Source organism: Somniosus microcephalus, chromosome 1 (genome assembly GCF_052327205.1).
Source record: "Somniosus microcephalus isolate GS21.2 chromosome 1, FLI_Smic_1.0, whole genome shotgun sequence".
In the NCBI taxonomy this organism is placed as follows: domain Eukaryota; kingdom Metazoa; phylum Chordata; class Chondrichthyes; order Squaliformes; family Somniosidae; genus Somniosus; species Somniosus microcephalus.
The window spans coordinates 352777607-352921785 of NC_140987.1; the positions used below are offsets into that span (position 1 = coordinate 352777607).

General features: G+C 47.6%; 1 protein-coding gene and 1 pseudogene across 3 annotated transcripts; both read right to left on the reverse strand.

Annotated features, from left to right (window-relative positions):
- Positions 1-13610: 13610 nt before the first annotated feature.
- Positions 13611-83408, reverse strand: LOC147124972 (putative G protein-coupled receptor 174). Of its 3 annotated transcripts, none has more exons than XM_085995478.1 (3): positions 83041-83405; positions 63237-63295; positions 13611-22084 (listed from the first exon to the last, which is right to left on the reverse strand). In XM_085995478.1, the coding sequence occupies exon 3, from the start codon at positions 22036-22038 to the stop codon at positions 21070-21072; it is 969 nt and encodes a 322-aa protein (XP_085851604.1). In that variant the 5' UTR covers positions 22039-22084; positions 63237-63295; positions 83041-83405; the 3' UTR covers positions 13611-21069. The 3 variants fall into 3 exon arrangements, 2 of the variants coding, with proteins under 2 accessions (XP_085851604.1, XP_085851614.1); XR_015079326.1 differs by lacking the exon at positions 13611-22084 and adding an exon at positions 50202-50285 and having other exon boundaries at positions 83041-83408; XM_085995488.1 differs by lacking the exons at positions 63237-63295; positions 83041-83405 and adding an exon at positions 35856-36059.
- An 11183-nt stretch (positions 83409-94591) lies between these two features.
- Positions 94592-95612, reverse strand: LOC147124973 (uncharacterized; annotated as a pseudogene).
- Between the last annotated feature and the right edge of the window lie 48567 nt (positions 95613-144179).

The following is a 144179-nucleotide window of genomic DNA, read 5'->3' on the forward strand; positions in this document are numbered from 1 at the left end:
CCAGGGTGGCTCCGCTGAAGCAGGTCACCATCCCGAGACTGGAGTTGATGGCAGCGGTTGTTGCAGTTAAAGTTGACAAGGTGATGCGGAAAGAGTTACAGCTCCCACTAGAAGAATCTGTCTTCTGGACGGATAACACTACAGTGCTGAAGTATATAGAAAATGAGAAGATATGCTTCAAGACCTTCGTAGCAAACAGAATCGCATCCATTAGAGAAGCTCTACAACCATCTCAGTGGAGGTATGTAAACACCTCATTAAACCCCGCAGGTCAAGCCTCACGGGGATTGAAGGCTGAAAACCTCATGAGGAGCGAAACTTGGATACAAGGCCCAAGTTATCTGCTGGAAACAGAGATCATGGCCAGAAAGACCAGATATGCCAAGTCAGATTGCTAAAGACGACGTCGAAGTTAAGAGATCAGTCACAGCAAATCTCATAATTACGAAAGAGAACTTTGACACAGTGAACAAGCTTGTTAACCATTTTTCAGGATGGCACCAGTTGAGGAAAGCAGTTGCATGGTTTCTAAGGCTGAAAGAGTTGCTGCTACACCTGAGCGGTAAGAGAAAAAAGTATCGAGCCACTATCAGTCAGTCTGAAAGTAACCCTGATAAGCAGAGAATGCTTCTATAGCAGTATATGCACCAGCACAAGACCACATTGGGTAAGAATTCATTGACCGTGGAGGATTTGGCCAAGGCTGAGATGAAGATAGTTTGCTTCAGTCAAAGACAAACATATCCAGAAGAAATCGAAGCTTTACAGTGAAATACTCCAATCAAGAAATGTAGTCATATCTACAAGCTGGACCCTACACTCCAAGATGGAGTACTGAGGGTGGGAAGGCGACTAAACAAATCTGCTATGCCAGAGGAGGCCAAGCATCCTGCTATCCTTTCTAAGGACCTCCGGGTTGCTACTCTCATTCTTCAGCATATACACCAGAGTATTGGACACAGTGGGAGGAACCATGTGCTTGTGAAGCTAAGACAAAGATACTGGATTCCAGGAGCTAATTCTGTAATAAGAAAAATACTCTCTGAATGCATTGTTTGCAGACGGTTACACGACCCTGGAAAGACCGATCACAAAGCTCTGCCTGCTACAAGAAGCAGCGTGAAAGGTTCCTGAACAAAAAAAAGGGGACATTTATATCGTAAATATGTTGAACTCATTAGTTCATGACTCTTAAGAATGTTTGAGTAATTTGCTTCATGTGCCTAGTCAATTAGGGGCCGGAATGTAAGATTCATGAAAGTTTAAGAAAGTGTAAAGAAGAAAGAAAATACTTTAAAATATTGGTTAAATATTATGGTACAGCATGTATGCACATTTGTTTATTATTGATGCATATTCTAGTATAATATAGTTAATTTACCTGACTGACTTATTGTATTGAGAAACCCCCTCGTTTCTTGTTCCAATAGTATAGTCTGAGAGACCCGCTTTATTCTTGCTACAATGGTACAGTCCTTAAGCTTGTAACGTGATATCCAGCCATTTTTATAGTTCAAGCTCCACGAGGCTGGAAAAGGTAGAAGCTTTGAGGGCTGTGGTGCAATACAGTTTTTGACCGTGTGCGTGTTAAACGTGTTTTACTTTGAAATTCTGTTTGAAATGTACTACAGTAAACAGTTAAAAGACAAAGTTACATTTTGGAATGTTTTATTTCGACACGCTAAAAGCCTCAAAGCTCAGTGGCTGCATATTGGAAACTACGGAGCGCCACTACAGATAGTTACAAACGCTTCTCACGTGCTGGGCTCCACCATCATTGAGGATGGGGTATTCACGGAGCCTCTTCCTCCTGTTAGTTGTTTAATGGTCCACCACCATTCACGACTGGATGTGACAGGACTTTGATCTGATCCGTTGAATGTGGGATCGCTTAGCTCTGTCTATAGCTTGCTGCTTCTGCTTTTTAGCATGTATGTAGTTCTGTGTTGCAGCTTCCCCAGGTTAGCACTGCATTTTTAGGTACGCCTGGTGCTGCTCCTGGCATGCCCTTCTACACACCTTATTGAACCAGGGTTGGTCCTCTGCTCTTGATGGTAATGGTAGAGTGAGGGATATGCCGGGCCATGAGATTACAATTCTGCTGCTGCTGATGGCCCACAATGCCTCATGGGTGCCCAGTTTTGAGCTGCTAGATCTGTTCTGAATCTATCCCATTTAGCACAGTGGTAGTGCCACACAACATGATGGAGGGTGTCCTCAGTGAGAAGATGGGACTTCGTCTCCACAATGACTGTGCGGTGGTCACTGCTACCAATGCTGTCATGGACAGATGCATCTGCAAGAGGTAGTTTGGTGAGGACAATGTCAAGTAGGTTTTTCCCTCACCACCTGTTGTAGGTCCAGACTGGCAGCTATGTCCTTCAGGACTCAGCCAGCTTAGTCAGTAGTGGTGCTACTGAGCCACTCTTGGTGATGGACATTGAAGTCCCCCACCCAGAGTACATTCTGTGCCCTTGCTACTCTCAGTGCTTCTTCCAAGTGGTGTTCAACATGGAGGAGTGCTAATTCATCAGCTGATGGAAGGTGGTAGGTGGTAATCAACAGGAAGTTTCCTTGCCCATGCTTGACCTGAAGCCATGAGACTTCATGGGGTCCAGAGTCAATGTTGAGGACTCCCAGGGTCACTCATTCCCAACTGTATACCACTTTGCTGCTACCCCTGGTGGATCTCTCCTGCCCGTGAGACAGGACATAACCAGGGATGGTGATGGAGGAGTTTGGGACATTGGCTGAAAGGTATGATTCTGTGAGTATGACTATGTCAGGCTGTTTCTCTCCCAATTTTGGCACAAGTCCCCAGATGTTGGTGAGGAGGGCTTTGGTTGAGTGTGCTGTTGTCGTGTCCGTAGCCAGTGCCGAGTGGTCCGTCCGGTTTTATTCTTATTGTTTTTTAGCTGTGTTTTACAACTGAGTGGCTTGTTAGGCCATTTTAGAGGGTAGTTAAGAGTCAACCACATTGCTGTGGAACTGGAGTCACATATAGGCCAGACCAGGTAAGGACAGCAGATTTCCTTCCCTGAAGGACATTAGTGAACCAGATGGGTTTTTACGACAATCCGAGAGTTTCATGGTCACCATTACTGATACTAGCTTTTTATTCCAGATTAATTTAATTAACTGAATTTAAATTCCCCAGCTGTTGTGGTGGGATTTGAACTCACGTCTCCAGATCATTAGTCCAGGCCTCTGGATTACTAGCCTAGTAACATTACCACTATGCTGTCATTCCCGTTGTAAATGGGACAAATGTGCTATTTGGGTTTTACTGGTTCATGGAAGAATTTATGTTTGTGATTATGCAAATTAGTTTGAACGGAAACTTATACCATACCATAACTTCACTTCAGAAAACTAGCGTACTTTTGAGCGCAGTTAGTGCCCGGATTGCCAATTGCACCCAAAGCAGAAACTATTGTATACTGGGGCAGCTTCCCAAAAGTATTCCATTGAATCTTGACAAACACATCACTAGATTGCCAACTTGATGTTTACATCAGGATTGTGCTTTGTTGGAGCAGCCCACTCTGTAGGTCAAGTGCCTGAGAGCTTTACTCTGAGCCAAAGTACTTCTGCTGGCTTTCTGGAGGAGTTTTATTGCTTCTTGTTTGGACTGCTGATGGGAGTATTGCAAAATAATGAGGGGCTCTATTTATGAAAGGACAAAGCCCGAGGCACGCCAACTAACTTCGCCGATTCACACCTCTTTCTGGCCAATCGTACGACAGTTGTGAACAAGATTCAGTAAAGAGGCTGAAATGAGGTCTAAACCAAAAGGAAACCCAAAGTCACTCAAATTAAACTATTTCATGTTAGTTGGTGAATATCTGAACTTTTACCCAATTCAGGTGCTTTTTGGTTTTCACAAGACAGGCTTCTTCCTTTCCCACTCCCTCCCTTTCTTTCCTGCTCCTGTGCTTCCTTTCCTGCTCCCACCCTTCCTGACATCAGTAGTAGGGATAAAAAATGCTAGAATCTATTATTAAGGACGTGGTAACAGAGCACTTAGAAAATAATAATAGGATTGGGCAGAGTCAACACGGATTTATGAAAGGGAAATCGTGTTTGACGAATCTGTTAAGAGTTTTTTGAGGTGGAAACTAGCAGAATAGATAAGGGGGAATCAGTGGCTCTGGTGTATTTGGATTTTCAAAAGGCATTCAATAAGGTGCCACACAAGAGGTTATTAAACAAAATTAGGGCTCATGGTGTTGAGTCTGTGTTTTCCAAATGTAGTTATGCTGAATAACTGGACACAGACAACAGAATACTTAAACAGGTCTTTAGTAATTGAGGGTCAGGGCTGAACTGAAATACAAACTGCTCCACAGGGTTATATATACCGGTGTGGTCACCACCGGCACTACAATATGCAGGAGCCATCAGAAAGTAGTTCATCACCTTAAGGTAGTCTCTTAAGGTGGTACAGGTTACATATACTACAATTCCTCCCCTTTTAGCTTAACAGTGTACACCCCAATTTAAACATAACATGGATAACATATATACAACTTTCATACAAAACTGTTCAAAGATTCAGTCTCTGAGGAGGCCTCCTGATCCGGGCCAGATAACGCCTTTCAGGGGTCTCTGGTTCTCGTTGCTGGGGTGACTCATCCACTTGATCTCCTATGGTTTTAACATCATCATGTACGTTCGAGTCTGAGGTAGATGCTACAGGCTCAATAACTTCTTCAACTGGTGTCTCTGCCGTAGACATGGGGTCGACCCTTGTTCTCAATTCCACAAGTTGGTCAGCATGACGTCGTATTACGTTCTCAGCAACGTCTACCGTGTACATCAAGGGTCCTTGTCGGGCACGAATTGTTCCGGATTGCCATTTATCATTCCTATAGTCCCTGGCCAACACTGGTTGTCCTATTTCGAAACTCTGAGTGCCCTTGTTATTTATGTGCTGGAATTGTTTGTTTTCGACTTCCCTACGCACATTGGGTTTTAACAAATCCAATCGGGACCGCAACCTCCTGTTATAGAACATTATGGCAGGGCTTTGATTTGTCACTGCATGCGTGGCGTTTCAATACGCCATCAGGAAATTGTCCACCTTGTGTTGTAGTGGAATATGGTCTTCACTCATGGCATTTTTCGCCTTTTTGAACGTTTGTACAAATCTCTCGGCCAACCCATTTGTAGCCGGATGATATGGGGCAGATGTATAGTGTTTCACCCCATTCTTCTTCATGAATTTCTGGAATTCTTCTGACACGAACTGTGGTCCGTTGTCTGAACATATTTGTGCCGGCAGCCCATTCCTTGCAAATATGGTTCTTAGAACTGCGATCGTCTTTTCAGAGGTAGTGGTCGACATCTTAATCACTTCTGGCCATTTAGAATGTGCGTCTACCGCTATCAAAAACATGGAATCCATGAATGGACCTGCAAAGTCGATATGCACACGTTGCCATGGGGTTGAAGGCCATTCCCACGGATGCAGCGGTGCAATTGGAGGTGCATTTTGAACTTTTTGGCACCCTGAGCAGCTTTTAGTCAGATCCTCTATTTGTTTGTCGATACCTGGCCATCACACATAAGCCCTAGCAAGGCCTTTCATCTTGACTCCCCCCAGATGACCTTCATGCAGTTCCTTCAGAACTCTCTCCCTTAATTTAGGAGGAATAATCACCCTTGTTCCATACATCAATGTTCCTTGACAGACGGACAGCTGCTCTCGTCTGGCTGAGAATGCCGGTAACAGTGGTTCGCCATGTGTTGGCCATCCCTTCACTGTCAAATCATAGACCCGAGACAGTGTCGGGTCGTTTCTGGTCTCTCTCTCAATACTCGCATTGGTGACTGGTAAGCATTCGATGATGGTTGAGTGAAATATCTCGACAGGGTCAACTGCCGGTGCCTCTTCCGCTGTAGGTAGTGGCAGGCGCGACAGCCCATCAGCATTACCATGTTGCTTTGTACCTTTGAATTCAATATCATATTGATGTGCCCCTAGGAAAAGGGACCATCTCTGAAGCCTCTGCGCCGTCATAACCGGAACACCCTTCTTAGGGTTAAAGATGGAAACCAACGGCTGGTGATCTGTCAGCAGCGTAAACCTTTGGCCTTGCAGGTAATGGTTAAATTTCTTAACTCCCCACACGAGGCTGAGAGCCTCCCTATCTATCTGAGCATAGTTGCGCTCAGCGGAGGTCAATGATCTGGATGCGAACACGACTGGCCTTTCCAAGCCATTTGGCAACTTATGTGAGAGCACTGCCCCGATACCATATGGAGAAGCATCACAAGCTAAACGAATAGGCAGCGTTGGGTTAAAGTGAGCCAACACTTCCTTAGAGGTGATCAGTGCCTTGCTTTTTTGAAAAGCCCGCTTACATTCCTCGCTCCACTTCCATGGTACTCCCATTTGCAAAAGAGTGTTCAGCGGGTGTAACACCGTGGATAAATTTGGAAGAAACTTGTGGTAATAGTTAATCAACCCAAGGAACGACCTCAACTGGGATACATTTTCCGGAGCGGGAGCTTTCACAACAGCTTCGATCTTGTCAGGTGACTTATGAAGCCCCTCCTGGTCAATGACGTGACCGCAGTACGAGATTCGCTTCTGAAAGAACTCACATTTCTGGCGATTAACTCTGAGTCCATATTCTTTCAATCTGGTGAGCACCTGCTCCAAATTCGCGAGGTGTTCCTTATCATCATCTCCTGTACTCAGAATGTCGTCCAGGTAGCATTGTGTGCCTGGAATTCCCTGTAATACCTGCTCCATGGCCCTTTGCCAAATCGCTGGAGCCGATGCCACTCCAAAAACCAGTCTATTATACCGATATAAGCCCTTATGTGTGTTGATCGTGAGATACTGGCGTGACGCTTCATCAACTTCCATCTGTAAGTACGCCTGCGCCAGGTCTATCTTGGTGAAGTGTTTCCCGCCAGACAGTGAAGCGAAGATATCCTCAATCCGCGGAAGCGGATATTGCACCGTGTGAAGAACCGGATTAACAGTGATCTTGAAATCGCCACAGATGCGAACCTTCCCAGGTTCCCCCGGCTTGTTGCTCAACGAACGCTTCATGACGGGAACAATGGGCGTGGCCCATTCGCTCCAGTCCACCTTTGACAGTACTCCTGAACGTTCTAGCCCTTCCAGCTCTGCTTCCACAGCAAGTCGTATCGCATAAGGTACCGGTCTGGCTTTGAAAAATTTTGGGTTTGCATGTTCTTCAACCTTGATGTTTGCCGTAATTCCTTTCAGTGTTCTCAGTCCCTATTGGAACACCTCCTGAGCATCGTCCAATATTTTGGACAGTCGTTTAGGTTTGACATCGTCCTCTTTACAGGAATCTACAGTTAGTGCTTGTAAGGAATGCCAGTCCATATTTATTCTCCGGATCCATTCCCGTCCCAGTAGTGGTGGACCTCCCTCAGGTAACACATACAAGTCCATTCCCTGACTTTCTTTACCATTGTAGACCACCTTTACCTTTATCTTTCCGATGGGGTATACTCTTTGCCCCGTGTATGTTTTCAATACAATCTCCGTATCCCTCAGGGGAATGTGTGAGAATAACCTTTTGTACTCTTGCTTATTCATGACCGTCAATGCCGATCCAGTGTCCAATTCCATCTTCACTTGGACTCCTGCTATCCGAAGCATGACCCAGATAGTTTGGTGGTCTGCTGTGTTACCCACATTATGTATTTTTAGACAACCCAGTTCCTTACTGCTGGAGTCTGAATCCGTCTTTTGTTCATCCGAACTGTTCTCTGTCACCTTGTGTACTTTCTTGTACTTCTCCTGCGGCGACTTTTTGTGGCTGGTCTTCTTTCCTGACCGGCATACTTTCGCTATGTGACCAAGTCTGCCACATTTCCTGCATTCTTTATCTTTGAACCAGCACTGGTTCTGATCATGCGTTGTCCTTCCGCAACGATAACACTTTGCTGCACCCAATGCCATTTCATTGGTGCTGAATTCCGATGGCCTTTGCTGCATTTCCGCAGTGCCTCGTGCTGCTGCCTCGTGCGATGCTGCAATGCTGAAAGCTTTGTCCAGCGTAAGATCCTTTTCCTCTAGCAGTCGCTTCTGGGTTCCTTCCTTTAGTAGCCCACACACAAACTTATCTCTCAGAGCGTCTGCTAGTCCTGTACCGAACTGACAGTACTTTGATAACTTGCGCAGTTCGATTAAGAATTCAGCGTTGCTTTCCTCTTTAAGCTGAATTCTTTTGTAAAATTTAAATCGTTCCGCTATCAGCAGCGGCGTGGGGTTTAAATGCTCTTGCAGGTTAGTAACAATCTCCGCGAAACTCTTTCCTACCGGTTTATCTGGTGTTACAAGGTGCCTTAATAACCCGTACGTCTTCGCACCCATCGAGTTTAATATGGTTAGTGCTTTCTTATCCGCCGGTACCTCATTCGCTGTACAGTAAACTTCAACGCGTTCCACATAAGTGGCCCAATCTTCTACATCGCTATCAAAAGCAGTGATGTTACCCGTTTTTGGCATCTTGTTGAGTTTCCTTTATTTTTCCAAAATGACGGCTTCCCGCGCTTGGCGGCTTTTCCCGCGCTTATCTTCTTCCCCCGCCGACTAAAATGGCGATTACCGCGCTGTTGCCGTTCTCGCCTCCCAGCGGTCCTTATTTCCCCCGACGCTGCTGCTCTTGTTCCCCGCCGCTCCCGCGGTCCTCGTGGACATTAACGCTTTTCTGGCTGCTGCGCGTCTGCCCGATTGCAGTCCGGCCCTTTTCACCGGCTGCGGTCGTGTTCTCCGCCCTTTTCTTCGGTTTCCCTCCCCTTCTCCCACTGACAGCTCGGCCGACTTTCTCTCTGTGTCGCTAGATCGGGCTTACCCGCCGCTGTCGTAGAAGGGATGATCACTGCCTGTTGCTGATGGTGGACTTCGTGGCCAGCAAATCCAAACCGGGTTCTCGATGCCTCCCGTGCGATGCGGTGCTCAGCAGGATGATGAAGGCGGATGCCCCTTTTCGACGCCCGTTCTGAGGACGAAGCTTCCTTGGATGCAAAACTGCCGCTAGGTACGATCAGGCTCGTCGCCACTGTTGAGTCTGTGTTTTCCAAATGTAGTTATGCTGAATAACTGGACACAGACAACAGAATACTTAAACAGGTCTTTAGTAATTGAGGGTCAGGGCTGAACTGAAATACAAACTGCTCCACAGGGTTATATATACCGGTGTGGTCACCACCGGTACTACAATATACAGGAGCCATCAGAAAGTAGTTCATCACCTTAAGGTAGTCTCTTAAGGTGGTACAGGTTACATACACTACACATGGGATTGGGGGTAATATACTAGCATGGATTGAGGATTGGTTAACGGACAGAAAACAGAGAGTAGGAATAAACGGGTCATTTTCGGGTTGGCAGGCTGTAACTAGTGGGGTACCGCAAGGATCAGTGCTTGGGCCTCAGCTATTCACAATCTATACCAATGATTTGGATGAGGGGACCAAATGTAATATATTCAAGTTTGCTGGGTGGGAATGTAAGTTGTGAGGAGGATGAAAAGACGCTTTTTTAAATGGTGAGAGATTGGGAAATGTTGGTGTTCAGAGGGACCTGGTGTCCTTGTACACGAATCACTGAAAGTTAACATGCAAGTACAGCAAGCAATTAAGAAAGCAAGTGGTATGTTGGCCTTTATTACAAGAGGATTTGAGTATAAGAGTAAAGATGTCTTACTGCAATTATATAGGGCCCTGGTGAGACCACACCTGGAGTATTGTGTATAGTTTTGGTCTCCTTACCTAAGGAAGGATATTCTTGCCATAGAGGGAGTGCACTGAAGGTTCACCAGACTGATTCCTGGGATGGGGGGGATTGTCCTATGAGGAGAGGTTGGGTAGACTAGGCATATATTCTCTGGAGTTTAGAAGAATGAGAGGTGATCTCATTGAAACACAACATTCTTACAGGGCTTGACAGGGTAGATGCAGGGAGGATGTTTCCACTGGCTGGGGAGTCTAGAACCAGGGGTCACAGTCTCAGAATAAGGGGTCAGCCTTTTAAGACTGAGATGAGGAGAAAGTTCTTCACTCAGAGGATGGTGAATCTTTGGAATTTTCTACCCCAGAGGGCTGTGGAGGCTCAGTTGTTGAGTATATGACAATAGGGAGCCAATGTCCTTAAAGAAAAAACAAAACATTCCTCAGAAAGATAAGATGGAGGCCTCATCAGCCATGCAGAAAGAGACGGTGAGGGATGCCTTCCCGCTTCACAATAGGATGGGGAACAAATGATTGACACCAGGTAATCACCAGGTATAACTATAAATATAGACGACCAAGAGAGGAAATCAGTTAGGGGCGAAGACTTCCCCGAGGTGGCTATGGCCTAACACCTTGATCAAGTTTAGCCTCTGAGGTGGCTGACGGCCTAACACCTCCAACAACCGTCCATCCGGTTGTTTCGTTCCGTTCCAGGGCCGTAGATCGCCCTCATCTATCACGGGTTGTATGTCTACCGTATCTATTTCAATCGCATGTAGTCAACTATTTGCTTGTCGCTGCCCTGAATGTTCTGGATGGTATGGAGGAAGGTCTCTGCTGGTGTAGAGGTAAGTATGCATTAGTTCTCCCAGTAGCGCAGTTCCAGACACACCCATGCTCTTTGGTAGTCCAGGGACACTCACATGCCAGTCACTGGAACTGAGAGTTGACTTTGTGACAAATGAAAGTGAAGCTATTCTTGAGATCACCTGATGTTAACCCAGTGAAGGCCTCTTAACTTCAAACTAGGGTTCGTGCAAACTGAGGCTCCTCTTCTTCCAATCAGCTCTCTCCCAGTTGGCTCTGCCTCTTGGGAATCTTCCCCATCTTACCAAATCCTTCACGTTGACTTCCCTTCCTAGCTCTCTCCTCAACAGCTTCCCTTACCCGGTCTTCATCCTACAAACAACGTGTTTAGTGCACATATTGCACTTTGTAACTAAGATTCAGATGCATTTCAGTTGGCCTTTCTTAAAGGTCAGAGTGTGGGAGTGTGGGTGTACATGTTAGCTCTGTGCAAATCTATTTTCTGATGCAACAAGAGTTTTAGTATCTCAAGGTGGGTGTCTGGCTGCTGGGACTGAATACACGGTATGGATAGATCTGTATTTTTGTGAACAAACATGAATGTTCTCCGATGCTTTGGCAACATAAGATGTAACTTGTCATGCCAATAAAGCGATTTGAATTGAATTGAATTGAATTGAATGCTACAAGGTAGGGCACTGACTATTTTTTATTTTAGCTGTGGTTCAGTGACTAGTGCCCATTTACATTGGTGGTCTCACATGGGAGAGCGACATGTATGGATGCCCAATGGCTAGTATTGGTCTACCTAGGTCTGTAGGTAGCCAGCCTAGTGATGGTATGCCACCAAGTGTTGAGTCTCTGGCCCCAGAGTGGCACCAACCACTTTAAAATTCATAGCTCAGCACCAGACCATGGCAGACTCTCCTGATCTGAATCTAATCTGCACTTGGGAGTATTCCCAGTCACAGTCTGTATCCCAGGTCTGAAATGCAAAAGCTTTAGTCAATGGCACTTCAGTGCAGTCACCAACAATCCATCTTTGCTACCAAACACCAAGATTGAGTTGTTGTTGTATTCATGTCCATTCACATTTAACACTCAGAGGAATTGTGCAGGTCAAGGCCTTTTGCGATTCTGTTGCGGAATCTCAGTGTGTAATGAAGCATCACAGTTATGGGAGCAGGTTTTGAAGTGACGGCATGTCCTAATTCATAATTATAAATTAAATATCATAAATCATAACACATTATTCAGTTATGTGGAGAGATTAGAGAAGCTGCAATTGTTCTCCTTAGAGCAAAGCAGGTTAAGGGGAGATTTAACAGAGGTGTTCAAATTTATGAAGGGTTTTGACAGTGTAGATAGGGAGAAACTGTTTCCACTGGTAGGAGGGTCAGTGCCAGAGGACACAAATTTAAGATAATTGGCAAAAAAGCCAGGAGGGAGATGAGAATTTTTTTTACTTGCCGAGTTGTTGCGATCTGGAATGCATTGTCAGAAAGCGTGGTGGAAGCAGATTCAATAGTAACTTTCAAAAGGGAATTGGATAAATGTTTATAAAGGAAAAAATTGCTGGGCTAAGGGGAAAGAGCAGGGGAGTGGGATTAATTGGATAGCTCTTTCAAAGATGGGCTGAATGGTCTCCTTCTGTGCTGTAAGATTCTATGTCCACAGAGTTGATGCTAACCTGCATATTTCTGTAGTGATTTTCCATACATAAGAAGCCAAGTAATGGCAATGCGTTACCAAGTAATTAATAGTGTTCATGGTACTGCATTGCTGGGGAAAGGAGAAAAGAACAGGTGCAAACAATTCTTTTGAATTTGTGCTTATTCTCTATTTTTTAACCTTTTTGACTGAAATAAAATTGTATGTTATACACAAAGCTGGGTGGGTGTGTGTGCTGTGAGGAGGATGCAGCGAAACTCCAGTATGATTTGGACAGGTTGGGTGATTGGGCAGATACATGGCAGATGCAGTCTAATGTGGATAAATGCGAGGTTATCCACTTTGGTGGCAAAAACAGGAAGGCAGATTATTATCTGAACGGCAATAGATTGGGAAAAGGGGAAGTGCAACGAGTCCTGGGTGTGCTTGTGCACCAGTCGCTGAAGGTAAGCATGCAGGTGCAGCAGGCGGTTAAGAAGGCAAATGGTATGTTGGCCTTCATAGCGAGAGGATTCGAGTACAGAAGCAAGGATGTCTTGCTGCAGTTGTACAGGGCCTTGGTGAGACCACACCTTGAGTATTGTGTGCAGTTTTGGTCGCCTTATCTGAGGAAGGATCTTCTTGCCATGGAGGGAGTGCAGCGAAGATTCACCAGACTGATACCTGGGATGGCAGGAATGACGCATGAAGATAGATTGGGTCGATTAGGCTTATATTCGCTAGAGTTTAGAAGAATGAGGGGGGATCTCATTGAAACCTATAAAATTCTAACAGGACTAGATGCAGGAAGGATGTTCCCGATGGCGGGGGAGTCCAGAACCAGGGGTCACAGTCTAAGGATAAGGGGTAAGCCATTTAGGACTGAGATGAGGAAGAATTTCTTCACCCAGAGAGTTGTGAACCTGTGGAATTCTCTACCACAGAAGGCAGTTGAGGCCAATTCATGAAATATATTCAAGAAGGAGTTAGATATATTTCTTAAGGCTAAAGGGATCAAGGGATATGGGGAGAAAGTAGGGACAGGGTACTGAATTTGGATGATCAGCCATGATCTCATTAAATGGCGGAACAGGCTCGAGGGAATGGCCTACTCCTGCTCCTATCTTCTATGTTCACTATCATTACAAAAATGTGACATTTTAGAATGACTGTGTCAAATGGTAAAAGACAAAACCAAACTTTTATTCTTAGTGATGTATCATATAAATGTTGGCATGTTTGCATCAAATGTCTCTCTTTGATATTTTAATGGAGACGTTTAAATAAACAGGGTTAGGCCTTTGTTTAAATACTGTGGAGTGGAATTTGATATGAATGCATTAAGTTTTCAGACGATAACATGGCTCATGTGAATTTCTACTTTTATGTTTCAGCAGCTTAACAGTGACAAATGAGTGAACTGAGAGTTTTTGGTGTATGCCAAGTACAATCAGCGTTTATTACAGCAGACAGCTTTCATGAAGCAGTGATACAGACAAACTTTCCCACTGAACAGTTACTTGTCAACTACATTTTGTACAAAATTAGCTTTAAAACCATTTGCTTATTTAAAATGGTCTCAGTGAACTGAGCAACCCCACCTCCTCATTGGTATTTTATAAACACTTGTCATAGCCGAGTAGCTGCAGCAAGAGTATCACACCACTACAGTTTACAGTTGGTGTCAGCTGTGGCTCAGTGAGTAGCCATCCCGCATCTGAGTCAGAAGGTTGTGGGTTCAAGTCCCACTCAGAGACGGAAGCACAAAATCTAGGCTGACATTTCAGCGCAGTACTGAGGCAGCGCTGCACTGTGGAGCTGCCTTCTTTTGGATGAGATGTTAACCCGAGGTCCCATCTGCCCTCTCAGGTGGTCATAAAAGATCTCGTGACATTATGTGAAGAAGACTAGGGGAGTTCTCCCCGGTGTCCTGGCCAATATTCATTCCTCAACCAACATCACTGAAACAGATGATCACATTGCTGTTTCTTGCTGTGCTCAAATTGGCTGCTACCTTTCCTACAACAGTGACCACACTTCAAAAGTATTTCATTGGCTGTAAAGAGCTTCGGGACATCCTGAGAACATAAAAGGCGCTATATAAATACAAGTCTTTCTTTCTTTTTCTTTTACAGCTGTAATTATATTCAGGATCGCTGATTCGTGGCTTTCAAGGGAAAAGAAATGGAATCATTCAATACGATCTGCAAAACACCATTAAGAATCTAGGAATCCCATATGGTTGAAAACGTAATTTGACTTGTTCAGAGGCCACAAACTAGTGGGCCAAATTATAGCGTGATCTCCTAAAACACAGCTAAAATCTCAGAATCCGTGTGGAATTTGCCTTGTGCCATCACTGTAATCAGTAGCCCTAGTTACACTTTGGAAAAACATTCCAATAATGGTTGGGTCGGTAACCAGAGGACACAGATTTAAGATAATTGACAAAAGAACCTGAGGGGAGATGAAGAGAAATTCTTTTACGTGGCAAGTTATTATGATCTGTAATGCACTGCTGAAAGGGTAGAGGAAGCATTCAATAATAACTTTCAAAAGGGAACTAGATAAATACTTGAAAAGGAAAAATTTGTAGGGCTATGGGGCGAGTGGGACTAATTGGACAGCTCTTTCAAAAAGTTGGCACAGGCACAATGGGCCAAATGGCCTCCTTCTATGCTGTAAGATTCTATGAAAGAAAGAAAGACTTGCATTTATATCGCGCCTTTCACAACCTCAGGACGTCCCAAAGCGCTTTACGGCCAATGAAGTTATTTTTGAAGTGTAATCACTGTTGTAATGTAGGAAACACAGCAGCCAATGTGCACACAGCAAGCTCCCACAAACAACAATGTGATAATGACCAGATAATCAGCTTTAGAGGGGGTGAACTCCCTGGCTCTTCTTCAAAGCATATGAGGGATACCATCTGCCCAATTTTCTCATGGAATGAATTATGTTCCCTTTACTTCCCCATTCCAAAACCTGGATTTGCTGCAATGGCGTCCTTGGCCCCCCAACACTCGCACGCAGTCATTCATGGTGGTTGGACCTCTGCTGGGTTGTAGCCAAATGCTACTCGGCCATCTACAGATGTCATTTCTTTTCACAGTAATTGTTTACAGAACTTGTCCTGTGCAGTTTTGAAAGCTCGTTAATGAGGAAGGCAAATGTTGTAAACAAATGCTATCTTGATTTCCTGTTTCCGATTCCCACTGGCAGGTCTTCACAAAGGTTTGCTTGAATATTGATTTCTTCTAATACTGGAATAGCAAAGTATTGATTCCCACTGTTAAAACCGAATGCTGTTGTAAACATGAGTAACAAAAAGTTTCTTATTTTCATGCCGCTCCTGCCATTTCTTCCACCGGCAATCCAGACATTGAGAGACCAACAGGAGATGAGCCTGATACCCAACGTCAGTTTTGCTCTCCCCCAAGTATAACGCCTAGCTCTTGGGAAATGCTCCCTCTAGTATAGCAGAAGCTAGATAAGTATGAGGGAGAAAGGCATAGAAGGGTATGCTGAGAGGATTAGATGAAATAGGGTGGGAGGTGGCTCATGTGGAACATAAACATTGGCATGTATCAGTTGGCCCAAATGGCCTGTTTCTGTGCTGTACATTCTATGCAATTATGAACCGACTTAAATCATCCCAGCTGTGATCAGGAGATCAGCAGTCTGCCCACAGAATGGAATCTATGATCGACTGGTTGGCATACTGCACACACAATGGCTTGGTGACCTTACCCCCTTTATTGTGAATTTAGGATGGGATATCCAATAGCTGCAGTAGAGATATGGCAAACAACAATACCAGGTACAGACATCACTTGACATTAAAACATTTTTCTTTAACAATCTAGCAGTTTCACGGGACCCTACTTTTGTGAGTGTTAGCTGTGGCTTAATGCAAACACTCTCGCCACTGAATCAGAAGGTTGTGGATTCAAGTCCTACTCTGGAGATTTGAGCACAAAATCTAGGCTGACACTGTAGTGCATTACTGAGGGAGTGCTGCACTGTCAGAGGGGCAGTACTGAGGGAGTGCTGCGCTGTCGGAGGGGCAGTACTGAGGGAGTGCTGCACTGTCGGAGGGGCGGTACTGAGGGAGTGCTGCACTGTCAGAGGGGCGGTACTGAGGGAGTGCTGCGCTGTCGGAGGGGCAGTACTGAGGGAGTGCTGCACTGTCGGATGGGCAGTACTGAGGGAGTGCTGCACTGTCGGACTTAATGGATGAAAAATCATGGGGGGAAATTCCCGGTATGCACTCAGAACAAGGATCTGTGCAGTGAGCACGATTTAGTAAAATTTCCCCTTTAGTCTACAAGAATGAGAGCTGTCACAAATCGGAATCAAATCATGGTGAGTCAGACGATTCGCTGTTTGATAACAATAGGGGAGTTTATCAATAAAGTCTGATGGGTGAAGTCTTACACGAAGTAAGCTTAGAGGTTGGATTGCGAGCAGACATTCTGTGATGAAGGGATATCAACGCTGTACGGACAGTATCACTGCAGTGGGAATTTAATCCACAAATCAGCTGCATAGGTACAAGACAGTGCTGACATACATCAGTAATTATATCTCTCCTTACTACATTTGGTATTGTCTAGTAATTCCAATGAACAAACTTCCTTGCAAGCGAAAGATATTTCATCAGCCACAGATGCAGAGGTCTGTATATAAGACGAAAGTGCAATATAGCTGGAATGAAATATCCTCCTGCTTAGTAGACACACCCACAGTTGTTTGAATTGAGCAGTGTTGCCATTGATAAGTGAAGGTGTCATCTTGATGATTGTATATTCAATTTATTAACAATGACCTGTGGGAGGTGTAGCTCTTCCTGAATATTTTAGAAGAGAACTGCTTCTCCTAAAGGTTCCCTGAATCAGGCTCATTGATTTTCTCTGACTGTTTATTGGGCTAATGGTGCAACGTGATTGCATTTTTGTTGTTGCTCACGGTAAGTTGGAGGATACACATTTTATAAGGACTGGCGCATGATCCCATGTAAAGTCAATGTATAATTATGCTACTGTGGTTGTACTGTGGTTAAGTTGACCAGTCCCTGTAAGGCCACAACATCCTATTCCTGTAAATCATCACACTGAGGTCAATTAGAAGATAATTTCTGTTGGAGAAGTTTCTCTCTAGATTGGCAGCTGCTTGTAAATCATCAGCTCCTTCCCAAGGTTAGAAGAAACCAGCAGGAAATACCTGGCTTTCTCTTTTTATAAAGTGACTCTGAAATTTGCATATGTGCCTATGTGACACCTGAAATGTGATATTTGAACAATGAAGGACACACACTAGATATGGGACATTTTAATATGTAGATGACTCTAAAAGACTTAAACTGAATTGCAAAGGAAGACATCAATTTGTGTAGCTCATGTATTTATTACCTGGGAATAGCTTTTTTTTTGCCAAGCTAAGAGTGCGGTTCCTTGCAGAGACCTCGGTGAAAGAACAGGACTAGCTGGCCTTTTCACATGCCAGGACTCTGGTAATGTCACAATCTCAGTTCAAAATGTCACTACTGGGCATGTAACTGTCATAATCTCTGTGTTGGAGAAGTTTGTGTGGGCTCAGTTCCTGGAACAGACAGCTCCACAGCCCATAATGACAGCACAATGTTGACCCCGGGGAGAATTTTTTCCCCTAAGGTAACACTCCTTTAATATTTTGCTGCTTTTTTAACTTAAAAAATGCAGCTAAAAATGTTCTAAATGTGGTGCAGAGATTTAATATCAAATCATTTTACCACATATTTAAAATGCTACTCTAACAACCAAATTGTTTAAATTAGCTTCTCGTCATCACAGAGCAGGGAGGCTAAAGCTGTTTTTATTTAACAGGCTGGTGGCTCTTCCATGGCATTTAATGCACAGTATTATTCTGCTGCTAAGGTGCATCTGGAAAAGGTGGAAAGGTTAGTGGTGGGTTAGTGTCAGAGAATGGGAGTTATGAAGATGACATCGAAAGAAGGAATGGACTTGTTTCTGCTGCTTTTGGAAGATATGGAAGGCAAAAGATAGTTAGTTTATGAAGCGATGGTTATCCTCATATTTTATGGATCTGAGTGTTGGAACATGAAAAAATTTGATGAGCAAAAGATACTAACAGCAGAGATTGAAAGAAAGAAAGAAGAAAGAAAGAAACCTTCTGGCTTAGAGGTGCGTGTGCTACCAACTGAGCCACAGCTGACACATGAGGAATACTGGGAGTATTCCAGGTTGCAAAGAATCAAGAATGATATAATAATAACATGGCTTGGATGAGAAACAACAGAAGATCCAAGAAAGGCGACTGCGATGCTTTGGGTACATTTCAAGAAATGGAAACAGCTAGAACACCTTTCATGGTCCTGCGTACAGAGGTAAATAGAACAAGAAGCTGAGGAAGACCAAGGAAGCACTGGATAGACAATGTCCAGTGTGACTAGTCACAGAAAGGGATACAGTTGACTGAAGCGGCCAGGCTAGATGAGAACCAACAACAGCGGAGTGAATTCATTAGGCCCCATCATCGCTGCTGAGCTGACTGACTGGGATTTAGTAGCAGTAGCAGTAAAGTGCAGCTGTATGTAAGCTGAACTGTTTCTTTTAAGGCACAAGGTCTAATTTCTGTATATAAGTACATTCTGCTGTTAAATTAGAGGCAATTATTTTGCTCTACGTAGAAACATAGAAATATAGAAGATAGGAGCAGGAGTAGGCCATTCAGCCCCTCGAGCCTGCTCTAACTCCTTCTTGAATATATTTAATGAATTGGCCTCCACTGCCTTCTATGGTAGAGAATTCCACAGGTTCACCACTCTCTGGGTGAAGAAATTCCTCCATCTTTGTCCTAAATGGCTTACCCTTATCCTTAGACTGTGACCCCTGGTTCTGGACTCCCCCGCCACCGGGAACATCCTTCCTGCAGCTAGTCTGTCTAGTCCTGTTAGAATTTTATAAGTTTCAATGAGACCCCCTCTCATTCTTCTAAACTCCAGTGAGTATAAACCCAATCGACCCAGTCTCTTCTCATACGTCATTCCTGCCATCCCAGGTATCAGTCTGGTGAATCTTCGCTGCACTCCCTCCTCTAGATTAGCATCAGCAGGAAACAAGTGGCTTTCTTTAAAAAAAATTGTTTCATGTGTGATGTCTAAAATATAGCAGAATTAAAACTTTTCTATATAATATATACCAGTCGATATCATGTGATGCGGCTCACAGTAAATCAGAGGTTTTGCTGCTCAATAAGGACAGGAAGATTATACCATCAGGTGCAATGTATTACTCAGCTGCTAAAGTCCATTTTAAGGCTATCAAGTGTAATTGGCCTGAATTCTTGAAATAAATGGTGGGGTCAGTTACTCTCCTCTGATAATAAGTAAACACAGGTCACTTGCAGTTTAACTGTTTTGAAGGAAGGAACTGTTGAGACAGTGCTGGACAGATTCAGGCTGGAGCTGAGAGTGACACAGCACCTTAGGCTGCATGCTGGGTCAATTGAAATATTCATGACTATGACCAACAGATTTTTATTAGGTAGAAGGTACCAGGGAATATGGAGCAAAAGCGGGTAAATGGAGGTTAGGTACAAATCTAATTGAATGGCGGAACAGTCTTGAGGGGCTGAATGGCCTACTCCTGTACCTATGTTCCTTTTGTTTGTGTAACAGCGTGCAATATCTGGAGCGTGACATACCATTTTACTATGTAGATGGAGGGAACCGTTACGATTGAGCCTTTTGTTGTGTGTGGTGATTTTCTTGTAGTTCAAGCTCAGCTGGAATCTTTTTGCATCGGGTTGGGAATTGCATGTGTCGGTTTCATTGATCAGACGCACTGTGACTGGTTTGCCGGGTGCAAAATGGCGACAGCAAAAACAAAGTCAGCAGACCGTTAGCAAGAAATAGCTACATCTTTCGGTTTGCTCCAACATTTGATAGTTGCACAGATATCTTAATTTCCACAACCATCCGCCCTCAAATTGGAGGAAAGTTCCTTACGATTGTAGAGATCAACACATTTAACCCCAAACACACAGCAGTAAGCAAAAAAACCTCCAATGAAAGAGTAATATACTTGACGCTGCTGCAAACATCTGAAAACTGTCCTCCTGCGAGTGTCACCAGCATTGAATCAGTCCTGAGCGCCTTATGAACAGAAGCAGAAAACCCGCAGCCTATACAATAATACAATACAATACAAATCGCTTTATTGGCATGATAAGGTACATCTTATGTTGCCAAAGCATCAAAATACATTTATGGTTGAACACACTGCACGTTAATCTCCTGATAAAATCACCAGTGCATTTATTTCCTATTTAGAAATGATTACTATTGCTTCTTATTTCTAACAGTTTCCAACCAGAATGAGTAGCTGCTTGCTTACAGATTTGTGTGGGTTGTGAGCTGTAATATTTTGTTGAGAAAAATGTAGCTAATCCCGTATCGTGCAGGTTCATAACTGACCACGGTCACTGTCCAAATGTTTGAATGAAAGCTACAACACAAACGTTTGTCCTTATGGGTAAGTGTTGCAGGAAAAGCAAGTTTGAGTCTTTGCTTGGCAGGGAGAGAATACATAAAAGACACAATTTAAGGAAAGTAAGAACTCTTTTTTTACCTAACCGTTCAAGCACTACTTATGCTGGTTGCTGCGATCCTTTTCACTACCATTTCTGAGCTTGCAAGGAATGAGCTGGATATTGCTGGAAAATGAATGATGCATTAAACATCGCTCGCCCGCGTGATGCGCCATTGCAGGGATTTCTGGCCCAATAATGCCTTGAACGCCCACTGGCGTACTGCTGCGAGGCAGAGCAGTGAGAAAGGACAAACCCTTGAACCGTTTGCTGTGGTGTGCCTGAACCAGGCGGAGATTACCGACTGGTGGTGCTTTCCCTGCTCAAGTGGCGACTCCGCACAAGGAAGCTCCCTGTCCGTGACAGCTGCTCTCTGAACTCGGAGGTGACAAAATAGTAGATGATGGGGTCCAAGCAGGCATTCATGCTAGCCAAGCACAGTGTGACTGAATGCAGGATCAGGATATTCCTCCGCACCGAGCAGTCTGTGATGACATTTAACCGTCTCAGCTGGTTCAGGGGGAAGAGGATGTGATAGGGAGCGAAGCAGACCAGGAACACCACCGCACACATTAGGAGCAGCTTTAAAGCCCTCCTTCCGCCCCGGTCATTGGGCGGCGTGCACTTCTCCTGCAAAGAGTGCGCCGTTTTCCAGGTGCAGGCGACGATGATGATGATGGGCCCCACAAAGCCCAGGAGCTCCGCTGCTGTCAGCATCAATATCGAGGATCCCAGTCTGACTTGCTTCATGGGGAGATCAGCAAAACAGAGCGAGCTGTTGAACGTGCCTGTGTTGCGCATGATGGGGAATGGCAGGCACATGGCGAAGACGACCACCCATCCAATAATACTGAGGCCCACGTCGTACCTGCGTCTCCAGCTGTTGTATCTGAAGGGGTAGATGAGGAAAATACAGCGCTGGATGCTGATGCAGACTAGGAATAAGATGCTTGCGTACATGTTGACAAACTTTAGGTAGAAACAAAACAAGCACATGAATTTTCCAAACGGCCAGCTGTGAGTTATGTAGTAAAAGATCCTCAGCGGCAAGGACAGCACATGTGCCAAGTCAGCACAGGCCAGGTTTATCATGAATATTACTGCCTTCTTCTCCCTTTTGATATTCCCAATTAAAACCCACAAGGCCACGCTGTTGCCAAAGAAGCCAGGAATGACGATTATTCCGTAGACAACCGCGTACAGGAACAGCTCGCTTTCCCAGTGTTCCTCTGGGCACAGGACAGATGCATTGACTGGCATTGACATTTTTTTTCTTTTGTTGAGAGGAGTCTGTTATCAACTGCTCGAGTTACTGAAAAAAAGAGAAAGTTTGGAAGGTAATCAGTTTTATCTGATAAACTGCATTTATACACTACTACTAAATTCCTGTCCACCAGCTCAGCAGGGATGATGGGGACCAATGCATTCACTCTGCTGTTGTCGGTTCTTAGCTAGCCTGGCCGCTTCGGTCATCTGTGACCCTTTATGTGACTAGTTACTCTGAGCATTGTCCATCCAGCGCTTCCTTGGCTTCCTGTTCCACGTACCTCTGTCTACAGGGCTGTGAAAGGTGTTTCCATTCTTGAAACGCGCCCAAACCATCGCACTTCCATCTATATAGTGCAACCAAAGGTCCAAAAAGGCCCTGTCAAGAGGGGAGCCATGAATGTCGAGCAGGAAGTAGGAGAGAAGTTTGCTCTGGGAGAAAGAAGGTTGGAAAAGGCTGAGAGAGCGAGAGGTAGCAAGGCCAAGAGATTTAGGAAGAGAGTTCCAGAGGGCAGGGACACAGAGGTTGAAGGCCAACTGGGGTGGCGGGGGTAGTGGAGGATGCAAAGTGTATATTGAATCAACAACAACGACCTGCATTTATATAGCACCTTTAATGCAGTAAACGTCCCGTTTAAGGATGGACCATCTCACGTCAGTCAAAAGGAGGTATGAGATGGGATGTGGGATGAGAAAAGATTGCAGAAGGAGGGAGAGTGGAACACAGCCAAGGAGGGATGTGAAGATGAAGGCAAGGGTTTCAAACTGATGCACTGGGAGACACTGAGGTTGGTGATGACTGAGTGGAACTTTGTCAGGATGGATATAGGCAATGGATTTCAGGATGGGTTGGAGTTTGTGTAGAGCAGAGGTGAGAAGAACAATGAGCAATTGTGCCTTGAAGTAATGAAAGAAAGACTTGCTTTTATATAGCGCCTTTCACGACCACCAGATGTCACAAAGTGCTTTACAGCCAACAAAGTACTTTTGGAGTGTAGTCATTGTTGTAATGTAGGAAATGTAGCAGCCAATTTGTGCACAGCAAGCTCCCACAAACAGCAATGTGATAATGACCAGATAATCTGTTTTTTAGTGATGTTGATTGAGGGATAAATATTGGCCATAACACTGGGGATAACTCCCCTGCTCATCTTCGAAATAGTGTCATGGGATCTTTTACGTCCACCTGAGAGAGCAGACGGGGCTTCAGTTTAATGAAGAGGTGGATGCAGGTGTTTGTGGCATAGGGGTTACTGTTGGTGCATAGGCATGTGATGTTCTGGGAGTGGAAGTAAATGGACCAGTTGTGGAGTTTGAAACTCAAGCCATAGTTAAACTATAAATGTGGATTCAGCCTGAATGAGCAGCCAGAGAAGGAGATCAAGTAGATGCCTTAGCCGTGAAGTTTCTGGTGGAAACTGAACTGGAAGGCTTCAGTTTTGTTGATCTAATGTCGAGCTAGAGAAAGTTCTGGCTTGCCCAGGACTCGATGTTAGACAGGGAGTCAGGCAGCGTGGCAGTTGTAATGGAACGAAGAGTGGAGGTACTGAGATAGAAAATCTCTGCGACCTCCCATTTTCGGAGAGCTAGCTTGCATTAGTTTAGTGCCTTATTTCATACAAATCCTGCATTGAACTGCTGGAATTTAATTATTAAACACTGTTCATATCCTATACCTAGTTATTAGTTTTATGAATACAAGGCAGATCTAGTTAGATTTAATAACAACTTGTATTTAATTATTACCATGCACAATAAATGGCAATTTGACATGGTTAGCGCTAGTTAATGCATACTGTGATGATTAGCAGAGTTAATGCACAGAACAATTGAGTATCCTAGGAAATGTTCTGAGATAGATCGGGAATTGGCTGAAAGAGAGAAATCAACGGGTTCCAATTAGAGGAATGATGATTGGGCTGGGAAAATTAGGTGAATGGAGTGTCCCAGGGATGCATGTTAGAGCCACTGATCTACATAAATCACCTGGATTTAGAAACACAATGTAAGTTGGTGACAATACTAAACTAGGGGAGCGGTAGAGTCTGATAAAACAACCCAGAAAATTACAGAAGGACCCAGACAATATTTGCAACTGAGCAGAATGATGGCAGAAGAAGTTAAATACAGATATTTTTTTTTTTATTCGTTCATGGGATGTGGGTGTCACTGGCAAGGCCAGCATTTATTGCCCATCCCTTGCTAAGGTGGTGGTGAGCCACCTTCTTGAACTGCAGAGGACAGTTAAGAGTCAACCACATTGCTGTGGGTCTGGAGTCACATATAGTCCAGACTAGGTAAGGATTGCAGATTTCATTCCCTAAAGGACATTAGTGAACCAGAAGGATTTTTACAACAATGTTTCATGGTCATCATTACTGATACTAGCTTTTTTTTCCAGATTTATTTAATTAATTGAATTTAAATTCCCCAGCTGCCATGGTGGGATTCAAACTCACGTCTCCAGATCATTAGTCCAAGTCTCTGGATTACTAGTCTAGTAACATAACCACTATGCTACCGTACCCGTTTAGCAAAGCTTTATAAATTGGTAGGAAAAAACTGGGGGCATACTTAATAAATAGCATTAGATTAGGTAGTGCAAAAGCTGAAAGAGATCTGGGAATGATAGCAAACCATGTTGAGTCACTGTGGAGCAACAGTTAGCAAAGCAAACAGGATGCTGAACTATACTTCCAAATCGATGGAGTTTAATCTGAGGCCACCGTGCTCTTGCCAGGCCGCAACTCAAATACTGCGTGTAGTTCCAGTCACGAAGGCCCAAGTGAAACATCCAAGCCCTCAAATCTCAATGAACCCCCTCAACTGCACTTATCTCTGTGAAACTCTTCCATCGTCTGGTTGCCAGCAGTGACGGTTATGTTTTTTTCTATCAATTCAGCAAAACAAGTTTCAAAGTGAATGTTTCCACTGAGAAGAGAATATCCACAGTTTTATCACCTGATAATGACACCATATTCACTAGTGTCCCCCACTTTTCACATTAAGATACAGACAAATCTTCCATTTACTCACCAGTAACAACTTACTTTTAATGAAATCCAACTGAACAACCCTCCTGGGCTGACATTTATATTTTACCTGTATATTTCAGTCAGTAGCAGTGAGCTTGTGTACTTTGACAATAAAACAATCTGGGGTAGAAACTGGTATGCATTGTACCCATTTTTCGTGTGTAAAATGGGCGTATAGAATACCACTTTAGCTGTGGGACGACCAGCAGCCAAACTGTGCAGGTGTTGGTCCTACTGCTAAATTCGTGGGTACCACTTTTTTAGGTGCCTAACGCTTGCTGTGTAAAATTTGTTCCCAATGAGTATGGGCCTGCTTGGGTTCTTTAGCCGGCCCCGGCAGCTAGAGTGCCCCCTACCCCCAACTCCACAGTCCTGGCGATCGCACCCCCTGCCCCGCCCGCCGCCAATTGCTCGATCCAATTCCCCTTCCCAGAACTTACCTGTGGGCTGTTGCCAATGGCCCTAAATTCATTCTTCTCACGGGGCGCACTACCTATGAAGCTCGGTCCAAAGATGTGGATGAGGCCCTAGGCCCAATTTCAGGCCAGCCTCGGGCCTCTCTGTTTGGGCCTGAAAACGAGGCCCAGACTAATTTCTACTCCTCTGAGTACTTTCTAGAATGCTGCAAATGGCTGCCTCTAAGTGGAAATCATTTATTTTCTTTTTGCCACACGAAAATATAACATTAAACTTGTGGATAAACTCACAGATTTGAGAAACAGAAATAGATCGGAGTCTGCTATTTTTTTTGAAAAAAAAACCTCTTTTTTAATGTAGAAATACCAAGGCTGAGGTTGTGGTAAGAACCTTGGCTGACAAATCTGGACCAATTTAGACTTTGTTGGTTCATTTGTGCAAGATGTTCAAGGGAGTCTGCCTGGTTTTGGCTCCCACTTGCCTGAATTTTAACTAAGAATTTGTGCTGTTCTGGTCTGAAGTAACATTCCCACAGAAATAAAGATGTTAAAAATCAAAGGATTGACCGCATGTGTTGGGTATTTCATCACATGGGGCCCCCGAGGGGAAAAATAGAAAGGGGATTTTTCTGTTGGTGGAAGAGCATATTGGCCCTGAGATTATACCATGCGATCTGAGCTCAGAACTGTTTAACCCGGTCACCTGAAAGTCCTCTGTTTTGGTATTTTGGGGGCAGCTTTAGTGCATTAAATTTAAACAGGTTAATGGCCCTGCTACGACAGTGGAGAGAGGGATTTGAAAGCAATGTGCTACGCATTTCTCTGACTGTATTTTTCGTATCTGTCTCTGTGTCTGTCTGTCTGGGTTTGTGTCTATTTGTCTGTCTCTGTGTCTACCTATCTGTCTATCTCGCTCTCTTTCTATTTACTCTCTACTTACTTTTACTCTATTTTCTGTTACTGCCTCACTATTCTCTTTCTCTCTATTTCTGTATTTTCTCTGTCTGTATTTTCTGGCCGGAATTTTCCTTACCGAGTCAGGTTGGGTGTGTGTGGGCCATGTAGCGGGTTGGTACCGCGATGTATTGATCAGCCTGCTCCTCAGAGCGACTTTAGCGTAATGGCCCCTATTAAGGCAGACATGCACATTTCCTGGCCCTATTAAATGGTGCGGGTTCTATGATGTCATCGATGACTAATTTCCAGCGGGGACATTTAAAGCAGCCTTGGCCACATTGCATTTTGAAGGTTTATGTAGGAGTGTGGAGGGAGGATTGGAGAGGAGTGTCTTGTTGTGGAGAAATAGAAAAATGACTTCACAAAGACAGAGGGCTGTACCCCACTTTTCCGATGACTCCCTACATATTCTTGTGGAGGGAGTCAGAGCAAGTAGGGAGGTCCTCTTCCCTGCTGATGGGCGGAAGAGACCTCCCCAAGAGAAAAAAAGAGCCTGGCTACAAATTGCTGAGGAAATCAACAGCACGGATGTGGTGAGGAGGACCTGGGTGCAGTGCTGGAAGCGCTTCAATGATCTGATGAGATCAGGAAAGGTAAGTGCAAAGCCACACTCACCTTCCTCCTGCTGTGCCTGTCACCACAGCCCCATCACTCTGCCTTCCCAAGCCTGCTCCTGCACATCATTTATAGAAGATAGGAGTAGGAGTAGGCCATTCGGCCCTTCGAGCCTGCTCTGCCATTCAATGAGATCATGGCTGATCATCCAAATTCAGTACCCTGTCCCTGCCTTCTCCCCATATCCCTTGATCCCTTCAGCCTTAAGAAATATACCCAACTTTTTCTTGAATATATTTAATGAACTGGCCTCCACCGCCCTGTCCACACATCCCCCTCTCTCTGTACATACTCACATCCCCATCTGACTAACCATCCCTCACTCACCCTCATCCTAATGCAATACCAACTAACACCACAGAAGGAGGCCATTTGACATTGACACCACACTCCCTCATAGTCACCCTCTACAGATGTAACCCACCCATTCCTTACACTCATGCCATCACACTCACTCAAACTTCTCTTCTTTCCCTCCTTGAAGGAGAAGAGAGCCCACAACAATAGGGAGAGGCAGAGAACCGGAGGTAGCCCTCCATCATTCAGCACTTTAACTGCAGCAGAGGAGGAGGCCCTGGAGGTCTCAAGAGTTGCAAAGCTGCTGGCGGTGGGAGACGGAGAGAGTGGGACCTCTCAGCAACCTGGTGACAGAATTATATCTCATACAGCCACATGGCATACAGCAGTCACTCATATGGGGACTGATGTCAGCAGCCAGTGAATGTTCATCATGTGCATAATGGTATCATTAACCATTCTTAATATAACATTTCTAAATCATCTCTTTACTCTCTCACAGGTCCATCAAGAGCCCCCCCGCCACTGTCCAGCAGGAGGATGACTCCTCAGAGGAGCCTCCAGCCTCTGAGGGTGCACAGTCACCAGACCCAAGCGCACCCAGCACCAGTGCATTTACGCACACTCTGGTGGGTCCTATGTGAGATAGAGTAGTGTTGTTACCTGGTGTCTCACACTTCACAAGTGAGCAAGAGGAGATGGTGGAAACAGGGACAGCAGTGGAGACTCCTCGCCGGAGGGCGCAGCTTGCTCCCAGCTCTGCTCAGCTACATGCAGGCGCTGAGCCTCGGGGGCCATCCAAAAAGAGGGTGATCCTGGAGGTGCAGCAAGAAGTGCAGGAGGCTTTGACAGGTTTTGCAGCTGCGATGTCTGCAAATGTGCAGAGAATGGAGGAGTCCATCTCCAACATGAGCACCACTGTGTTGCAGGCGATGGTGACGATGTGGAAAGATGACCAACTGCATGGAGCAGCTAATGCGCCTTCACATGAGCACATGCTTGCTATGGAGAACAGATGGTAGAGGCTCATAGACCTCCTGTTTAGGAGGGATCTAAACATAGACTTGGGCTCTCAGCTCCCCACTGCTGTGCAGCAAGTTGCTCTCCAGCTCCTTGCTAGCAGGGAAGTGCGGGTGGCCCATGAGAGGGATCATAGTGAGAGGGAACATGGAAGTTCATACTTCTCCCCCGTTGCCCCCTTTTCAGTCAGAGCCCCACATGCCTCACCGGACAGCGATGGCCGAGTCTGCCCCTGCACAGTCACAGGAGGAGCAGACTTTGGCGGGGCCATCAGAGGCTCCAAAACCCAGAGGACGTCCGCCAAAAGTGTCTACGCAGTTGCAGCAGGGAAGTGAACAGCCTGTCTCTACCTCTGCTGAAGCCACAGGGGTTGCACCTCATAGAAGCACTCGGAAAAGAAAAATGACACAGAAGTAGATGCACATGGGTAAACACAAGGATGTTTCAAGAAGTGTTATTGTTAAGGTTCTGTTGCTGTTATGACACATATAAAACTACTTATTTTCACCACTTTCCAGTCATGCCCATTATTGTCTGCTACTTTGGAAGTGGCTTAGTGAGTTGGAGTGAATGGTGAGACATAACGTTACCTCCAGCAATGGGAGTCAGTGTGAAAGGAATGGCTTGGTCATTGTAGGGATGCTTTATGGTGTTGTTGGGGAGGGGGAACCTGGCACAGCATGTGGCAGACATATGGGTGCAATTCAGGAAGTTAAGTAAATCTGGCCATGATGAGGCCATTCCTGGCCTCCCGGGCAACAATGTGCTCTGGTGCTGTTGGCATCTGGACCTCAGTTCCTCCTGCTCCTCCTCATTATCTTCCAGCTGATGCTTCTCCTCCTCTGAAGAGGATGTGCGCTCTGCACCTTGCTCCTGATGGGAGCTCTAATCTTCGTTGCTGTGCTATGCTGTGCAGCACACAGCAAACAACGACAATTCTGGAGACCCTGGCTGGTGCGTTCTGAAGGGCTCCTCGAGATCTGTCAAGGCATCTGAAGTGCATCTTCAGCATGTCTGCAATTTGCTCTATGACATATCTGGTGGACATGTGGCTTTCATTATACCACTCCTGAGCCTCCTTGCTTGGCCTTCTCAAGGGTGTCATGAGCCATGACTTCAGTGGATAGCCTTTGTCTCAAAGCAGCCAGCCAGTAAGTCTGTTTGGAGGTGCGAAGAGCTGAGGGAGGGTGGACTGGTGCAGGACGAAAGAGTCATGACAGGTGTCAGGTAATTTGGCACACACATGTATGTTGATCTTCCTATGGTTGCAGATAAGCTGAACATTGAGGGAGTGGAAGCCCTTGTGGTTCACAAACACTTGTGGGTGATGTGGGGTGCCCTTATGACCACATGTGTGCAGTCGATGATGCCCTGCACCTTTGGAAAGCCAGCCAGAGCAGCAAAGCCGAGCACACGCTCAGTAACACTGGCTTCATCAGTGGCAGCGTTTACATAATTGGCTGACTTGTTAAACATAGCATCGGTGACCTGTGTGATGCATCTGTGAGCGTCCGACTGTGAGATGCTGCAAGTGCCTGCTGCAGATCCCTGGAAGGAGCCTGAGGCAAAGAAGTTGAGGGTGCTGGTGACTTTATCAGCCACTGGGAAGGCCTGTCCACTAGGTCCTCTGGGCTGCAGGTTTTTCTCCAACAAGCTGCAAATGTCTGTGATGACCTCGCGCGATAGCCTGAGCCTCCTTTGCCACTGCTGATCAGTCAGGCTGAGAAAGCTCATCCTCTGCCTGTATACCCTGAGTTGGGGGGTATCACCACCAGTGCGGTGCAGCCCTGTGCTGATGTCCTCTGTCCCGTGGAGCATCAGGGCGTTGAGGAGAAGGTTGGTGTTGTTGCTGCTGCGTCTGGTGTGCCTGCTGCTGCTGGTATTGGGGCTCATCCTGGTCCGATTCTGAGAACCAAGGTGAGACTGTATAAGCGGCACCCATGCTGATTTAATAGCTTGCAAGTCACGTAGAGATCAGAGGAGCAATCTGTCAATGTTGTGATAGTTACTAGTAATATGGTGAGAGTGGCTTCCGAGTTTGCAGCAAATACTTGCAAACTCTAGACACCTACATCTCTGCTCAAAATGCACTCAGCAAGAGCCTTTCCCTTAGGAAAGTAAGCAGGTATCATGTGGCAGCATTTATTGTGCTTTCAATACTCTGCAGTAATGACCTCGATCAATGGCCACTGAGCTTCTGCCTCAGCTTGACAGACGTGGTTCCCGAGCTGTGTGATTCCCGTGGGCATCCAGTGAAATTCAAAAGGTCTGGTTAAAATCCCTGTTAAGGGTCTGACAACAAGGATTTAATGAGCTTAATTAGGTTGCCCTCCTCTGCTGTTTGGATCTGTGGCGCGCTGACAAACGAACCTAGTTAAAGGCGCGAGGAGGCGGGATGACGGCGCATTCCCGACGCGCTCCCATTTTCTGCAAAGTTTACTGCCGACCCGCCTCCAAACCCACACGCACGGCAGCGGGAAAATTCCAGCCAGGCTCAGCCTTGCTTGTTAATGTTTCTTTTTTATTTCATTCTCGCAGCCAAGATTGGAGTTTTGTTATGCTTTCTGTCACTGTCCAATAAAGGAACACTATGGCTGCTTTTGCAGAAATCTCAGCAGTAGTGAATGCCTTAAAGGATCATAAGTTTTAATAGAACACTTTCACTACTGCTATGAATGCTGGGATAATCCTGCCTCCATGATGCACTTTTTTTTTAGGCTTCGAGCAAGAGAAAAATGAAAGCAGGATTCACAGGATTACCAAAGGCATGAGATTGCACTCCTGCTGCATGTGACATTTGCAAGACTACTGCCAAATCTAACAGAAAGGGGGAGGCCTGGTAATATGGAAGATCTTGTGGCTTGTCTTCAACATACTGCAACTTGTTATCTTCCATCCTCCGCAGCAATGTTGTCCAGTTCTTGCTGCATGTGGGCACGGACTGCTTCATTATCTGAGGAGTTGTGAATAGAACTGAACACTGTGCAATCATCAGCAGACATCCACACTTTTGACCTTATGATGGAGGAAAAGTCATTGGTGAAGCAGCAGGAGATGGATAGGCCTAGGTTACTGCCCTGAGGACCACCTGCAGCGATGTCCTGGGGCTGAGATGATCTGGAGCACTAGTCTTCAGCACTACAGCCGGAATGTTGTTGGGACCCATAATCTTAGTTGTATCCATTGCGCTCAACCGTTTTTTGATATTACGTGGAGTGAATCTAATTGGTTGAAGACAAGCATCTGTAATGGTGTGGACCTCAGGAGCAGGCTGCGATGGACCATCCACTCAACACTTTTGGCTGAAGATGGTTGGGAACGCTTCAGCCTTGTCTTTTGCTAGTATCCCAGTCATAGGACATGGGGTCCAGCATCATCCCTGTTGCCATTGTGTGGTCCAACTCTAAAGCATCAAGTGTCTTTACAGGTAGGATCCCCAAACCTGCAGAATATTCCAAGATTGGCCCTACATACGTATATTACAAATTTGGATATTCTCTCGGTTCAGCATCAATGGTTCCCACCCCTCGGTAAGTGGACTTCATGTCCCCTATGATCAGGAGTTTATCATTATGGCCTCTTATGCATCCCTGATTTCCTTTGCTCCACCATTGGTGGCCATACCCACAGCTGTCTAGGCCCTAAGCTTTGGAATTCCCTCCCTAAACCTCTCCGCATCTCTACCTCTCTTTCCTCCTTTAAGATGCTTCTTAAAACCTAGCTCTTTGACTAAGCTTTTGATCACCTGTCCTATAGTCGAGTCTGGGGAAAGCAAATGCAAGGACAATGCTTTCAGCAGCAGACGGGCTGAGGCAGGGGCTGAGGTGGGCAATGTTTGGTAGGTGGTCTTTGTTATGGAGAGGATATGGAGTTGGAAGCTTTGAAACCGCTATGAAACAAAATAATAAAAATGAAACCAGACGGACCTCCCGGCATCGACCTCGGCAGCGGCTACGGACACGGCAACGGCACACCCAGCCCAATCAACCCTGCAAAATCCTCCTCACCAACATATGGGGATTTGTGCCAAAATTGGAAGAGCTGTCCCACAGAGTAGTCAAGCAGCAGCCTGACAAAGTCATACTCACAGAATCATAATTTTCAGCCAATGTCCCAAACTCCTCCATCACCATCCCTGAGTATGGCCTGTCCTACCGGGGAAGTCAGACTCACCAGGGGTGGCGGCACAGTGGTATACAGTCAAAAAGGGGTGGCCCTGGGAGTCCTCAACATTGACTCTGGACCCCATGAAGTCTCATGGCTTCAGGTCAAGCATGGGCAAGGAAACCTCCTGCTGATTACCACCTACCGCCCTCCCTCAACTGATGAATCAGTACTCCGCCATGTTGAACACCACTTGGAAGAAGTACTAAGGGTAACAAGGGCACAGAATGTACTCTGGGTGGGGGACCTCAATGTCAATCACCAAGAGTGGCTCGGTAGCACCACTACTGACCGAACTGGCCGAGTCCGGAAGGACATAGCTGCCAGTCTGGGCCTGCTGCAGGCAGTGAGAGAACCAACACGAGGGAAAAACCTACTTGACCTTGTCCTCACCAATCTATCTGTCGCAGATGCATGTCCGTGACAGTATTGGTAGGAGTGACCACCACATAGTCATTGTGGAGACGAAGTCCCGTCTTCACACTGAGGACACCCTCCATCGTGTTGTGTAGCACTACCACCGTGCTAAATGGGATCGATTCAGAACAGATCTAGCAGCTCAAAACTGGGCATCTATGAGGTGCTGTGGGCCATCAGCAGCAGGAGAATTGTATTCCACCACAACCTGTAACCTCATGGCCTGGCATATCCCTCACTCTACCATTAGCATCAAGCCAGGGGACCAACCCTGGTTCAATAAGGAGTGTGGAAGAGCATGCCAGGAGCAGCACCAGGCGTACCTAAAAATGAGCTGCCAACCTGGGAAAGCTGGAACACAGGACTACAAGAATGCTAAAAAGCGGAAGCAGCATGCTGTAGACAGGGCTAAGCGATCCCACAATCAAAGATTTGCAGTCCTGCCACATCCAGTCGTGAATGGTGGTGGACCATTAAACAACTAACGGGAGAAGAAGACTCCATGAATATCCCCATCCTCAATGATGATGGTGGAGCCCAGCACGTGAGTGCAAAAGACAAGGCTGAAGCATTTGCAACCATCTTCAGCCAAAAGTGCCGAATGGATGATCCATATCCGCCTCCTCCTGAGATCTCCACCATCACAGAAGCCAGTCTTCAGCCAATTCGATTCACTTCACGTGATATCAAGAAATGGCTGAGCGCACTGGATACAGCAAAGGCTATAGGCCCTGACAACATCCCGGCTGTCGTGCTGAAGATTTGTGCTCCAGAACTAGCAGTGCCTCTATCCAAGCTATTCCAGCACAGCTACAACACTGGCATCTATCCGACAATGTGGAAAACTGCCCAGGTATGTCCTGTCCACAAAAAGCAGGACAAATCCAACCCGGCCAGTTACCACCCCATCAGTCTACTCTCAATCATCAGCAAAGTGATGGAAGGTGTCATCGACAGTGTTATCAAACGGCACTTACTCACCAATAACCTGCTGACTGATGCCCAGTTTGGGTTCCTCCAAAATCACTTGGCTCCCAACCACATTACAGCCTTGGACCAAATATGGACAAAGGAGCTGAATTCCAGAGGAAAAGTGAGAGTGATTGCCCATGACATCAAGGCAGCATTTGACCAAGTGTGGCATGAAGGAGCCCTAGTAAAACTGAAGTCAATGGGAATTGGGGAGAAAACTCTCCACAGGCTGGAGTCATACCTAGCACAAAGGAAGATGGTTGTGGTGATTGAATGTCAATCATCACAGCCCCAGGACATTGCTGCAGGAGTTCTTCAGGGCAGCGTCCAAGGCCCAACCATCTTCAGCTGCTTCATCAATGACCTTCCCTCCAACATAAGGTCAGAAATGGGGATGTTCGCTGATGACTGCACAGTGTTCAGTGCCATTCAAAACTCCTCAGATAATGAAGCAGTCCATGCCTGCATGCAACAACACCTGAATGACGTTCAGGCTTGGGCTGATAAGTGGCAGGTAACATTCGCGCCACATAAGTGCCAGGCAATGACTATCACCAACAAGCGAGAGTCTAACCACCTCCCCTTGACATTCAATGGCATTACTATCACCGAATTTCCCACCATCACCATCGTGGGGGTTAGCATTGATCAGAAACTTAACTGGACCAGCCACATAAATACTGTGGCAACAAGAGCAGGTCAGAGGCTGGGTATTCTGCAGCGAGTGCCTCACCTCCTGACTCCCCAAAGCCTTTCCACCATCTACAAGCCACAAGTAAGGAGTGTGATGGAATACTCTCCACTTGCCTGGATGAGTGCAGCTCCAAAAACACTCAAGAAGCTCGACACCATCCAGGACAAAGCAGCCCGCTTGATTGGCATTCCATCTATCACCTTAAACATTCACTCCCTCCACCACAGGCGTACCGTGGCTGCAGTGTGTACCATCTACAAGATGCACTGCAGCAACTCGCCAAGGCTTCTTTGGCAGTACCTCCCAAACCCGCGACCTCTTCCACCTAGAAGGACAAGGGCAGCAGACGCATGGGAACACCACCACCTCCAAGTTCCCCTCCAAGTCACACACCATCCTGACTTGGAAGTATTTCACCGTTCCTTCATTGTAGCTGGGTCAAAATCCTGGAACTCCCTCCCTAAGAGCAGTGTGGGAGTACCTTCACCACACGGACTGTAGCGGTTCAAGAAGGCAGCTCACCCCACCTCCTTAAGGGCAATTAGGGATGGGCAATAAATGGCCTTGCCAGTGATGCCCATATCCCATAAACAAATTTTAAAAAAGCTCAGCTCAGGGTCAAATTGAATGCTGAGGTTGTGAACAGTCTGTTTCAGTGGCCTGGGAGGGGGATGGATTCAATAGCTTGGGAATTAAGTTTGTGGTGGGAACCGAAGATATTGGCCCTGATATCGATAGGGGCGGGTTTTCCAAGCACGGGGGACGAGTTTCAGTCCCCGCATGCTGTAGTGTTTTGATTCCGCAGTATGCATCTTATTTATTCGACAGGATGCCTGCCCGGAAACCTGCCCGATTGACAGGCTTGGCTCCCTGTTGGGTGGGGATCGCAGGAAGGTCGCAGGAGCAGGTAGGGCGCCCACAGCTGCTACTAGGAGCGTGGGGTGTTCCTATCTGATCCTGGGGCGGGCGGTCTTTGGATGAGGGGGGCTATGATGGCGATGGCGGGGGGTCAGATGGTCGGGAAGAAAGTAAGCTTGGGGGACCAGGGGAAGCACTCTTCCTCCTCCTGGCCCACAAGGGCACTTACCTTTTCCCCGAAGTTGTCCTCGCCTCCCTTCGGCTTCTGGGTTTCCCGAGGCCAGGGAAACACGGCCGGAGAGGATTAAACCTGTAAGACAGGTTAAATGTGAGGCTCCCAGCCTCATTATAATAGTTAAATGGCCAACCCACCTCCTGGGAGCAGGTTGGCTGCCCACCCCTTGTCCCGCCTCCAATTCTGCGGCGCAAACGAGACTCCAGGATGTTATGTTGCCTCCCTGGTGCAAGGGTCAAGGATGTCTCGGGGTGGCTGCAGGGCATTCTGGAGGGTGAAGGTGAACAACCAGTTGTCGTGGTGCATATAGGTATCAACGATATAGGTAAAAAACAGGACGAGGTCCTACAAGCAGAATATAGAGAGTTAGGAGGTAAATTAAAAAATAGGACCGCAAAGATAATAATCTCAGGATTGCTACCAGCGCCACGTGCTAGACAGAGTAGAAACAGAAGGAAATTTCAGATGAATACGTGGCTAGAGGAATGGTGCAAGGGGGAGGGATTCAAATTCCTGGCACATTGGAACCGGTTCTAGGGGAGGTGGGACCAGTACAAACTGGACGGTTTGCACCTGGGCAGGACCGGGACCGGGACCAATGTCCTAGGGGGAGTGTTTACTAGTGCTGTTGGGGAGGGTTTAATCTAAAATGGCAGGGGGTTGGGAACCTGTGCAGGGAGACAGAGGAAAGGGAAGCAAGGATAGAAACAAAAGGCAGGAAGGAGAAAAGCAAAAGTGGAAGGCAGAGAAATCAAGGGTTTAACTCAAACAGGACTACAGTAAATAATAATTCTAAAAGGACTAAGAGTGTTAAAAAAACAAGCCTGAAGGCTTTGTGTCTTAATGCAAGGAGCATTCGTAATAAGCTGGATGAATTAGCTGCACAAATAGATGTAAACGGATATGATGTAATTGGAATTATGGAGACATGGCTCCAGGGTGATCAAGGCTGGGAATTCAACATCCAGGGGTATTCAATATTCAGGAAGGACAGGCAAAAAGGAAAAAGAGGTGGAATGCTTCATTGCTGGTTAAAGAGAAGTTTAACACAATAGTAAGGAAGGATATTAGCTCGGATGATGTGGAATCTGTATGAGTAGAGCTGAGAAATACTAAGGGTCAGAAAACATTAGTGGGAGTTGTATACAGACCCCCAAACAGTAATGTTGAGTTTGGGGGTGGCATTAAATGGGAAATTAGAGACGCATACAATAAGGGCACAGCAGTTATCATGGGTGACTTGAATCTAAATATAGATTGGGATGACCAAATTAGTAACAATACTGTGGAGGAGGAATTCCTAGAGTGTATACGGGATGGTTTCCTGGACCAATATGCCGAGGAACCAACTAGAGATCAGGCCATCTTAGACTGGGTATTATGTAGTGACAAAGGATTAATTAACAATGTTGTTGTGTGAGGCCCCTTGGGGAGTAGCGATCATAGAAACATAGAAGATAGGGGCAGGAGTAGGCCATTTGGCCCTTCGAGCCTGCTCTACCATTCAATGAGATCATGGCTGATCATCCAAATTCAGTACCCTGTCCCTGCCTTCTCCCCATATCCCTTGATCCCTTTAGGCTTAAGAAATATATCCAACTCTTTCTTGAATATATTTAATGAACTGGCCTCCACGGCCCTCTGTGGCAGAGAATTCCACAGGTTCACCACTCTCTGGGTGAAGAAATTCCTCCTCATTTCAGTCCTAAATGGCTTACCCCTTATCCTTAGACTATGACCCCTGGTTCTGGACTCCCCGACCATCAGAAACATTCTTCCTGCATCTAGTCTATCCAGGCCTGGCAGAATTTTATAGGTTTCGATGAGATCCCCTCTCAATCTTCTAAACTCCAGTGAGTATAAGCCCAATCGACACAATCTCTCCTCATACGTCATTCCTGCCATCCCAGGTATCAGCCTGGTGAATCTTCACTGCTCTCCTTCCATGGCAAGAACGTCCTTCCTCAGATAGGGCGATCAAAACTGCACACAATACTCAAGGTGCGGTCTCACCAAGGCCCTGTACAACTGCAGCAAGACATCTTTGTTCCTGTACTCGAACCCTCTTGCTACGAAGGCCAACATACCATTTGCCTTCTTAACCGCCTGCTGCACCTGCATGCTTACCTTCAGCGACTGGTGCACAAGAACACCCAGGTCTCTTTGCACTTCCCCTTCTCCCAATCTATTGCCATTCAAAAAATAATCTGCCTTCCTGTTTTTGCCACCAAAGTGGATAACCTCAAATTTATCCACATTATAGTGCATTTGCCATGTTTCTGCCCAATCACCCAACCTGTCCAAATCGTACTGGAGTTTCACGACATCCTCCTCACAGCGTACCCTCCCACCCAGCTTTGTGTCCTCTGCAAATTTGGAGATATTACATCCAATTCCCTCATCCAGATCATTAATATATATTGTGAACAGCTGGGGTCCTAGGACCGATCCTTGCGGTACCCCACTAGTCACTGCCTGCCACTCGGAAAACGACCCGTTTATTCCAACTCTTTGCTTTCTGTCCACCAACCAGTTCTCTATCCAAGTCAATACCTTGCCCCCAATCCCATGTGCTTTAACTTTGCACACTAATCTCTTATGCGAGACCTTATCGAAAGCCTTCTGAAAGTCCAAATACACCACATCCACTGGTTCTCCCTTATCTATTTTACCAGTTACATCCTCAAAAAACTCCAGTAGATTAGTCAAGCATGATTTACCTTTTGTAAATCCATGTTGACTTTGTCCGATCCTGTCACTGTTTTAGAATTCTTCATTAAGATGGAGAGTGAAGTAGTTGACTCAGAGACTAGGATCCTGAATTTAAATAAAGGAAACTATGATGGCATGAGGCGCGAGTTGGCTAGGATGGATTGGGGAACGTTATTTAAAGGGTTGACGGTGGATAGGCAATGGCAAACATTTAAAGATCGCATGTATGAACTACAGAATCTGTTCATCCGTTTGGCATAAAAATAAAACAAAAAAGGTGACTCAACCGTGGCTAACAAGGAAAATTAGGGATAGCATAAGATCCAAGGAGAGGACATATAAATTGGCTAGAAAAAGCAGCAAAACCGAGGATTGAAGCAGTTTAGGATTCAGCAAAGGAGGGTAAAGGGATTAATTAAGAGGGGGAAAATAGAGTATGAGAGCAAGCTTTCAGGGAACATAAAAACTGACTGTAAAAGCTTCTATAGATATGTGAAGAGAAAAAGATTGGTGAAGTCAAGCGTAGGTCCCTTGCAGTCAGAATCAGGGGAATTCATAATGGGGAACACAGAAATGACTGACCAATTAAATACATACTTTGGTTCTGTCTTCACAAAGGAGGACACAAATAACTTTCCAGAGATATCGGGGAACATAGGGTCTAATGAGAGGGAGGAATTGAATGAAATCAGTATTTGTAGGGAAATGGTGTTAAGGAAGTTGACGGCACTGAAGGCCGATAAATCCTCAGGGCCTGATAATCTACATCCTAGGGTACTTAAGGAACTGGCCCTAGAAATAGTAGATGCATTGCTGGTCATCTTCTAAAATTCTAGACTCTTGAATAGTTCCTATGGATTGGCGGGTAGATAATGTAACCCCACTATTTAAAAAAGGTGTAGAGAAAAAACAAGGAATTATAGACCGGTAAGCCAGACATCGGTAGTGGGGCAAATGCTCGAGTCCATTATAAAAGATGTAATAGCAGAGCACTTGGAAAACAGTGACAGGATCGGACAAAGTCAACATGGATTTACAAAAGGTAAATCATGCTTGACTAATCTACTGGAATTTGTTGAGGATGTAACTGGTAGAATAGATAAGGGAGATGTGGTGTTTTTGGACTTTCAGAAGGCTTTCGATAAGGTCCCGCATAAGAGATTGGCGTGCAAAGTTAAAGCACATGGGATTGGGAGTAAGGTACTGATTTGGATAGAGAACTGGTTGGCAGACAGGAAGCAAAGAGTTGGAATGAACGGGTCTTTTTCCGAGTGGCAGGCAGTGACTGGTGAGGTACCGCAGGGATCAGTGCTAGGACCCCAGCTATTCACAATATATATTAATGATCTAGACGAGGGAACTAGATGTAATATCTGCAAGTTTGCAGATGACACAAAGCTGGGCGGGCGTGTGTGCTATGAGGAGGATGCAGAGAAGCTCCAGTATGATTTGGACAGGTTGGGTGATTGGGCAGATGCATGGCAGATGCAGTATAATGTGGATAAATGCGAGGTTATCCAGTTTGGTGGCAAAAACAGGAAGACAGATTATTATCTGAATGGCAATAGATTGGGAAAAGGGGAAGTGCAACGAGACCTGGGTGTCCTTGTGCACCAGTCGCTGAAGGTAAGCATGCAGGTGCAGCAGGCGGTTAAGAAGGCAAATGGTATGTTGGCCTTCATAGCGAGAGGATTCGAGTACAGGAACAAGGATGTCTTGCTGCAGTTGTACAGGGCCTTGTTGAGACCACACCTTGAGTATTGTGTGCAGTTTTGGTCACCTTATCTGAGGAAGGATATTCTTACCATGGAGGGAGTGCAGCGAATATTCACCAGACTGATACCTGGGATGGCAGGAATGACGTATGAAGAGAGATTGGGTCGATTAGGTTTATATTCGCTGGAGTTTAGAAGAATGAGAGGGGATCTCATTAAAACTTATAGGCCTAGAAATTCATTATAGCCACTTTTGGGGCGGTAAAGTCGGGCGGCCGCTCAAGTTTGAGCTCGGCGCAAATTCGAGGCCACTTCCCCGATATTCATTAGCTTCGCCCTAAGAGTTTGCTCGAGCGCTAAAACTGGCGATGCACGCCTCTCTTTAGGCGCTAAGCCGGAGGTGCTGAGTGATAGCGCCGAGGCCGGGCGCAGCGCAGGTGCGGCCATTTCTTGATTGACAGCAGACACCCTGGCGCTGGCCAGCTCTTAAGGGGGAAGGGTCGACTTGGTCTGCTGCCACGCCCTGGATAGTGGAGCCCTCCAGCTAGGCCTGAACACTGCTGCTGGACCCAAATAGCGCCTGAAACCATGGAGAAGGCCCGTGAACGAGCGCAGCGCTTCTCAGAGCTTGATCTGAGGGTGCTGGTTGGTGCTGTGGAGAAGAGACGCCATATTTTGTTTCCGGACAATGGCAGGAAGCCGCCGGGCCGCGTCTACCGGAGAGCCTGGAGGCATGTCGGCACCAAGGTGACATCCAACAGCGAGGTCCCCAGGAGCGGTGTCCAATGCCGCAAAAAGCTGAATGACCTCGCCAGGATTGTCAGGGTGAGTACCCTTTCCAGTGTCCTCCTCATCCTTGCATGTGCACCTCACATTATGGGCAAAGGGACCTGAAAGCCCTAATGGCCAGCCCTCATGCAGCAGCTATGGGACACTCATGAACATCAATTGCACATTGTGCACTTAACACACTGGCCAGGCTATTCGACCATGGGAGGCAGTGCACACAAGATCAGGGCTACACACTGGCCAGGCTATTCCACCATGGGAGGCAGTGCACACAAGATCTGGGCTACACACTGTACTTAGAGGCCGTCCTTTCTCTTGCAGGCCAAGCTGGCCAATAATAAGAGGAGCCGGAATGCGACCGGGGGAGGCGGCCCCCAGATCCAGCCGCTCACCGAGCTGCAACATCGCGTGGAGCGCATCATGGGTGCCCGGGTGATTGGCCCCGTTGCATCTGGAGATGCCGACCCTGTTCTGGGCACCAATAGTAAGGACATCACCTTTTGGACCTCTCTCGTCCCACTTGCGCATCAGATCTACATCCTTTGCCACTGTCCGACCAATGCGCTGAATGCCACCACTCATGCATCCCTCGCTGACGCCCTCTCCTCACTCTAAAGCTACTCTTGTGCCTTCCTGCTTTCAGATGGTGAGGAGGAGGTCCCTGAAGTTGCCAGTGACAGCCCCTCAGAAGAGGAGGAGGAGCAAGAGGAAGGCGGCCCATCAGGGGAACCCTCAGCCGTGGCAACACATGCCAATGTAGGGAACACGTCTTCCCTGGAGGGGAGCGTGGGGGAAGTGTCGGAGGGGAGGGTAGCTCCTGGGACCAGCGGCCTGCAGAAACGCGGGAGGGGGTTGGAAGCTCAGCGGCCTTCTCCCCAGAGGGGGGAAGGGTCGGAGGGGAGTCAAATTGCTGGGCCCAGCGGCGTCCAGCAACGCAGGAAAGGTCGGCCAGCTCGGCGGCCTTCTCCCCAGAGGGAGAGTCCGGCCTCCAGTCCGGAGGCGGCCAACGCTGAGGAGATGCGCCGCATCGAGGACTTGTCCGCGGACTCGGAGCGCCGGCACACGGAGCTCATGGGGGTAGTGGCACGGTTGCCTGAGGCCATCGAGTCCCTGTCTCGGAGTGTGACCGAGTTCGGGCCCTCAGAGGCCACCAGTCGGGCGGAATTCCGGGCAGATCAGGCAGCGAGTCGGGCGGAATTCGGGGCAGCTCTGGCAGCGACTGGCCAGGTGATCAGTGGTGCCGTGCAGCCACTGGCTGCTCTGATGTGGTCACTGAACAGGTCAACACGGGCACTCACTGCTGCCACACTCGCTGTGTCAGCCAGGCATCGCCAGGGCACCCGGCGCGCTGCAGCAGCACAGCGGTCTGTCCCTCGGCAGATTGGTGCGCATGCTGCAGTGCTGGCCCGGGCGAGTGCCAGTGTCTCAGGCGACCAGCGAGCACCTGCCATCTGCCAGCTTGCCCCCATTCCTCCAGCCACCACTGCCACTCCCCCAGTGGAGCTGCCAGGAGCTGCTGCAGCGATTGATGCTGGCCAGCCACAGCTGCAGCATTCACCAGCCGGCCCCTCGACGGCCAGACGTCATCTAGGCCGACCCCCAAGGGCATCTGCTGTCACGACATGTGCCCCTCAGAAGCCTGCCCCCAGCCTTGCAGCAGCCAATGGCCTCACTTTGAGGAGCAGCAGGGCGGGCAGGGGCCACACAAAGATGCCCAAGGCATCGCCCTCGCGGGCCAAAAAGTAGAATGTGTGGGCAGTTGTGTTTGTTTTTTGAGGCCGAGAATTTGATGTTTGTTTTTTGAAGGCCGAGGATGTGATGTTTGTTTTTTACGAAGGCCGAGGATGACGGCCATTTTTGTTGCACTGTTTTGTTAATCCTCTCCAGGTTGTGGGAGCGAGTAATGTGTGTGAGTGTTTTTTGGGGTTTTCGTCTGTTTTTGGTTTTCATGTGGGAAGGGCCCTGAGTTTGTACAATAAACCATTTTATTTATTCACATTGTCCATGTTTGATCTTAGAAGTGTTTGTTGCCTTAACCGGCTGAGGGCTTGCGGAGCGGCTGCAATCATGTTCTTTCATTGGCACAAGCCATTCCCTGACAGGGGGCCTAGAAGTGACGGTCAATAAGCCACCGACGGGCGGCCCTTGGACCTTCTGCCTCCCTCCTGGGCTGGTACTCCTCGTCCTCCCCCTCCTCCTGCTCCTCCTCCTGAGGTGGTGGTCCAACATGAGGTGGCAGCGCCTGAGTCCTGCGGATAGCCAGGTTGTGCAGCATGCAGGAAACGACGACGAATTGGGAGACTCGCTCCTGCGAATACTGGAGGGCTCCCCCGGAGCGATCCAGACAGCGGAACCATTGCTTGAGGACGCCGATTGTTTGTTCTATGATGTTCCTAGTCGCTTGATGGCGCTCGTTGTATGCCTCTTCAGCAGGGGTCTTGGGCGCGCGGAGCGGGGTCATGAGCCAGGTACACAAAGGATAGCCTTTGTCCCCGATAAGCCATCCTCTTGGGGGAGGCTGTGCCTGGAACATGTCAGCCACAGTTGTCTGTCGCAGGATAAAGGCATCGTGGCTGCTGCCTGGAAAGCGGGCATTGACAGCTAGGATGCGCTGCCTGTGGTCACACACCAGCTGTACGTTGAGGGAATGGTAGCCCTTCCGGTTGCGGTAATCCTTGGCATGCTCCAGAGGTGCCCGCAAAGCCACATGCGTGCTGTCAATGGCGCCCTGCACCATGGGGAAGCCCGCTATTCTTACAAATCCCACTGCACGCTGCTGCTGCTTGTCCAGGGTCATGGGGAAGGAGATGAATTGATGTCTCCTTCTGAAAAGGGCATTGGTCACCTGGCGGATGCAGCAATGCACGGCAAACTGGGAGATGTTAGCGATGTCCCCAGCAGCGGATTGGAAGGAGCCGGTGGCATAGAAGTTGAGAGCCACCGTCACCTTCACTGCCACCGACAGAGACGTCCTGCGCATCAGCTGTGGCTGCAGATCTCTGTGAAGCAGCTGGCAGATGTCTGCAACCACCTCCCTTCTGAATCGCAGCCTCCTAACACACTGCGCAGCAGACATGGTCAGATAGGAGGACTGCTGGCGGTATACCCTGGGTGGGTAAGGCCTTACTTGGTGACGCCTGTTGCCCCCTCTGCATCTAGCCAGGGCTGCCACTCTCTCACGGCGTCTGTAAGCCCTTCCGGCATAAGGCTGAAACTCAGCGTTGGCACCCAATGCAGCCCCCATTATATGCTGGCAAACACTGAGATCTCAATGAAGGCAAAGATAATTGCTAAGCTCTGGCCTGAGCCAAAAATACCTGTCCTAGTGTTGGGCCAAAGCAGTAAGCTCTCCTCCTTGGTCTCTCTCCAAAAAACCGTTGCACAAGAGTGAATGCTGCAAAATGGCTGGCCTTTATAGTGCAGGGTAAGTGCCCTTTAATTTGCGCTCCCCGCGGCCCGCCTCGGCTGTGTACCGTTCCACTTCACAGTCGTTAGGGCCGCCCGGCGCACAATGGGGCGGCGCGAGTGAAGTTCCGGTTCCGGGCGCCCAAAGGGCGTTGCATGACGAAATGACGTCATGATCTGCGCGCGCAGCAGGGCGCGCGCTAAGACTTTGCGCCGGCGCTAAATGTCTACTGAAGTTGGGGCGAGGCGCAGATCGCGCTGCGCCCGGGTGCTAAGCGCCTAGCGCTCGAGATCTACTCCTCCTAAGGCGCTAACGGCTGGCGCGCCCAACTGAATTTCTAGGCCATAAAATTCTAACAGGACTAGACAGACTAGATGCAGGAAGGATGTTCCCGATGGTCGGGGTGTCCAGGACCAGGGGTCACAGTCTAAGGATAAGAGGTAAGCCATTTAGGACTGAGATGAAGAGGAATTTCTTCACCCAGAGAGTGGTGAACCTATGGAATTCTCTACCACAGAAGGCAGTTGAGGCCAACTTATTAAATATATTCAAGGAGTTATACATATTTCTTAAGGCTAGAGGGATCAAGGGATATGGGGAGAAAGCAGGGACAGGGTACTGAATTTGGATGATCAGCCATGATCTCATTAAATGGCAGAACAGGCTCGAGGGGCCGAATGGCCTACTCCTGCTCCTATCTTCTATGTTTCTATGTGTCCTAGCTAACATCACTAAAACATTATCACATTGCTGTTGTGTGGGAGCTTGCTGTGTATAAATTGGCTGCCGCGTCTCCTGCATTACAACAGCGACTACACTTCACCATTGGCTACAAAGCGGTTTGGGACGTCCTGAGGTCATGAAAGGCTCTATATAAATGCAAGTTCTTTCTTTCACATCAGAAAAGCTGAGGGTGGGTTGGGGGGAAGACAACGATGGTTTCTTTAGGGAACTGGACAATGAGAATGAACCTCGACCCTTTTGCATCTATGCTTTCAAAATGGGCTTATGGGGGACCGTGATGAAATCTTGAAGAATGCACTTGCTCAGAAGTATTTGAAATGTGCAAGTTGAAGTATGCTCTGGAAGGTGCCCAAGCCCAAAAAGGCTTGCCGCAGAATGATACCACATGGCCCACTGATGGTCTCCCAAGAGCAGATCGGTCATCAGGCTCTGTGATCACCGAGTGCTTACCTTCAAGGTCAGAATAAGGAAAACCCCAAAACACATCAGCCTGTTGACTTGAAAAGACTCCGAAACTGTGACCATAGTGGTTATGACGACGAAGCAGAACTGCCTCAGAACCAACCACAAACTGGAGCAGTAGCACGCAACTTATAGAAGGGAACTGGAACTCCCAACGAAATGTGAACAAGCAGTCTCGCATTATAAATACATTTCCCTCCTGCCCCTCACTTCAGCACAACTATTAACAGTGAGAGTATAATTTGTTCTCTTCCTCACAATTTGGTCGAGCTAAATTTATTGGCCCTGATATTTACAGGGAGACAGGGAGGGTGTGGTGCGAGGGTGAAATGGCCAGGTAACGCGTCGAGGCCAGGGATGCCGAGGTCCTGCTGAATTTAATGGTAGGACCTCATTATCATTGTTTTCTTCCATTTCCCACCCGGCAGCCGTCCATGGCGGGTGGGAAAACCAGCAGCCGGAGGCCGCAGCTGAGCACCTTTGGTGATGGCTCCCTGCAATCAGGAGGTGGGGGAAGGCCAGAGATCGTGACCTGGGGGGAGGTCGGCCATGATTGCGGCGGCGGGGGGGCGTTGGTGGTGAGAGAGAGCTGTGGAGGAGAGGCCGAAGGCTTTCTTGAGGGGCCGGGGGGAGATCTCCTGCTCCTGTAAAAGACACTTACCTTGTGGAGCTGGCAGCTCCCGCCTCTCTCTTGCTGCCGGGTTTCCCGCGCCTTGGGAAACCCGAGCGGCAATTGTTAAATTGAAATCAGGCTCCCAATTGCACTGTGGGAACCTGACTTAAATATCTGAACGAAGTGTCCTGCCTCTCCACGGCAGAACATTCGCACGCCACAAAACCCAACACTGTAAAAATGGCAGCAGGCGCATATGCATTCCCCGTTTTAAATTTTTTAACCCTCTCCTGCTCATCGGGGGGTGGGGGGTGGGCGGTGGTTAATAACGAGGCCATTATTTCTGAATAACATCCTGTGAAGTTGCTGACGGGGTAGTTGGAGAGAGTGGAATATCCCTAGCCTTGGGCACACAGCTCAGCGACAGTGACAGAGGGTCAGAGAAGAGAGCCAAAAAGGCAGGAAGGAGGAATAAAAATCATACATGTAGGGAAACCATAAAGGCAACATACAGTCCCACAGAATTGGCACAGCAGTCAAGGGCAAGGAAAAGAAAAGGAGCCCTGGGAATTGAGGGCGGAGAAAATCAGACCCAAGGCCCCAAAGAAAGGCAAGGCCTGTAGATGTACAGAGGTTACGGCCTCATGCTATGCCATACAGTACAGTGGGTACAGACCTAATGCTATACCATACAGTACAGTGGGTACAGACCTAATGCTATACCATACAGTACAGTGGGTACAGACCCGATGCTATGCCATGCATTAGTGGGTACAGACCTAATGCTATGCCAGACAGTACAGTGGGTACAGACCTAATGCTATGCCATACAGTAGTGGGTACAGATCTAATGCTATGCCATACAGTACAGTGGGTACAGACCTAATGCTATGCCATACAGTAGTGGGTACAGATCTAATGCTATGCCATACAGTACAGTGGGTACAGACCTAATGCTATGCCATACAGTAGTGGGTACAGATCTAATGCTATGCAGTAACATGAACATTTCCACTGAACTCTCCATGATAAATATTTCAGGAGAACCGGTACCTCTACACCAATTCGAGCTCATCGTGGGTGGAATCAATTTTAAGGGTCTCCTGTGCTGACCGTGTGAGAGTGAATGAATGCGCGCAGGTGAGATGACACAACCGAAGTCTCCCAAATGCTTATTTTATTTGCAGTAAGGCCTGAGCAAATGACTCCTCCTCCCGATGAGCGAGTCTTCCAGGGTAAGCTCGCCGGGATTGGCACTCAGACAGCTCTTAGTGCAAGGTAAAAGCAGCTTAACGTACTGACCAAATCTACGAGTTTATTGAATGTCTGAATATACTAGTTTACTTCCTTTTCATAGTTGGACACTGGTGGGCGTTATCCAATCATTTTAATGGATCACTGTCTGCATTATGATTGGCAAATCCAGGCCAGTAACTTCTCCAAGTTTGTTCTCCATTAACATGACTTGTAGGAACAAAAACACTTTTTGAAAAAGGTTGGAGAAAACAGAGTAATCAGCGGCACTGCTTGTGAGAGTTGTACATAAATTCTGAAAGTCTGACTGAGGAGAGAAACCTTTTTCATACCGAATGTGCAATCAGGAAGTGACTTTGTTCATTCTGAACCGATAAGCACCATCAAGCCATCTGGGCTTTCAGTTAATTTTGCAGTTTAACAATCTCTTTGGGGGTCATTTTAATCCCAAAAAATGGGCGGGTTTGGGTTGGGTGGGGGGTCAAAATGTTAAAAATCTGAAATAGGAACCCAAACCCCCTCGAACCTGCCCAATCCAGAGGTGGGCCGGTCATTGAAACCTTTTTAAGGACACTGCGTGCCTCCATTTTTACAGGCTTTCTATTTTTAAACCATGATGGCCATGTTTCCCGGGGCTCGTGGAACCCAACACGTAAAAGGTGGTGAGAAGGGCTGGCTCCATCAGGTAAGTGCATTTACAGCACTGCTTGTGGGCCAGGAGGAGCAGGAGTGATTCCTCCAGGCCCAACAAGCTTACCTGTAAATACCCCGCCAACTCCATGATCTCCCGCCGAATCCCTCCCCCACCTACGATCCCCCTTCATTCTCCCCCCCCGATACCCCCTCCCTCCTGTGATCACCGACTCCACGGCGTTCAGGGAAACACACACTTCTGAGTTTCCCGAACGTAACTCCTCCCTGCCAGCGCCGAAACCCTGCTACGGTGAATATCGAGGCCATTCTTTCAGTTAGGTTTGTGTGTGGCCCTTTTAACTGGAACTGATTCTTGCAAGATGTGAAAGAGCTGGGTGGGCGTGTGTGCTGTGAGGAGGAAGTCGAGAAACTCCAGGACGATTTGGACAGGTTGGGTGTTTGGGCAAAAGAATGGCAGATGCAATATAACGTGGATAAATGTAAGGTTATCCACTTTGGTGGCAAAAACAGGAAGGCAGGTTATTATATGAATAGCAATAGATTGGGAGAAGGGGAAGTGCAACGAGACCTGGCTGTCCTTGTGCTTCAGTCGCTGAAGGTAAGCATGCAGGTCCAGCAGGCGGTTAAGAAGGCAAATGGTATGTTGGCCTTCGTAGCGAGAGGGTTTGAGTATGGGAACAAGGATGTCTTGCTGCAGTTATACAGGGCCTTGGTGAGACCACATCTTGAGTATTGTGTGCAGTTTTGGTTGCCTTATCTGAGGAAGGATGTTCTTGCCATGGAAGGAGTTCAGCGAAGATTCACCAGGCTGATACCTGGGATGGCAGGAATGACATATGAGGAGAGATTGAGTCGATTGGGCTTGTACTCGCTGGAGTTTAGAAGAATGAGAGGGGATCTCATTGAAACTTATAAAATTCTGACAGGACTGGACAGACTAGATGCAGGAAGGATGTTCCCGATGGTCGGGGAGTCCAGAACCAGGGGTCACAGTCTAAGGATAAGGGGTAGGACATTTAGGACAGAAATGAGGAGGAATTTCTTCACCCAGAGAGTGGTGAACTTGTGGAATTCTCTACCACAGAAGGCAGTAGAGGCCAATACATTAAATATATTCAAGAAGGAGTTGGATATATTTCTTAAGGCTAAAGGGATCAAGGGGTATGGGGAGAAAACAGGGACCGGGTAATGAATTTGGATGATCAGCCATGATCGCATTGAATGGCGGAGCAGGCTCGAGGGGCCGAATGGCCTACTCCTGCTCCTATCTTCTATGTTTCGAAGAGGAATTCGGGCTGATTCACCTGCTTATTTGCACTCTCTCCTTGTACTTGCTGCATGATGCACACTTGGCACCTCCTCCTGATGACTCAGTGGCCGGGAACTCCTCACATGTAACGTCACATGCTTTAACTTTGCCCTAGATCTTACTAGCAAAGCCTTCTTGTGCTAAGGCTGCTGGGAGAGTCTTGTGTTATGTTGCTGCAAAAGAAAATATCTACAAATCCCACAGGGACAGGGTTTCCAACTCTGGTTGGACGTATTCCAGGGGGTTTCATCACATGATCTCCCACCTCCAATCACTCCACCCCCACGCTCCCGCCACTGTTTGCCTGACACGGCCGTTCCTCGCGGTGCACTGCCTTCCTGCGCCAATTGGAAAGCGAACAGACTCTTTAGGGGTAATTTTAACCCCCAAAAATGGGTGGGTTTGGTTCAGGTGGGTGGTTAAAAAGCTAAAAATCTGAAACAGGAACCCAACCCACCTCGAACCCGTCCACTTCCGATTTTAACGAAGGCGGGATGAGGGTTTGGCGACCAATCTGCTCTCAGGAGTCGGGTTGGTCATTTAAATATTATAATGAGGCCGCATGCCTTCATTTTAACAGTGATTCTATTTTTAAGTACTGTCGGCCAGGTTTCCCTGACCTTGGGAAACCCGACAGATAAAAGGAGGCGAGAAGGACTGGATCTGTCAGGTGAGTGTCTTTACAGCACTGCTTGTGGGCCAGGAGCAGCAGGAGTGTTTCCTCCAGGCCCAACAAACTACCCAGTAAATTCACACACCCCCACCGCACCCCCTGGCTGCGATCAGACCCCTAACCCCCCCCCCCCCCACTAGACCTACCTGCTCTCAGCTCATCTACAGTCTTGTGCTGCAGGATATCTCACCCGACAGGCAGCCAGCCTATCAATAGGCTGGCTGTGGACGGGAAACCTACAGAAAAAAATTAACAGACGTCTTAAAAACTGCAGGACCTTCAGAAAACCCGCACGTCCAGGTTTCCCGTTTCTAACTCCATTCCCCCCACACTGAACGCACCTCGGATAGAAGATCGGGGCCTTTGTTACCCGATTAAATGATTCTTGACTGTTGGTCTTTATTCCCCCATCTCTAATATTTTTACAACTAATAAACAAAAGTGTTGAAAGAAAATGAAAAAACATAAACATTTTTAACGCCTCTATGATTTTTCTCCCAGGTTGCTCGCAGCAGTGTCCTGGAGATTAATCTTCAATTCCTGGAGACTCCAGGGCAATCCTGGAGGGTTGGCAACCCTGCTGACTGGGTTGTGAGAAGGGAAAAAACAGACAAGAGAAAGGAAAGACATGAGAGAACAGTGCAAAAACAGGATAAGATGGAAGAGTAGAATACTACCAGTCAGCTGTGATATGTGGTTCATGTGGAAAACACAGTTTGTCACTTTTTTAACCACACTTGTTTTGGTGTGAGATGATTCCTCAGGTACATGACGCATGACTGAAAGTGTCACACGTAGGCGTTGTCCATTGTTGGCAGCTGTCACTGGGGTACAGCATTGGCGCGAAAAAAAAATTCCACCTATCTGTGATAGGGATGTGTGTTCCTTAAGAAAGTGCCCTTGTCTTCAGATGTTTTCCTCAGATCGCTTTAGATTAAAATTGGCTCCGTCACCTTCTGAAAGACTAACACTACTTGAGAATTGTAAATGTCAAAGAAAGTGTTTGTCTGTACAGGTCTGACAGTGGCTGGGTGTGGGGTGATTCACTGTCGGTTGCTCAATTCTTAGCGCACTCAATTCCGTGCAGGCTGGAGGGGCTTTCACTGTTGCAGCCTCCTCACGACTGAGAAATATCACCTAGATTGGATAATCAAACCGCACTCCAGCCATGAATCAAACAATAACAGCTTGTTTGTTAGGACCTCGGGTGCAGGCCCTGGGTTAATGTTTCTAGCACGCCACAAAAAAGTGCATGAATGAGCAAATTTCAAGACGCTTTTATATCTTTTGATGTTTAATCAGGCCATCAAGTTGCAGAGGGTGTAGTTTTTCCTCATATTCATATCTGCACTTGCATAAGTCTGCATACTGTGCTGTGGTTTAGCCAATCAGCCCTCTGCATCATCAGCCCTCGATCAGCAGGCACCTGATATAGTAACCGCTTCACATGCTCTTTAGTTAATGAGCGTTATAGTGGCATCGCTATACTTATGTGAACTGGAAAGAGGCTCAGATTCTGCAGAAGCATTGGCGGTTTTCGCAGCTTTCAACATCCGCAAAATGTTAGGCAAAATTTTAGCTTGGCGGGGGGACACAATGTGCAGCTGCATTTAAAGCTACACGGGGAATATGTTTTCAGAGGCCCGCTGTTACTACAGAGTCTCACTTGATGAGGGCGTGGATCAGGAAACTGGGCACACTGACCTCTATGCCAGATTCTCTGATCTGTGCTCCCATGGAATGGGCCCTGTGCTGGGAGCAGAGTCTCTGAAAATTTACCCCATGAAACTTGCTGACCTACATTGGCTCCCGGTCCAACAACGTTTTGATTTTAAAATTCTCATCCTTGCATTCAAATTCCTCCATGGCCTCATCCTTCCCTATCTTTGTAACCTCCTCAAGCCCCACGACCCTCCGAGATCTCTGCGTTCCTCCAATTCTGGCCTCTCGCACATCCCCGAATTTTCATCATTCCATTGTTGGCGGCCGTGCCTTCAGCTGTCTGGACCCTAAGCAAACCCCTCCCTAAACCTCTCCACTCCTCTCTCCTCCTTTTAAGTCACTCCTTACACCCTATCTCTTTGACCAAGCTTTTGGTTACCTGTCCTAATGTCACCTTATGTGGCTCGGTGTCAAATTTTGGCTGATTACGTTTCAGTGAAGCACCCTGAGACATTTTACTATGTTAAAGGCACTATACAAATGCCAGTTGTTGTTGTGTATCAAAATAGGTCTTGCATTTAAATCGAAATGAGAGTTTCCGGTCTGCTGAGTGCCTTCAGCAAGTGTATGACATTTGGTCAGTACAGTGGGCTTTTATTGTCCAGTTGGTGAAAATGTCTTGCACTGAAAACCATTTCAACCATTGCTGCATGAACTCAGCAGCCAATAAATATGGCTGGTGCCAGCCTGATTGAGGCAAGGCCTTTTCGCCGCCTCCCCCACCACCCCCCCACCCCCATACATGGAGTGCAGCATTTTTACCTGCCCTTCGCTCCACATTGCATGTGCATTTGTTCCAAATACCTTTTTTATTTTTGATCCACAGAACTGTGGTGAGGGAATATACTAACCGCTAAGTGCTAAGAAAATAAGCAGTGGCTATGGTCTCCGTTCTGGTGGTGATTTTTTAAAACAAAAAGCTAGATGAGTATTTGGTTGGGTTATATAGCCCTACGACAGAGTGTACCTAAACTTCCAAAAAGCATTTGGCAAAGTTCCATGCAAAAGGCTATCAGTTAAGCTCAAGGCTGTAGGGGATTCCAGGTAAATCTTGGGAATCGGTAAAGACATTGGCTGAAGGGTAGAAAACAATGGGTACTCATTGGTGGAATTATGTTGGTGCTGAGTTGGGTGGCCAGGGATGGTTGTTGGGATTGTGCCAATATTTTCAGGGGTCCATGGGATTGTGCCAATATATTATGGTTAGTTATCAAAAAAACATTTAAATTTATCAAAACTGTGTGTTTCAAGGGGAAAGATATCAGTGCTGGAAAATGGCACATTGAGGCCAAGTTGCACCCCACTGCACACCCCACTGGGTGAGATAAGGAGGCTTAGCAAAGATCAATGATTGATTCAATGATCATTCTAATGACTAATAATAAGAAATAAGAGAAGTTACTGAGAAACATTGTTAAATCTGTTTACGGTTGTTTTCACACTAAACCTGGCTGTAGGTCCTTAGTCACCCGCTTCAACAATTCTTAGAACCATCAGCCAATTCTATCATTGGTGATTTGCAATGATGTGGCTTATAATTGGGTTATTTATCTGATTGGCAATGTTGCCTTGCAATCTAACTGGGAACATTTTGATTTCTGAATCTCCCCATTTTGATGACACAATGTTTTGAGGTGAGTGCAGCTTACAAGTTCCAAGAGCAACTTTACAAACATGAAACTGTGCTGCTGGGATAAAAAAAAGGGCACAGGCACCAGAAATGAATTCACAGATTTGAAAATTTTGGATTTTTGTCTGTATAAAGGGCTTGAACTTATGTTAGCCACTCTGTGCTGATCCCTCAGACTTAGCTTTGGAGCTTTTTGTATGTATGACTGTAACGCACATTGCTCACTATTGGTTTGTAAATCACCAACGCTTTATGTCACACAGTGTAGCCTGCCGAGTTACCCTGGTTCCCATGAACATTTTAAGGGGTAAACCTTCTGAGACCTTGTGCTGTTGTTGAAATCGCAATGTTATAAAATGTCAGGCACTCTACCGCTTTATTTTCTACCCATTGATTCTCACTAAACACAAAACTAAACTTGCGATTTTTTCCAATTTGCACTGGATACATGCAAGGCCCCACTTACTGCACAGGATATGGGAACATTTACCCCTAACAATATCGGTTGATGCATTGCTACCCAGTAAAAATGCATTTGAAGCAGATCTCTGTTTAGCTGTGTCTTTTTTTTTATTTCAAAGGGAATCGCTTAACTGATTTCTGCAAAGGACAGGTTTTCAAACTGGGATTCCCAGCCCTTTGAGACACCACCCAGGAGGTCTGCAAGATGATCACATTTCCGCCCATTTGACATCAGGATTTTGTATTTTTCTGTTTGTTGACGTACTATATATAAATATATATACCCATATATCCGTTCCATCACCAAGACTGCCTACTTCCACCTCCGTAATACAGGTATCACTTATCTCCACCCTGCCTCAGCCTATCTGCTGCTGAAACCCTTATTTATGCTTTTATTACCTCTAGACTCAACAATTCCAATGCTTTCCTGGTCAGCTTCCCACCTATCAGCCTCCGTAAACTTGAGCTCATCGAAAACTCTGCCATCCATAGCCTAACCCGCACCAAGTCTCGTTCACCTATCACTCCTGTGCTCGCTAACTTACACTGGCTCCTGGTCTGGCAAAACCTTGATTTTAAAATTCTCATCCTTGTTTTCAAATCGTGGCCTCACCCCATCCTATCTCTGTCACCTCCTCCAGCCCTACAACCCGCCGATCTCTGCGCTCCTACAATTTTGGCCTTTTGTGCATCCCCGATTTTCATCGCCCCACCACTAGCGGCCATGCCTTCAGCTGCTGAGGCCCTAAGCTCTGGCATTTCCTCCCTAAACCTCTCCGCCTCTCTTCCCTCCTATAAGACGCTCCCTAAAACCTACCTCTTGACCTGTCCTAATAACATCTTATATGGCTCATTGACAAATTTTGTTTGAAAGCGCTCCTGTGAAGCGCCTTGGACGTTTTACTATGTTAAAGGCATTATATAAATGCAAGTTGTAATTGTTGTTGTTTTACTAGCGTGGTGTTTCTGCTGCTATAGCCTTAATGGAAAATATTTTCTGACAGCATACCTGATGGTGTCTTTCAGAAGTTAAGATAGTGGCCCCAGGTGTGTCTGTCAATATTTTCAGGGGTCCTGGGGAACATGTCAATATTTACATGAGGGTCTCTGACAGTAGGTCAATGTTTGCAGTGGGTCCCTGGGACTGTGACAATATTTGTAAGGGGTCCCTGGGAGTGTGGCAATATTTGTAAGGGCCCCTGGGAGAGTGCCAATATTTGCAGGGAGTCCCTGGGAGTGTGCCAATATTTGCAGGGAGTCCTAGGGAGTTTCCAATATTTACATGGGGTCTCTGGAGTATGTCAATATTTATAGGAAGCCCCTGGTAGTGGTTGCAGGGGATCTCCAGGAACTTGCTAATATCTGCAGTGAGTTTCTGGGACTGTGCAAACTCTTGCTAGTGTTCCCCACATAGAACAGTTTAAAATGATTCATTGGTGTGGAGGTTCCATAAAAGTGCAAAAGTTAAGTTTAGTTGTTTGGTAGCTAGAAAATAAATGAAACATTTCTATTTTCCCTTGGCAACATCGAGAATTGTTCACGTGTTGTGGTGGTTAGCTGGGTGAAACTAGTCTGTATTTGAGATTAACCATGAAACGCTGTATGCGGTATGAGATGTAAAGGGCAGTGGCAAGATTGAATGCAGCGATTTCCTTAAAACATTTTTCACAATAACTGTCCATCAAATAGTCAAAGAACACCCCATTATTAAAATGTCAGAATTTGTTTACATTTCCATTGCCCTCAAATGAGCACAGTTTAAACTGCACACTTATATTGGTTATATTTGAGTAGAGGAGGTTAAGGGGAGATTTAAAAGAGGTGCTCAAAATTACAAAAGGGTTTTGATAGAGTAGGGAGAAACTGTTTCCACTGGCAGGAGGGTCATTATCCAGAGGACACAGATTTATGATAATTGGCAAAAGAACCAGAGGGGAGATGGAGAATTTTTTTTACACATCGAGTTGTTCTGATCAAAATTGCACTGCCTGAAAGGATGGTGGAAGCAGATTCAATCCTAACTTTCAATAGGGAATCGGATATATACGTAAAAAGGAAAAATGTGCAGGGCTATGGGGAAAAAGCGGGGGAGTGGGACTAATTGGATAGCTCTTTCAAAGAGCTGGCACAGGCACGATGGGCTGAATGGCCTCCTTATGTGCTGTAAGATTCTATGTTGTCCTTTCATTTGTTTTTCAATTGTACTTAGCAAAGGGGATGTGAGTCTTGGGGAATGGAACACGTTTCAGTCAGTCAGTCAGGGTTAGCTACAACACAGTGGATCTCCCTCTACTCTGCCCCAGCAGTGTGCCAGCACCCCTCCATAGTGTGCCATTTTCTTTCCCCCATACCAACCATCCTTGGGGCCTGAGCAAGATTGCCAATTGAGAGCAAATTAGCAGCAGTTTTGGGGCTGTCGGTCTATGCCCACTAGCTTTCGAATTGAGACTGCCTGACCTCAGGTCACACAGGACCCTTAGAGCCAGCAGACAAGAGGAAACTTAATGTAGGTTGGATTTGAAGTAAATGGTCAGTGCCTAACCCAGTGCCCCAACTCATTCCCCTCTTCTATTTTAATGGAAGCATTGATGCATTCATTTTAAATGAGATAACAATTTGTTACAGTATCAGAGGAATTTTGTACAAGTAGGTTAAACATTTGAACAGTGACAATGCTGACAGTAACTTCTGCCCAGTAATTTCTACCCAGTGTTTCCAATACGTTTGCAAAATACTGCGGATGCTGGAAATCCGAAATAACAACAGAAAACGCTGGAAAAACTCAGCAGACCAGGGCAGCATCTGTAGAGAGAGAAACAGAGTTAACGTTTCAGGTCAAAGACCTTTCGTCAGAACTGGAAAAAAGCAGGAAATAGAAAGCAGGTTTAGGGGCTGGGAAAAGGGGGAGGGGATGAAAGAACAAAAGGGAAGGTCAGTGATAGGATAGAAAGCAGGAGAGGTTAAGAGACATTGAGAGACATTAAGAGATATTCAAGGCGAGAGGAGGTGGTAATGGGACAGGTTAAGAAAGAAAGGATGGCTCTAGATGGGGTGTGAATTGCGCTGGCAGAATGAAGGACAGCTGCCATGTGGGAGGGAAGAAGAAAAAAAAGGCCAAACAAAAATTGTGGATAAAATAAAGAAGAAAATATATATATGTGATAGGGGCCGAGGTTATGATCTGAAATTGTTGAACTCTATGTTGAGTCCAGAGGGCTGTAAAGTGCCTAATCGAAAGATGAGGTGCTGTTCCTCGAGCTTATGCTGAGCTTCCATGGAACAATGCAAGAGGCCGAGGACGGTGAGGTCTGAGTGGGAATGGAGTGGTGAATTAAAGTGACAGGCCACCGGGAGCTCAGGGTCCCCCTTATGGACTGAACGGAGGTGTTCCGCAAAGCGGTCACATAATCTGCGTTTGGTCTCCCCAATGTCGAAGAGACCACATCGTGAGCAGTGAATACAGTATATTAATTTCAAGAAGTACAAGTAAATCGCTGTTTCACCTGGAAGGGGTGTTTGGGGCCCTGGACAGTGGGAAGTGGGGTGGTATAAGGGCATGTGTTGCATCTCCTGCGCTTGCACGTGAAGGTGCCGGGCGAAGGGGAAGGGGTGCTGGGGTGGTAGAGGAGTGGACTAGGGTGTCGCGGAGGGAGCGGTCCCTACGGAATGCTGAAAGGGGAGGTGAGGGGAAGATGCGTTTGGTGGTGGGATCATGCTGGAGGTGGCGGAAATGGCGGAGGGTGATCTGTTGAATGTGGAGGCTGGTGGGGTGAAAGGTGAGGACAAGGGGAACTCTATCGTGGTTCCAGGAGGGAGGGGCAGGGGTGAGAGCAGAAGTACAAGAGATAGAACGGACATGGTCAAGGGCCGTGTCAACCACAGTAGAGGGGAATCCTCGATTGAGGAAAAATGAAGACATGTCGGAAGCACTGGCATGGAAGGTGGCATCGTCGGAGCAGATGCGGCGGAGACGGAGAAACTGGGAGAATGGAATAGAGTCCTTACAGGAGGCAGGGTGGGAGGTAGCTGTGGGAGTCAGCGGGCTTGTAGTGAATGTTAGTCAATAACCTATCCCCAGAGATGGAGACGGAGAAGTCGAGGAAGGGAAGAGAAGAGTCGGAGATGGACCATGTGAAGGTGAGGGAAGGGTGGAGATTGGAAGCAACGTGAATGAAATTGTCTACTTCAGGGCGATAGCAGGAGATGGCACCGATACAGTCATCAATGTACCGGAAAAAGAGGTGAGGAAGGGGACCCGGGTAGGACTGGAACAAAGAGTGTTCCACATATCCCACGAAAAGGCAGGCATAGTTAGGACCCATGTGGGTACTCATAACCACACCTTTGATTTGGAGGAAATGAGTGGAGTCAGAGGAGAAGTTGTTCAACGTGAGAACAAGTTCAGTCAGGCGGAGGAGAGTGGTGGTGGATGGGGACTGGTTGGGCCTCTGTTCAACGAAGAAGCGGAGCGCCCTCAGGCCATCCTGGTGGGGGATGGAGGTGCAGAGGGACAGTGAAAAGGAGGCGGTTGGGGTCGGGAAACTGGAAACTGTTAAAGTGGTGGAGGGCGTCGGAAGAGTCGCAGATGTAGGTGGGAAGAGACTGGACAAGGGGTGAAAAAATAGAGTCGAGATAGGAAGAGATAAGTTCTGTGGGGCAAGAACAGGATAGTGAAAACGCGGCAGGGGGTAAGATTGGGAGAAGTGGGGTCAGAGGAAAGTGAAGAGGCCCAGCCAGCCCCCATCCACCACCACCCTCCTCCGCCTGGCTGAACTTGTTCTCACATTGAACAACATCTCCTTTGACTCCACTCATACCCTCCAAATCAAAGGTGTTGCTATGGGTACCTTCACTTTCCTCTGACCCCCTTTCTCCCAATCACACCCCCTGCCGCATTTTCACTATCCCTTCTGACCTTCCCCTCTCTGACCCCGAACGATCAGTCCTCAGCAAAGGCCTGAGCGTCATCCCCTTACCACCTCAATGAATTTCAAACTTGGCACGATGCTGAGCTCTTTTTCCGCCGCATTCACCTCCGTGCCCACTTTTTTGGCCAGGAGTCTTCCCCCCACACGGCTGACCCTTTCTCCCGCTTTCAGAATTCTCGTTCTACCTGGACCCCTCCCTCTGGCCTCTTACCCTCTCTAGATCTTTTCATCGCTAACTGCCGCCATGACTTCGGCCGTCTCCATTTCTCTGCTCCCCTCACTCACTCCAATCTACCTCCCTCTGAACTTGCAGCACTCCATTCTCTCAGATCCAACCCCAACATTGTCATTAAACCTGCTGACAAGGGTGGTGCTGTTGTTGTTTGGCGAACCGACCTCTACCTAGTGGAAGCTGAACGCCAACTCTCCGACACCTCCTCCTACCTACACCTGGAGCATGAACCCACTACCGAACATCAAGCCACCGTTTCCAAGACTGTCACTGACCTCATCTCCTCTGGAGATCTTCCCCCCCACAGCCACCAACCTCATAGTTCCCCAACCCCGCACAGCCCACTTCTACCTCCTTCCCAAGATCCACAAACAGGACTGCCCTGGTAGACCCATCATTTCAGCCTGTTCTTGCCCCAAGGAACTTATCTCTTCCTATCTCGACTCTATTTTTCTCCCCTTGTCCAGCCTCTTCCCACCTACATCCGCGACTCTTCCTCCGCCCTCCGCCACTTTAACAGTTTCCAGTTTCCAGCCCCAACCGCCTCCTTTTCACTATGGACGTACAATCCCTCTACACCTCCATCCCCCACCAGGATGGCTTGAGGGCACTCCGCTTCTTCATTGAACAGAGGCCTAACCAGTCCCCATCCACCACCACCCTCCTCCGCCTGGCTGAACTTGTTCTCACATTGAACAACTTCTCCTTTGACTCCACTCATTTCCTCCAAATCAAAGGTGTTGCTATGGGTACCCGCATGGGTCCTAGCTATGCCTGCCTTTTCGTGGGATAAGTGGAACACTTTTTGTTCCAGTCCTACTCGGGTCCCCTCCTTCACCTCTTTTTCCAGTACATTGATGACTGTATCGTGCCATCTCCTAGTCTCGCCCTGAACTAGAAAATTTCATTCACTTTGCTTCCAATTTCCACCCTTCCCTCACCTTCACATGGTCCATCTTCGACTCTTCCCTTCCCTTCCTTGCCTCGACTTCTCCGTCTCCATCTCTGGGGATAGGTTATTGAATAACATTCACTACAAGTCCACTAACTCACACAGCTACCTGGACTACACTTCCTCCCACCCCGCCTCCTGTAAGGGCTCTATTCCATTGTCCCAGTTTCTCCGTCTCTGCCGCAGCTGCTCCGACGATACCACCTTCCATACCAGTGCATCCGACATGTCTTCCTTTTTCCTCAACCGAGGATTCCCCTCTACTGTGGTTGACGGCTCTTGACTGTGTCCATTCTATCTCCCGCACTACTTCCCTCACCCCTGCCCCTCTCTCCCAGAACCACGATAGAGTTCCCCTTGTCCTCACCTTTCACCACCAACCTCCACATTCAACGGATCATCCTCCGCATTTTCCGCCACCTTCAATGTGATCCCACCACCATACGCATCTTTCCCTCACCTCCCCTTTCAGCATTCCGTAGGGACCGCTCCCTCCGCGACACTCTAGTCCACTCCTCTACCACCCCCAGCACCCCTTCCCCTTCGCCCAGCACCTTCCCGTGCAAGCGCAGGAGATGCAACACATGCCCTTATACCTCCCCACTTCCCACTGTCCAGGGCCTCAAACACCCCTTCCAGGTGAAACAGCGATTTACTTGTACTTCTTGCAATTTAGTATACTGTATTCGCTGCTCACGATGTGGTGTCCTCTACATTGGGGAGACCAAACGCAGATTATGTGACCGCTTTGCGGAACACCTCTGCTCAGTCCATAAGGGGGACCCCGAGCTCCCGGTGGCCTGTCACTTTAATTCTCCACTCCATTCCCACTCGGACCTCACCGTCCTCGGCCTCTTGCATGGTTCCACGGAAGCTCAGCGTAAGCTCGAGGAACTGCACCTCATCTTTCGATTAGGCACTCTACAGCCGTCTGGACTCAATATAGAGTTCAACAATTTCAGATCATAACCTCGGCCCCTATCACATATATATATATAATGTTCTTTTTTTTTATCCACAATTTTTGTTTGGCCTTTTTTCCCCCCTCCCACATGGCAGCTGTCCTTCATTCTGCCAGCACAATTCACACCCCATCTAGAGCCATCCTTTCTTTCTTAACCTGTCCCATTACCACCTCCTCTCGCCCTGAATATCTCTCCTGCTTTCTATCCTATCACTGACCTTCCCTTTTGTTCTTTCATCCTCTCCTCCTTTTCCCAGCCCCTAAACCTGCTTTCCGTTGCCTGCTTTTTTCCAGTACCGACGAAAGGTCATCGACCTGAAACGTTGACTCTGTTTCTCTCTCCACGGATGCTGCCCTGGCCTGCTGAGTTTTTTCAGTGTTTTCTGTTGTTATTTCCAATATGTTTGTCTGTCTGTCCTGACCCACGTGTAGTCATGGGCTAAATGTTCCTCTATTTGCTAATGGTTTGTAATTTCCACACTTTATATTCCCCCAACATCAGTGAAATGAAGAAATTATACTTCAATAGGGCTGATAGTGACTACACTTCAAAAGTACTTCATTGGCTGTAAAGGATTTGGGACATCCTGAGGTCGCGAAAGAAAGGCGCTATATAAATGCAAGTCTTTCTATTTTCTGATTTTAATCTTCACCAGTGGCAGAAAATGGGTGGTAACGAGCTGGTGGCCATTCAATGTTCCTGTCCATTCCTAGAAAGGAAGTTCAGGCAGGGTGTATAGCCGAGTTCTCCCCGGTGTCCTGGCCAATATTTATCCCTCAACCAACATAAAAAAAACAGATTATCTGGTCATTATCACATTGCTGTTTGTGGGGCCTTGCTGTGCACAAATTGGCTGCCGCGTTTGCTACATTACAACAGTGACCACACTTCAAAATTACTTCATTGGCTGTAAAGCACTTTGGGACATCCTGAGGTTGTGAAAGGCGCTATATAAATGCAAGTCTTTCTTTAACTGATAGCTCAGGCTTTATCTGCCCACGATTCTTCCATTTAAAGTGGCACAGAACCACAACTGATTTATTTTTTCCCCTCCAGAGAAAACATCAACATCAGAGGAGTTTAGTAGTTTACCTTTCCCAGATTGTGTGTGAAATGCATTCCATTTTCCAGCAGCACCAAGGGCTTTTGAATTTGCTTACAAATAATGATCAAAGATCCAGGACATGGGAAGATAACAGAGTGATGTATTACATCAATCTTTTCTTGACTTCCATGATAACCTAAATATGGTGCTTTGCATTAAAATATCTGGGCAGGAAAAAAGTTTAAATTGCGCGAGACCTGTGGGTCAATTCACCAATCACCACTGGGAGCCAGACTCGAAGGAGAGGCAGGCCAAAGATAGAGCTACAACACTGTAGCCTCAACTCTCCAATCACTGTTCCCATGGCTCCCCATTCGGAGTGCAGGATCGGTCGATTTACCTGCATGGATTTAAATATTTCCTTCAAATCTGTGGAGATCATTTCCCCTGATGAGTCCGTTGGTTGATGTGCCATGTGGTGAGTCATACAGACAGGGGGGGTGCGGTCTCGGGTCCAATCCCTGGACAATGATGAGGTAGCTCATTTCCAGCCAGCACAGCCCGAAGGGGAGTACAATTTGCTTCAGTGTCCCTGGGCTGGGGAGGATTCCATCTCTCAATAGTTACCAGTGAGCCCAGCAGTTAAGCGTGTGGGTATTGTGCAAGGATAGAATTGGGCTCAGTTATGATGCCTGCAATGGTCAAATAGCTTGCTGATACTAATACAAGGTCACACATGAAGAATTCCCACTTTTTAAGGCATGGAGTCTAAACACTTAGAAGGGGTCTGTGGGAGAGGAGACTCAATAAACAGTGTTTGGATTTTAAATGCATTAGCAATCGTAACTGCAGTTCTTTGTCACGGAAAAGGTTCTGTTAAATGCAAAAGGAGCGTGCACGTGATTGTGGAGTGGTCGACCTGCAAATCGTGTGGGTGTAAGTATTTAGAACATATTTCAACAAGCTATTCACTGTGGGGTAACCTCAAACCTCTTAATTCTGATGTATATGCTCTGGCAGAGTAACACGCTACACCAGTTTAAAGTGACAGTAACACAATGGGTGTCAGTAACACGCTGCACCAGTTTAAACAGTGACACACACAATGTGTGTCAATAACATGCTACACCAGTTTAAACAGTGACACACAATGGGTGTCAGTAACACTATACCAGTTTAAACAGTGACAGACACACGCAATTGAAAATTATGATTTTTGAAATAGAAAATGAAAACTTAAAAATGTACCTTTCACAATGGACTCTTCAGTCACTCTTCATCTACACAAAACCTCTCTATAGAGTCACCTGTGGAACATAGCACAGCGTGAGGCAGTTGAGAGATATGACAGTCTGAATAATGCTCAACCCTAACCATGCAATGTACTGCTGAATAGTCACATCAACCAGTTCTTAGCTTTGGTAACTTCTAAAAGGGGAAATTGAAATAGCTGATCATTGTTCAGTGCCCCTCTGAAAGGTGCACATTGGATGAGAACAGCAAGGTCTTGGCTGTGACGACCTCCCCTGGGCAATAAGCTGTACACACTCAAACATGTGCTGTTGCCAGTTTCACCACAAGCATCATCTTTACATAGCAGTTGGAGACAATTTGCATACACAATGTAAGAAGAGTTCCCATGCAATCAGAACAAGAATGCACAGGGATCAACTTGCTATTCCCCACTAATTCTAAGCTCGAGGAACAGCACCTCATCTTCCGATTAGGCACTTTATACAGCCTTCCAGACTCAATATCGAGTTCAACAATTTCAGATCATAACCTCGACCCCCATTATATTTTTACTTATTTTTTACCCACATCTTTGTTTCGGCCCTTTCCCCCCCCCGCTTTTTTTCTCTCCCACATGGCAGCTGTCTCCCATTCTGCCAGCGCATTCACACCTAATCTCGAGCCGTCTTTTGTCTCCACTAGTCCTATCACCATCTCGTCTCGTTTTGAATACCTCTTAATGTCTCTTCACTTCTCTTTTGTTCTCTCCCAGTCCCCTACCTGGCCTTTTAATCTATTTCATTTCCTGTGCTTTTCCAGTCTTGACAAAGGGTTTGACCCGAAACGTTGACTCTTTTTTCTCTCCACGGATGTTGCCTGGCCTGCTGAGTTTTTCCAGCATTTTCTGCTGTTATTTAAGCTGTACACACTGACTGCCTAGGCTCACACACGGAGGCAACGGCTGGGACAGGGTTCTGGATGACTGCTGGTACTCGTGAAAGTGACCCAGCCTTCAGGAGAGCAAAACTAGGTGAGAGCGGGCAAAGATCGCCACTCCGTCTCTCCCCTTGCCCCATGCGCAAATAAGCTGCTAGCTCCAACATTTGAGCACTGCTGTGGGCTTTCAGCAGACACAGTAGGGATCATTTTCAGACTGACTTGTTTCTTTATCATCTTCATTTTATTGTTGATTACTAAATAAACAGATTCAGTGCCCATTCAGCATTCTCATCATAGAAACTGAAAGTTTTAAACAGCAATCAGTCGTTAACATGCAAAAACATGTGCTGTTGCCAGTTTCACCACAAGCATCATCTTTACATAGCAGTTGGAGACAATTTGCTTACACAATGTAAGAAGAGTTCCCATGCAATCAGAACAAGAATGTACAGGGATCAACTTGCTATTCCCCACTGATTCTAAAAGATGCTTTAAACTCCCTAATAGCCTAAACACTGCGTACATTACTTGTTTGTTTGCTTGCTTAGCCATTTTTGAAATGATCATTCTCTTTTAGCCAAGGTTTATCTAATTTTGCATGATGCATCTCTCCTTGTGACTCCTAGGTAATTTGAATATTGATTAACATCTAAACACTGCTGTGGTTAAGAGCTATATTCTACAGTGTTAGGAATCATTAAACCTATACGTGCACCATGTGGGAGGCAAGTAGATAAAATGGGGGCTGTTGAAGAACAATTTATTTGCAAACAAATTTTAGGAGCTGAATGAATTGGAGGCTGATCTGAAAATAAAAAGAAAACAGTACATGTTAGCAGTTGAAAGGAGAAAAACTGGTAAATGCTTCGGCCAGGGATCCTTTATCAGAACGCAGCATTTCCAGTGCTTTCTGTTCGAGCAGTCAATACTCTGTTTACAACAACAACTTGCATTTATATAGCACCTCTAATGTAGTAAAATGTCCCAAGGCACTTCACAGGAGTGTAATCAGACAAAAACTGACATCAAGTCAAAGAAGGATATATTAGGACAAGTGACCAAAAGCTTGGTTAAAGAGGTAGGTTTTAATGCGGGTCCTAAAGGAGGAGAGAGAGGTGGAGAGGTCGCGAGCTTTAGGGATGGTCTTCCAAAGCTTAGGGCCTTGACAGCTAAAGGCAGAGCTGTCAATGGTGGGGTGAAGGAAGCGGCGGTGGGGGGACACCAAGAGGCCAGAGTTGGAGGAGCACAGTTTCTCTGAGGGATGTAGGGCTAATATATGCACTATTAAAAATGACCAGACCTGTAAAACTTGCTGGACATGAGAACTCTGAGGAAAGATAAACTACCATTTGTTGTTCCAGGAAAGTGCTATAGAATCAGAGGCTGCTGTTATACTCGGGTTTGTTGTGTGCCAGTACGGCTAGTTCCCGATGCATGCATCTCACACATCCAGAGGCAAAGCAAACCGGCCTGGATTCTCTAAGGCCAGCAAGTGGGGGGACCCAGTTTCGCCAATCTTCCCAGCGGTCGGCTTTAGCGAATCCAGGCATGTTTACTTGTGGTTTGCGTGTGACCTGCCCATCGGGAACCAGCAACCCTGGCAGTTTACTAAATGTAAGAGCAGCTCGGATTAGAATTGAAACCAAATATATACATGAGAGCCAACAGGTGATTTAAAACAAATGAAGGATGTGATGGTTGATCTAACTAGTTAGGTACATACTTAATCAAGGCTAAAGTCTGGTTAGTGTGAAGCAGAGATCTTTCCATTCCTGTAATGCAGTGTCTGGAAGGCAAAATTCTAGCAGATCACTTGATATGCAATTGTTCCGAAACTACTCTTTTTCGGTTGTTTTCCTTTCATTAACCCTTTGAAGAGCTGGCAAAAAATGAAGGAACACTCAGTTTTAAAATGTAAGAATTTGCTGGGCAAACATGAGGAAATGCTGTGATCCATCACAATTGAGGCAATGCAGAAGTACCAGGCTGATTTTTGGTACCAGCACAGTTACTTTCAGCTAAATGCATGTCTGACCCACGTAGAATTTGAACACCATGATGCCACCCATTTACTCATATTCTAGCTTTCTGATCCCAATGCAAGATGACTTGTTTGGGGCTGTTGCGATGCAGATTGCAGGATTGTTAAAATTAACAGCGCAAGGACTGAGAAGGAAGTGTAAGTTCGAGTGGGTGAATTCAATGTCAAATCAGAGAGATAAAGAGAGGGAAAGGAAGATTACATTGAGAGAGAAAAAAGAGACAGAAAGGTAAAGTAATAAAAAAAATCATTTTAAATTTTACATTTTTAAAATCTCATGCAATAATTAAAACCTGAAGGAATGAGTCGCCACACTTGTAATAGTTCATTTTCGGTGCCAGAGAGGTTGATTGGCAGTAATTAACACATATCGTGTTATTAAAAGAACACTTAGACTGAAATGGTGTGATTATCTCTCTGCCGAGGTGTGATAAATGGCAGTTAGAAAGATTACCTGTAATCATCTGGCATTATTCTCTGACTATATAAGTTGTGTCTTTATGCATCTCTCCACTTCACCTGACGAAGGAGCAGCGCTCCGAAAGCTTGTGATTTCAAATAAAACTGTTGGACTATAACCTGGTGTTGTGTGACTTCTTACATTTGTCCACCCCAGTCCAACACCGGCATCTCCACACCAAGACTGAAATGGACACGATTTCACTTTCTGTAGCGAGTTTAGTTCGTATCTACTGCGCAAATACAGCAACTTCACACCATTCAATGCATTTCAATGGTGAGCCAAGCAGCGAGATACAGTTTTTACGAGGCTAACAGCAGCATCTTGGACAGCAACTTGTGGATTTCCACATTTAACTGCACAGCTGCCCTCGCCTGAAGTTGCTGAGGCATTTGCGCATAAATAATGGCAACGCCATTAGCCTCACCGTTATTCTGACAGCAAATGATAGCCTTATGTGAGCAAAGATTTCCCCACAGCAAAAAAATTCTGGGGAGAGTAGTGGAGACAGAAACCAAAGAATTATTCATGAGCCAGTGGGATGGTATAATGGGGCAACTATAGGTTTTTGCTCTGGGCAAATGAGCTAAGATGACCACATGGCTCTCCTCACATGTACTTGTCTTGTGATATTTGCCATAGAAGGGGAATAAACCAAAACACACAATTTCCAAATCTTGCAGTTAATAAGAAGATAGCCATTAGGGATTCATTTCTAAACTTACTTTCTCAGGGTGCATCTACATTATAATTGTAGCACCAATGTGAAATCGTTTGGTTTTGCACCTACCCTACAGTGATAAGGGATAATTCGCTGATCTCGTGCTTCAAATGGGGAAACCACGCTCGAAGGGAGCACAAATCAAGAACAGGGTTACAATACTACAACTCTAATTCTCCAACCCGTGTTTCCTACATGCACAGCTCCCCAGTGGAGGCATGGCATCATGGAGCTACTGCTATACTATAAACCCAGAGTTAGGGCTCAACCTCGTACCAGAACAAGGCCGAGTGACACTTCCTAGAGGAAGGAGCGTCACTTCACTTCAGTCCAAAATCAGGTAGGGGATCAATTTTGGATTTACGCCGCACAGGATTAGAATTTGTGCACTACATTGCACCAATAATACATTTTTAAACCCCAGTATTACAAGGCAGACAAACTGGGATAACCGCCACCACCCATCCACCACCTTAAACATTCACTCCCTGCACCACCGGCGTACTGTGGCTGCAGTGTGTACCATCTACAAGATGCACTGCAGCAACTCGCCAAGGCTTCTTCAGCAGCACCTCCCAAACCCTCTAACCGCGACCTCTACCACCTAAAAGGACAAGGGCAGCAGCCGCATGGGAACACCACCACCTCCATGTCGCACTGCGGTCAACAGCTATGACATGGGTGACAGCCCCATTCTCCTAAGGGTCATTTACCCAGTGTTTCTACTCCTTCAACTAAGGCAGGTACGATGGATGCTTCAGGATAATGGTCATTGACATTCATAATAATATTTCTGTAGTTATACACTACCTGAACATTAATTAAGCGCAAACCCATTCTCTTCATGAAGGTCTTGAAAAGCCCCATTGCTCACTTGGGTACCATGCGCAAGTCTTTGAACTCAAGAGTACCCTGCCAGCTGGTGAAGGCCATGTGTCCTGTCCAGTCAATGCCTCCTTTCCACAGGACGAGTGTTGATGGTGGCATTGCCCCTTGCAAACATAGCAGTTATCACTTCCCTGATGCACATGAGCACTGCAGGCCGCCTGATGTGGCTTGGAAGGATCCAAGCATGGGAGCCAACAACTGGCTTCGCATACAGAGCTCCACTTGATACAATGGGGCCAATTTTCATGCCCATTATCCAGTTCACAGAACACAAGGGAGCAGAAATATGGGTGGATCTGTGGCATTGTATCTCTATCGCTTTTTGCATCAGACGTGCATTTCTGGCGGGACTGGGGGTGGCTGCACGAAGCTCTCACTTGAAACCGGCGGGAGATGCAGTGTAATATTCAATTGATCCATGACTGATGTATTAATGCCTCCTCTGTCTTTTTGCGGTTGGTACAGCATTAGATCATAATCACGCTAGGGTTGCCAACCCTCCAGAATTTTCCTGGGGTCTCACGGAATTAAAGATTAATTTACAGGACACTGCTGCGAGCAAGACCTGGGAGATAATAATAGGGGCGTTAAAAAATGTTTTTTTTCCATTTTATTTGAATACTTCCATTTATTGCTTGTAAAAATATTGGAGACGGGAAAATGGCTGTTTGACTGACAGTCATCCAATAGGGTATGAAGAGTCTGTTCGCTTTCCAATTGGTGTGGGAAGGCCGTGCACCGCGAGGATGGACGTGTCGGGCAACCAATGGCGGGAGTGTGGTGACGAGGCGATTGGAGGCCGGACAGCATGTGATGAAACCTCCGGGAATAGGTGCAATCAGAGTTGGCGGCCCTGAATCACGTCCATATATAATGGGAATCCATGGACACGAGGGGTTCAGCTGCAGGTGAAAGTTCACTTGAAGGGCAAAGTAAGAATATTAAATGAGCTGTTTTAAGGTCATTTCTACAAGGTTTCCTTTTCTCTCTGCTGCTGGTTAGGTTTTCAGGAGCCTTGTAATTGCTCTGTGGCTTCTTTTTCCCTACGGTGGCCCTCCTACCACCAACATGTGAGCTTTTTTGGAGGGGGAAGAGGACGGTCAGTAGAAGGATGCCAGGCAAGTCTGGCTGCACCAGGAGTTTCTGTGCCCACCCGCAGGTGCACTGACGCCCTCATCTGTAAACAGAGGTGTAGATACCTCACTTGGACAGGGGATTAGTGCACGCAGAGGCTCCAACTCCCAACGGAAGCTGAGACAGCAAACTCAGTGTGACAAGTAAGATAAGTGATGGCCTGACTCAACATAATTCAGAAGCGTGCCATGCTTTCAGACACACCCCATGAAAGAAGGCATGGCAGGGCGATTAACAGCCAGCATAGCCCGACTGGCCTCACCCACCAAGATGCCACCAACCAAATCTCCAGGCATTGGCACACTTATCTGGTAACGACTATGGGGAACTGCCTTCACAGGATCCAGGTCAGCAAGAGATCAAATGTAGAGCTGTGCCCACTGCTGCAAAGGCACGTCGACTATTGTGCAGCACAGGACTGGCACATCAAGTGACTGCAATGGTCGGTTCAGGCTTCCAGGCTCCCTCCAGGCATGGTACAGTGCTGATCTATGGGATGGTACCCTGGAGTGACAAATAGGGCTGCCCTTCTTCCAACCACCTCGTGCGGCACCGTGTCCACTTCAGCAGCCACCAAGTAGGGGGTCAAGTGCGGGGCTGCCCTGTCACTTGCCAGCAGAGTCATCCCGGCTCATTAGTTTTCCTTTCACCAGTTTTGTCTGTGACCTCGTAGTCCTTCTGCCCTTCAGCTTTGGCAAAAGCCAGCAATGGGGTGAGATGCCCTTTCAACCTTTCGAAAGTTTGTAATGATTTTTTTCTGCAACTCCTCTTTAATTGTCACGAACCCTTTAAATTTCATCAACATTCAACAAACAACATTATGCCCCCGCCACTACTGTGCTATCTAAACCCAAATAACTGTGCACCAGAAGCTGTGAATAATTATGCAAATGGTCTGGAAATTGAGAGCTATTAGCGAGTTACCCATCTGATGAGATTTGCACCAGTTCTTAACCATTTAGAACTGACTTTACAACAGCACCATGAATATCGGTCCCAGTGTTATTTTTCCTTGTTTCTGGGAATAGTATTGTTCTGAGGGACAGCTGTACTTCAGAGTAATGAAGAATTACTTATAAGTCTGAGACCAGCTCTTTTATGATGACTGGATGCAGCCCACTGCCAGCTGCACTGTAAGTAAAGCTGGTGGTGCTGTGACCAGCTGGCTTTTTACTTTCTTATTTTAGAATCACGCAGAAACAGGAGCCAATATTTTTACTTCTTCTGCCCAACTGACATTTTTCTTGTGACGTTCGGGACACCTGTTAATGTGGGATTGAGTCTACACCTCAGTCAGCTCCTACCCTTGCACCAACTCGGTCCCCCTCCACAGCTGAGGCTCAGGCAGATGTTACACAACCTCAGTGCCTTGGTGGACCCTGAGCTGAGTTTCAAATCTCGTCTTTCCTATCCCCCACCAGGACTGCTGGCTTCCACCACAACTTGCCTCACCCCATCATTGCTAAAACCTTTGCCTCCAGACTCAACTTCTCCAATGCCCTTGCTGATCTCCAGATTGCCAAACCCCATGCTCCATCCTCCATGGACTCCAACTTATCTGCTGCCCACATCATGTCCGACACTAGGTCCTGCTTGCTGGACACCCTGTCCTCGCTGACTTCCATTTGGCTGCCTGTTCCCCAATACAACAAATTCAGAATCCTCATTTACCAGGCCCTCCGTCCACTTGTCCCACCATTCCATCACAACCTCATTCAGTTCTACATCCCAGCTCATGCCCTTTGGTTCTCTGACTCTGGCCTCTTGTGCATCCCTCTCCCTCCAGCTCAACCACTAGTGACGGAGCCTTTAGCTGTCTTGGCTCTGCTCTGAGGAACTTCCTCCCTAAGTCCCGCCATCTTGCTGCTTCTCTCCCCATCCTTAAAAACCTCCTCAAAACTTCTTCTTTAATCCACCTTGTTTTCAATGATCTTCCCTAACTCACTATTGCTCAGGGTCTGTTTCTTTGCTGTGAACATTAGTGATGTTAACGTTAAAGAACAGGCGGTTATTTGTTGCTGGTTTTCAGTTAAAACGCACCGTGATTTTTAAGCATAAAAATGATTTGAGTTTCATCAAAAGGATAGTATGAGATCTGAAAACAAATATCACAAAATGCACTGTTCCCAGTGATTCCCTTATATCTAATGCTCCTCTTATTTCGCCTGTTTTACAGCTGATTATTATCTCAATGGAGGAACACTGCAGAAGAGTTTCAGAGATGGTGCCAAATTATAGATTTTTTTTCTATGCCCTCTGACATCATCGTGCAGCCCAAGGGAAAATACATTGGGGTTAATTTTATCCCCCAGGACGGGCAGGACAATGTCGGGGGCAGGGGGGATAAATTGTTAAAAATGGGAAACCCGACCCCAACCCACCGTGAATGTGCCTACTTCCGGTTTAACTGGGACGGGCTAGGGTTGGAAGACTAACCCGCTCTCAAGAGGCGGGTCGGTAATTATAATATGTTAATGAGGCTTCATGCCTCAGATTTTAGCAGCCATGTGGATTTATTTGGCTGCGGACTGGGTTTCTCAGGGCTCGGGAAGGAGGCGTGTGCTGCCAGATCCAGCAGGTAAGTGCTTTTCCAACACTGCTTGTGGGCCAGGAGGAGCGGGAGTGCTTCCCCCCACCCAGCTCCCCCAAGCAAACCTCCGATCTGCCTCCCCATGCTTGGCCGATCACCCCCAACTCAATCTCTCTCTTCCCCCCCTGTCCACCCTGCGATCTCCGCACCCCACACCCGTGCGATCTCTCCCCCGCCCCACAATCTCCGTACTCTCCACCTGCGATCTATCCCTCCCTCCTTCCACTCTGCCACGCTCCGAGCACCCACCCACCCCCACCACGACCTTCTCGGTTGCTGGGGACCGTCCCCACCTGCTGCCTTGTAGCAAAGGCTTTCCCACCTGTCAGCTGCCCAGCCTTCAATTTGGCTGGCTGCTGGGTGGGAAACGGAGTAAAACATTTCTGATGAGGTCCTGCCATTAAATTCGGCAGGACTTCCGCTTTCCCGGCATTTCCAGGTTTCCAGGCCACTTGCAGGTACCCCCGCTCCCTCCCAGCCTCCCCGTAAATATTGGGACCATTGAGTTAGTCAAATGGATACAATGGCAGTTGCAATAATGCTTGCATTTACATAGCACCTTATCACATTTCACAGTGCTTCATGGGATGAATTACTCTCCGAGGCTGCTATTTGGGCACTGAGGGGAAGTGCCAATGCAAATAATCAGGTTTCCACAGCTGTAAGATCACTATGACAAACAGTGAGACAGCTCATACTTATTCTTCTCCCATTGTAAACTTACTACAAGTGTAAGAGAAACTGTTTCCACTGGCATGAGGGTCGATAAGCAGAGGACACAGATTTATGATAATTGACAAAAGAACCAGAGGGGAGATGAGGAGACTTTTCTTTTAATACGTTGAGTGGTTGTGATCTGGAATGCACTGCCTGAAAGGGTGGGGGAAGCAGATTCAATAGTAACTTTCAAAAGGAAATTGGATAAATACTTGAAAATGAAAAGTTGCAGGGCTATGGTGAAAAAGCAAGGGGTAGGACTAATTTGACAGGTCTTTCGCATTGCGGCGCAAGAGCTGCGAATGGATACATACTGGAGCATTCGCGATGCTGAGGACATCGTGGATATCATGTTTAATCAGTTGGTCACACCGCAGGTTAAGGCTGCACAGGCAGGAAGGGAATGGGTGACCGCCAGGCAGAGTAGTAGGCGCAGGCAGGTAGTGCAGGGGTCCCCTGTGGCCATCCCCCTCTCAAACAGATATACTGCTTTGGATATTGTTGGGGGGGATGGATTATCAGGGGAAGACAGCAGCAGCCAACTTCCTGGCACTGTGGGTGGTTCTGCTGCACAGGACATGAGGAAAAAGAGTGGGAGAGCTATAGTAATAGGGGATTCTATTCTAAGGGGAATAGATAGGCCTTTCTGCGGCCGCAAACGAGACTCCAGGATGGTATGTTGCCTCCCTGGCGCAAGGGTCAAGGATGTCTCGGAGCAGCTGCAGAGCATTCTGGAGGGGGAGGGGGAGCAGCCAGTTGTCGTGGTGCATATAGGTACCAACGATATAGGTCAAAACCGGGACGAGGTCCTAAAAACTGAATATAGGGAGTTAGGAGGTAAATTAAAAAATAGGACCTCAAAGGTAGTAATCTCAGGATTGCTACCAGTGCCACATGCTAGTCAGAGTACAAATAGAAGGATATTTCAGATGAATATGTGGCTAGAGGAATGGTGCAAGGGGGATGGATTCAAATTCCTGGGACATTGGAACCGGTTCTGGCAGAGGTGAGACCAGTACAAACTGGACGGTTTGCACCTGGGCAGGACTGGGACTGATGTCCTAGGGGAAGTGTTTGCTAGTGCTGTTGGGGAAGGTTTAAACTAAAATGGCAGGATTTTGGGAACCTGTGCAGGGAGACAGTGGAATGGGAAACAAGGATAGAAACAAAAGACAGGAAGGAGAAAAGCAAAAGAGGCAGGCAGAGAAGTTTAGGGTTTAAATCAAACATGGCCACAGTAAATAATAGTTCTAAAAGGTCTAAGAGTGTTAAAAAAACAAGCCTGAAAGCTTTGTGTTTTAATGCAAGGAGCATTCGTAATAAGGTGGATGAATTAGCTGCGCAAATAGATGTAAATGGATATATGATTGGGATTACGGAAACATGGCTCCAGGGTGACCAAGGCTGGGAACTCAACATCCAGGGGTATTCAATATTCCAGGAAAGACGGGCAAAAAGGAAAAGGAGGTGGGGTAGCATTGCTGGTTAAAGAGGAGATTAACACAATAGTAAGGAAGGATATTAGCTCCGGTGATGTGGAATCTGTATGGGTAGAGCTGAGAAATATCAAGGGGCAGAAAATGTTAGTGGGAGTTGTATACAGACCCCCAAACAGTAATGCCGAGGTTGGGGATGGCATTAAATGGGAAGTTAGAGACGTGTGCAATAAGGGCACAGCAGTTATCATGGGTGACTTTAATCTACATATAGATTGGCCTAACCAAATTAGTAACAATACTGTGGAGGAGGAATTCCTGGAGTGTATATGGGATGGTTTCCTGGATCAATATGGCGAGGAAACAACTAGAGATCAGGCCATCTTAGACTGGGTATTATGTAATGAGAAAGGATTAATTAGCAATCTTGTTATGCGAGGCCCCTTGGGGGCGGAGCGATCATAATATGATAGATTTCTTCATTAAGATGAACAGTGAAGTATTTGACTCAGAGACTAGAGTTCTGAATTTAAATAAAGGAAACTACGATGGTATGAGGCGCGAGTTGGGTAGGATGGATTGGGGAATGTTACTTAAAGGGTTGACGGTGGATATGCAATGGCAAACATTTAAAGATCACATGGATGAAGTACAGAATTTCTTCATCCCTGTTTGGCATAAAAATAAAACAAAAAAGGTGACTGAACCGTGACTAACAAGGGAAATTAGGGATAACATAAGATCCAAGGAGAGGACATATAAATTGGCCAGAATAAGCAGCAAACCTGAGGATTGGGAGCAGTTTAGGATTCAGCAAAGGAGGACAAAGGGATTAATTAAGAGGGGGAAATAGAGTATGAGAGTAAGCTTGCAGGGAACATAAAAACTGACTGTAAAAGCTTCTATACATATGTGAAGAGAAAAAGATTGGTGAAGACAAGTGTAGGTCCCTTGCAGTCAGAATCAGGGGAATTTATAATGGGGAACAAAGAAATGGCTAACCAATTAAATATATACTTTGGTTCTGTCTTCACAAAGGAGGAGACAAATAACCGCCCAGAGATGTCGGGGAACATCGGGGCTAATGAGAGAGAGGAACTGAATGAAATCAGTATTTGTAGGGAAATGGTGTTAAGGAAATTGACGGGATTGAAGGCCGATAAATCCCCAGGGCCTGATAATCTACATCCTAGGGTACTTAAGGAAGTGGCCCTAGAAATAATAGATGCATTGCTCGTCATCTTCCAAAATTCTATAGATTCTGGAGCAGTTCCCATGGATTGGAGGGTAGCTAATGTAACCCCACTATTCAAAAAAGGTGGTAGAGAGAAAATGGGGAATTATAGACCGGTAAGCCTGACATCGGTAGTGGGGAAAATGCTAGAGTCCATTATAAAAGATGTAATAGCAGAGCACTTGGAAAACAGTGACAGGATTGGACAAAGTCAACATGGATTTACAAAAGGTAAATCGTGCTTGACTAATCTACTGGAATTTTTTGAGGATGTAACTGGTAGAATAGATAAGGGAGAACCAGTGGATGTGGTGTATTTGGACTTTCAGAAGGCTTTCGATAAGGTCCCGCATAGGAGAGTAGCGTGTAAAGTTAAGGCACATGGGATTGGGGGCAAGGTACTAACTTGGATAGAGAACTGGCTGGCAGACAGGAAGCAAAGAGTTGGAATAAACGGCTCTTTTTCCGAGTGGTGGGCAGTGACTAGTGGGTTACTGCAGGGATCGGTGCTAGGACTCCAGCTATTCACAATATATATTAATGATCTAGCCGAGGGAACTAGATGTAATATCGCCAAGTTTGCAGACGACACAAAGCTGGGCAGGTGTGTATGCTGTGAGGAGGATGCCGTGAAACTCCAGGAAGATTTGGACAGGTTGGGTGATTGGGCAGATGTATGGCAGATGCAGTATAATGTGGATAAATGCGAGGTTATCCACTTTGGTGGCCAAAACAGGAAGGCAAATTATTATCTGAACGGCAATAGATTGGGAGAAGGGGAAGTGCAACGAGATCTGGGTGTCCTTGTGCACCAGTCGCTGAAGGTAAGCATGCAGGTGCAGCAGGCGGTTAAGAAGGCAAATGGTATGTTGGCCTTCGTAGCGAGAGGATTCGAGTACAGGAGCAAGGATGTCTTGCTGCAGTTGTACAGGGCCTTGGTGAGACCACACCTTGAGAATTGTGTGCAGTTTTGGTCGCCTTATCTGAGGAAGGATGTTCTTGCCATGGAGGGAATGCAGCGAAGATTCACCAGACTGATACCTGGGATGGCAGGAGAGATTGGGTCGATTGGGCTTATACTCGCTGGAGTTTAGAAGAATGAGAGGGGATCTCATTGAAACTTATAAAATTCTAAGGACTAGACAGACTAGATGCAGGAAGGATGTTCCCGATGGCGGGGGATTCCAGAATAAGGGGTCACAGTCTAAAGATAAGGGGTAAGCCATTTAGGACAGAGATGAGGAGGAATTTCTTCACCCAGAGAGTGGTGAACCTGTGGAATTCTCTACCACAGAAGGCAGTTGAGGCCAATTCATGAAATATATTCAAGAAGGAGTTAGATATATTTCTTAAGGCTAAAGGGGTCAAGGGATATGGGGAGAAGGCAGGGACAGGATACTGAGTTTGGATGATCAGCCATGATCTCATTGAATGGCGGAGCGGGCTCGAGGGGCTGAATGGCCTACTCCTGCTCCTATCTTCTATGTTTCAAAGAGCCGACGCACGCACAATGGGCCGAATGGCCTCCTTCTGTGCTGTATGATTCTAAGTCTTGGGCCATGGCTAGCCTTAGGACATCAACCGTAACTCAAAATTAGACAGTGGTCAGCCTTATGAGTTCTGGTAAGCACCTGAGGTCAGAATGACTCCTTTGAACAGTAAAGAGCTTCCACCAGCAACATGGCTCAAAATAAGTCATGTAACTGCCCGAAAATGACCACCTTAACCATTTACTCCCTCCACCACTGGCGCACCATGGCTGCATTGTGTACCATCTACAAGATGCACTGCAGCAACTCGCCAAGGCTTCTTCGGCAGCACCTCCCAACTGCGCGACCTCTACCACCTAGAAGGATAAGGGCAGCAGGTGCATGGGAATACCATCACCTCCAAGTTCCCCTCCAAGTCACACACCATCCTGACTTAGTATATTGCCGATCCTTCATCGTCGCTGGGTCAAAATCCTGGAACTCCCTCCCTAACAGCACTGTGGGAGTACCTTCACCACACGGACTGCAGTGGTTCAAGAAGGCGGCTCACCACCACCAAGGGCAGTTAGGGATGGGCAATAAGTGCTAGCCTTGCCAGCGACGCCACATCCCATAACCAATAAAAAAAAATCTTAAGGGTTTGCACGATGGCCAACCATATTAATGAGATATTCCATTGTAACTGTCCATCCATCTGCTGAGTTGAGAAAATGTACTGGTTTCACCTCCAGAGCAGAATTTTGGGTTCGCATGCATTATTGTCAACATGTGGATTGATTGTAGTGCCCCAGCTTGCTAAAACTGCCCAAGCAACTGAGCCCCTAGGTACTCCCTATCCAGTGTACTCAATTGATGTTTCCATTGACCTCACCTCAACAACTTTTTTGGGGGAGTTACATATTTCCACTACCCTTTGTGTGAAGAAGTGCTTCTATGCCCCTTGTTCTGGACTCCAGAGGAAATAGTTTCTCTCTATCTACCCTATTAATTCCTTTAATCATCTTAAATACTTAAATTAGATCACCCCTTAATCTTCTAAACTGAAGGGAATACAAGGCTAATCCTCATAATTTAATCCTTTTAGCTCCATATCATTCTGATGAATCTGCGCTATAACCCTCTCCAAGGCATCATTTTAGGAGTGGGGTTAATCCAATCCAAACATCGGTCCTGATGAGAGAGGCAAGTCATGGAAAAATGAACAACATGGACCCTACCTACAAGCGTGCTTAGGCGCCTGCTGGCCGCAGTAGCATTGACTGACCACAGGGAAACCTGCACCTTGGTTCTGGCTGAAGGAAAGGATTTAGTAGCAGGGATGTGTGTGATGAGGGAACTCACAGTGCTGAAAGAACAAGTAATGCATATGAATTTTAAAAAAGTCACATAACCTACTCATTACCATCATAATCTGGTTTCTATCACAAATGTGGAGAGCCTATGTAATTCACACAAGGTGAATTTCATTTCTTTGAGGAAATTGTCACAGCTTCGCACACATGTAATACAGTCGGTGTATCAACTTCCAACTAGTTGACATAAGAAGACATGATTCTTCTTCAGCTTTCTCCCCTACTCGACAGCTGACTTATGCCAGCGAATGTTTCCAAAGACACTGGCAGCTGTCCAGTAACTCTGGTCAAGCATCACCTGACAGCCTGGACAGTGAGTGCCAGCATGCTATTCAGCCTCACCACATGGATGAAAGTGTGTGTGCGATATATATCAGGAGTAATTAAATAACAATCAGGAGATGGAATTCAGGAGTACTGAAGCCATTTGCAGCATCCCGACTACATTTAGCTAACTCAACACAAAGCAAGGACCAAACTTGGGTACAAGCCCGTGTGATGTATTTGCCTGTTAATACACTAGGGAGATATTGTTGGTTTAAATTTGACTGTTAAAGCCAGAAGGGTAATCCCACCAGAAGATACTGACTAACTGGACGTACAACTCATGGCTATCTGTGGAACATTACTGGTGCAGAACAGCTGTTGCATTCGCCTACATAGAAATCACTGCATTCAGCAAATTAGCTCATTGCAACAACTTTGGTGTGGTATGGCACTATACAAATGCTACTGTACTGAGTGATTCATCTCTAAGCCAGAAGGTGCGGGTTCAAATCCCACTTCACGGACCAGAGGTGCCGTCTTTCAGTTGAGATGTTAATATGAGGTGTAAATGTAAAAGAAAGACTTCCATTTATACAGCGCCTTTCCTGACCACCGGACATCCCAAAGTGCTTTATAGCCAATGAAGTACTTTTTTTTTGAAGTGTAATCACTGTTGTCCTGGCCAACATTTATCTCTCAAGCAACACCTCCAAAAATAGATTATAAAATGCTGTTGCATTTGCCCACAAAACAGTGCTGATTGCACTTCCAAAGTATTTAATTAGCCTTGAGGCACTTTAGGACGTAATGAGGATATGAAAGGTGTTAAATCATTGGAAGCTGTCTTTATATCTTGTATATCAGGTAAATGTTGGGACATAGAATATCAAAATGTTTTTATATAAAACAGCTGTGACACTTTTCAAATCACACCCTTTGCACCCGCACATTTTGTCTGTTAGCCACTGTGTTAAAAACAAGCCAAGAATTGTATCAGCTCACCGTTCTAAAGCTGTGGTTTTCAAACCTTTCTATCTGGTGGATCCGCGGCAAACAATGACGCACATCTGCAGGAACCCCCTCCCAATACTGACACACTCCCAGGAGCCCTTGACCTAACTTCCTAAAGGCTGTGTCAACTACCCAAAGGAAAACAGTGTACCTATTGTGTTTATTAGTATATACACAGCAATAGAAATAATCTAATAGTAAGGCAACAAATACAGAAATCTGGTAACTGGTGGATAACATTCTGATGGCCATGTAGACCTGCTGGGCTTTTCTTCTGCTCCTTGGGGTCTGGCAGCCTAGTATGAAACCCTATGGCCTAAAGCAGCTGCAAAAGTTTTTATTTCATTCCATTGGGTAAGTCCTGCACTTGTTTGTTACTCTGTTTCATATCTACAGATAACATTATTATTAGCTCTTTTAAAGAGCCGGCACAGGCCCGATGGCCCAAACAGCTTCCTTCTGTACTGTATCATTCTATGATTCAATGATTATGAACTCTTTTGAGTATTTATTGTTGAAGGTAACTGGTTTGCCAATCCAAATGCTGTGCATTAGTTGCTTACTGACAACCAACAAGAAAAAGTGGAGCTTTATATACAAACTACACAAACTCCAACCTAATAATCTTGTCTAAGAAACTCACTGTAATGTTACATGTGGGCTACCATTTTGTTTCTGCAATATCACATTATCTGCCTGTAGCCTTTATAATAATATATGGCCATTTACACAAGTAAACGTGAGGTCATGTTGTCAAATCGTTCTCACAATTTCACAGTACAAATCAGAGATCGGAACAGGTGCTGGCTATTCAGCCCCTTGAGCCTGTTCTGCCATTCTATTCGATCATCGCTAATCTGTACCTCCATTTACCCGCCATGGTTCCCTAATGATATATGGTGGTTTTAAATTTAGCTGTGGTTTGAATTTAGCTGTTTGGTTTGTCTGTTCTCGGGCATCAGCTACCTTTAAGTAATAATTTGTAGATCTTTCCCACAGTGATCGCCTCATTGTACTGTGAATGCAGTTATGGGGCAGTCACTGATCCATTTGCACACCTCTCCAGTAGCCAGAGAATGTATGGAGACAAATGGTAATAAGGTGGGAAAAACTGATCATGAAAATTTAAGAATAAAACAAATCTAAAGCCAGTGCTTTCGTTCTGGTGTAATTGTTCGGTTGTGTGCTTAATATGGCTCCTGTTGTCTTCTGCTGGCTGACTGAAGGTGATCACTTCATTAAACTTGCAATATGATAATCTTTCAATGTAATCATCGAGCATACAGAAATAATGGGCAGGAAAAGACCAGCTGGTCCATCAAGCCTGCCCCTCACTCATGATGGCTGGAGCACAGTGACTAGACACTTCCTACCACCCCTCCCCACCCCCTCCGCCCCACCCACCCCTATAGCCAAGTAATCTCCTGGGGGAGGCAAAAAACCCAGAAAATCCAGGGCCAATAAGGGGAAAATTAAAGCTCTGGAAAATTCCTCTCCGACTCCTAGGTGATCAAAAGCAGTCCAGGAGATCACATGGACCATGCCTATGTTTTCTGTTAATCCACTTGCCTTTGATATGATGCGCTTGCGATCTCTGTCCCAGCTAAGAACCGTGTGTTAATTTTACCATGGAATGCCAACAAATGAACACAAATCGTGCTTGTCCGAAATTCCTCTCCTTGCTATTTTAACAGTGGCCTCAGCCTGTTTAATTTAAATAGGTTAGTGCCTCTGCTAAAATAGTGGGGAGAGGAATTTCAGACAAATATAAACTACAGCATAATTTCAGGACCGTGGCTTGTTCTACCTCCTGACGTCTTCCATGACAGCTTCAGTCAGCAACAAAATAGTGCCCCTGTCAATCCCACACAGCAGGCAAAAGTGATTTCCACACGGTAAGCAAGTATTGGAGTTTAGATAAGTCTGAGAGTAAAGGTCAAGCAGTTTATAATGGTTATCTGGGCACAGCGATGAGAATGCTATGTATAACCATTCCCTTTTAAATATCCATCACTTTGGATTCTATTTCCAAGACAATGTTCTACTTCACCATACCGTAGCTTAACAGGTGTGTGTGAGTTGCAATAGGCACCTAAATGATACGGATCTCCTATACAAGCTGTGCATAGCTCTTGCATGAAGCACATGTTAGCTAAGGGGCTGAATGTTTCTATGTGAATTAAACAAGTCAAACGTAAACCAAACAGAAGAAATTTCTATTCCAGTTATCTCCAACCATCTGTTGAATGGAATATGGATCTGGGCTGAAAAGGCCAGCAAATTATTTACATTCTATCCTGTAATTGAGGGCCAGGTACTGGGAGACGGGTGATGGGACAAGTCCATCGATAAACAAGTTGGTACATAGGTAACACCCAGTAGGTGAAAGCTGATGATATGCTCTGTAAATTTCACTGCTACTCCCGCCCCCCCATATGAGAAATGCAGTAAACTAGGTCAATTATACAGAAAAAGAAGTGACAAATGCTGAAGATCTGAATTAAAAACAGAAAATGCTGGAAATACACCACAGATCAGTCAGCAACTGTAAATACAGGTCAACATCTGGACGGGACCCTTGTTTCGAACTCCTCAGTTCTGGTGAAGAGTCCCACCCAAAACATTACATTGTTTTTTTTTCTCTTTCAGACGCAGACTGACCCATGGCCTATTTCCAGCATTTTCTGTTTCAGAAGATATCAAGTGGAGATCTCAAGCCACAAAAGCTTTGCTGACGATAGAGGAAGGCTGATTTTGTTCGCCTGCGTGTCGTCTGTTTTGGCGGTTAAAAGTTGCAACAGACACCGCGAATGACAACAGCCTCTTCTGCGAGGCTGGCACTGCTCGCGTGTACGGGTGCGAGCGAGCCTGATACTAACACTGAACAATGAATGTGGCTGCACACAGACTGTCGAAATTAGATCCAGCAATGACTGTGAAATTGCTATTTAAAAAAACCCTGGTGGCTGCTGTCTATTTCGCTATTATATCAACTCCTGAAGGACATATGCAGATAGCTCAAATGCTTTCTCCTGTTGAATGTGTTCAAGGAGTTTCTAACCACTTTCACCGGGGAGAATGATGCGCCCAAGTAATCCCATGTTAGAAGATATTAATTTTGCAAAATATTCTTTCAATTCTTCAGACTTCCTAATAACAATAGAGCACATCATTTCCCTGTAATTTTTTTAAATTCCCCTCCCATGTTTATTCCGGTCTCCTCAATGTACAAACAACCCAGTTGGAAATGAATTTAACATATATCCTTTAGCAAACTGACGTTTTGAAACTATATCTAGTCCATTTTTAAAACTTTAACCTATTCCACTTTTAAAAACTATACCTGGTCTACGTTTCAGCAGGTGATTTCCACCGTTTCAGCTGAATGTCCTTCCATTAATTTTGCATACAAGTTTTTTGCACCTTGTTTACACTCCTCGCCACTCAGCCATGCCGAGCACACACCTTTCGCGCGTTGGCAGATCAGTGGATCCGAATAGTAAAACTGCATGAAAAGTTATACAATGCTGCAGTCTTACCTTCGAAGCGCTCGTTGTCTGGATCCAGCACTGATCACAAGCCAATTCTCAGTCACACACTCGTCGATCACAACAGCTATTCAAAGGGGAAGTTGTCTGATCCAAACTAAACCACCAGAACTGGGTCTGTCAATCTCACTGGTCCACGTTTCAAACTGACACAACATGGGTTAACACGCACCCAGCATTTTTCACTAGGCGCCTTGTGCTGTGTTCTGATGAATCCATGCAAAGCGTTGGACTCAACTGCAACCGCCAGCTTCCCGGAGAAGTGCGTGCGTAAAATATCTCAAAACAAATACCGAAATCGGAAGGAGACCTGCGTTTCTTTTTAATCAGATTTGGCTCGAAAGGTAACTTTGGTCTGTCACTGAAGTGCCTACGTTGCAAGTGTTCGTTCAGCAAGAGACAGACTTCTGGTCAAAAATGAGGAAGTTTCAGGCGTGGCATAGGATTACATAGAATTACATCGAAATACATAGGATATACGGCACAGAAATAGGCCATTCGGTCCAACCAGTCCATGCTGGCGTTTATGCTCCACTCGAGCCTCCTGCCCTCTTTCCTCATCTAACTCAATCAGCATAACCCTCTATTCCTTTCTTCCTCATATGCTTGTCTGGCCTCCCCTTAAATGCATCCATACTATTCGCTTCAACCACTCTGTGGTAGCGAGTTCAACATTCTCACTACTCTGGGTAAAGACGTTTCTTCTTAATTCCCTATTGGATTTCTTGGTGACTATCTTATATTGATGGCTATAGTTATGCTCTTCCCCACAACTGGAAACATTCTCCCTGTATCCACTCTATCAACATTTTTCATAATTTTAAAGACCTCTATTAGGTCACCCCTCAGCCTTTTTTCAAGAGTGTGGAGATGCCGGTGTTGGACTGGGGTGGACAAATGTTAGAAATCACACAACACCAGGTTATAGTCCAACAGCTTTATTTGAAATCACAAGCTTTCGGAGCGCTGCTCCTTCATCAGGTGACGGCCCTTGAGCTGCAGATGGACTCACTTTGGAGCATCCACGATTCTGAGAGGGGTGTGGATAGCACATTTAGTGAGTTGGTCACACCGCAGGTTAAGGCCAGCGTAGACAGTACATGGGTGACCAAAAGGCAGAGCAAGGGCAGGAAGGTAGTGCAGAAATCCCCTGGGGTTGTCTCACTTAGCAACAGGTTCACCGTCTTAGGTACTGTTGTCGGGGGGGGTGACGCATCGGGGGAAGGCACCAGCAGCCAGGCTCATGGCACCATGACTGGCTCTGTTGCAAAGAAGGGAGGGAAAAAGAGTGGCAGGGCTATAGTAATAGGGGATTCGATTGTAAGGGGAATAGATAGGGGTTTCTGTGGTCGCGACCGAGACTCCAGGATGGTATGTTGCCTCCCTGGTGCAAGGGTCAAGGATGTCTCGGCGCGGGTGCAGAACATTCTGGAGGGGGAGGGGGAACAGCCAGTTGTCGTGATACATGTTGGTACCAACGACGTAGCTAAAAAAAGGGAAGAGGTCCTACAAGTAGAATTTAGGGAGTTAGGAGCCAAGCTAAAAAGTAGGACCTCGAAGGTAGTAATCTCTGGATTACTACCAGTGCCACGTGCTAGTAAGAGTACAGAGAACAGGATAGTTAGGCTAAATACGTGGCTTGAGCAGTGGTGTAAGAGGGAGGGTTTTAAATTTTTGAGGCATTGGAACCAGTTTTGTGGTAGGTGTGACCTATACAAAAGGGACGGTCTACACCTGTGCAGAGATGGAACTGATGTTCTCGGGGTAATTTTTGATAAAGCAGTTCGGGAGCATTTAAACTAGTATGGCAGGGGGCTAGAAACCTATGTAGTGAAATAGAGGAAAGTGAAAGGCAGACAGAAATAAATGGTAAAAGGGTGAGGAACAAAAAACAAAGGGCCAAACTAATTCATAAAAAATGTGAGCATAAAAAAAGCCTGAGGGTTTTATACCTTAATGCGAGAAGCATCAGGAACAAGGTAGATGAATTAGCTGTGGAAATAGAGGTTAATAATTATGATCTAATTGGGATTACGGAAACATGGTTGCAGGGTGAGCAGGGCTGGGAGCTTAACATACAGGGGTATTCAGTATTTAGGAAGGATCGACAAAAAAGAAAGGGAGGAGGGGTAGCATTGCTAGTAAAAGAGGGGATAAATGCAATTGAAAAGAAGGATATTAACTCAGTTAATACAGAATCTATATGGGTGGAGCTAAGAAATAGCGAGGGGCGAAAAACATTAATAGGAGTGGTATATAGGCCTCCAAATAGTAAAATAGAGGTTAGGGAGGGCATCACGAGGGAAATTAGAGAAGCGTGCAATAAGAGCACAGCTGTCATCATAGGTGACTTTAACTTACATATAGATTGGACTAGCCTAATCAGTAAAAATAATGAGGAGGAGGAATTCCTTGAGTGTTTAAGGGATGGTTATCTGGATCAATATGTCGAGGAACCAACTCGGGAACAGGCTATATTGGACTGGGTACTGTGCAATGAGAAGGGACTAATCAGTAATCTTGTTGTACGGGGACCCTTGGGTCAGAGCGATCATAACATGATCGATTTCTCACTCGAAATGGAGAGCGAAGAAATTGACTCAGAGACTAAGGTCCTGAATTTAAACAAGGGGAATTATGATGCCATGAGACGGGAACTGAGTAGGTCTGATTGGACAACGTTCCTGGAGGACTGGAGGTAGATAAACAATGGCAAACATTTAAAGATAGAATGACAAAATTGCAAAAATTGTTTATACCAATCTGGCATAAAAGGAAATCTAAAAAGGTGACTCAACCGTGGATAACAGGGGAAATTAGAGACAGCATAAAATCCAAAGATAGGGCGTATAAAATAGCCAAAAAAAGCGCCAGAGCGGAAGATTGGGAACAGTTTAAGATAGAGCAAAGGAGGGCAAAGGGCATGATCAAGAGGGGCAAAATAGCTTACGAAAACAAGCTGGCGGAAAATATAAAAACTAACTCCAAAAGCTTTTATAAATATATCAAAAGGAAAAGACTGGTGAAAACCAAAGTTGGTCCATTGCAGTCAGATACGGGGGAATATATAATGGGAAATAAGGAAATGGCAGATCAACTAAATGCATACTTTGGGTCAGTCTTTACGAAGGAAGACACAAAAAACCTCCCTGGGATATTGGGAAAAATAGGGACATTGGCAAAGGAGGAACTGACGCAAATCAATATCTCTAAGGATATGGTGTTAAGGAAGCTAAAGGGATTGAAGGTGGACAAATCCCCAGGGCCTGATAACATGCATCCTAGGGTACTGAAGGAGGTGGCCCTAGAGATAGCGGATGCACTAAGGATGATTTTTCAGAATTCATTAGACTCGGGAACAGTGCCGATGGATTGGAGGGTAGCTAACGTTACCCCACTATTCAAAAAGGGGGGTAGGGAAAAAGCAGGTAATTACAGACCTGTAAGCCTTACATCAGTTGTGGGCAAAATGCTGGAGTCCATCATTAAGGATGAAATAGCGGAGCACTTAGCAAATGGGGACAGGATAGGACAGAGTCAACATGGATTTACAAAGGGTAAATCGTGCTTGACTAATCTATTGGAATTTTTTGAGGGAGTAACTGGTAGAATAGATGGGGGAGAGCCAGTAGATGTGGTGTACCTGGACTTCCAAAAGGCCTTCGATAAGGTCCCACATAAAAGATTAGCATGGAAAATTGAGGCTCATGGGATAAAGGGGAAAGTTTTGGCGTGGATAGGGAACTGGCTGTCAGATAGAAAACAGAGAGTTGGAATAAACGGCTCATTTTCTGAATGGCAGGCAGTAACAAGTGGGGTACCACAGGGATCTGTCCTGGGCCCCCAGCTGTTCACAATTTACATTAATGACCTGGATCAGGGAGTCGGATGCAGCATTTCCAAATTTGCAGACGACACTAAACTAGGAGGGGGGGTGGGCTCAGAGGAAGAGACCAGGAAGCTCCAGAGCGATTTGGACAGACTGGGCGATTGGGCGGATAAATGGCAGATGCACTATAATGTGGACAAGTGCGAAGTTATCCACCTTGGGTGCAGGAACGGGAGGGCAAATTATTATTTAAATGGCAATAGATTGGGAGAGGGGGAAGTACAGAGAGACCTGGGTGTTCTTGTACACCAGTCACTGAAGGCGAGCATGCAGGTGCAACAGGCGGTCAAGAAGGCAAACGGTATGCTGGCCTTCATAGCAAAAGGGTTAGAATACAGGAACAGGGATACCTTGCTGCAGCTGTACAGGGCACTGGTGAGACCACACCTCGAGTACTGTGTACAGTTTTGGTCGCCTCATCTGAGGAAGGATGTTCTTGTCATGGAGGGGGTGCAGCGGCGATTCACCAGGCTGATACCAGGAATGGCGGGAATGACCTATGAGGAGAGACTATGTAGTTTAGGGATGTACACACTGGAGTTTAGAAGATTGAGAGGGGACCTCATAGAAGTGTATAAAATTCTGACAGGTCTAGACAGACTGGATGCAGAAGGAATGTTTCCCTTGGCGGGTGAGAACAGAACTAGAGGACATAATTTAAGGATAAGGGCTAAACCATTTAGGACAGAGATGAGGGGGAATTTCTTCACTCAGAGAGTGGTGAACCTGTGGAACTCATTGCCACAGAGGGCAGTGTACGCCAGCTCATTAAATATATTTAAGAGGGAATTAGATATATTTCTACGGGCAAAAGGGGTTAAGGGTTACGGAGAGAAGGCGGGGACGGGATACTGAATTAAAGGATCAGCCATGATCTCATCGAATGGCGGAGCAGGCACGAAGGGCCGAATGGCCTACTCCTGCTCCTATCTTCTATGTATCTATGTATCTATGAAGTGGAGAGATGCATAAAAACACAGCTTACATAGTCAGAGAATAATGTCAGATGTTTACAGGTAATCTTTCTAACTGCCATTTATCACACCTCAGCAAAGAGATAATCACAGCAATCAAAGGTGTAAATGGTGTCCAAACAGGTCAGTCAGGAAAACATTACATCAAAGAACAATGAGGTGGGGTCACAAGGGGTCAAATGTTGCAGATGCTGGGGTCTGTATGAAAAACAAAAAAACACAAAAAACATTTTTTTTGCTGGAAATCACAGCAGGTCCGGCCGCATCTGTGTGGAGAGAACAAGCCAATGACGACTCGAGTCTGGATGACCCTACATCAGGTGGGGTTACATGTAGCGTGACATGAACCCAAGATCCCGGTTCAGGCCGTCCTCATGGGTGCGGAATTTGGCTATCAGTTTCTGCTCGACGATTTTGCATTGTGTGTTTCGAAGGCCGCCTTGGAGAATGCTTACCCGAAGATTGGAGGCTGAATGTCCTTGACTGCTGAAGTGTTCCCCGACCAGCAAAAAAAATGTTTTTTGTCTGTTTTTTTGTTTTTCATACAGACCCCAGCATCTGCAACATTTGACCCTTGTGACCCTACCTCATTGTTCTTTGATGTAATGTTTTCCTGACTGACCTGTTTGGACACCATTCACACCTTTGATTGCAGTGATTATCTCTCTGCCGAGGTGTGATAAATGGCAGTTAGAAAGATTACCTGTAAACATCTGACATTATTCTCTGACTATATAAGCTGTGTTTTTATGCATCTCTCCACTTCACCTGATGAAGGAGCAGTGCTCCGAAAGCTTGTGATTTCAAATAAAGCTGTTGGACTATAACCTGGTGTGTGATTTCTTACATTTTTTCAAGAGAAAAGAGATCCAGCCTGTTCTGGAAACCAGAATATACCTCGTTCCTTCCATTTACATTGTGTATATAAACTTTTCTGTTCAGTGAAAACTACTGAAAAAAGACATTGTTTTGGATTTTTTAAATGATACCAAAAAAAAATCTCCTTCACTGGCTACTATAGGGGAAAGAATGGAAGCAGCAAATCTGTAAGAATAAAAGGGAGACTTGCATTTCTACAGCGCATTTCCTGACCTTATGATGTCCCAAAGTGCTTTACAACCAATGAAGTACTTTTTGAAGTGTAGTCACTGTTGTAATGTAGGAAACTCGGCAGCCAATTCAACCTCCCACAAACAGCAATGTGATAATGACCAGATAATCTGTTTTAGGGATGTTGGTTGAGGGATAAACATTGGCCTTGACACCGAGAACTCCCCTGTTCTTCTTTGAATAGTGTCATGGGATCTTTTACACCACCTGAGAGGGCAGACGGGGCCTCGGTTTAACGTCTCATCTGAAAGACAGCACCTCCGACAGTGCAGCACTCCCTCACTACTGCACTGGTCTGTCAGCCTAGATTTTGTGTTCAAATCTCTGGAGTGGGACTTTCTGACTCAGTGACGAGAGTGCTAACCACTGAGTGTGTCAGCTGTGGCTCAGAGGGCAGCACTCTCGGTGGGAGGGGCTAGGAGTGAGCAGGTGCTGCTGGGTGCTTGATTACTGCAGGGAGTTGGAGTGAGTTTGTAAAAAGTTGGAGTTTTTTTCAGGTTTGAGGGCATTTTTGGTCCTTAAACAGCAGCCAGACGGTTGCTGAGGGGTCCGGAGTGCCGGACCCCTCAGAGGACAATGTTCCCAGGATGAATTTAATCAGGGGAGAAAATGTTGGGGAAGGGAGAAAAAAAGGCCCAAAGATTTGTCCGGGACCCCAGGAGGTTTCAAAAAGAAAACATGGTGGTGGTTCAGTGTGAGCATAAGGAGATACGAGCTTGGGATATTATCCAATCGGTACATGAGGACTGCGGCGAGGGAAGCTGCTTTGCCTGCCGACCAAAGCCAAATGTTGGGTTCGAGGTGACGGTCAGTGGCCGAGAGGAGGTGGAAAGACTTTTACTGAGTTTGAAGGTTGGAGATAAGTTCTTGGAGGTATCTCTGCTATATTCTGAAGAGGTGATGGTTTCATTCTTAAATTTGCCAGTTTATATTAAGGACGATGTGCTAATGAACAAGTTGGAGTTGTGGGACATTAAAATTTACTCGGCAAAAAAGAGGAGATACTATCCAGGAACGTGGGCAGCAGATGGAACGTTATGTAAAGGTGCAGTTCCCAGAGGGGGTGAAGTCATTGCCATATAGCATGAAATTCGAGACAATGGAAGGAGTGCAGTACTTCCGAGTACTGCATGATAACCAAGTGAAGGTTTGTTATTATTGTCTTGGACATGACCATCTTGTAAGAAGCTGTCCAGACTTGTACTGTTATAACTGCGGTGGGTCTGGACACATCACTCAGAGCTGCAAGACGGAGAGCTGTGGGGTTTGTCACAAAGGCCCCACCTGCTGTGAATATGAGGCAGAAGGAAGCCCCTTGAATGATGAGGAGATGGGAGAGGGAGAAGGAGCAGGAGGTGTGAGTGGAGCGGCTGGAGGAGCGGAGCAGGTGGAGGACACAGCTGGTGAATGGAAGGAGAAAAGAGTACAGGAAGAGGCAGAAAATTGCGGAGCAGAGAACAGGGTGGAGATGGTGGAAAACACAGCAAGTACGATGGAAAAGGACAAAGACAGCAGCGGGCAGCATGGGTCGAGGGCAGAGTCGAGCCATAATATGGTTCAGCTCTCCCTAAAGAATCTGGTGTCCACAGAAGGCAGGAGCGGGGTGCGGGATAAGTGTAAGTACTCCAAAGAAAGACGGGGAGTCGGACATCTTGGGGAGCAGGAGTGGGCAAGACAAGGAGAGGGTGCAAGAGGCAGGAGCCTTAAAGGGGCAGCAGGATGTGAGCGGGGAGACAAAGAAGGGAGCAAGATAGTTGCAGATGCGCCATTGTCCTAGAGAGAGAAGAAACGGGGAGCAAGGGTCAGCACTGGAGATGAGGCCAAAGGGAGTGGCACTGTTGGAGAAACTGTGATAGCAGGAAGACCCTCTAAGGGAGATTATGGGAGCAGGGATGGAAGGTTACAGAAGAGCTCGAGAGTGTGGAGTCAGAACGGGACAGAGACATGGAAGTGGGGGGTGGGTTGGCATCGTGTGGAAAGGGAAAGGTTAGTGAGGGACAGAAGGAAGGAGAAGGGGCAGTGCCTCAGCCCAAAACTAATGTAAGGAAGAGGCTGAAACTGCAGGGAAGGTTCAAACAGGTGAAAAAGAGCTGGAGGCCGCAGGAGAAAGCAACAGCTGCCCGAAAAGTTGGGAAGGAGCATAAGAGGAGGGAAGGGCCGGAGATTAAATGATGGGGTGATTATCAGGTACACTTCCCTTATTCGGATCCGTTATTACTGATCAATTTTTAAAGTACAATAGATTAGTATATGTTATGGGAGACAAATTAAACTTCAGGTTTTGATGTTAATATATGGTTGAGGAATGGCTGTGCAGAGCGGCAGCATGGATTTGTATGATACAATGGAATGATCACAATGTTGTAAATGTTTTTAATGTTCAGTAAATAATATATTAAAAAAAAGCTGGTAGCACACTTACCTCTGAGTCAGAAGGTTGTGGGTTCATGTCCCACTCCAGGGACTTGAGCACACAAAGCTAGGCTGACACTCCAGTGCAGTGCTGAGGGAGTGCTGAACTGTCAGGGGTGCCATCTTTTGGATAAGACGTTAAACCGAGGCCCCGTCTGCTTTCAGGTGAACGTAAACAATCCCAAGGCACTATTTCGAAGATGAGCAGGGGAGTTCTCCCCAGTGTCCTGGTCAATATTTATCCCTCAACCAACATCACTAAAACAGATTATCTGGTCATTATCATATTGCTGTTTGTGGAAGCTTGCTGTGTGCAAATTGGCTGCTGCATTTCCCACATTACAACAGTGATGACACTCCAAAAGTACTGAATTGGCTGTAAAGGTGGTTGTGAAAGGCGCGATATAAATGCAAGTCTTTCTTTCTTTTGAGTCACAACTGACATCGTTATAAAATAAATTCACATAATTGATCCTGATGTACCAACCTAAGTAAACCACAACAAATTACTTATTCTTATTGTGTGGTTTTCAAAAATCTAGTAAACCTCATTTTCTTTTTACTTTGAAAAAATACCAAGAACCAATAGCAATTTGTTTTTTTACCAGATCAGGGCACTGGTTTGATCTCATTTTGAGCACTGATTCAGAATGTTACCGAGTGTATTAACTGCTGTCTGCCTTTTTGTCGATCAACTTTTGCAAAAATGAGCAATCAACTAACTGCTTTTTGTTGCAATTGAAACCTTCTCCTAACACACTCACAACAACAAGGTAGCTCCCAGTGAGCACAGCGAGTTTCCTATCCATCGAAACTGCACCCTTATACATGTCATGAGTGTGTCACAGCGCTGGTGGTATAATGCACCAGAGATCACGTGGGATGTCCACCACACTGCTGTCTACTTTGAAAAGCAGTAAATACCACAATTCCAACAACTGCTCAGTGGTAGCACTCTTGCCTCTGAGTCAGAAGGTTATGGGTTCAAGTTCCAATCCAGAGACCTGAACACAAAATCTCAGCTGACACTCCAGTGCAGTACTAAGGGAGGTGCCGTTGTTCGGATGGGACTTTAAACCGTGGTCCCATCTGCCCTCTCAGGTGAACATAAAACATCCCAGGGTGCTATTTTGAAGAAGAACATGGGGATTTCTCCCCGGTGTCCTGGCCAACATTTATCCCTCAACCAACACCACTAAAACAGATTATCTTTCCACGTACTTCAATTATCATTGCAGTTTGTGGGATCTTGATGTGTGCAAATTGGCTGCCACGTTTCCTACTTTACAACAGTGACTACACTTAAAAAAAAGGTACTTCATTGGCTGTAAAGTGCTTTGGACATCCTGAGGTCATGAAGGGCTTTATATAAGTGCAAGTCTTTCTTTTTATTCAGGCGGATCCAATAGTCACAAAAAAAAGGATATAACGCAGAAACTTTCTCTGTTTAGGTGCAGGGCTACAAGTCCGCTGTGTGAATTCAGGGCCCAAATCTTTATTGTTCTATTGGTTTCATAAGAACATAAGAAATAGGAGCAGGGGTAGGCCATTTGGACCTTGAGCCTGCTCTGCCATTCAATAAGATCATGGCTGATCTTCTACCTCATCTCCACTTTCACGCACTATCACCATATCCCTTAATTCCCTTAGTTCCCAAAAATTTATCAACTTCTGTCATGAATATACTCAATGACTGAGCATTCACAGTTCTCTGGGGTAGAGAATTCCAAAGATTCACAAACCCTTTGAGTGAAGAAATTTCTCCTCATCTCAGTCCTAAATGGCCGACCCCTTATTTTGAGACTCTGACCCTGTGTTCTAGACTCCCCAGCCATGGGAAACATCCTCCCAGCATTAATCCAGTCAAGCCCCTTAAGAATTTTATATGTTTCAATTAGATCACCTCTCATTCTTCTAAACTCTAGGGAATATAGGCCTCTTTCTGTTTCCTCTTTTGTTGCTTTACAGTTCATTTAAAAGCATTGTTACATCCCCTGGGTTCCGATATTGTATAAATAGATACAGTCCCCACCCCTTACACCAGCCACGCTTATCACGGGCAGTGCCTATATAGGCCAAATGGTGTTGACCATTTGCCATTGCAAAGGCGCCGCTTATAACACATTAAGCACGCCGACTATTTCAGACAGCGGTGGATCATGCTTGTCGTATTACATAGTACACCAAATAACACGTGGATCGGGAGGCTCAAAACAGTCAGCCCATAAAAGGTTTTAGATGACATCCTACCATTTATGTCACCACTTGAGCCCTTTGGTAGATTAAAGCCTTGCAGTCCCCAGACACTTTGGCCTCAATATTAATCCCCCCGCCCCAACACCACCACGGCCGGGAGAGTGTTGGGGGGTGGTGGTGGTGGTGGCGGTGTGCGGTTAAAAATTGAAGTATGTGCAATGCTACACCAACCTGCTGCGCCCCTCTTTTACAGTGGTGGATATCGGAGCATCCAAGTGTCCCATTGTAGAGAGGGTGCTTATTTAGCATATACTGCAGCCGAGGGTCGGGAAACTCAACAGTGATACCATGGCAGGAGCAGCCGGCACCCCAAGGTAAGTGGCTCTTTCAGCACTCCTTTTTAAGATTTCAACAATGTACTTTATTCATAAAAATTTGTATCGTACATTACAATACAATACAATCCAAATGTTACATTTCGCATACACACTAATTACAATACATGGCACTCTAAGTCTATCTGTCCCAGGTGTTGTGAAGGATGGGTCTGGCCACGTTACCGTGGAACGTTCCATTTAGTTGGACCATGCCATAGCACCTGTTCTTCATAGAAAAGTTTGTGCAGAAAAGCACCTTTGACCACACATCAATCAGGCAGTGCCTGATCAGGCTGCATGTAACGTCCTCGAGGCCCCACGGAAAAAGGAGATGGTGGATCCTGTCGGATGGTTCCCCGAGCAGACTGTCAGTCATTTGGCAGAATGCCTCATCGCCAGAACTTTCCAACAAGCACCAAGACGTAGCTTGGTTGGTGGGGAGAAAGGCCCTTCCCGTCAGATCCTTCATGCACACCCGACGTCTCAGCACCACCGCACGCTGTCCAGTTACAGTGCAAGTTCTATTTACATTTACATTGAGCATTTTCTGATAGAGACAGCCCAAGGGGGGATTTATGCTGGTTTCAGCCCCTCGCTGTACAATGGCACGAATGCCTTAAGCTGTGGCCTTTCCCCATTCAGCCTTTGCGGCAGCTGCACCATGCTTCAGTGTGTCCCTCAGCATGTAGTCCTGGACCTGGGAATGTGCCCGTCTGCAACACTTGGTCGTGGTCAACTCCTTGCACTGGAAGACCAGCAAATTTCGGGCAGACCAAAGGGCGTCTTTCACCCAGCTGATGGCCCTCCAGCAGCAGTTGATGTTTGTCTCAGTGTGCATCCCTGGGAACAGTCCGTAGAGCACAGAGTCCTGTGTTACAGAACTGCTCGGGATGAACCTCGACAAAAACCACTGCATCTCTTTCCAGACCATCTTTGCAAACGCACATTCCAGAAGGAGATGGGTGCCGGTCTCTTCCCCACTGCACCCACCTCGAGGGCAGCGTGTGGTGGTGCTGAGACGTCGGGTGTGCATGAAGGATTTGACGGGAAGGGCCTTTCTCCCCACCAACCAAGCTACATCTTGGTGCTTGTTGGAAAGTTCTGGCGATGAGGCATTCTGCCAAATGACTGACAGTCTGCTCGGGGAACCATCCGACAGGATCCACCATCTCCTTTTTCCGTGGTGCCTCGAGGACGTTACGTGCAGCCTGATCAGGCACTGCCTGATTGATGTGTGGTCAAAGGTGTTTTTCTGCACAAACTTTTCTATGAAGAACAGGTGCTACGGCATGGTCCAACTAAATGGAACGTTCCACAGTAACGTGGCCAGACCCATCCTTCACAACACCTGGGTCAGATAGAACCTCAGCACATAGTGCCATTTGGTGTTTGCGTACCAAGGTTCATGCAGCCACACACAAAGATGGCCATCAGGATGAGGGCGACGTTGGGTACGTCTTTTCCCTCTTTATCTGGAGATTTGTACATCGTGTCCCTGTGGACACGGTCCATTTTCAATCTCCAAACAAAGTGGAAGATGGCTCGGGTGACTGTCGCGGCGCAAGAGCGGGGTATGGGCCACACCTGCACCACATACAGCAACATTGAGAGCACCTCCTTTTTGGTCAGGAGGAGCAGGAGTGCTCCCCCTAAGCCCCTCAAAGAAGCCTTCAGCCTCCCCCAGCCCCGATCGCAGATCTACACCTTTAACTCAGTGTGCCCCCCACCCCCCTGCCCGATTGTTATAGGATGCACTATTTAACCCTCTTGTAGGCACCAATTTTCTTTTGCAGCCTCCCTGCTTCCCAAAACATACACTGTAGCCAATGCCTCCCTCCAGCTACCAGAGTGCTGTCATTGTAATAACAAGATGCAGTTTTACCATCCACATCTTATAGTGGGCAAATTGTGTTAAAGCCAATGTGCCCGTTATGAGCAGTGGGGTACTGTAGTGGGTGTGAGACAACTCCAGCACCTAAGTGGCAGGGGATCCACTTGCAGCAGCAACTGACACCACCAAACCCAAGAAAGTATCGAAGGCAAGACCCAAAATTGGTAACAGTAACCTCCGTCAAGTGGATGTTGTAACCCCTCAGTTTTCTTTGGGCTTATTCATTTTAAACGTCAGTTCTCTTGTTCTACGGCACATTCTGAGCTGAGTAACTTATATCTGTATTCTCAGAATTTTAAAGTCCTAGGTGATGACCCATCTCAATCTTCTTCAATAAAAACAAATCCAGTTCTTCGGATCACTCTTCCGAATTCAGAGTCCCAAATGCCAGAGTCGTTCTTGTTTCTCCTCCTTATAATGCATCGATGTGCTTTTTGGATGTAAGGTGCCCAAACTGTATAAAGTGTTCCAAATGTGACCTAGTCAATGGTTTATGTGAGGTTAGAATAATTTGTTTTTGATGTATAGTTAATTGCCCAGATAGATCCTGAAATTTGACTAGCTTTGTTTATAACTGTTTCATATTGACTGGATGCTTGCAATGAATAGCCAACAATCACACCCAAGTCCTTTTCCTTTTCTACTTTTTCTGTTTTCAGTTCTATTATGCACAGCCTTGCAGTTATCTCTGTATTAAAATCCATCGCATTTCTATCTACATTAAAGTTCAGCGCATTTATAGCGACATTACATTTCTCAGCCCACCCATTTAATTTCTTTAGATCTTCTAAGACTCCTAGTATAACCATAGATTTTTTTTTAAAGCCATGTCTGCACAAGTGAAAACAAAGAAAAGTACGGAATCAGTTCCCCCATTTCTGTACCATTCTTTCTTGGAATGTTTACATAACAGTGCGCAGAAAAATGTCAGAAAATGCCCAGGAAAAATGACAAGAACATAGAGAAGAAAATGTGACCCACAGGATATGGTCCATAAGGTAGACGAGCACACTGAGTTATTTTAGAACTGAGGGCCTGAATTTCCGGGATTTCTATGGCTTTCCACCAAAATTACAACAGACAAGTAAGAGAACCTCCATGGAAATTCACTCCTTTAGTTCTTGATCCACTGTGTAGTAATAGAGCTGTAAAAATAGTTTGGCAAAATCAGAGGTTGGCATGAAATTGTGTACCTGCCCCTGATCTGGCAACTTGGCAACTGTCTCTTAGACACCCAATGAGATTGCCAATTATAATTTTCTCCTCACAATTCTGTAATACAGTATCTATTCTCCTAGAGGGTTATGCTGTGGTTATCCTACTGCTTTACTTGTGCTTCTATCAAGCTTTAGAAAATGTCCTGTCCAGTAGTACTCTGTAGAGGCAGTTGCATTTAAGGGTGAGCGGTAGACTTTTGAGTATTCCCATGAGTATCAATAGCCCTGCTCAGTTAACACTAACAAACCAAATATGAGACCGCGAATAGAGATAGAATTTTTCTTAACACATGACCTGCGCTGTTCTATAGCTGATCGCTATGTAAGTGGCCATATGGTAATTTTTTCAGAATTTCTGCATACTTCCTCAAAGCTCCAAATATGACAGAATATTATCTTCAACTGTAAATCATATTTTTTGGAGCAAGGTAGAAGATCTTAATGCCTTGTTATGGCTGCCAGAAAAAGTTCACTGGGCTAGGAGATGAACTAAAATAGGAAACAGTGTTGTTTTTGGACAAAAACTCCTGCATACTTGGAATAATAAAACTACAGCAACCACATAAACCAGCTAGATAATACAAGATCATGGAATCTTGTGGCAATGATGAGGTGGATTCCCAGAGCCCATACCCACCATCAGTGTGCATCGGAAAGGTTTTCCCATTAACTCCACACAGTGACTTTCTATCCAACATTCCCACCATTTCCCAATTCTTTAACCCAATAAGCGGAACAGCTGAAAAATCCATCTAATCGTGTATCCTCCATTACCCCCATTCCACCCAATCATAGGGGGTTTGGGTCATTCTCAATATAGAAGGACCAAGGCAGACAGGTGTACAAGCGTATGCGAGTAGGTGGTATGAGGAATGGGCCATGCCCTCTACCCAAGGATCAACGGAGTAATGTAATTCTCAATTGTTCCTTGTAAACTGCTGCTTATATACTGTAATGTACTAATTCTCACTTATGCTTATGCTTAAAAAAAAATCATAACTGTTACCAATATGGAGTCAGTTTCAAACCATAAGAGAGAAAGTCTAAAGGTGAAGGGATAATTACTAGTCCTAGCCCCTTTATGGCTACCCCGGATCAGGCGAATTTCTCAGACGTTCATTTCAACTAAAGTTTGAGGTAGCCAAATCCTAAAGACGCTTAATTGAGTCTAAAGCTCCAGGTTATCTCTCCCTAAAGGAAAGGAACAACCCGAGAATGTTACCATCCTCCAGATAGCACTTCTAATAAGTTTAGCTACACTATAACATTCCAGATATTATGAGGGTCTGGAAAACTCCCTCAGAATTCTGCAACTCCACACCAAAGAGTGTACAGAGATTGAGTTTGTGCATTTTTGATACAGAAGTCTTATGTGAGACAATTCTTAAAATATATAGATTTATTAAAGAACCGACATGCAATTTACAGTTGGTGAGTCAATCACAACATTAACAGTTCTAAAAAGAGAAAACATACGATCTTTTTAACAGAGAATCTTACTTTCAAATCTTAACTTCACTACAGTATTACAGTCCTTAAAGTGTTCTACAGGATATCCACCAAAATCAAATACCTTTGATCTCCGAGGTTCAAAGAGTTGGAGACTACAGAGCCACCTCTGAAGCCGAGAATCACTTTGCCCGATTAAAGCGAGTCTGTTATCCCATTTATGAGTTCAATATTTATACCTTTTTCCAGTGGTATGTCCTTTAAGGTTTTCTGCTGATGGAAGCTAATTATCTCTAGTCATTTTTCTGCTGACCTCTGTAATCCTTACTGCCACACCAGCCAGACTCATGTCTCATCTCTAGCTGTTCTAAGTTTACCATTTATAAAACGGCGTGACGGCAGGTGTTCCTTGCTTTATGTCATCGTTACGAGAGCAAATGTTCCTTATCTTATGTGCTTCTTTACGAAGTGTAAATTAGAACACCTTATCCAGGGTGAACTTTTGTTTCGTTCCCAAAAGTTCAGCCTGTCGGAGCCCTTCACCTTCTGTTTCAATAAGGTTATTTATTCTGGGTCAGCAACTATCTTATCTCTATAGCCAGAATGCTTTCATAGAGCGGCAGCGGTGGTGGACCTGCGAGGAATGAGGCGGCCGAGCGGCGGGATAAAAGTGGCGAGGATCAGGTAGGCCTCAGAGCGGCGGCGGCGGACCTGCGAGGGACGATGCGGCCAAGCGGCAGGATAAAAGTGGCGAGGCTCAGGTAGGTTTACCAATCTCCGAGCTCCGAGGGAGGGAGAGAAGTAAAAAGTAATCGAAGTGTGACGTCACCAGAAAGCAGGTAAGTGATTGGTTGGTATTTCTCTGTTTTTTTAAACTTAAACTCTGTGGCTTATAGTTTATAGGGTCTCTGTGGTGTAGCGGGGACTGTTGGTAAACCAGGGCCCTTAATTATATCATTTAACTGTAGTGTAATTGGTGGGATTGATTTGATTTAATTTAATTTGAATTAATTAAAGGGTAAGTCATGGCAGGAGAGCACGGCCCCATGGTATGCTCTTCCTGCGCTATGTGGTAACTCAGGGACACTTCCTCTGTCCCTGACGACCATGTGTGCAGGATGTGTATCCAGCTGCAGCTACTGGCAGACCGCATTGCGGCGCTGGAGCTGTGATTGGATACATACTGGACCATTCGCGATGCTGAGGACATCATGGATATCACGCTTAAGCAGTTGGTCACGCCGCAGGCAAAGGTTGCACAGGCAGAAAGGGAATGGGTGACCAACAGGCAGAGCAGTAAGCGCAGGCAGGTAGTGCAGGGGTCCCCTGTGGACATCCCCCTCTCAAACAGATATACCACTTTGAATACTGTTGAGGGGGATGGCTTATCAGAGGAAGGCAGCAGCAGCCAACGTCCTGGCACCAGGGGTGGTTCTGCTACACAGGACGGGAGCAAAAAGAGGGGTAGAGCTATAGTAATAGGGGATTCTATTGTAAGGGGAATAGATAGGCGTATCTGCGGCTGCAAACGAGACTCCAGGAAGGTGTGTTGCCTCTCTGGTGCTAGGGTCAAGATGTCTCAGAGCGGCTGCCGAACATTTTGGAAGGGGAGGGTGAACAGCCAGTTGTCATGGTGCATATAGGTACCAACGATATAGGTAAAAAATGGGATGAGGTCCTAAAAGTTGAATATAGGGAGTTAGGAGGTAAATTTAAAAATAGGACCTCAAAGATAGTAATCTTAGGATTGCTACCAGTGCCATGTGCTAGTCAGAGTAGAAATAGAAGGATATTTCAGATGAATATGTGGCTAGAGGAATGGTGCAAGGGGGAGGGATTCAAATTCCTGGGACATTGGAACCGGTTCTGGGGGAGGTGGGACCAGTACAAACCGGACGGTTTGCACCTGGGCAGGGGCGGGACTGATGTCCTAGGGGAAGTGTTTGCTAGTGCTCTGGGGGAGGGTTTAAACTAAAATGTCAGGGGGTTGGGAACCTGAGCAGGGAGACAAAGGAAAGGGAAACAAGGATAAAAGCAAAAGATAGGAAGGAGAAAAACAAAAGTGGCAGTCAGAGACATCAACGGTTTAAATCAAACATGGCCACAGTAAATAGTAATTCTAATAAGTCTAAGAGCGTTAAAAAACCAAGCTTGAAGGCTTTGTGTCTTAATGCGAGAAGCATTCGTAATAAGGTGGATGAATTAGCTGCACAGATAGAGGTAAACGAATATGATTTGATTGTGATTACGGAAACATGGCTTCAGGGTGGCCAAGGCTGGGAACTCAACATCCAGGGGTATTCAATATTCAGGAAAGATAGGCAAAAAGGAAAGGGAGGTGGGTTAGCATTGCTGGTTAAAGAGGGGATTAACACAATTGTAAGGAAGGAAATTAGCTCTGATGATGTGGAATCTGTATGGGTAGAAATGAGAAATACCATGGGGCAGAAAACGTTAGTGGGAGTGGTATATAGACCACCAAACAGTAATGCAGAGGTTGGGGATGGCATTAAAAGGGAAATTAGAGAAGCGTGCAATAAGGGCACAGTAGTCATCATGGGTGACTTTAATCTACATATAGATTGGGCTAACCAAATTAGTAACAATACTGTGGAGGAGGAATTCCTGGAGTGTTTACGGGATAGTTTCCTGGACCAATATGTCGAGGAACGAACTAGACATCAGGCCATCTTAGACTGGGTATTATGTAATGAGAAAGGATTAATTAGCAATCTTGTTGTACGAGGTCCCTTGGGTCGTAGCGATCATAATATGATAGAATTCTTCATTAAGTTGGAGAGTGAAGTAGTTGACACAGAGACGAGGGTCCTGAAATTAAATAAAGGAAACTACGATGGTATGAGGCACGAGTTGGGTAGGATTGATTGGGGAATGTCACTCAAAGGGTTGACGGTGGATAGGCAATGACAAACATTCAAAGGCCGCATGGATGAACTACAGAATTTGTTCATCCCAGCTTGGCATAAAAATAAAACAAAAAAGGTGACTCATCCGTGGCTAACAAGGGAAATTAGGGATAGCATAAGATCCAAGGAGAGGACATATAAATTGGCCAGAAAAAGCAGTAAACCTGAGGATTGGGATCAGTTTAGGATTCAACAAAGGAGGACAAAGGGATTAATTAAGAAGTTGAAAATAGAATGAGAGTAAGCTTGCAGGGAACATAAAAACTGACTGTAAAAGCTTTTATAGATATGTGAAGAGAGAAAGATTGGTGAAGTCAAGCATAGGTCCTTTGCAGTCAGAATCAGGGGAATTTATAATGGGGAACAAAGAAATGGTGAACTAATTAAATATATATTTTGGGTCTGTCTTCACAAAGGAGGACACAAATAACCTCCCAGAGATGTCGGGGAACATAGGGTCTGATGAAAGGGAGGAACTGAAAGAAATCAATATTTGTAGGGAAATGGTATTAGGGAAATTGATGGGATTGAAGGCCACTAAATCCCCAGGGCCTGATAATCTACATCCTAGGGCACTTAAGGAAGTGGCCCTAGAAATAGTAGATGCATTGCTGATCATCTTCCAACATTCGATGGAATCTGGAACAGTACCCATGGATTGGAGGGTAGCTAATGTTACCCCACTATTCAAAAAAGGTGGTAGAGAGAAAACGGGGAATTACAGACCGGTAAGCCTGACATCGGTAGTGGGGAAAATGCTAGAGTCCATTATAAAAGATGTAATAGCAGAGCATTTGGAAAACAGTGACAGGATCAGACAAATTCAACATGGATTTACAAAAGGTAAATCATGCTTTTGCGTTTGCAAAGATAATCCAGAGACCGTAAGCAGAGTTCAGTTCATGCTGCTTTTATAATGGCTGCCACACACACACACACTTCCAGGCACAAGCAATCGAATACCTATACACAATACAATGATAACAGCTCTATCAAACTCCATGTGCTCAGGCCAAGGCAATCGAGTACCTATCACCAATGTCAAACATAACATTTCCTCCCCCCTCACAGAATTTCAAACATGAAATGTAGTGACAAAGTCCTGTAGGTGGCCAGGGCGAGAATGTATACGAACAGGCCGAGGTGCGGACTGGTGAAGAGCAGGCTGAAGTGGGGACTGGTGAGGAGCAGGCTGAGGCACAACATCTGCTTGGGGGTTGGCTGGCTGAGCCACATGTGCATCCCGCCACTCTGGGGGTAAGGCTTGGGGAATAGGTCCATATAATCCCGCATCAGGGGGTGCTGGCACCTTCCAAAGGTGGCTGGCATGCCACCGAGAGCCGTCAGTGAGGCAGAAAGTGGCTGGTCCAAGTTGACGGCTGATTTGGAGAGGGGAGGACCAGAATGACGCCATCTTATTGTTGTGGTGAGGCCTGCGGACCCTGACCCAATCGGATACTGAGATGTTGGGCGCCTTGGCCCTCTTCGACTGGTCGAAGCGGAGTTTCATCTTCTCCTGCTGTCTAGCGACTGTGGCTTGAGCTGGTGGAGCAGGGCTCTGAGCTAGCGAGGGGCGGAGCCTGCCAAGGGGCAGCATGAGCTCACGGCCTAGCATGAGGGATGCAGGTGAGACCCCTGTAGTGGAATGCTGGGAGGCTCTGTAGTGCAGCAGTGTGTGGAGGAGGGCCTTGTCAAACGCACACCCCTGGGATAGGTGTGCTCTGAGGCCATTTTTCAGTGTGTGGTTAAAACGCTCCACCCCCCCATTTGACTCGGGATGGTAGTACGCTGCGTATGTGACGGACGCCCTTGCTCTCAAGGTAAGAGGAGAGTTCCGAAGAGACCATTTGGGGGCCATTGTCTGTGGTGCTGGCCTTTGGATGCCCCCAGCGGGAGAAGAGGGACTCAAGAATATCAATGATGACCCGAGAGGTGACGGAGCCCACAGCAATGACCTCTGGCCATTTTGAGTGCAGGTCATAGGTCACCACTAGGAACCGTTGATGGTGTGGGACACCATGGATCTCCCCGCAGACGTCCAGCTGCAGGTGCTCCCAGGGCTGAGAGGGCCAGGTAAGGGGTTGCAGAGGTGGAGGAGCTTGGTGGCCAGTCTTACCACTTACAAGGCAGGCTGCACAGTCCTTGACCAGGGCCTCGATTTCCCTGTCGATACCCGGCCACCAAACTAGGTCTCGGCATCGTTGTTTGAGCTTCACTATGCCCAAGTGGCCCTCATGCGCCATGGATAAAACACGCGCACGAAGGGCACTTGGGACCATAGTGCAGAGCCCACGTGCAACACAGGAGTCATTCCAGCAGGAGAGCTCCTCTTTAACTCTGGAGTAGGCAGACAGTTCCTCAGGCACCTTGCGAGGCCAGCCATCTCTGATGAAGGTGCACAGCTGGGAGAGGGCCGGATCCTGTTCAGAGGCCTCTTTGAGCTCCTGGAGAGAGACTGTGGTTTGGAGAGGCGTGTGCAGCATCTGGACGATATCCTGTTCCACATGGTCAGACCCGACGAGTGGGGCTGGGGCAGAGACAGTGCGGGAGAGCAGATCTGCAACAACATTGTCACGTCCTGGTGTGAACTGCAGACTGAAATTGTATTGGCGGAGGCGGTCAGACCAGCGGTGTAGATGCAGTGGTCTGTGGCCCGTGCCGGATGTCGACATCAGGGCAGTGAGAGCCTGGTGACCGGTTCGCAGGGTGAAGGCACGGCCATACGTGTACAGGTGCCACCGCTCACATGCCCAGACGCACGCCAGCGCCTCACGCTCGCCTACTGAGTACTTCTGTTCGGTGGGGCTGAGGGCTCGGGAGGCAAAGGCGATTGGTTTCTCCACTCCATTCTGTATCTGCGATAACACTGCCCCCACAGCTGCAGCGGACGCGTCGCAGGTGACGAGGGTGGGGCTGGCGACGTCAAAGTGAGCCAACACTGGAGGCGACGTGAGCTGCGATTTGAGGAGGCGAACAGCTTCCGTACAGGCTTGTGACCACACCCAGGGCTCATCCTTTCACAGGAGCAGGCGCAGTGGGGCTGTGGTGGCTGAGTACTGGGGCAAAAACTTCAGGTAGTACCCAGTCATGCCAAGGAAGGAGGCAACCTGTGCTGCAGAGTTGGGTTCTGGGATGCTGTGAATGGCATCCACGTTTGACTGGAGTGGGGATATACCATCAGCCGACAACCAAAACCCCACAAATTCGATCTCTGAAACAGCAAAGACACACTTTTCGCCATTCAGTGTGAGCTTGTGTTTTGCTAGAGCCATGAAAACTCTGCGAAGGCGTTCGTCGTGAGTGGAGGTCGAGGGCCCATGCACGACGATGTCATCCAGGTAGATGGCCACCCCAGGAATGCCCGCGAGCACAGAGGACATCACCTTTTGGAAGCAGCTGGGTGCAGAGCTAAGTCCAAATGGCATCCTGGTGTACCGAAAGACGCCAGCATGTGTCACAAAAGCAGTGAGGTCCCTGCTGCTGGGGTGGAGGGGAACCTATAGATAGCCCTGTCGAAGGTCCAGTTTCGAGAACAGGATGGAACCATAGAACTGCGCTGTGAGTTCCTCTGACTTTTCCGTTGCGACCACCAGGTTGGAGACCCATGGGGAGGCATCAACTGGTTCGATGATGCCAGCTTCCAGTAGCTGCTTTAGTTCAGCTGTGACCCCGTCACGGAGAGCAAGCGGGATGCGGCGCAGTGGTTGAATGACAGGGGTAACGGTGGAGTCAACCATGGGCTGGTGGGTGAAGGCAGTCAGGCAGCCCAGACCCTCGAAGAGTGCTGGCCATGTTTGGCGCCACGGTGAGGCGACGTGCAGAATCGCAGACCCGCCGGTGTCCAAGTGAGAAAAACTCAGGTCAGTGAAAAGATCCAGTCCCATCAGGTTAGCTCCTTGGCGTGCCACATGAAAACAAAAATCTGGCAAAACTTTTGTTCCATAGCATACAGGTTGACTGAGCCCACTAGTCCAATTTTCGAATTACCATACCCGCAAAGGGCAGTGGAGGGCGCAGAGAGTGGCAGGGAGCTGAAAAAGCGTTTGAATGTGTCCACATTCAGTAGTGAGACGCTGGCAGCGGTATCCAATAACAGAGGGATGCACACATCACGCTGCAGCATGTCGGCCGGCAGCTCCATTTCGGGTAACTCGCAGTCCGGATAGGAGGAGGGGAGCCGGGCATGGTGGCCAGAGCGGGAGAAGCAGGCCACCACACGTGGAGCCGGCAACAGTGAGGAGGAGGCCGCGGTGAAGAGGAGGACGGAGCGGCTGAGGGACATTGTGCTCCCACTGCCACGGGAAGCCATTGTATTGACTCTGAACGCGGCGCTATATGTATAGCTGACACGTCCCTATGGGGAACAAGCATTCCATTGTACTTGTTACATATGGCAAATAAGTCTAATCTGAATCTGAATCTGATCTGAATCTGAATCATTCAGGTTAATTGTGCATGACTTGAAAGCCACTACTGGCCCAGAGCTCACGTTGTGAATTATAGGCCAACTGCTTGAGGACTGAGAGTGTTCATCTGTAGCAACAGGGGCAGAGCGGCAGACCTTGGCAAAGTGATTTTGTTTTCCACAATTGCGACAGGCTTGGCCGCGCGCGGGGCAATTCTGTGCTCTGGTAGCATGTGAACGAGATCCGCAGTTTCCACACTGTTGCCGCGGTAGCGCGTGTTGCTGCCGTCGCGCGAGCGTTACCGTGTCAGGGCTGTCGGGGCCGAGGGCGCCGTCACTGGGTGTGTGTGCTAGTTTCGCTGCACATTCGGCTGCAGACTCCACTTGAAAGGCAATGTTGACTGCCTGTGACAACGACAGGTCGTCGGACTCGAGTAACAGTCTTTCACGCACTCTCACGTTGTTGATGTGCTTTATTGGTTGATCACACACCATCTCATCTTGTAGCGCACCGAACTTGCGCGAGCTAGCTAACCCCCTCAAATTAGCCACGTATTGATGCACTGACTCGCCGGGAATTTGGTGACGCTGTCTAAAAATGAATCGCCGCAGGAGGGCACTTTGTGGGGCAGAGAAGCGTGTGCTTAACAGAGCCACAGCCACATCATACGTTTGAATTGAGTCTGCTGTGCATAATGTCCCAAGAACACGCTGGCCCTCCGCTCCCAAGCAATGGGATAACAGTGCCTTTTTCCGTGCCGTACTCACAGTTTCTAGTCCAAGAGCAATGAGGTAGGTTTCAAAGGACTGTAACCAGCGAACCCATGGGATCGGGGGCTCACCTGGTAGTGCAAGGAAGGGAGGAGGTGGTGGAAGAGAGATTTCAGCCATCCTTGTCGCCAAATGTTGCGTTTGCAAAGATAATCCAGAGACCGTAAGCAGAGTTCAGTTCATGCTGCTTTGATAATGGCTGCCACACACACACACACTTCCAGGCACAAGCAATCGAATACCTATACACAATACAATGATAACAGCACTATCAAACTCCATGTGCTCAGGCCAAGGCAATCGAGTACCTATCACCAATGTCAGCCATAACACAAGCTTGACTAATCTACTGGAATTTTTTGAGGATGTAACTGGTAAAATAGATAAGGGAGAACCAGTGGATGTGGTGTATTTGGACTTTCAAAGGGCTTTCGATAAGGTCCCGCAAAAGAGATTAGCGTGTAAAGTTAAGGCACATGGGATTGGGGGCAAGGTATTGACTTGGATAGAGAACTGGTTGGCAGACAGAAAGCAAAGAGTTGGAATAACCGGGTCTTTTTCCGAGTGGCAGGCAGTGACTAGTGGGGTACCGCAGGGATCGGTCCTTGGACCCCAGCTATTCACAATATATATTAATGATCTAGACAAGGGAACTGGATGTAATGGCCTAGAAATTCAGTATCGCCATGTTTGGGGCGCTGCAGCCGGGCGATCGCTAAATTTAGCGACCGGCGCAACTTAGCGCCACCTTCGCCGAAATTGAGTTGCATCGCCCCAAGATGTTGCTGCTGCGCTAAAGCAGGTGGTGCATGACTATCATAATGCGCTACGCTGGCAAGTCGGTGCGCTACCACCGAGGGCAGGTGCAGCGCTACCACCGAGGGCAGGCGCAGCGCAGGTGCGGCGAGTTGCTGATTGACGCCGGTCAGCTCTTAAAGGGGGAGGGTCGATTTGTTTTGCTGCGATGCCCTGCACACTGCAGCCCTGAATCAAGGCCTGAACATAGCTGCTTCACCATTTCAACGCCCAGGACTATGGATAAGGCTAGGGAGCGAGCGCAGCGCTTCAGTGAGGGTGCCCTGAAGCTACTGGTTGGCGCAGTGGAGCGCAGGCGACCTGTCCTCTTCCCTGATAGTGGCAGGAGGCCGCTGCCCAGCGAGTATAGAAAAGCCTGGAGGGAGGTGGCAAACAGGGTGACCTCCAACAGCATGGTTGCCAGGACTCCTGTGCAATGCAGAAAAAAGTTCAACAACCTCACTCGGGTTGTCAGGGTGAGTACCCTTTCCAGTATCCTCTTCATCCCTGCATGTGCACCTCACTTTATGGCCAAAGGGACTTGAAAGCCCCAATGCCCAGCCCTTATCCAACAGCTATGGGACTCTCATGAAAATCACTTGCACATTCAGCACTTTACACACTGTCAGGGCTATTCCACCATGGGAGGCAGTGCAGGCAAGATCAGGGCTTGACACTGTCAGGGCTATTCCACCATGGGAGGCAGTGCAGGCAAGATGAGGGCTTGGCACTGTCAGGGCTATTCCACCATGGGATGCAGTGCAGGCAAGATGAGGGCTTGACACTGTCAGGGCTATTCCACCATAGGAGGCAGTGCAGGCAAGATGAGGGCTTGACACTGTCAGGGCTATTCCACCATGGGAGGCAGTGCATGCAAGATGAGGGCTTGACACTGTCAGGGCTATTCCACCATGGGAGGCAGTGCAGGCAAGATCAGGGACTGACAGTGTACTTAGAGTCCATCCTTTCTCTTGCAGAGCAAGCTGGCACACAATCGCAGGCAGCAGCGACGGACCGGGGGAGGCCGTCCTGACCTTAAAGAGCTCAGCGACCTGGAGCAGCGAGTGGAGCAGATTATGAGAGGCCGGCTGATTGGCCCCGTCGCCACTGGAGATGCCGACCCCGTTCTGGACGGCAATGGTAAGGTCATCACCTTTTTGACCTCTCTCTTTCCACTTGTGCCTCACACCAGCATCCTTTGCCACTCTCGAACCAATGCAGTGCATAGCAGCACTCATGCCTCCCTCGCTGCCGCCCTGTCCTCACTCTAAAGCAACTCTTGTGCCTCCCTGCTTTCAGATGCTGATTTGCCAGGTGAGGAGGCGGACCCTCAAGCTGGCACTGTGTCTGATTCAGAATTCGAGGAGGAGGAAGAGGAAGCCGGCCCATCAGTGCCACCCTCAGCTGATGCAGCCCATGGCCATGATGGGGACACGTCTTCCCTGGAGGGGAGCAGGGGGGAAGGGTCTGATGAGGGTGAAGCTCCGGGGCCCAGCGGGCTGCAGCAACACGCGAGGGGTGGGGAAGCTCGGTGGCCTTCTTCCCAGAGGGTGAGTGCGGCCTCCAGTCCTGATACGGTGAGCACAGAGGAGGTGCGGCTCCTTGGTGAAATGGGTGCCCAGGCTGAGCGCAGGCACACTGAGCTCATGGCTGCAGTGGCAAGGATGCCTGTCTCCATAGAGTCACTGGCAAGGAGTGTTCAGGAATTCGGGGCAGCAAAGGCGGCTTCCAGCCAAGTGCTCTGTCGTGCCGTGCATTCATTGGCTGGTGTGATGCAGACACAGATCAGGGCCACACGGGCACTAACTGCTGCCACCCTCACTGGATCAGCCAGGCATCGACGGAGCCCTCACCGCGCTGCAGCAGCCCAGCAGTCTGTGCTTCAGTAGATTGCTGCGCATGCTTCAGTGCTGGCCCGTGCGAGTGCCAGTGTCTCGGCCGACCAGGGAGTGCCTGTGCTCTGTCAGGTTGGCAGCATTCCTGCTGCCAACACTGTCACTCCTCCACTGCAGCTGCCACCACCCGTAGGACAGACTGCTGCCGCCCAAGCAGAGTTGGAGCAGTCAGAAGCCGGGCCCTCCAGGCCCAGAGCTGGTCCAGGCCATCCCCCAAGGGCATCTGCCATCTCACCATCTGACCCTCAGCAGCCTTCCCCCAGCCTTGCTGCAGCCACTGGGGTCCCATTGAGGAGGAGCTGCAGGTCGGGAAGGGGCCAATCGCGGAAGCGAGGCAGATCACCCTCGCAGGCGAAAAAGTAGGTGTGGCAAAATGTTTTTTTTATATGAAGGCCGAGAATGTTGTGTTTGTTTTTTATATGAAGGCCGAGAATGTTGTGTTTGTTTTTTATATGAAGGCCGAGGATCATGGTCATTTTTGTTTAACTGTTTTTTTCATTTTCTCAAGGTTGTGAGAGCCAGTTATGTGTCTGACTGTTTTTTGGGGGGTTTCTCTGAATATGTTTGTCATGCGGGAAGGACACAGAGTTTGTAAAATAAAAAATTTTCTTTATTCAGATTGTCCATGTTTGCACTTTGAACTATTTGTTGCCTTGACCGGCTGAGGGTTTGCGGAGCGGCTCCATTCATGCTCTTTCATTGGCACAAGCCATTCCCTGAGAGGGGGCCTAGAACCGAGTTGCAATAATCCGCCGACGGACGGCCCTTGCACTTTCTGCCTCCCTCCCGTCTTGGTGCTCCTCCTCCTCCTTCTCTGGTGATCCTCCAATGTCTGCTGGCAGTGGCTGAGTCCTGAGGATAGCCAGGTTGTGCAGCATGCAGCACACTACAACGAAATGGGAGACTCGCTCAGGCGAGTACTATAGGGCTCCTCCTGAACGGTCCAGCCAGCGGAGCCATTGCTTGAGCACGCCGATTGTGTGCTCAATGATGTTCCTGGTAGCTTGATGGCTGTCATTGTATCGTTCTTCAGCAGGGCTGCTGGCCGCACGGAGTGGGGTCATCAGCCAGGTGCACAAAGGATAGCCCTTGTCCCCGAGAAGCCAGCCTCCTGGGTGAGCCGGGGCTTCGAAAATGTCTGCCACAGAAGTCTGGCGCAGGATGAAGGCATCGTGGCTGCTGCATGGAAAGCAGGCATTGACAGCTAGCATGAGCTGCCTGTGGTCACACACCAACTGGACGTTGAGCGAATGGTAGCCCTTCTGGTTGCAGTAATCCTTGGCATTCTGTAGAGGTGCCCGCAAAGCCACATGCGTGCAGTCAATGGCGCCCTGGAACATGGGGAAGCCCGCTATTCTTGCAAATCCCATTGCACGCTCTTGCTGCTTGTCCAGGGTCATGGGGAAGGAGATGTACTGACGCCTCCTGCTGAAGAGGGCATTCGTCACCTGACGGATGCAGCAATGTACCGCGAACTGGGAGATATTGGCAATGCCCCCAGTAGTGGATTGGAAGGAGCCAGTGGCATAGAAGTTGAGAGCCACCGTCACCCTCACTGCCACCGACAGAGGCGTCCTGCTCCTCAGCTGTGGCTGCAGATCCCTCTGAAGAAGGTGGCAGATCTCAGTGACCACCTCCCTTCTGAATCGCAGCCTCCGAACACACTGCTCCTCAGACATGTTCAGATATGAGAACTGCTGGCGGTATACCCTGGGTGGGTAAGGCCTCCTGTGCCGACGCCTGTTGGCCCTTCTCCGTCTGGCCATGACTGGCACTCTCTCTCGGTGTCTCTGAGCCCTTTGAATGCAATGCAGAATGCCAATGTTTCCACCCATTGCAGCCCCCATTATATGTGGCGACTCAAGACTATGGCACTGAAAGTTAAATCCAACTGCAAAGCTCTGGCCTGAAGCCAGAAATACCTGTACGAGCGCTGAGTCAAAGCAGAAAGCTCTCTCCCTTTGTCTCTCTCCAAATATCTCACTCTCGCACAGAAGGAGTGGAACAAAATGGCTGCCACAAAGAATGGAGGAAGAGTCCCCTTTAAATAGCGCCCCCGCGCCCTGCAGTGATTGGGAACTGTTCCACTCAACCAGTCGCTGGGGGCGCCAGGCGCACAGAAGGGGGGCGCCACTGAAGTTCCGGTTTGGAGCGCACTAAGGGTGTTGCACCATGAAATGACGTCAGGATCTGCGCGCGCAGCTGAGCGGGCGCTGCGGTTTTGCGCCGCCGCTAAACCTTGACTGAAGTTCGCGAGAGGCGCAGATCGCGCCGCGCCCGGGCGCTAGCCGCTTTGCGCCCCACTTCTCCTCCTCCTAAAGCGCTAGTGGCTGGCGCTAACAACTGAATTTCTAGGCCAGTATCTCCAAGTTTGCAGACGACACAAAGCTGGGTGGGTGTGTGTGCTGTGAGGAGGATGCCAAGAACCTCCAGGATGATTTGGACAGGTTGGGTGATTGGGCAGAAGCATGGCAGATGCAATATAACGTGGATAAATGTGAGGTTATCCACTTTGGTGTCAAAAACAGGAAGGCAGATTATTATCTGAATGGCAATAGATTGGGAGAAGGGGAAGTGCAACGAGATCTGGGTGTCCTTGTGCACCAGTCGGTGAAGGTAAGCATGCAGGTGCAGCAGGCGGTTAAGAAGGCAAATGGTATGTTGGCCTTCATAACGAGAGGGTTTGAGTACAGGAACAAGGATGTCTTGCTGCAGTTGTACAGGGCCTTGGTGAGACCACACCTTGAGTATTGTGTGCAGTTTTGGTCACCTTATCTGAGGAAGGATGTTCTTGCCATGGAGGGAGTGCAGCGAAGATTCACTAGACTGATACCTGGGATGGCAGGAATGACGTATGAGGAAAGATTGGGTCGATTGGGCTTATACTCGCTGGAGGTTAGAAGAATGAGAGGGCATCTCATTGAAACTTATAAAATTCTGACAGGACTGGACAGACTCGATGCAGGAAGGATGTTCCCGATGGCGGGGGAGTCCAGAACCAGGGGTCACAGTCTGAGGATAAGGGGTAAGCCATTTAGGACAGAGATGAGGAGGAATTTCTTCACCCAGAGAGTGGTGAACCTGTGGAATTCTCTACCACAGAAGGCAGTGGAGGCCAATTCATTAAATATATTCAAGAAGGAGTTAGATATATTTCTTAAGGCTAAAGGGATCAAGGGGTATGGGGAGAAGGCAGGGACAGGGTACTGAATTTGGATGATCAGCCATGATCTCACTGAATGGCGGAGCAGGCTCGAGGGGCCGAATGGCCTACTCCTGCTCCTATCTGCTGTGTCCATGTTTCTGTTTCACCGTTAAGTTTCTAGATTTCCAGACCCAGTGTGTCCTGTTTTAATAAGGCCAGAATCCTTTCATAAGATGGCGTATTTTTCTGAATCGGTTTTATGGCTCATTCCTTCACAGCCCCTGTTGACCAAAAAATGAGCTCGAGCATCAAGGACAGAGTTTGGTCACTGTTACAAATAAGGTTGCAATAGTACATTAATTTCACAAGATTCACAAGAGCCCAATCACGTGCTACTTGAAAATTCCTTTAAGTCATCCCAGGGCAATGTTTTGCCTTATTTTAAATTGAACACAGATTAAAAGAATGATAGGTACATTGTCATACAATTAGCGAAACAACATGTCATTGGAATGTCCAATTGGCAGATGTACGTTCCGTAGAGATGAGTTATTCATATGACTCGAGGAGACATCATTTGGAACTGGCTGAAGTGTGACACGCTGTTCCATTGATCCAGCATGCGGACAGATTCTTGTTTTTGTAAAGGGCTTGCCAGAAGCTCAGTTGATTCCTTCTCCATCTGCAGTGTTTTCCTCCTTCATTGAAGTAACTTGTTGGTCTTTACTTGTTTTGGTTGTGGCTTTTTGCAAATCCAATTCCTGAGGCGTTGCCAAGCATCGTGTGGAGGAGGCGGTGACGCTGTCTGACTGACCGTCATCAGTAGTTCGATCGCATCCATTTCCTATGTCGTGCTCCAAGCTGGGTCTTGAATGACAGTGTACAATGGCACCTTGTATTGATCCTCCATTTCGGTATCCTGCAGGATATCTTTTGAGATTGACTATGGAGACAGTTTTAAGATTATGCTTGCCATTCGGCTGATTAATATATATTTTAACAGTTCTTTCGTTAATAACGGAACATATTTGAACAGGTTTTTTCCACTTAGGTCTTAAATCAGATTTTTGCTCAAAATCTTTTCCTGTACCCATTCTCCTGCTAGGGGTTGCCATGCTTTGTTTCGCAATTTTTTCTGCCTATTTGTCTCCCTTATCTGATCAATTTGATGTATCTCCTCTGTTACTTCTTTTAAATCTAACTGTCGCTGTCAGGTCAAGGAATCAGAGTGTGTAGAGGCAATAAAAGAACCATGGGTAAGCGGTGTATGCATCTCAACCCCATACATCAGATAATATGGAGTTTATGGGGACACTGTCCCTGACGCAGATGCGGGCACATTATTAAGTGATAGCTGTACCTCCGGATTGACGGCGGCCCACTGATTTCCCCTGATTCTCAACAGTTTGACCAATAGCTTTTTTACTTCCTGGTTTTTATGTTCCACCAGCCCCGCTGATTGCGAATGACGTGGTGTGCTGTGCTCTAACCCAATCCCCCTTTGTTCGCAGTAGTCTTTGAAGACCTTGGAGACAAAGGCTCTGCCTTTAACGGAGTATAAGATTTTGGGTGCACCAGCTACAGTAATTATGTCAGTAATAGCTTTGGCAAGTGCGTTTTCCGAAATAGTTTTTGTGGCGACCAGCCAGCAGAAGGAAGTGCACCCATCCACACAAACGAGAACATGTCTGTATCCGAAAGACGGGGGAAGTGGTCCAATGAAGTCAATAAAGAATTTTCCCATTGGTTCATCAGCTTTCACAGGAGCCAATGGTGGTGGCTTAATTAGTGATGACTTATTGGTTAAATTACATGGCTCACAATTTGCCACGTATGTTTTACAGGGCTTAAGCATGCCTGGCCACCAATATAAGGGAGTCAATTTGCAGAATGTTGTTCTGGCACCACAATGTGCTTGACCTATGCCCTTGTGAGCTTCTTTTACAAGCTGTTCTCGTTTGTGTCTCGGGGGTACCTCTCGGTTTCCCGGGGGCAACTTAACTAGCACAATACCAGTAGGGGTTTCCGAGTAAAGTACTTTGATGGATATCCTGGTGGATTCTCTTTTGTTGGGTCTAATAGCTGAATCAGTTCCTCATCCTGATTAGCTGCCCGTTCTGCCCTAGTGAAAACACTAATATTGGCAGGCCCCTCTCAAGGGGGTGTCGTGCAGACCGAATGTTTTGCTTGTTCGTCTGCAAGACTGTTTCCTTTTGAGTGTACTGTCCCAGTGGTATGCCCATTTACATGAATCACCTGACAATTCTGTTTCTCCATCCTCGAACGGAGAATGTATTCCCACAATGACTTATGTTTTATGGGTTTACCCTTATGATTGGTAAAGTTTGTTTGTTCCCAGAAAACTAGATCTTGGTTATATCCTCTTTTACAATAGTCACAATCTGTACAGATTAATGTGGGTTTAATAGGGTCTGCCTTTTCTAAAGCATACCATAATGCTGCGACTTCAGCATATTGCGCTGTTTTATGGCCAAGGGGTATGGACTGTAATTCTTCTGGATAAAAAGAATAGGATTCTCGAAAGGTCCCTACTACTATCCCCATCCCAGCTGAGGATTGTTGGGATGTCCCTTTCTTAATCGTCATTGATGATCCATCACAGTAAATGACTTGATGGTAGCAATCGTTTGAACTTCCTAATAAAAAGACTCGGCCAATTCCTACAGGGTTTTCCATTTTGTCAGGACCTAACCTCGGTTAAGATTTAATATGAACTTTATAAGAAATTTCTAGATCTCAATGGTATATTGAGGGAGTTCTGATTTAAGTTCTACAAGGCCTGATCAGGGACTTGTCACCTCTAGAGACTTAAATCTGGGTCTTAGTACCACTGTCAGTAAAACACTCCTTCTATACTAAACCATCTACGAGATGATTATAGATATAAATATAAGTATAGGGTGTTCTGTATCAACTCGTTAACACACATGTTGGGCACCAACTGAAGGGATAATTTCTAGTCCTAGCCCCTTTAGGGCTGCCCCGGATCAGGCATATTTCTCAGACGTTCACTTTTCAAAGTTTGAGGTAGCTGACTCCTAATGACGCTTAATTGGGTCTAAAGATCCGGGCTATCTCTCCCTAAATGGAAGGAACAACCCGAGAATGTTACTGTCCTCCAGATAGCACTTTTAATAAATTTAGCTTCCGGATATTATGAGGGTCCGGAAAACTCCCTCAGAATTCTGCAACTCCTCACCAAAGCATGTACAGAGATTGAGTTCGCGAGTTTTTGATACAGAAGTCTTATGTGAGACAATTCTAAAGATACATAGATTTATTAAAGAACCGACATGCAATTTACAGTTGGTGAGTCAATCGCAACATTAACAGTTCTAAAAAGAGAAAACATATGATCTTTTTAACAGAGAATCTTACTTTCAAATCTTAACTTCGCTACAGTATTACAGTTCTTAAAGTGTTCTACAGGATATCCACCAAATTCAAATACCTTTGATCCCCGAGGTACAAAGAGTTGGAGACTACAGAGCTGCCTCTGGAGCTGAGAATCGCTTTGCCCGATTAAAGCGAGTCTGTTATCCCATTTGAGAGTTCAATATTTATGCCTTTTTCCAGTGGTATTTCCTTTAAGATTTTCTGCTGATGCAAACTAATTATCTCTAGTCATTTTTCTGCCAACCTCTGCAACTCTTACTATCACCTCAGCCAGACTCATGTCTCATCTCTAGGTGTTCTAAGTTTACCATTTAAAAACGGTGTGACGGCAGGTGTTCCTTACTTTATGTCATCTTTACGAGGGCAGATGTTCCTTATCTTATGTGCTTCTTTACGAAGTGTAAATTAGAACACCTTATCCAGGATGAACCATTGTTTTGTTCCCAAAAGTTCAGCCTGTTGGAGCCCTTCACCTTCTGTTTCAAAAAGGTTATTTATTCAGGATCAACAACTACCTTATCTCAAGAGCCAGAATGCTTTCATAGATATTTCATTGTTAGGTTTCTAAATTTCTAAATCTAAACCCAGTTTGTCATGTTTTAATAAGGCCAGGATTCTTTCATAAGATAATGTATTTATAAAGGCTTATTCCTTCACAAAGGGACTTCAAATTTATTACAATTCCATTGGCATTGGTAAAGCTAGCAGTGTGATAACAAAAGGCCTGTGACAGTACTTTGATATAGCGTAGCATTTTTAACAATGGTCAGCATACATAATACAAGATCTTGGAATCTCGTGGTGATGATGAGATGGATTCCTTGAGCCCATACCCGCCATCAGTGTGCATCGGAAAGGTTTTCCCATTAACTCCACACAGTGACTTTCTATCCAATGTCCCGCCATGTCCCAATGGTAGCAAGCTAATAAAACAAAGGACTGATTTACATCAACAACTTTTATCTTGCTGAGAACTGGTAGCGTTCTGAAATTTGGCACAACATCTTTGTGACATGGACATTTGGATACAGTCAAGCAAGCTATCTGCAAAAGCGTTGGACCACAAACTGATAAGGCTGACATGTGAAACAGTTAGAAATGCAGCATTAATTCATCGTGTCACAGGCAGGCGTGGGAGTGAGAGAAAGAAGAGTGAGTTTCACAGAATTGGTAGCAGGTGCCGATGCAACTTGCGTCAGTTGACTGTTAGGCACTTTCCTATTTTATTTAACCCTTCTGGGTACTGAATTGCCTCTGATGTTCTCAAAGGAAGGATACAATACCATACTTAATATGGTAGGTACCTCGCTGGGTAGGGTAACAGTTAACGCCTATATTTTACCATTTGTCGTCTTTTGGAGATGTCAGATTTCTTCAAGACTGACCATTGAGTTAGATCAAGAATTATTGCAAAATTAAACACAAAGTATGGCAAATGACTTGGTACATAGTGTACTGTTCAAGTTCCTGTTAGCACCTATTTTTGTGTCGGAGACAGTTCCCCTAGCCGTTATCAATTGATCAACATCCCCCAAAAATTGTTTGACAGCAATCTGAACCCACCCCACTTCCCAACAATTTGAATCGAAACAGCCAAGTATGCAGCAGCCATGATTACCCTGGAGGTCTGAATACAATAAAAAAGGGAGACAGAAGTTGAAGCAGAGGAATGAAAATTTACATCTAAAATGATAGGAATGATCATAAAGCAGCCTGACCTTGAGTCCCGGTATAAAAATGATCAAGGAACAGAATCCATCAGCAGGACCGGGCACACCGCGGGTCTCTCTGCTTCACTGAACCTTCTGCTGAGCTCCAGCCAAGTCAAACCCAGCTATTTGGAGTATTTTCAAATTAATTTCACTCTGTAACCTTCCCCCTTTGGGAAATCTATTATAATATTATTTACTGAGGTGTATTCGGAAATTACTATCCCTTTTTTTTCTTCATTCTCAGGATCTGGGTGTCGCTGGCAAGGCTGGCATTTATTGCCTTTTCCTAGTTTCACTGACAATGCAACTGAGGGGCTTGTTAGGCTACTTCAGAGGGCAGTTAAGAGTCAAATATGTTGCTGTGCGACCAGAGTCACATATAGGTCGAGTAACGTTGGCAGATTTCCTTCCCTAAATGGGGTTAATTAACTAGTTGAGTTTTTACAACAGCTAAGGATGGGGAGACCAAACGCAGATTGGGTGACCGCTTTGCGGAACACCTCCGTTCAGTCCGTAAGGGTGACCCTGAGCTTCCAGTCGCCTGTCATTTTAATTCACCGCTCCATTCCCACTCGGACCTCACCATCCTTGGCCTCTTGTATTGTTCCACGGAAGCTCAACGTAAACTCGAGGAACAGCACCTCATCTTCCGATTAAGCACTCTGCAGCCTTCCGGACTCAATATCGAGTTCAACAATTTCAGATCATAACCTCGGCCCCTATTTCATTTTTTCTTGTAATTTTTCCACTCCTTTCCCCCCCCCCCCCCCTTTCCTTTTGTTTCTCTCTCACACCTGGCAGCTATCTCTTGCCCTGCCAGTACACTTTACACCTAATCTCAGCCTATTACCATCTCATCTAGCTTCTAATCTCTTTTACTTCTTTTGTTTCTTTTATTCTTTTGTCCGATCGCAGCCCTGCCTTCGATCTAGTTTCTTTTCTTTCCAGTTTTGAAGAAGGGTTCGACCCGAAACGTCAACTCAAATTTCTCCCCACGGATGTTGCCTGACCTGTTGAGTTTTTCCAGCATTTTCTGTTGTTATTAAGGATCATTTTTACTGATACCAGCTTCTTATTTCCATTATTTAAAAACTGAATTCAAGTTCTCAAACTGCCGTTGTGGGATTTGAACTCTGAATTATTAGTCCAAGTTCCCGGTTTACTAGTCCAGTAACATAACCACTAAACTACCGTATCCTAAAATAACAAATCTAACCACAAATAGATGGGGAAGGACAAGATGTGGGGGGAGATGGGAGTTTCCGACTTCCACCCAAAATGAGCACAAAGTGACACTACTCGCCTGAAGCCGATGTCAGCAGGTCCAAACCATTTTCAGGTTCGTATCTTATTTGAATGTAACCAGTGAGCTGTGGCCGCCTAATGGGCCTCCGCTGCAGCTCGCCGGTTGTGGGAGGGCGAGGAACCGTCCGGCTGCTATGCTGACCCAGCCAGCAGATCAGTCCTGGGAGGTGGGCAAATACATGGCAGATGCAGTATAACCTGGATAAATGTGAAGTTATCCACTTCGGTAGGAAAAACAGAAAGGCAGAGTATTATTTAAATGGTGATAGATTGGGAAATGCTGATGTACAAAGGGACCTGGGTGTTCTTGTACACCAGTCACTGAAAGCAAACATGCAGGTGCAGCAAGCAGTTAGGAAGGCAAATGGTATGTTGGCCTTCATTGCAAGAGGATTTGAGTACAGGATCAAGGATGTCTTACTACAGGTATACAGGGCCTTGGTGAGACCACACCTGGAGTACTGTGTGCAGTTTTGGTCTCCTTACCTAAGAAAGGATATACTTGCCATAGAGGGAGTGCAGCAAAGGTTCACCAGGCTGATTCTTGGGATGGCAGGACTGTCGTATGAGGAGAGATTGGGTCGACTAGGCCTGTATTCACTAGAGTTTAGAAGAATGAGAGGGGATCTCATTGAAACGTATAAAATTCTGACAGGGCTAGACAGACTGGATGCAGGGAGGATGTTTCCTCTGACTGGGGGGGTCTAGAACGAGGGGTTACAGTCTCAGGATACGGGGTAGGACATTTAGGACTGAGATGAGAAGAAATTTCTTCACTCAGAGGGTGGTGAACCTGTGGAATTCTCTACCACAGAAGGCTGTGGATGCCAAGTCACTGAATATATTTAAGGAGATAGATAGATTTCTAGACACAAAAGGTGTCAAGGGGTATGGGGAGAGAGCGGCAATATGGTTTTGAGATAGAGGATCAGCCATGATCGTATTGAATGGCGGAGCAGGTTCGAAGGGCCGAATGGCGTCCTACTCCTATTTTTCTATGTTTCTAGGTGGGCGAGCCAATCTTGGACTGAGAGTAAAGCTGGGCCGGCAGTAGGCCGGAATGTTTTGTGGAGCCTGGATGAGCACTCCAGCTCCTCTTGACCCCACAAAAATTCTCCCCCAAATATTTCTGTGTCTCTTGTGGAGTGGCAAACCAATGATACCAATAAGGACCGCTGGTTAGACCACTCCCTGCCTGAATAAGTGGAGCGCGTGTGGTGTATGCTCTGCCCATTTGTACCTGAAAATGGCAGCGGGGTCCTAGAACCAGCAAAGGATCCCAAACTGCATATGCAAGCAGCTTCCCGACTAAAACAGGTGGCCATGCTTCTCGCCCATTGCAGGCCCACCTCACCCTTTGGGTGCTCTTGGAGCGGCTGATTTGCCCCACTCCCCTCTCCCCCCCCCAATTCTCAACTGCTGGCCAGCCACAGACAAGAAACCGGTGACTGCCAATTGAAAATCACTTGCTCAAGTTAACCCAACATATGACATTCCAAACTAATGGGCTTCCGCCTGCACCAATGGTAAAGGACCTTGTTGGACATCGTGGAGAGTTAAAGGATTAACAGTCAAACTTCTTTGTATTATGGAGCAACAGACTTTCCAATAGAAACAGGATGGCTTTGAAGTGTCATGAGAGGAATGCATAGCTTATCTTCTGATATGTAAAGTGCTTGTGCAAAGGAATACATGAAAATAATGATGTCAACCATGAATAATTAAAGTGTAACTTTAGGGGCTAGGTAATAAACATAGATAGAGGTATCCATCAGATATAGTACAGAAAGATGATGGTTGATAAAGCCTGTTCTTCAAAGATGTTGGAAACTTTTAGGTCAGGAAGTCTTGTTTAAGGGAAGTAGCTTTGGAGTAAAGAACTAGAAGGCCTAGAAATTCAGTTGGTTGCGCCAGCCGTTAGCGCCTTAGGAGGAGTAGATGTCGGGTGCTAGGCGGCTAGCGCCCGGGTGCAGCGCGATCTGCGCCTCGCCCCAACTTCACTAGAGATTTAGCGGCGGCGCAAAGTCTTTACGCGTGCTCAGCTGCGCGCGCAGATCATGACGTAATTTCCTCGTGCAACGCCCTTTGTGCGCCCCCAGCCGGAACTTCAGTGGCGACGCCCCATTGTGCGCCTGGCGCCCCTAGCGACTGTTAGAGTGGAATGGTGCTCAGCCGATGCGGGGCGCGGGGGGCGCAAATTAAAGGGCACTCCTCCTGCATTATAAAAGGCTGCCATTTCGCAGCACTCCTTCTTGAGAAACGGATCTTTGGAGAGAGACCAAGGTAGATAGCTTTCTGCTTTGGCCCAACACTCGGACAGGTACTTCTGGCTTCAGGCCACAGCTTTCCACTAGTCTTTGCCTTCATTGACATCTCATTGTTTGCCAGCATATTATGGGGGCTGCAATGGGTGTCAACGCTGGCTTTCTCAATCACATCCAAAGGGCTCACAGACGCCGTGAGAGAGTGGCAGCCCTGGCTAGATGGAGAGGGGGCAACAGGCGTCGGGAAAGGAGGCCTTACCCACCCAGGGTATACCGCCAGCAGTTCTCCTTTCTCAACATGTCTGAGGAGCAGTGTGTTCGGAGGCTGCGATTCAGAAGGGACGTGGTCACAGAGATCTGCCAGCTGCTTGGCGGTGATCTGCAGCCACAGCTGAGGTGCAGGACGTCTCTGTCGGTGGCAGTGAAGGTGACGGTGGCTCTCAACTTCTATGCCACAGGCTCCTTCCAATCCGCTACTGGGGACATTGCCAACATCTCCCAGTTCGCCGTGCATTGCTGCATCCGCCAGGTGACCAATGCCCTTTTCAAAAGGAGACGTCAGTTCATCTCCTTCTCCATGGTCCTTGCCAAGCAGCAACAGCGTGCAATGGGCTTTGCAGCATTCGCGGGCTTCCCCATGGTGCAGGGCGCCATTGACTGCACGCATGTGGCTTTGCGGGCACCTCTGGAGAATGCCGAGGATTACCGCAACTGGAAGGGCTACCATTCGCTCAGCGTCCAGCTGGTGTGTGACCACAGGCAGCTCATCCTAACTATCAATGCCCGCTTTCCAGGCAGCAGCCACGATGCCTTCATCCTGCGACAGACTTCTGTGGCAGACATGTTCCAGGCACAGCCTCACCCACGAGGATGGCTTATCGGGGACAAAGGCTATCCTTTGTGTACCTGGCTGATGACCCCGCTCCGTGCGCCCAGCACCCCTGCTGAAGAGGGATACAACGAGAGCCATCAAGCGACCAGGAACACCATCGAACAAACAATCGGCGTCCTGAAGCAACGGTTCCGCTGTCTGGATCGTTCCGGTGGAGCCCTACAATATTCGCCGGAGCGAGTCTCCCATTTCGTGGTCGTTTGCTGCATGCTGCACAACCTGGCTATCCGCAGGACTCAGCCACTGCCACCAGAGATTGGAGGACCACCTCAGGAGGAGGAGGAGGAGGAGGAGGAGGAGGACCAGCACAGGAGGGAGGCAGAAAGTGCAAGGGCCGCCCGTCGCCGGCTTATTGAACGTCGGTTCTAGGCCCCCTCTCAGGGAATGGCTTGTGCCAATGTCAGCAGATGAATGTAGCCGCTCCACAAGCCCTCAGCCGAGCAGGGCAACCAGGACTTAACCAAAAAACCATGCACAGTGCAATTTAACAACTGTAGTGTATGTATCCGTCTACCTTTAAGAAAACCATTGTATGTAACCGTTCACCTTTAAGAGAACTATTTTAGGTGTGGCACTACTTTGTTGGCTTCTGTATACTGTAATACCGACGGTGACCACACCGGTATATAAGTGCTGTGTCAGGATTTATTTGGCAGATTCGCCCTGACCTTCGAATAGTAAAGTCCTGTTTTAAGTTACTCTGGTAGTCTGTGTATTAATTAACTAAACAACTCACAGACTTTACAGTGGCGACGAGTCCGATCGTACCCTGCAGCAACAATACTTCCGAAGCAGTTAACGAGCGTCGAGAAGAGGCAACCGCCCTCGTCGTTCTGCTGGGAGAAAACTCAAGGCTGCAGAACTAGAAAGGAAGAAGAAGTTAGAGACAAAGACTTCCATCAGCAACAGGCACTGACTGTCCCTTCTGCCACGGTGAGGAGTGAGCCGATCAGCACGAGAAGCAAGGCGGCCACGGTGACTGTGAGTAAGGGAAAGTAAAAAGAATGACCGGAGGATAAGGGCGGTGCACTCGACCACGGTCGAGGGGGAAAGGAGCCGGACAGAAGTCGGGTCCAGAGGCGCTGAGACTGGGGCAGCGTGGAGCAAGGAAGCCGCGGTACAGACAGGCTGGGGGACGCAACGGCATCGTGAGACAGCTAGACCGCGACCGGCGAAAAAGGCCGGGCAGCGACCGAAGCCACGAAGCGCTGCGACCGGGAGCGTAGGCGCGGGACGAGATAATCTCAGCCGCAGCCGGGGAGGGAAGCACCGGACTGCGAGAGGGCTGGGAGGCGCGATTGGGAGCCAAGTGAGCGGGAGAGGCAGAGCCGACCAAGGGGGAACTGAGCGAGAGCCAGTCCAGCGGCTGAAACTGTTCTCCGTCAACGGGGTGTACCCAGCGCCGGTAGAGCCGAGCGAGCGGGAGAGAGACAGAGCCCGAGCAAGGGGAACCGAGCGAGAGCCAGCCCAGCGGCTGAAACTGTTCGCCATCAACGGGGTGTACCCAGCGCCAGTTGCCCTGCCGAGAAAAGGGAAAGCCCTGAAGCCGACGCGCAGGCTGTGAACCTGAAAGCCAGCGGCCGTCGCCCGTGGGGAAAGTGTACCCCTCCCGCTAGGGAAGAAACGCGGGAAGCCGCCATTAGGCGGGGAAGAAGACAGAAGCGGGAAACCGCCATTGAAGTGCGCGGGGAGAGAAGATAAGCGCGGGAAACCGCCATTTTCGCGGGAACCGCCATCTTGGAAAAAAATAAATAAAAGAAAATTTAAAGAAATAATTCGTGGTGTTATCAGGAAGAGAGGAAGATGCCTAAGCGTGGTAACATCAACGATTTTAATTCCGAGGTAGAAGACTGGGCCACGTATGTGGAACGCATTGAGATCTATTGTGAGGCCAATAAAATAGAAGAAGATGACAAAGCTATAACCTTGCTAAACTCGATGGGCGCGAAGACATACGGGCTCTTGAAGCATCTACTAGCACCAGCTAAACCGGCGGATCAGACTTTCGATGATATTGTGACTGTTCTGAAGGATCACTTGAACCCCACACCGTTGATGTTGGCGGAACGATTCAAATTCTATGCGAGAACGCAAAGGAAAGACGAAAGCAACGCAGAATACTTGGTCGAACTGCGTAGACTAGCGAAACACTGCCAGTTTGGAGGGAATCTGACAGAGGCATTGCGAGACAAGTTCGTGTGTGGGTTGTCAAAAGAAGGAACGCAAAAGCGACTACTCGCAGAGAACGACCTTACACTTGACAGGGCTGTCCTTATTGCAGCATCGCACGAAGCCGCAGCGAAGGGAACTGTGGAAATGCAGCTAAAGGCAGTGTGGATCAAATTACCTCGAGTACAACAAAATGCTATCGTTGTGGGAAGACAACACACGACCAGAACCAATGCTGGTTTAAGAACCAGGAATGTAGGAAATGTGGCAAACTGGGTCACATAGCTAAGGTATGCTGGTCAGGGAAGAAGACCAACAACCAAAGGAAGCCATCACAGGAAAAGTACAACAAGGTACACAAGGTGGCTGAGAAGAGTTCAGACGAACAGAATTCGGACTCAGACCCAAACGGCCAGGAGCTGGGCAGTCTGAGAATTCACAATGTGAGTAAGGAAGCTGACCTACAAACTATCTGGGTCATGCTAAAAATAGCTGGAGTCCAAGTGAAAATGGAGTTGGACACTGGATCAGCTCTATCAGTCATAAATCGAAGGGATTACCACCGGCTATTCTCACATATACCCTTAAGAGATACCAAGTTCATATTGCAGACATACACGGGGCATAAAGTATACCCCATGGGGAAGATAAGAGTCAAGGTGAGAGATGGGGGTAAAGAGCACCCAAGAATGAACTTATACGTACTACCTGAGGGAGGACCACCACTTCTGGGATGGGAGTGGATCAAGAAAATAGACATGGAATGGCACTATCTAAAAGCCATAACGAGTGAGGACTCGGTGCAGACAATCAGCTCAGATTCTGAAACGGATGACGATAAGACCAACCCAAATATGAAAGACAAGGCTAAAATGGACTTGCCGACTAAGGTTGGAAGAACGAAGGCATGCATAAAGGCTTATGCTCCAGAGAAGAACAAAGTTTCAGAACAGAACTCCACCGAACAACGACAACATAGTTTGACAGAGAATTCTGAGTCTGTTCAGTTTACGGACATATCCATGACTGACGAACACCGAGCTCGGACTCAACTTTATTTCAAATTACGACAGCAAGTAGAACAAGTGAGTTACCGTCTCGAACAAGAGATGAAAACAATGAAAAAGTTCTATGACACCGAATGGGAGAATCTGGAAAGACAACAGAAGCAGCTAGCTCAAGCAGAGAGCGACCATAGAGCCATTGTGACCAATTACCAATCACATCTCCCTTATGCTGTTCAGGAGTTAGAATATTTGCAGGAAGGAGCAAATGAAGAGGAATCTTCAGGAAGCCAGGATTTTATTCCCGTTCTTCTCTACGACTCCTTACAAGCAGAGTTTGAGAAGTTGAAGGAACAGTATGAACAGGCCCAGGCTACAATCCTGGAGGGGATTAACTCGGCAACCTCCGAAAAGCTAGTTTCAGTAGAAGCATATGAGCAACTAAAGGTTGAACATGAGCAAGAAGTCCAAAGGCTGCAGGAAATTCTTGATGAGCTCAAGGCCAAGACAGACTCATCGGTAGAAGTTCCATCCATAGATGAGAAATTAGAGGTGAAAGACATGGCAGAACATGAAAGACAAGATGTCCAAGAACTCATAAAAATATTGAAGGAAACCGAAGACAAATATGAGGCGGCAATGACTGAGGTTCAACAACTTGAAGAACAGATTCAACTGGGAATCCTTTCAGTGGAAGAAAAGGAAACTGTAAGAAACACAGAGACTGTAAGAATGGCCCCTGAACATGAGCTAGAGAGCATCAAGGCGCAACTTCTCCGAGTGCTGAAAGCCAAAGTACAAGAGGAAAAGAAGGTGAAAGCATTGGAGGAAAAGGTGGATGAAATGGAGAAGACTCTGATCCACAGTGTTCCCGTGGAAGAGTTAACGGTCAGCCAACTCCTTCATATGCTGAGGGACAAGACTCTGCAATGGGAACAATCTGAACACGAGCTTCAATCTTCAAAGGGAAGGAGTTCGGAGCTCTCAAAAGTTATGGAAATAGCTGAGGTTGCAACACAGATTTTACTGGGATGCCAAAAGTACGCTGAATCACGTCTATGTGAATAACAGAATGTTGAAACAGCTGCTCCAGTAGAAGGATTGAATAGCCTGATCAAGCAATCCCCGATGGAAGGGGAAGTATTGGAATCACAAATGAGGTCATTAGTGAAGGATTTGCAGGAAACCCAGGAAGAGCGGGATGAATATGAACGCATGAAGAAGTCTCTTCAGGAAAGATGTCTAGGGAGGGAACAACAGTCGGCTAACGTCCAGTTGGGTAAGGAAGAAGTAGCAGGCCCTCTCGCTAGACTAGTTCAGGACGACACCGAATATTACCATGACCTGTTGAGTGACACGGAATATTACGAGGACTTGGTCTGCCCAGCTTGTGATGAAAACTCCCAAAGTGCAGAAATCAGGATGAAGCACTTAAAGTCTAAGGAACATAGGGAGATGGTGGCGCTACAGCTGGCAGCTGATAAGGGAGCCCCGAGAGTCTCCAAGAAGCAGAAAAGAAAAAGACGAAGCAGAAGGTGATAACCATCTAAATCATTATCACTTCTACCAGATCATGTACGTGGGCCCTATGAAGGGAGCCAAATCAGTTGGCAAGTAGGAAAAATTACCAAGGCAGTCCAGCTGTTTGTAAAAGTCAGCACTGCTGGTTCAGCAGGAAGGAAGTTCAAGCTGTTAAGTCAAGGGAAAGACTATTGGATGAGTCACGCTAGCAATGTGAACCGGCTACACCACCGAGATGTTGTTCGGACCGAGTCAAGACCAGAGACTGAATCTGTGAACTGTTCCCGCAGAGACTGAATCTGTAAACTGTTTCCCGCATAGATTATACCTGTGAATTGTTTTACATGAAGTTGAATATATGTTATGTTTAATGGGGGACTAAGTATGTTGTAAGCTAAAAAGGGAGGATTGTAGTGTATGTATCCGTCTACCTTTAAGAAAACCATTGTATGTAACCGTTCACCTTTAAGAGAACTATTTTAGGTGTGGCACTACTTTGTTGGCTTCTGTATACTGTAACACCGACGGTGACCACACCGGTATATAAGTGCTGTGTCAGGATTTATTTGGCAGATTCGCCCTGACCTTCGAATAGTAAAGTCCTGTTTTAAGTTACTCTGGTAGTCTGTGTATTAATTAACTAAACAACTCACGGACTTTACAACAACAATAATTTATTGAAACCCTCTGCCCTTCCCACATTACATGCTCATGTGGAGAAGCCCCCTCCAAAAACACAAAACTACCAGTCTCGGCCTTACAAAAAGAAAGACACCAGTCTCGGCCTTACAAAAACACAACTGCACCAGTCTCAGCCTTACAAAAACACAACAGGCATTTGAGCATACCTTCTACTTTTTGCCCTGCAAGGGCGATGCCTTTCGCATCCTTGCCTGGCCCCTGCCCGCCCTGCAGCTCCTCCTCAATGGGAGCCCAGTGGCTGCAGCAAGGCTGGGGGAAGGCTGCTGAGGGGCAGATGGCGTGACGGCAGATGCCCTTGGGGGTCGGCCTGCACCAGCTCTGGCCTTGGAGTGGCCGGCTGCTGACTGCTCCAACTCTGGCTGGGTGGCAGCAGTCTGTCCAGCGGCTCGTGGCAGCTGCAATGGCGGAGTGGCAGTGTTGGCTGCAGGAATGGTGCCAACCTGGCAGATCGCAGGTGCTCGCTGGTCGCCTGATACAGTGGCACTCGCACGGGCCAGCACTGCAGCATGCGCAGCAAACAGCTGAAGGACAGACTGCTGGGCTGCTGCTGTGCGGCGGGTGCCCTGGCGATGCCTGGCTGATCCAGCGAGGGTGGCAGCAGTTAGTGCCCGTGTGGCCCTGGTCTGTGTCCGCATGACCCCAGCCAGTGAATGGACGGCACGACTGAGCACTTGGCTAGAAGCCGACTGTGCTGCCACGAAGTCCTGCAGACTCCTGGCCTGTGCTGCACTGAATTGTTGCAGACTCCTGGCCTGTGCTGCTCCGAATTGCTGCACACTCCTTGACAGAGACTCTATGGAGTCAGGCATCCTTGCCACTGCAGCCATGAGCTCAGTGTACCTGCGCTCAGCCTGGACGGCCATTTCCTCTAGGAGGCGCACCTCCTCTGCGCTGACCGTCGCAGGACTGGAGGCCGCACTCACCCTCTGGGGAGAAGTCCGACGAGCTTCCCCACCCCTCCCGCGTTGCTGCAGGCCGCTGGGCCCCGGAGCTTCACTCTCCTCCGACCCTTCCCCCCGGCTCCCCTCCAGGGAAGACGTGTCCCCTACATCGCCATGGGCTGGCGCGGCTGAGGGTGGCACTGATGGGCCGGTTTCCTCTTCCTCTTCCTCGTATTCTGAAGCGCTGACAGTGGCAGCTTGAGGGCCCGCCTCCTCACCTGGCGATTCACCATCTGAAAGCAGGAAGGCACAAGAGTAGCTTTAGAGTGAGGACAGGGCGGCAGCGAGGGAGGCATGAGTGCTGCCATTCACCGCATTGGTCGGACAGTGGCAAAGGATGCTGATCTCATGCGCAAGTGGAACGAGAGAGGTCCAAAAGGTGATGCCCTTACCATTGGTGCCCAGAACAGGGTCGGCATCTCCACTGGCGACGGGGCCAATCAGCCGGCCTGCCATGATGCGCTCCACACGCTGGTCGAGGTCGGAGAGCTCTTTGAGGTCAGGACGGCCTCCCCCGGTCTCAGTTCGGTTGCGCCGGTTGTGCGCCACCTTGGCCTGCAAGAGAAAGGACGGCCTCTAAGTACAGTGTGTAGCCCTGATCTTGTCTGCACTGCCTCCCATGGTCGAATAGCTTGTACAGTGTGTAGCCCTGATCTTGTCTGCACTGCCTCCAATGGTCGAATAGCTTGTACAGTGTGTAGCCCTGATCTTGTCTGCACTGCCTCCCATGGTCGAATAGCTTGTACAGTGTCTAGCCCTGATCTTGTCTGCACTGCCTCCCATGGTCGAATAGCTTGTACAGTGTGTAGCCCTGATCTTGTCTGCACTGCCTCCCATGGTTGAATAGCTTGTACAGTGTGTAAAGTGCTGAATGTGCAAGTGATTTTCATGCCTGTCCCATAGCTGCTGGATGAGGGCTGGCCATTAGGGCTTTCAGGTCCCTTTGCCCATAAAGTGAGGTGCACATGCAAGGATGAGGAGGACACTGGAAAGGGTACTCACCCTGACAACCCGAGTGAGGTCGTTGAACTTCTTCCGGCATTGCACAGGAGTCCTGGCAACCATGCTGTTGGAAGACACCCTGTTGGAGACCTCCCTCCAGGCTTTCCGGTAGGCGCTGGGCAGCGGCCTCTTGCCACCTTCTGGGAACAGAACATGGCGCCTGCGCTCCACTCCGCCAACCAGCAGCCTCAGGTCACCGTCGCTGAAGCGCTGCGCTCTCTCCCTGGCCTTCTCCATAGCCCTGGGCGTTATGCAGGTGAAGCTGAAGTGGTCAGGCCTAGGTTGATGGCTGCAGTGTGCAGGGCGTGGCAGGCAAACAAATCCACCCTCCCCGTTTAAGAGCTGACCGGCGCCAGAGTGTCTGCCGTCAATCAAGAACTCGCCGCATCGGCGCTGCGCCCGGCCTCGGGGGTATCGCTCAGCACCGCCGGCTTAGCGCCTAAAGATAGTCGTGCATCGCCTGTTTTAGCGCAGCAGCAACCTCTTGGGGCGATGCGACTGAATATCGGCGAAGCGGGCGCAAACTTTAGCGGCCGCCCGACTTTACCGCCCCAAAAGTGGCTATACTGAATTTCTAGGCCTAAATGTTTACATGAAAAATCTGTCTTCAAAGGATTTGGGAATAGTTACATCATGAGGTCTTATCTATGACATGTACCTTTGATGTAGTCAAAATATGGTGTATAACTGAGCTTGGTTTTCATTAGGTCTTCAGAGAGATACAGAAGCCAAAAAGCCATTCTCTGATCTGGGTTGGGTTGATCCCTCAACCTAGGTATCTATAAAGTCTGTTCCATATACTACACTATGAAGTGTCCTGTGCTTAATTGAAACGTGTTGTTGTGAACCATAGAAGGAAGGAGGTTGAATGCTAACAGACTCAATTGCAAACTTGACATCTAGAATAAAACCAACATGAGTGTCCTTCCATGATGGTTATAAGAACATAAGAACATAAGAAATAGGAGCAGGAGTAGGCCATACGGCCCCTCGAGCCTGCTCTGCCATTCAATAAGATAATGGCTGGTCATCGACCTCAACTCCACTTTCCTGCCTGATCTCCATATCCCTTGATTCCCCTAGAGTCCAAAAATCTATCTATCTCAGCCTTAAATATACACAAAGACTCGGCATTCACAGCCCTCTGGGGCAGAGAATTCCAAAGATTCACAATCCTCTGAGTGAAGAAATTCCTCCTCATCTCAGTCTTAAATTGCCTACCCCTTATCCTGAGACTATGCCCCCTAGTTCTAGACCCTCCAGCCAGGGATAACAACCTCTCAGCATCTACCCTGTCAATCCCCTTCAGAATCTTGCATGTTTCAATGAGATCACCTCTCATTCTTCTAAACTCCAGAGAGTACAGGCCCATTCTACACAATCCCTCATCATAGGACAGCCCTCTCATCCCAGGAATCAACCTAGTGAATCTTCATTGCACCGCCTCCAAGGCAAGTATATCCTTATTTAGATAAAGAGACCAAAACTGTATACAGTACTCCAGGTGTGGTCTCACCAAGGCCCTGTACAATTGTAGCAAGACTTCCAACCCCCTCGCAATAAAGGCCAACATGCCATTTGCCTTCCTTATTTCTTGCTGTACCTGCATGCTAGCTTTCTGTGTTTCTTGTACAAGGACACCCAAAACTCTCTGAACACCAACATTTGAAAGTTTCTCACATTTAAAAAATATTCTGTTTTTCTATTCTTCCTACCAAAGTGAATAACTTCACATTTCCCTACATGATATTCCATCTGCCACCTTACTGCCCACTCACTTAACCTGTCTATATCCCTTTGCAGACTCTTTGTCTTCTCCTCACAGCTTACTGTCCCACCTAGCTTTGCATCATCAGCAAACTTTTATACATTACACTCGGTCCCTTCATCTAGGTCATTAATATAGATTGTAAACAGCTGACGTCCCTTGCGGCACCCCACTAGTTACAGCCTGCCAACCTGAAAAAGATCCATTTATCCCTACTCTCTGTTTTCTGTCCGTTAACCAATCCTCTATCCATGCTACTATATTACCCCCAACCCCATGAGCCCTAATCTTGTTTAATAACCTTCTATGTGGCATCTTATCGAATGCCTTTTGGAAATCCAAATATACTACATCCACTGGTTCCCCTTTATCTACCCTGCTAGTTACATCCTCAAAAAACTCTAATAAATTTGTCAAACACGATTTCCCTTTCATGTTGATTCTGCCTAATCATGTTATGATTTTCTAAGTGACTTGATACCACTTCCTTAATAATGGATTCCAGCATTTTCCCGACGACTGATGTCAGGCTAACTGGCCTGTAGTTCCCTGTTTTTTTCTCTCCCTCCTTTCTTGAATAGCGGTGTTATATTTGCGACCTTCCAATCCGCTGAGACCATTCCAGAATCTAAGGAATTTTGGAAGATTAAAACCAATGCATCCACTATCTCTTCAGCCACCTCTTTTAAAACGCTAGGATGTAGGCCATCAGGTCCAGGGGATTTGTTGGCTTTTAGTCCCATTAGTTTCTCAAGTACTTTTTCTCTATGTATGGGCAGTCAATGTCCAACCCAATACTAATTTGTGAAAGTGCTGTAATATACTTATCCATACTGTAGCTGATATAAATGACCAGAAAAATTAAGCACTCTTAGCCACAAATATGTAAACACAGGTTATAGCATAAATATTTCCAAACAGTAAACTTTTGTTCCATGCTCCAGTGCCGTACTGAGAGAGCGCTGCACTGTCAAAGATGACGTCTTTTGGGTGAAACATTAAATCAAGGCCCCATTTGCCCTCTCAGGTGGACCCATGGCACCATTCAAAGAAGAGCATTTGAGTTCTTCCCGGTGTCCTGGCCAACATTAATCCCTCAACCATCGCCACTAAAACAGATTATCTGGTCATAATCTCATTGCTGTTTGTGGGACCTGTCTAAGCAAGTCGACCTGCTGGAGAAACTGTAGGGGGTCATGTGTGGTGCCCAGCCAGCTTCGCCTCTGACTGTCCCCTTTTGAGTGGTTCGAATCATTCCCACACCCCTGGGTTCTAGACACCGGACTAAGGTACAGGCGGCGATACAGAAAATCGAGTAGACGAGTGGTTTGGTGCAAGAAAACCAAAATTTTATTAAAGGCAGAATACAACAATCTTAAGAAAATTACTGGTATGAAAATACAAGCATTAAAACAATTACACTTATATGGGAATGGTGAACACACAGCACACTGAGGGAAAACAACTACATTAACAATCCCCTTATCCTTATCCCACCCCCTATACCTAACTAGATTAAGCTATGAGGGGCCAGGAATTCATGCTCACCAATCCAAAACCTGTTGCTTTAACGGTTGTGAGTTTTGAGGTCTGTCCTCCCTGTTCTTTGGGGTACCCTGTCGCCACGTGGTCTCAGGGCGCGGCGCTGAAGTTGTTGATGCGAAGCACCCTCCCTTTTTCTCAGCTACCGTCGTCATCTCGTCGCGATGGGTTTTCTTCTTCTTCTCCCTCAGGCGGTCGTCGGCGATAATGTTACGGTCAGAGTCGACTGGTGGTCTTTACCGTCTAAAAGATTTTACTACCCATCCTTCGAATGCCAGTATATTCGTCACGGGCGCTGCCACCCACTCTTTGAATGCTTGCTTATTCGCAATGTTCAAACGCCAACTTATTCTCACTGTCCATACATGCGCTGCCAATTTCTTCACCAAACGCCAGCTTATAACTAGGTGTTTGGGTTTTTACCAATGCGTCTTTCGATGCCCTTCTCTGCTCTTATCAGTTTATCTTCTTCTCCGTCTCGTCTCGTCTCATCTCATCCGCCCCTTTGTGGCCTGTGTGTCCTGTGTGGCTTTGAACTCGGGTCTCGTTCTCCTCCCGCGTTTGGCCCCGGTGTAATGGGCGTCCTTCATTGTTGGGCGATGCGGGGAGCGAGAAGAGAACCCGCCACGAAGCCAGGGCACGAGTACGAGCGGCAGCAGGCCAAGGCCACAGGCAAGAGGTCAGAGTCAAGAGCGATAAGCCAGCGATTGCTACTGATGGGCCTGCAATTATACCCGTTCTTCAACTCCTTATCTGCGCGCCAAATCAGTCCAGTGCATTGTTTAACTTTTGGCGGGCTTGTTTAAATGATTACAACCATTTACTTTAACGACTTTTGGAGTGGTTGTCTCCGGGCCTAATGGCCCTGATGTCCTGGTTGTTTGTCATGGATAAGACTTAATTGTCCCCATCCTAACTTGATGGCGACTGTGAGCTGTTACTGATTAAACATGCAGAAACTTAATGGCCACGATTATAGGCCCAGTCTAGCTTGATTGGATTCAAGTCGAATGAATGCATATTCTGTATTTACTTTGTCTGGTTGGCTCCAGAGAGTCCTGTTTCACAGATTCCTGCATTTTAAGTTTCGTCTCCGGGCCTGCTTGTCTGCAGAGCCTTGTTTTAAAAATCCTGTCAGTTTTGGTCACGAGGTAACAGAAGCCATTTTGGGTACCCTGGTTTTAATAACTTGTCCAAAACAGGGTCCCTTGATCCATAATTACGGGGAGTGCGTGAATTTTGAGAACCCTGCACTTACACTCCCCCCTGTTGATACTAAACTTGCTTTAAGTATCATCCCAATAGGGTGAGCAAAATTTCCGACCCTGCATAGTCAACCTTCCCCTGAAATTATCTATCTAAGATACCCACGACACATGCATTTCCCATTCTGCAAAAATGTAGTGTACATAAGCATACATAGAATAATATTACAGTCGTTTACACACATCCAAGCACGGTGGGGGTCCGACACCACTGCACCACTTGGTACACATTATCTTTATTACAAACACGTTTGAACATTTTTATTAAAAACAATAAAAGAACATAAAAAAACCCACAATCTTTAATCAACGATACAAACAGCAAATTCAAACACGTGTATCTCCCTCCATCTTAACATAATGTTCCTTCCAGGTCCTTTGGTTTCGGAATTCTAGTATTTGACCTTTTCCCTTGCATTGAGTGCAGACTAGGTACAATACTATCCCCAGCTGGCAAACCACAAGAATGTGTGAAGCCAGTCTGATACACGAAGGGACCTGTATATTATTGAAAATGTCCCATCAAGGTGGGATCACAATGTCCAATATCTTAGCCCCTATCTCTACTGTTTTCTGCTCCAGAGTGTAAAAATGTTTCTGTGAAACTATAACTGCTTTGAGTATTTTGGTAAGGTGTTCTGGGAGAGGGGGAATTTCATAGCCGAAATGCGCAACATACTTCTGCAAATTAGTAAAATTCTCCTTTACACTGAGGTGAACAGTGGAGGGTTCAGGAATGGGGACAATTCGTTCCTGGGCCACTTGAACTTCTGCCTCGGGTTTAAAACAGAAACTGCTGTCACTAACCGGACACCAGCTATGCTGTCCATGCTGGTAGTGGGACGCGCTGGTGATGACACAATATGTCCCACCTCCTATATATGCTACCTGCGGGGGAACATGGCCTTGTGCCATTGCCTCCGTGGTACAATTTATAGATTTCGCGCCAGCAGCTCTGAACCCGCACTGTGGTTTTGAATAGGCGTTCAAGTGCTGGGGACACAGGATTATGTGTGCTCCCCGGCTCCGGCACCCTGAGAGGTCAGTACCTGTCATAGCGTGCTCCCACTTTATGACGTAAGGTGGGACCGCTGTGAAACGAATGTGTGCACCCCCTTGAATGACTCCAATGTTCTCAACCCTGTATAGTGGCGCGGGTCGGGCTGTCCTACCCATGACCGGCATCCTAACTACTATACCCATGGTGTGGTTGGACTGTCCACAATCCACTGGAACTGGGTAGGCTTCGGAAGCTAGCCGGATTTGGCACGGGCTTAATGCATTCTCAAATGGATGGTGGGCTGCGAGGTATTTGTTGCTGATCCAGGAAGGGACTAAACCCTGTTTTAAATCCTCCAGATTACTGCGGCCCTCGCCCAGCAACCACGCCCCATACAGCACGCACACCTCGTTCTGCGCAGCCTGGTCAGAAGCATTTCTGTCCTCCTTTATGAGGGCATTTACTGTCTTTGTGTGCTTCTCCAACTCCGCTATAATCTCCTTTAAATGGACCGTCATAGCCTGGTCCTCATGCAACTCCGAGCCCATTACTTTGTTCTCATCCATTAATATCTTCCTTAACTGTGTTTTTAAGCCGTTTATCTGGGTCTGCAGCTCTATGTCATCCAGACTGTTGATGACAGAGGACCCAGTATTAAACGCAGTAAAAACATCATTCCATACTCCCCTTCTTTGTCTCCCTGCATTACCCAAAATCTCACGGTGTGTGGTGTACAGTTCGGTTTTGTCGACATTGACAAAATCGAACTCATAAAATTTCCTGAACATCTCCTTTAATAGGGCCTGGTATAGCTGCTCTGTTTCTTTGGGGCACAACTCCAGTAAATGTACCTCGGTGAGATTTAAAATCATGGAGGCTGCTGCGTAGTGTACCCCCTGGTATAGTACCTGATCCGTAGGCACTTGTACCAGCCCATTCCCTGGTCCCTTGGTGGTGGCAGGGCACCCTACCCTGTGTGTCCTCGCTGCCTGGGTCATGGGCAGGGGCTTACGGGTGCGGGTCACAAGCTCAGTGGCATTGACTGGGATCGGGGAGGATGGGACCGCGCACACCTTCCGGCTGGTATCCCACTTCATCCCGTTCCCGGCTTCTCGCCACTGCCAGTGGAAAATGATGGATATGCCTGCGGGGCAGACCCTCTCTGACCCCCACATACAGATATAAATCCTTTGATCCGGTTCCCACCACTTGTCCCAGCACACACTTAATCCCCCGTGAGTCCCTGTAATCGTCCGGTGGGTATTGTTCCCCAACCGTTACCACTCGACTGCGGGATCTCTCATATCTTTGCTCAGCTTTCTGAGCCACCACCACCTATCCAAAGGAATGTGTCCCTTGCACGTTAAACATACACGCTTCCCTACGGTGACGCTAACCCTTGTGGTAACGACCTGTACCCTGGGGCACAGGAGGGAGGCCTCCCCGTAAGTGAACCCGGTCTGGCTGGAGTACTGAGACGAATTGGACCCCAGCCACCCTGGCCACCTTCCCTCGTGGACGTAGACGGCGGTCTCCTCCACATCCCGTTTGCCGCTTCCGTCGGTTGCTATAGGTGCTCTATCTCCCGAGCACCCATAGATGTGAGCGTCCTCCACGTTGCCTCTCTTTCCAATGCTTAGTCCTATCAGGGCGAGTAGGATTACGCACCCCTTCATCCTGAAAGTCTTTCTGTAACAGATACAAAAAACATACAGCCAGGTCCCCAAGAGATTCTCTGGCTTGGGTGAAGCATAGTTGGGTCTCGCGACCTCGACTCAAATACACACACTCTTAGCAGATTACTACTTAATTAAAACTACCCATCACCTTACTTAAACTTAAGCTAAAACACCCAAACTTAAGCTAAATACCTAAACTTAAAATTACCTAAACTATGTACATCCGTCGCCCGTCTCCGGGCGGCCAGCCTAATTCCTGTTAGGGCTGTGGCACACCGCTCCCTTCGGCGTGGCCGCACTGTCCTGCACTTCCGGTCCCTCGCAGCCTGCGGCTGCCGGCTGGGGACCTCTGTCTTTGGACTTACTCCTGACTCGGGAGGCTGTCCCTTTAAAATGGGGAGCTGGTGACCAGGGTTTCCTTGGCTGGGGCGTCCGTGGGGACCTTCTAGGGAATTTGGCAGGTGGGGTTTTCTTGGCTGGTGGGCCTTAAACCCGAACCGCTGCCCCCTCCGGCGTAGCCTGTGGGCTCACCACTGCTGCTGGCTGGGGATCCTCGCCCTCAGGCTTCACCTCCCCCAAACCTGGGCTAGGGGCAGGTAACTCTACGCAGCCTGATGCTGCAGGCTAAGAGTCTCCGCCCCCCAGGTCCCAAATCTGGGTCCGGGGCGAAGTCTTTGCCCTCGGGTCCCTCCTCCTCTAGATCCCAGAAGAGTGGGGAAGTGTCCCAATCGGCGGGTGGGTTGGCCCCTCCCCTTAAGCAAGCCACAGCGCCTGCCTGTACAGTCTGTGAACTCGCTCTTGCTGCAGGCTGAGGATCTCTATCCTCAGGCCCTACCCCAACTGGCTGTTTTCTCCTTTCGGGCTTAAACAGTTTGCACTGATTAATGTGAAACCATTTTGTGCGCAGGGGCATCTTAACGGCGAATACCATGGGGCTGGCCTTGTCTACAATGCTGTAGGGCCCCATGTATAATGGTTCCAGACTCCCTACTCGGGCAAAGTTCCTCACCATGACCTGATCTCCTACCTCCCACTCGTGGTGCCTTCGGGGTTCGAGCAGCAATCGGTTACTCCGATGCTGCTTTCCCATGTTCCCAGCCGCCTGCTCGTGGACCTGTTTAAGGTGCTCGAAGAGGTTTCGGGCGAACTTGTCCCGGTTTACCGCTCTGAGCTGACCTTCTGTGAGCACCGGGGCTAGTACATGGGTGGTTGTCCGCATAACCCTGCCAGTCATCAGCTCGTACGGGGAGTACCCCGTGCTTTTTGACTGGCTGGCCCGGTTCCCCATCAGAACCAATGGTAGGACCTCGGCCCATTTACAGGGCGAGTCCACCGTCTCCTTCCTCAACCTTTCTTTTAGGGTCCTAATCATTCTCTCCACAATCCCTGATGACTGTGGGTTGTGGGCAACGTGCCACTTCCCCTCGATGCCTAGCAGCATAAGGGTATTCTGCATTACCTGCCCGGTAAAGTGACTCCCTTGGTCGGACTCCACATACTGTGGTAGCCCCCACCGTGAGATCACCTCCCGGACCAGGATCCTGGCAGTACCCAGAGCTATGGCTGTTCTGCAGGGGAAGGCCTCTACCCATTTGGTGAACACATCCACCAGGACTAGGCAGTACTTATAGCCTCCCTGGGCGGTGGGTAGGGGCCCGATGTAGTCGACCTGTATCGCCTGCCATGGTCCCTCTACCCTCCTGATGTGTCCCATGGGTACCTTCCTTTTGTGGGGGTCAGGGTTATTAGCAGCGTACACCAGACAGCCGGCACAGAACTCGCGGACATCTTCCCTGAGTCCTGGCCACCATCCCGCCTGTTCCACCCGCTGCCAAGTGGTCTCAGGCCCGGGATGCCCCGCTCCTGGGCCCTCATGGGCCAGTTGAAGGAATTCCCTCTGGTGTTGCTGCGGCACAACCCACTGTTTCCCCCGGAATAGCATGCCCTCTTTGACGGAGAGGGTTGCTGTGCTGTAAGGACCCTCCACCCTTTTTCCCTCAGTCACTGCACTGAGGACTGCTTTGAGGAAGGGGTCCTGGGCTTGGACTGTCTTAAGGTCCGGGGCTAAAGCTACCCCTGCACTCCCTTGGGTCCCGTCCCTGCCTCTGACTGCTGCCATGTGTCTGGACCTACATGGGTCCCAGAAAATGCCGGTGCGGGCACCCTCCTTGGTGAGCATGTCAGCCTGCTGGTTGCCTTGACTGCGGGGTTCTGTGGAGGAATCGGCCTTCACCTTGTGAATGAAAACCTCCCCTTCCTCCCCCACTGCTGCCAGGATCTTTTCCAGCAGGGGTTTTACTGTGAGGGGTCTCCTGTCGGCGGATGTGTATCCGCGGCGGGACCAAATGGCCAGGTACTCCGTACACGAATTGCACGTAAACAGGCTGTCCGAGCAAATCGTGTATGGGGTAGGGAAGATTTTGGGATGTGTAACGGCATACACTACCGTGGACAGTTCAGCCTGCTGGGCGCTCATGGTGCTGGGGAGCTTAATCGCCAGGGCGATGTTTGCCGCTGGGTCATAAACTCCGCACCCCATGAGACGCTCACCAGCAGATACCGTGTTGGAACCGTCTACATAGATCTCGCAGCCCGTGGGATGTATCCCGGCCCATAAACCTATGTTCACTTCCCAAACCCCTTCTATGGAACACCGGTGGGCTGTTCCAGGATATACCAGGTTGGCTGCAAGCTTTGGCTCACAGAGACCCTTCACCTTAAGATCCATCTGTGAGAGGAGCAGGGTCCAGCGGGCAATGCGGGCACGGCTCATTGTTCCATCCTTGATCCTCCCATCCAGAAGCATCTGGGTGGGTGTGTGATGGGTGAGGAGGGTGATGGGAGAGGTGCCTGTGAAGATCAGTGATCTTTTCACAGCCCAATGTGTGGCCAAGAGATGCCGCTCACAGTTGGAGTAGCTCCTCTCCACATCCGTGAGTATCCTGGAGGAGCAGACCACCGGCCTTAGCCTGCCATGCCACTCTTGGAGCAGCACAGCACTCAGGCTATCTCCGCTGGCTGCTACCTCCAGGAAAAACTCTTTCCCCCTGTGGTAAGCCACTGTTAACCCTGTACATGCCTGTGTGGTAAACCACTGTTAACTCTGTACAAGTCTGGGCATGTCTCCGCCCCTGGCTCCACCCCTAAGCCCAGGTATAAAGGTGACTCACCACCCTTCCCCCGAGAGCTCTGAGGATGGATCCACTAGCAGAGGCATGCTCCAGTTCTTAGTCAATAAAAGCCTACTTCGTATAAGTTCAACTCGTAGTCTTTGGTGTTGTTGATAGTGCATCAATTTTATTGACTAATTTTTCGACATGGAGCAAATCTTGAAGCCGGAACGTTTAGACCTGGATCCTCAAGCAGCAGATGCAGCCAATAACTTTGAACACTGGTTGAGCTGTTTCGAAGCCTTCCTGGAGGCCTCCAGCACTACCGTCACTACAGATGACGCGAAACGGCTTGTCTTGAACTCACGGGTGAGCCACCGAGTCTACTCGATCATCCGAGACGCCACAACTTACGCGGCCGCCATCGCGACGCTAAAGGAACAATACGTGAGGCCTGTTAATGAGGTCTACGCCAGACACCTCCTGGCTACCCGAAAACAGCGCCCCGGGGAATCAGGCGCCGAATATTTACTGGCACTGAGAGTCCTCGGCCGGGCCTGTAATTGCAAAGCGGTGACGGCCAAGGAATGCACGGAAGACCTGATCCGAGACGCCTACGTAGCCGGCATCAGGTCCAACTATACTCGGCAGAGGCTGCTGGAACAGAAGGGGCTCGACCTGCAGAAGACGGTGGCCCTCGCTAACTCGTTAGACGTGGCCCTCCAGAACATGGACGCCTACCCCCCTGACCGGATGGCCACGTGGATGTCACAGGAGCAGCCATCTTGGGATCCGGTAAGGCCACAAGCCGCCAGCAGCCCAACTACAGCTGCAATGACCAGAGGCCAGAAATGCTACTTCTGCGGCCAGGCCAAGCACCCCAGACAGCAATGCCCAGCAAAAGACGCGACCTGCTCCAAATGCTTATTGCATCACCCTAGTTTTAATCAATTACTTTACTGCGCTGTTAAGATCCACCTCCCTGAAATGTGTTGCTTCAAGTAGACAGGAAACCCAGTGCTACGTGACAAAAGTAAATGGCCTAGAAATTCAGTTGGGCGCACCAGCCGTTAGCGCCTTAGGAGGAGTAGATCTCGAGCGCTAGGCGCTTAGCGCCCGGGTGCAGCGCGATCTGCACCTCGCCCCAACTTCAGTAGACATTTAGCAAAGTCTTAGCGCGCGCCCTGCTGCGCGCGCAGATCATGACGTCATTTCGTCGTGCAACGCCCTTTGTGCGCCCGGAACCGGAACTTCACTCGCGCCGCCCCATTGTGCGCCGGGCGGCCCTAACGACTGTGAAGTGGAACAGTACACAGCCGAGGCGGGCCGCGGGGAGCGCAAATTAAAGGGAACTTACCCTGCACTATAAAGGCCAGCCATTTTGCAGCATTCACTCTTGTGCAACGGTTTTTTGGAGAGAGACCAAGGAGGAGAGCTTACTACTTTGGCCCAACACTAGGACAGGTATTTTTGGCTCAGGCCAGAGCTTAGCAATTATCTTTGCCTTCATTGAGATCTCAGTGTTTGCCAGCATATAATGGGGGCTGCATTGGGTGCCAACGCTGAGTTTCAGCCTTATGCCGGAAGGGCTTACAGACGCCGTGAGAGAGTGGCAGCCCTGGCTAGATGCAGAGGGGGCAACAGGCGTCGCCAAGTGAGGCCTTACCCACCCAGGGAATACGGCCAGCAGTCCTCCTATCTGACCATGTCTGCCGCGCAGTGTGTTAGGAGGCTGCGATTCAGAAGGGAGGTGGTTGCAGACATCTGCCAGCTCCTGCACAGAGATCTGCGTCCACAGCTGATGCGCAGGACGTCTCTGTCGGTGGCAGTGAAGGTGACGGTGGCTCTCAACTTCTATGCCACTGGCTCCTTCCAATCCGCTGCTGGGGACATCGCTAACATCTCCCAGTTCGCCGTGCATTGCTGCATCCGCCAGGTGACCAATGCCCTTTTCAGAAGGAGACATCAATTCATCTCCTTCCCCATGACCCTGGACAAGCAGCAGCAGCGTGCAGTGGGATTTGCAAGAATAGCGGGCTTCCCCATGGTGCAGGGCGCCATTGACTGCACGCATGTGGCTTTGCGGGCACCTCTGGAGCATGCTGAGGATTACCGCAACTGGAAGGGCTACCATTCCCTCAACGTACAGCTGGTGTGTGACCACAGGCAGCGCATCCTAGCTGTCAATGCCCGCTTTCCAGGCAGCAGCCACGATGCCTTTATCCTGCGACAGACAACTGTGGCTGACATGTTCCAGGCACAGCCTCACCCAAGAGGATGGCTTATCGGGGACAAAGGCTATCCTTTGTGTACCTGGCTCATGACCCCGCTCCGCGCGCCCACGACCCCTGCTGAAGAGGCATACAACGAGAGCCATCAAGCGACTAGGAACATCATAGAACAAACAATCGGCATCCTCAAGCAACGGTTCCCCTGTCTGGATCGCTCCGGGGGAGCCCTCCAGTATTCGCAGGAGCGAGTCTCCCAATTCGTCGTCGTTTCCTGCATGCTGCACAACCTGGCTATCCGCAGGACTCAGGCACTGCCACCTCACGTTGGACCACCACCTCAGGAGGAGGAGCAGGAGGAGGAGGAGGACGAGGAGTACCAGCCCAGGAGGGAGGCAGAAGGTCCAAGGGCCGCCCGTCGGCGGCTTATTGACCGTCACTTCTAGGCCCCGTCAGGGAATGGCTTGTGCCAATGAAAGAACATGATTGCAGCCGCTCCGCAAGCCGTCAGTCGGCTAAGGCAACAAACACTTCAAAGATCAAACATGGACAATGTGAATAAATAAAATGGTTTATTGTCCAAACTCAGGGCCCTTCCCACATGAAAACCAAAAACAGACGAAACCCCCAAAAAACACTCACACACATGACTCACTCCCACAACCTGGGGAGCATTAACAAAAGATGTAAACAAAAATGGCCTTCATCCTCGGCCTTCACAAAACACACATTCCAGAAAACACAACATTTGGACACACCCTCTACTTAGTGGCCCGCGAGGGCGATGCCTTCTGCACACTTTGGCGGCCCCTGCACGCCCTGCTGCTCCTCCTCAAAGTGAGGCCATTGGCTGCTGCAAGGCTGGGGGCAGGCTCCTGAGGGGCACATGTCGTGACAGCAGATGCCCTTGGGGGTCGGCCTCGACGAGGTCTGGCCGTCGAGGGGCCGGCTGGTGAATGCTGCAGCTGTGGCTGGCCAGCATCAGTCGCTGCAGCAGCTCCTGGCAGCTCCACTGGGGGAGTGGCAGTGGCGGCTGGAGGAATGGGGGCAAGCTGGCGGATGGCAGGCGCTCGCTGGTCGCCTGAGACACTGGCACTCGGCCGGGCCAGCACTGCAGCATGCGCACCAATCTGCCGAGGGACAGACCGCTGTGCTGCTGCAGCGCGCCGGGTGCCCTGGCGATGCCTGGCTGACACAGCGAGTGTGGCAGCAGTGAGTGCCCGTGTTGACCTATTCAGTGACCGCATCAGAGCACCCAGTGACTGCACGGCACCACTGATCACCTGGCCACTCGCTGCCTGAGCTGCCCTGAATTCCGCCCGACTGGTGGCCTGTGAGGCCCCGAACTCGATCACACTCCGAGACAGGGACTCGATGGCCTCAGGCAACCGTGCCACTACCCCCATGAGCTCCATGTGACGGCGCTCCGAGTCCGCGGACAAGTCCTCGAGGCAGTGCATCTCCTCGGCATTGGCCGTCTCCGGACTGGAGGCCGGACTCTCCCTCTGGGGAGAAGGCCGCCGAGCTGGCCGACCCTTCCTGCGTTGCTGGACGCTGCTGGGCCCAGCAATTGGACTCCTCTCCGACCCTTCCCCCCTCTGGGGAGAAGGCCGCTGAGCTTCCACCCCCCTCCCGCGTTTCTGCAGGCCGCTGGTCCCAGGAGCTACCCTCCCCTCCGACACTTCCCCCACGCTCCCCTCCAGGGAAGACGTGTCCCCTACATTGGCATGGGTTGCCGCGGCTGAGGGTTCCCCTGATGGGCCGCCTTCCTCTTGCTCCTCCTCCTCCTCCTCTTCTGAGGGGCTGTCACTGGCAACTTCAGGGACCTCCTCCTCACCATCTGAAAGCAGGAAGGCACAAGAGTAGCTTTAGAGTGAGGAGAGAGCATCAGCGAGGGATGCATGAGTGGTGGCATTCAGCGCATTGGTCGGACAGTGGCAAAGGATGTAGATCTGATGCGCAAGTGGGACGAGAGAGGTCCAAAAGGTGATGTCCTTACCATTGGTGCCCAGAACAGGGTCGGCATCTCCAGATGCAACGGGGCCAATCACCCGGGCACCCATGATGCGCTCCACACGATGTTGCAGCTCGGTGAGCGGCTGGATCTGGGGTCCGCCTCCCCCGGTCGCAGTCCGGCTCCTCTTATTATTGGCCAG

Excerpts from the sequence above, each read along its gene's own strand:
- LOC147124972 (XM_085995478.1), bottom strand. The coding sequence starts at position 22,038 with ATGTCAATGCCAGTCAATGCATCTGTCCTGTGCCCAGAGGAACACTGG.